This window comes from Dreissena polymorpha, chromosome 12, assembly GCF_020536995.1.
Source record: "Dreissena polymorpha isolate Duluth1 chromosome 12, UMN_Dpol_1.0, whole genome shotgun sequence".
Classification (NCBI taxonomy): Eukaryota; Metazoa; Mollusca; class Bivalvia; order Myida; family Dreissenidae; genus Dreissena; species Dreissena polymorpha.
The window spans coordinates 2391917-2536095 of NC_068366.1; the positions used below are offsets into that span (position 1 = coordinate 2391917).

At 36.0% G+C, this 144179-nt stretch overlaps 3 protein-coding genes across 8 annotated transcripts in view; 1 reads left to right on the forward strand and 2 right to left on the reverse strand.

Annotated features, from left to right (window-relative positions):
* Positions 1–3599: 3599 nt before the first annotated feature.
* On the forward strand, positions 3600–93612 carry LOC127854041 (uncharacterized). Of its 6 annotated transcripts, none has more exons than XM_052388971.1 (5): positions 3600–3729; positions 37068–37629; positions 69929–70087; positions 76854–77064; positions 89862–93612. In XM_052388971.1, exons 2-5 carry the CDS (start codon positions 37141–37143, stop codon positions 92090–92092), a joined length of 3090 nt encoding a protein of 1029 aa, XP_052244931.1. In that variant the 5' UTR covers positions 3600–3729; positions 37068–37140; the 3' UTR covers positions 92093–93612. The 6 variants fall into 6 exon arrangements, with proteins under 6 accessions (XP_052244931.1, XP_052244934.1, XP_052244936.1 ...); XM_052388972.1 differs by lacking the exon at positions 3600–3729 and adding an exon at positions 3858–3878; XM_052388974.1 differs by lacking the exon at positions 76854–77064.
* A 3427-nt stretch (positions 93613–97039) lies between these two features.
* On the reverse strand, positions 97040–106177 carry LOC127854044 (acetylcholinesterase-like). The gene is made up of 2 exons (XM_052388984.1): positions 104077–106177; positions 97040–99283 (listed from the first exon to the last, which is right to left on the reverse strand). The coding sequence occupies exons 1-2, from the start codon at positions 105666–105668 to the stop codon at positions 98863–98865; spliced, it is 2013 nt and encodes a 670-aa protein (XP_052244944.1). The 5' UTR covers positions 105669–106177; the 3' UTR covers positions 97040–98862.
* Positions 106178–135289: 29112 nt separating this feature from the next.
* Positions 135290–144179, reverse strand: part of LOC127853799 (baculoviral IAP repeat-containing protein 2-like) — a 24787-nt gene continuing 15897 nt past the window's right edge. The window contains exons 3-7 of the mRNA XM_052388565.1: positions 142746–142915; positions 142310–142358; positions 136985–137110; positions 136217–136720; positions 135290–135820 (exon numbers count right to left, since the gene is read on the reverse strand). Of these exons, the coding sequence (XP_052244525.1) occupies positions 135627–135820; positions 136217–136720; positions 136985–137110; positions 142310–142358; positions 142746–142915 (1043 nt within the window). The 3' untranslated portion in view covers positions 135290–135626. The remainder of the gene's footprint in view (positions 135821–136216; positions 136721–136984; positions 137111–142309; positions 142359–142745; positions 142916–144179) is intronic.

The window sequence follows — 144179 nt, forward strand, 5'->3', positions numbered from 1 at the left end:
ATATTCTAACAATCGTTCAACATTCGCGCGAATATAATTCGTTGCACATTATAACTGTTACTCTACTCTGAACGTTTGAGCGATTTCATTATTATCGGCTTTAACGCAAAGTAGATGGAATTACGTCCTATATACAATTAAAATAATGTGTTTGAAGCCTTAAAACACATTACACTCGCGTATTTGAATGACACACTTTGTTCATCGAAGTTGCCATATTGTTTTGCTTCGCAGTATTAACGCGCATGCGCACAACTGCAAAAAGCGCTTAATCTGTCGATAATACAAATTTTTTACGAACGAAAATAGTTTTATTTTCTAAGAACGTTTTTTCTCTAAGAATGGTCTTAGAAAAATTCTAAGATAAAAATCTTAGATAAAAAACTTTCTTAGTGAAAAAATTTAAGAATTAGAAAATTCTATGTAAAATATCTAAGAAATGTTCAGAATACCGCCCCTGATCTTGTGAATAAAGAAATAAAATTGTTTCCGAACAAAAATAAATAAAAAAGTCCAGGACAGAATAGTTCTACCTTGATAATTTCGAAATTGAGTCAATGCAGCTTTGTCGCGCGCCTATTTGTATGATCATACAGGACTGAATATATTTTAAAGTCAAATATTTCAAACGCATATTTACATAAAAAGTAATATGACAAATATATTTATTAAATGAAAGGTATTTTATAACATTATGTGATATAAATTTAGTTGACATACTTTATTTTGTTTACTTCATAAGCCTGGGCAGATTCGCTGCACAAGAGCCAAGGGAAGCAACCTGTGTATTTCCTTTTAACAACGGTTACTCTTCCTGGACATGATAATATTGATTTTATATCAAGTATCTTACACGGTTTTTAAAAGAGACATAATAATTAAATTTAATAACAAGAAATTAAAAAGAAAATAATCAAAGTTACCTTTTCTCTTGAGTGTTAATTATGATATCGGGCCTATGTTGGGCCGATATCATACTTTGAACTGTTGAGTTATAAGTATTTTTATAACAACGGGCCGACATCGGGCCGACATTGTCCTATAAATATAAATTGTATAATATGCGACCTATCTTTCACGGTTTTTAAAAGAGACATAGACAATTAAATTTAACGCAACAAGAAATTAAAAAGAAAATAATCAAAGTTACCTTTTCTCTTGAGTGTTAATTATGATATCGGGCCTATGTTGGGCCGATATCATACTTTGAACTGTGGAGTTATAAGTATTTTTTATAACAACGGGCCGACATCGGGCCGACATTGTCCTATAAATATAAATTGAATAATATGCGACCTAATTAAACGTTATTAAACAAGATGGATTCACTAAAATTGAAAATTGCAAAAAGTTCTCATCTCTTAACAAAATATTTTTTGTTTAACATAAATGTCGGTCCGATGTCGGCCCAACATCGGCAAATCTCTGCCGATATTCCATCATTTAGCCGATATCGGGCCGATATGGGCATGTTTGCTGGGTTTATGACAACAGGACTGTCGGCGATTTGTTAAACAATTTGTTTGTCGTGCATCTAAAATGACACGCGCGAAAGTTGTCGGCATTTTCTTTGATAAAATGTTTGATTGTAAACACCGCACGATGACTTAACCAATTTAAGGTATGATCCACTTTGAAGTTAAAGGAGTATGTTTTTCTCACTTTTATATGAGTAAATCCCCAAATTACTATATAAAGGCTTTGCAGATTGGCTTTAATCATTAATCATTAATATCTTGAAATTAAATACGGACTCTGTGTTTCGTGTCTTGGACTTAATTGCATTTATTGTTTATCGTGGATTATAATTTAAAAGTGTTTTGTTTAATTAATCTGCTTCATCATGGATGAGGGAGATAGGGACTGTGTTTGTGTTGTTTGTGGACATATTGTTTCCGATGAGTGTAAGGCCATTATGTGCGATGAATGTGATAGATGGCAACACAGACACTGTAAATCTGGTAAGTAATCCCTTTATATTTTTTTTAATAAGTTTCATTCAAGAAACGGACCTCTATAGAAGCGTAAACTGAGGAATACAAACCTTTTTTTTGTTATAACTGATGGTATTTACATCTTTATAATATATAGCGTCAGTACATACGTGTATACGGTATCGGGTCCGCGACGTTTGTGAACGTTGGCAGCATCGGCTTTGTGGAACTGGTTACTTTAATTTAATTTGTCAATTGTATATAATAAAAACATCTTAATAAAATATAGCTATTCAGTTTTTATTATTTTATCATTATTACTAGCTATAATCATTTAAAATAAACTATTTGGAACTGGTGAGTATGGAAAGTCTAAATTATAATGTACACAATATAAAGTGCATCATTTATTATTTTATATATAAGCTGTATATATTAAATTTATAAATTATTTGTACATTAATATGTGTATTATAATCATTAAGATTATGAGATTTTGAGTGTAACTTCTTGCGCTGTTTATGATTCTTTCATTCAGCAATATATAACCACCGTCTGTCGGATTATCTAATTTATTGTAATCTTGTCGATCCCTGCATAGGCAAATAAATTTAAAATTCATATAAACATCATTAAATCTCAATAAAAACATCATCAATATTCAATTTACTAAACTGATCAACTTCCAATAAATCTCGCGTGTATTGCACTGTGTGAAGTAGCAACTGTCCTTTATTGATCAATGTCGATTAATTAAGAGATTAAAGAGATAACGGTCTGTGTTAATTGATTGATTGAGTGTCGTATTAACCTAATATAGTTAGCATTAAGAACAATTACTAAATCATATAGAAATTAGTTATGTAGAATATGATTATTAAGTTGAAACTATTAGCCTACAGAGGATACTAAATATTGATGCATGCATAAATCATGTTTATAAAACAGAACTATTATTATTATTTTTTTTTAGAAATTAGCAATAATATGATTTTTAATATGATTATTAGCGTATGATTAAGTAAATAAACATAAATTATGTAAATGAAACAGAGCAGTATTATTTAAATTTTGTAGAAATTGGCCTCAAAGAAAATGTTCAATTATAATAAAAACATTAAGGTATAAGATTATTATTATTTAATTATATAAATATTAAAATGGTAAGCAGCGCAACTTAATTTCGTAAATTATGTAATCTTTAATGATAGTTGTTAATAAATATATATTTTGAAAGATAAATGATTTCTATATATTTCTTAGATAATATAATCTTTGTATATTGGACATATTAATTAGAATAATATATATATATACTTAGGTAATTACTTTAATTAGTCATATCGTACCCTGGTAAAAAAAAACATACAATTTATGTTAGTCTATGCCAAAATATAACTTTATTTGGTCAACTCGTACCTGCAATTAACATAAAAAACATCAAATGCATGCAAACACCCATCGCAATTTGTTTCCATAAAGAAAAAATATTAAAAAGGTACGAGTTGACCAATCTGAAAAATGACTAAAGTACGAGTTGACCAAATCGGGTACGAGTTGACTAGGGTACGAGTTGACTTAGGTACGAGTTGACTGGAAACCTTTCTATCTTACGGAGGAATCCGAGATAGCCGATGTATCACGATTGTGTTCACATTGTCATTTCTCAACTTCCGCCCTGCCCAAACCGTGATAAGTTTGTGTTGTTTGGACCATTTCTCCGAAAAAGACACTCCAAAGGTTGTGTTCGAGTGCGCCAAGAAATTCTAAAAAGAACTTCACGTTTCAACGTAACGTAAGTATTTTAGTAGTTTTATGTTGTTTTCCTGATAGAATACCACTATCCCACGAGTTAACGTCGGAAACGATTTGGACGCCATTTTGTTTCGCTTCTACTGTAATGTTAAACCGGATTTTTTTTTAAGGATAACATCAGAGTCATTGGTAAGTTTTTGAGTTATATTTCTTTTAAGTATTTTAAACAAAAGTTGATTTCTAGGTTTTGTTAGTTTTAGTTTATTACTGTGATCAAATAGGACGTAAATCTTTCACAAAAAAGCAAGATTTATTTTGCTTCCGGGTTTGAGGAAGCCATTTTGATGCCTGACATGATGTCACTAAACAATGCTTTTTACACGAGATTTAAAATTCCTGGGAAAGCCTGTGATGTCATTCGATAGTCTGCTTCTTTGCGCACCTACCGATGATAAAAAAGATGCAAATTAATAATATTTAAATGATATAAATCATGAAAATAGGTTTTGGTTGATGGAAAAACAGGTATTTTTGCCCTTTGACTTCGTTGTGGCATTTATATATAAGGAAATGAAGAAAGTTACCATTTTTCTATACGAATAGCGGTTTTTTTCCTTCTTTGAACGGGTCCGGTAAACGGCCCTGTTCCCAATCGGGACCGGACCTGGTCACAAAATCGCCGACGGACCCTTCCCAATTTAGAAAACAGTCTTATCCAAAATAGTTTATATAAAAACTGCCTTGTATCGATTCGAAAATCCCAAATAGACTATATTTTTTGTCTCAAAACGACTTCAGAAGTTAGCAAACAAGTATGAAAAGGAAACGGTTGTTGTTGTAGTTGTTGTTGTTCTTTTAGAATGAGGCAGACGCAACTTCCGATAGGTGGAGCCACCTAGTTACCAAGTTGACTGTTCCCGGCCGGCATACATAATGCGGCATTATTGAATGCTGGCGGGGAAACAGTCAACCAAATAAGGCAATAGTAGTAAAATTGACCTTGTTTTGTACGCTTCGATAACAATGTTTCACATGTTCGTGACAGTTGTTTATTGAACGTTCTCGTTAAATACAGATTCGATATACAAAATAAAACCCTTATCCGAAAAGAATGATAGATATTTCGTAATGCCGACTTCGACAAAATATTTTCCCGGGTTTTGGTTTTATTCGTAGCGAAGTCTTTACGTAGTAAACAAACCCAAATATGGAAATCCGAAATCTCGTTTTACTATTCAAATACTCGCGGCGAAGTTGAATAGTCAACTACTTCCGACGATTTTGCACACTCGCATCGTGGTTTTTATATAAATAGCCAGAAAATGAGTCACAATTCAAAATACTACTTGAAGAAAGTGAACAAAACGAAATCAGCCAAGCATAAAGTCTGAAGACTTTGGGTTTCGTCCTGAACCAAAGAAAATTAAATTCTCCGTGAGGTCCGATGATGTTACCCTTCAAGAATTTTCAGCCGAGCCAGTTGGTAAAGCGGTACTGCCCTCGGCTAGTTATCACATTGACTCGCCTTGCACATCAAGTGAACAGTCAACCTAAATTTCTGTTTTCCATTATAACAATGGTCATCTGCTTGTCCTTTTAATTTAGACAAGTTATCTCAAAATGCCACACAAAGTAATTGTTTAATTGAGCTTTATGCCATTTTAAACAATTTTCAGTTATATTGCGGCAATACCCATTAATTCTATCTGGAAAACCAGTTCTTATTTTTTTTTTTAATAAATTGGTATTTGTTATACAGACTTATGATCTACCCTATCCCAGAATGCCATTGATAGTGTATAAAAGCATTGTTTACTACATAAAATAGATTCCAGTTGATGTATTTGTATGATTTTTGATATTTCCCAATTTGATGGATTTCACGACGCGAAAATTCCCAATTTGAAGGATTTCGCGACTCAAAAATTCCCAATTTCTAGGGGACAGGACCTGTTCCCAAACAGGTGAAAAAAAAAACCGCTGGAAACAACTAAAGAAAAAGTTCATTTCCGCTGCGCATGTCATTGCACGGTTATTTTGAAGGTTAAGGTCGTAAACATAACTAAACCGGAAGTCATCCGAATTTCTCCGAAAATGTGTTTTTGAATTTGGACATGTCAACAAAAATGATATATTCACTTAAATATTCACTTGGAAATGGTATTATGTAACATATTCACCAGAGTTATTATAGTAGAATAATATGATAACAGGTGCTACCTACTTTACGGGCAAAAGCTTATTTGATGTTTGTTAAAGATAACACAGGTAATATATGTCTGAACATTATCATGCAACAAAACATTCAATTTCTTTACAAAACAATATGTAATTTAGCAAAGCAAAAAAATATAATTTGTTTTAATCTTAAACAAGTTTATGAAGCTATGCTTTATGTATAGTAACCCCTTGTACTGTTTTCAAACTCTTAAACATGTATTTCATTTTTTGTTTACTTTTAAAAACAATGTTATAATTTAAAAAAAACTCAAAAAAATCTCGCGAAACTGTGTTTTATTGATGTTTTTAGCTCATCTATTTTTTGAAAAAAAATTATGAGCTATTGTCATCACCTTGGCGTCGGCGTTGGCGTTGGCGTTGGCGTCGGCGTCCGGTTAAGTTTTGCGTTTAGGTCCACTTTTCTCAGAAAGTATCAATGGTATTGCATTCAAACTTGGTACACTTACTTACTATCATGAGGGGACTGGGCAGGCAAAGTTAGATAACTCTGGCGTGCATTTTGACAGAATTATGTGCCCTTTTTATACTTAAAAAATTGAAAATTTTGGTTAAGTTTTGCGTTTAGTTCCACTTTTCTCAGTAAGTATCAATGCTATTGCATTCAAACTTGGTACACTTACTTACTATCATGAGGGGACTGGGCAGGCAAAGTTAGATAACTCTGGCATGCATTTTGACAGAATTATGTGCCCTTTTTATACTTAGAAAATTGACAATTTTGGTTAAGTTTTGTGTTTAGGTCCATTTTATTCCTTAAGCATCAAAGCTATTGCTTTCATACTTGCAACACTTACTAACTATCATAAGGGGACTGTGCAGGCAAAGTAATGTAACTCTGACTGGCATTTTGACAGAATTATGTGCCCTTTTTATACTTAGAAAATTGAAAATTTGATTAAGTTTTGTGTTTAGGTCCACTTTATTCCTACAGTATCAAAGCTATTGCTTTCATACTTGCAAGATTTATGAACTATCATAAGGGGACCGTGCAGGCAAAGTTATGTAACTCTGACTGGCATTTGGACGGAATTATGGGCCCTTTATACTTAGAAAATTGAAAATTTGGTTAAGATTTATGTTTTGGTCCACTTTACCCCTAAAGTATCATAGATATTGCTTTCATACTTGGAGCACTCACAAACTATCATAAGGGTACAGTAAAAGGACAAGTTTTATAACTCTGGTTGTCATTGTTACGGAATTATGGCCCTTTTTTGACTTAGTAACTTTTAATATATGGTTAAATTTTGTGTTTCGATCCACTTTACTTCTTAAGCATCAAGGCTATTGCTTTCAAACTTCAAATACTTACATGCTATCATGAGGTTACTGTACCTGGCAACTTGAATTTTACTTTGACCTTTGAATGACCTTGACTCTCAAGGTCAAATTATTAAATTTTGCTAAAATTGCCATAACTTCTTTATTTATGATTAGATTTGATTGATACTTTGATGAAACTACTCTTACCTGACATACCACAATAGACTCCACCCAAACCATCCCCCGTGCCCTCCCCCCCTCCCCCCCCCTCCCCCCTCCCCCCCCCCCCTCCCCCCCTCCCCCCCCCCTAATTTTTTTTTTTTTTTTTTTTTTTTTTTTTTAAGATCATCTCACAAATGACCACCACACCCTCACACTATACCCCCCCCCCCACCCCACCCCCCCCCCAATTTTTTTTTTTTTTTTTTTTTTTTAAGATCATCTCACAAATTACCACCACACCCTCACACTATACCCCCCCCCCCTCCCATTTTTTTTTTTAAAACTGTTATGTTTGAAATACCGTTCAACCATCGCACCCAAACCCCCCCCCCTCCCATCGCCCCCCCCCCAACCCCCCCCCCCCCCCCCCCCCGATTTTTTTTTTTTTTTTTTTTTTTTCGCTTTTTTGGAAGATAATGTAATAAATGTCCACAACCCCACACTATTCACCCCTCTTCACTCCACTCCTCCCTCCTTTGTGATTGAAAATGAGAGTCCCTTCACCTTTAAAAAGAAAATAGATGAGCGGTCTGCACCCGCAAGGCGGTGCTCTTGTTTCATATGCAGGGATGCCATTTATGTTTTAGGGCGCATTTGTTCTAAAATGATTTTATTTAACTTAAGCATAATAAAGAAAGGTGCCGAACTTCATTATTTTGGTCTCATGTCTAAATCATCGACATCGTAAATGTTTCCCCTGAATATGTAAATGAAAAACTTTTTGTACTTAATTAACAGGGATCATATTTTCCCGCAACATCAATTGGTCCGGATATAAATGACTGGGCTTGCACTAAGTGGCGTACGGCCGTATATTACGCCCGATAATTGTTTCCATACGCCGATAACAAAAGATTTACAGACGTTTCGCGCCCAAGTTTTTTCGCACCCTAGTTATTTCGCCCCCAAGACGTTTCCGCCCTGGTCGTTTCGCACCTGGTCGTTTCGCCCCCATACTAGCGGAACACTAGTTGTTGAGTAGTTTAATTGGTGACCATTATATAATTTTTAATAAGAGGCTATTTATCACGTCAATGATTAAACTTATAATCTAGACTCTAGAGTAGTAACAAAAAACTAAAAAGAAATAATTTTTCTGACCATTTTATTCTTTTGACATACAATAACGTAGAATAACAGTGTAAAACAACGTGATGAACACATACGATATTTCAGTAGTTTAGTTACCTAAAACGACAATGAAAGCATTCTTTATTTATATATTTTATGAAGTACATAAACACAACAGCGTATAAGCAACACAAAGAAAAGTCCGTAGAGTCTATTTGTTATTTATTTGGCATAAAATAACGTAGAATAATAGTGTAAAACATCGCGATGAACACATACGATAATTCAGTAGTTTAGTTACCTAAAAGGACAATGAAAGCATTCTTTATTTATATATTTTATGAAGTACATAAACATAACAGCGTATGACAACACAAAGAAATGTCCCTAGAGTCTATTTGTTTATTTATTTTGCATAAAATAACGTAGAATAATAGTGTAAAACATCGCGATGAACACATACGATAATTCAGTAGTTTAGTTACCTAAAACGACAATGAAAGCATTCTTTATTTATATATTTTATGAAGTACATAAACATAACAGCGTATGACAACACGAAGAAATGTCCCTAGAGTCTATTTGTTTATTTATTTGGCATAAAATAACAATTTAAAACAAAGCGATGAACACATTTGATATTTCAGTACTTTTCCGCAGGCACGCAGGTAGGTGAGTTCGACAGCGTACATTACTCCATGTCTGGCGGTCCGTATAGTTTTCCGCAAGCACGCAGGTAGTGATGGATTATATAATAACTTTTTTATAATAAGTAAATGTATATCGTTTTATTAGTAAATCAAGTACATAATAGAACAAGTTGAGTTACCATTTCATTATTAATAAATAAATAATAATAATAACCCTAAAAAACGACATTTTATAAAATAATTTTTACTGTGCAGCGAATACACGACGATCTTTATCTGATAGTTAAAATAACATTACGCAACAACATCGAATTAGCGGCAATATTCTAACAGATAAGCTGGCCGCATTGAACTGCATGTTTATAACACCTGTTCAGACTGTTAATCAAATATCCATTAAGGGAGCACTTTAAAAGAAAACTGATTTGTTTATTTATTGACAATCGAAGGCGGGTGTCAGTAATTGATTCTTGCCCAAGCACCACTTTGTGCGTAAGCTGTCAAGTTAATAAATGGAAATTATCGCAGTTAAGATGTTTAATTTTGTCTTACGACTTTAACATTATAATATGTCATCACTTTCTTAATATTATTTCCATTTACAAAGTCATTTTTAATTGAATTTAATAAATAGTTTAATACTAATAGAATATCACGCATACAAGAAACCAAATGCTTTATTTCCATACATTGTATTGTATTAAATATGAAATTGCACTACATGAATATTTTTTGAATACAATAGAACAGAACACATAGTTTATTCGAGTATACATAGCACACAATAATAAATTACAGCAAAGCACATTTATAAACTGAATGAGTCGTATTTATTTACATTACAATATATAGCAGCACTGTTATTTTTTTTAATACGGATCTCCAAATGTTTTCACATTTCGTTTTCTACAAATGGTAAGCGCTATACCTACCATAACTAACACCTGTTTTATCACAATTACATAATGAGGGAATGAAATACATTGTTAATTTAAGACTCATGCTTCAGGGTACTTTCTTTGATGATTATATAATGGTCACCAATTAAACTACTCAACACCTAGTGTTCCGCTAATATGGGGGCGAAACGACCAGCTGTGAATCGACCAGGGCGGAAACGTCTTGGGGGCGAAACATCCGAGGACCTAACAAAACCCCATGACGTCCACTGCACTCCTAAAAATTGGTCATATGCCGAAAATAGCAACTCGTGACGTAAGCTGTTGATTTAAATAACGCTTCAATAAACACTGCTTTGTGCAGCAGGGGATAAAAATATTTCTAAACTGCACTCGTCCTGCAGGACAAGTGCATTAAAATTTTCACTCGTCCTGCAAACACATGCACTTGTCCTTAAAATATGGGTGAAATGAAGATTGCAAAGGGCTGATATGACTAATAAAGTTTCTTGTATCACTGCTAAATTGCTGCTTACTCAGTTGTTCATGCCAGCTGATCACAAAATAAATGTTAAGCAGTGAAATAAATTACTTTATTTATGAGGAACACACAATAAATAATTGAAGACAATTTTGTGTTTGCCGTTTTTCTAATACTCGCGTGCTTTCCGTTTCGGACGTTTGAACATCGCTACCGCCAACTTTAAAGAACGCTCGTATGTCAGACATTTTTCTGACGAAATTCAGACTGGTTTGAAACCGTAGATTCTACTTCGCGTTTAAATAATTCTTTAAAAATCAATACTTACAGTGAATGCATAGGTTGGTTCCCTGTCACCATGGACGCGCAAAGTTTACACCAAAAAGCCAATATTTACTGGGGACACAGTCTCGCATAACAACGCGCACCTGCTGTATGAAATTTACAAATACAATTTCCGGTTCATTCGCGATCTACTTTCGGAATAGATATGATTTAAGAAAATGAAAACAAGTCTTACTCGCCAGAAAATACATATTTTAACATCAGCTTTTTTCACTCGTCCTGTAGGACGAGAGCTTTAGGGAAATTCACTTGTTCTTTCGAGATTTTACTCGTCAATACGAGCGGACGAGTGGTATTTTTGTCCCCTGTGCAGACTCAATGTGTTTTGCATACGTCTCGTTAAGTCTTAACTCTGCCTCCTTTCCTCCTTATGTTTGCAAAGGCGTGCTACCATCCGCAGGGGATTAGCAAGTTTATTGTTTATCTAACGGTTACACAATATACCCCCAGCACGGATCGCAAATTGACTGTGACAAAGCTGTCGCTTAATATTGGTTGCTATAACAACACACTCGTGCCTTTTTGCGCGTGCCGTAAGTTGTCTAATGATTACGTGATAATTGCAGGTTTTTGGCAGACGGCACGGTTAAAGAAAGTCGGGAAAAATAATAAAAGAAAAACAAAATGGATCAAAGTTTAATTAAATAAGTAGATTCACTACTGTTTTAGGTCCCGCGAGTTTTCTTAGTTTGTTAATCCACCGATAATTACAAGCAACACCTATCTTATATAAACTGGAATCACAGTTCATTTTTTATACTAACAAGTCATTACTAGTCAGAAACATTCAGAAAACACATTTCCTCGATTAGATATAAATTATCCGAGTAGAATTAAATCGCTACGTCATGGCCTTCGACATTGCAAATGGCGGACGTATTGTAACATTCAACCCGCATTCAGTTCAGTTGAAGCTGGCGATTCAAATTACAAGTAATGGTGATTCAATAATGAAGAAAGCATAAACTGGATTTAACCCAAACATTTGATAAGGTTTGTTAAACCAGATAACAACTATGAAAGTTTGGATTATTAAAGTTAAACAGGTAAGGCATTCTTAAGTGTACATATTTTGGACATGTATAGAATTCGGATAAACAGTAATACCGGTAGATAAACTAGATGTTCCATGCTTTAAGATTGTGTTTTGTTGCAAATGCAGTTAAAGGGATGATGATAATAAAGTGACGATAAATATGTGATGAAATGGTGCTACCGGTACATATCGTAGATTACTTAAATGTGTTAAATGACTTAAATGTGTTATGATGAAGTAGATTTTAATGAGAATTTATGTTTTAACAAATGAACATAGTAAAACTATAATGATAGAAATAATAAAAGTTTAGAAATTGATATGTTTTGTTTTTAAGTCGATAAACTTCTCCCTGATTTTCCAAACTTCTTCCTATTTTTAAGGCCTAGGGTAGTCTCTGCCTTGTTGTATAAAAATCTAGATACTTTCACAGATGTGTACAGTGACCCAAACATGGATGGGAAGAGTTTGTGATCATTTACACAGTTGACATTCAGTTAACATCACCATTTAAGTTGCTTGGACTTCCAACATTTCTGAGTGGGACTTCCATAAGTAAAGGGCAGGAAGTCAGGACTTCCAAAATTTATTTCTTAGTGCAAGCCCTGTAAATGGGGAAAAGTATCCGAAAATGTGTATCCGAAATCATGACTAATTACGTTAAAATATATACCATTGATTTTGCCATTCATGGGTGGTATAATACATGTACAAGTAAAATTCCCGTAGACATTTTTTTAAAACGGAACGAGTTTTCTCAACTGGTTTTATAATTTGGTACTTCATTGTTGTTTCGTGTGCTGTTTTATCAGACTTTTTTCATCGTCAATACGATTAATCTGTGTAAGTCTATACCGATGTTTTAAATTGTTGTCGACTCGATAATATCTTACAAACATGCACTGAACCAAACAAATGTCTGTGCGCAGGTTGGCTAATGACAACAACAAACCAAATAATTAAGAAATAATTTGTTGTCAAATAACCCACGTTCGATAGTTTAGATGCGTAGGGATTTAATCACGAGAGTGAAGCATTTGAAACCACGCATCTAATTTTCCGGTCGTGAGTTATTCAACAACAAAGTATAAAGTACACGAATTATTTCGATTCTAACACGGTTTTACTAAAGATTTATTCAATGTATATTATTTTTCTTGTGTACTATTTTATATGAAGTTCCGCCCATAAAAATAACTTTCTGCTGTTCTGTCGATCAGATCCGTGACTTTCATTCATAATTATATTACCGGATTATTACGCTGGTGGAAAATGTATCGGCATGTTTTGTTTAGTTACAGCGCGTGCATTCAGACGCGTCTTTTCGGGAATTTTAATAACAAACAGAATCGGACCGACTGTTTGGGATTTTTAATCGGTCTTTCATGACCCCAATCGGTCTAGGACTGACAAAACCGAAAAAAATATGATCCCTGTTAATTAACGTTAAAAAAATATAAATGCAACAATGCTTGCGGGAGTGTTAGCATCTATCTTGAAAGAAGTGCATAGACAAGAAGTGCATGGACCTCATTTTCTGCGCAAAATTACACAGACCAGGAATATCACCTTTGGCTTTGGACACAATACTCTTTGCATATCTTCCGCACTGTTAGAGCTTATGTCATGAAATGTGGTAAACTTATTGTTTTTTTCATAATCCTCAGGAATTAACAGTTGGTAAAAACTATCGCTTATGGCATACACAGATTGAACATAGGTTGGTGTTCAGTAGGAATTACTAATAGCAAAAATTTAGATTTATGATGAAGATCCACATCATAAGCTTAACGCTAAATATATGAGTGTACCTGTCACTTTATGTGTGAGACAAAAAATAAACAACATACTTATTATTACGAATTTACTGTTATCAACAAGAATTGTTTTACCAGTAAATAATTTACCAAACCATATTTAAATAAAATATAATCAAATATTTTTCACCTGAATTTAATTACATTATTTCGCTCATTTAATTCATTTTCATGTTTTGAAAGTAAAGATATTCAGTCATTATGGAATGTGGCATTAAACATATACATTTAGACAGCAGCTGCGTATTGCATGTGAATACGGCAGTTTCCACATGAATATGATTAAAAAATAAAAACCTCAGGGCTTTCCTTAGACCTCCAATCTCAAGAGTCAATGACTCTTGGGACCAAATTTTCAAGAGTCAAAATCAAATTTGTATGAGTCATAATAATAACGCAGGAGAGTCAATGATCTTTTGTACTTAAAGCGAATTACTGATATATATCGAGGGGTTAAAGCCAGAACGTGATAAGTGCACTTTTTATCAAAAATCACTTTTTTGCACTTTCATAGAGTTATTCCAACGCTCTACAAAATGCACTATTCCCTGGAATCACATGTTGAATACAACATAGTTTATCCGAAAGAACCAAGAAGCACTAAGTGCTTATCGACAAATCTGGTGTATGCCAGAATGCTTCAAGTGCACTTAAGTCATTTTGGCACAATAAGTTTTCATACATATTGAGAGGAAAAACATGTGCCAAAAGGATTTAAGTGCACTTAAATCAGTTAAACATAAGCCATGTGTGCATATATTTTAAGGTAAAAACAAAATATGAAGCCCTTTCCTTGTTAAGGAATTATTGCATCTTGTTTATTTAAACAGGAATACACAAACTATTGTGCTAATTTGTAATTAGATAGGGAGAATATGCCTTCATTGGTGCTTATCAAAAAGACATTATTCTCCCACTAAGATGGTAAAATAAGATTTGAACTAGATTCCATGTTCTCGTGTGAGCCAAGTTTATTATAAAAGAAAAAGAAAAAGTTTCAATATTTTCTTTTACTGTTTACAAAACACAAGTTTGACATGTTTATTGTGGAACAAAACTGAAGGAAAATGCGGCTGTGAAGTGGGAACCTGTCTTTTGACTTACATGAAATCCCTTCCCATCACAGTAAAGAATGTCTGTTTTTATTCTGACTGTTGTAGTGGTCAAAATCGAAATTAGATTATTACTGTTGCATTGAAAAATGTAAAAACATAGACACCATTGAACAAAAGTATTTAGAAAGTGGACATACCCAGATGGAGTGTGATAGTGTACCTGCTTCAATTGAATGAGAAATGAAATTTACATTGGTATATTTACTAATGGGGAACCAATTGTGAGGGTTACACCAAAGAGAACTCCGTATGTTGTAGTGCCTATGAAAAACTATGATGCTTTTTATATCAAGCATGTAGCTTAAACTGTAATGCCGCCAAATGTTGTAAATGTAAGTGGACAAAAGGTTATATGGACAAAAATAAAATTGATTAAACTACAATTGTGATCCGGGTGTGTGTTTTTTAAGTGCAGTTTTGATGACACCAGTTTTCAGTGTGGTAAACTCATATCCTCTATAAAATCAAATCAAATCCTCTATCAAAGGACCTTCTATAAAATGTGACATACAACCCTTGTAGATTCCAAACTTCCAATTACAGCAACAAAGAAGAAAGACCTGCCATCACTTTGCTCTGAAGGGATTATTCCTTCAGAATATCACCAGTATTTCAAGAATATTCCAGACCCAGATACAATAGAAGATGGATAAGATGCAGATGTGGAATAGAATATCTGAATCTTAACTTTCTTCCATTGTTAAGGTTGGAGACACATTTGCATGTCCTGTTCAAATCTAGAATGCAAAAGAAAATAAGTATGTACTTCTTCAAAAAGAATTACCATTATAATTATTAAAATAAACTTGTTTTAAGTGCACATGCTTCGTTTAGTCTCGTAAAATAGATGCATAGCACAAGGCTGTTATGCTTTAATGGCACTAAGTCCTGTATGGCATAGGAAAAGCAACGTTCAATTCTTATGCAAAATAGCACCAAGTGCACTTAACACAGTTGTACTCTGAAAAAAAAAATATTTTACGTTTATGCCAGAATGAAGTAAGTGCTATTTTGAATACAAAAGCATTAAAATATTGTATGCAATCATATAATATGTTTACAATGTCATAACAATACTATTACCTATATTATAACCAAATATTACGCTGATATTCATATTCATTTAAAAGTTGTAGTCTGTCAAACCTTAATTTTGCGTTTTTCTCCACTATTTGAAAAATGGAGTTATCACGTTCTGGCTTTAACCCCTCGATATATATTTATATATTTATATACATAAAGCAACAAATTTACAAATATCTAAACATTTATTTCTTAATTTATTCCAGTCAATAAAAGAGATAATGCAAACATACATTGTGACCAACATTTGAAAAATACACTCGCACTTGTAGTGACATACATGTAATATATATCAGGGGTGTCAATTGTCCCAAATTTGAAATACAGAAAATTAAGCAGAGATTCAGAGACCGTAGGATAAAGGGAATAGAGGGCAGAGCCCCTCCAGCCCTTGCTTATTGTTATTCTTTATTTTCTTTATATGTGCAATTTCTTGCGAGTACAATGCAAAATTTTATCAATCAGACCATCCATAACACCGCATGTGTATTTGTCATTCTATAAAAAATGTTATAAAGACCATTGGAAATAAATTAAAATCGATGAACCATACCGTATGCGAAAACGGGTAGAGATACGTCGTTTGCGAATGAAATAAAATAAGTGTTTTGTTTGTCTGCAGAAAATGAAAGCCAGTAATAAGTAACCTAGCAAATACGCAATTGATATATAATTCGGTTGACATATTGTTTTAAGTATGATATTGCAGTGCTTTACTTTGCTAATAGATAATTTATAGTTGGCGGACAACTATAGCAACGTTCGTAGAATGGTACGGTTTTGGGAAAGTAGCGAAGATGTTTTAAAACAAAACAAAAGATGTTTTGTCAGTTACTTCTCATGTCAGTGCCAGCCGTTTACCATCAAAATAACTTCTTAAACTAACTAATTGGATTTCCTATCATCTCAAAATCGACCCTGGACGGCTCAAATCCGGATTTAATTATTTCATGTGCCATCTTTACCGAGGACGTGCGACAAACACGCCGATTTTCTATGCCGTCTCAAATGGTCAATTATTACACCTACAGTACACTCCACGCGTTTTCCCCAAAAAACGCGCTCCCTCCGCGGGTTTTTTTCTGCTAGCGAGTGTTCACGCGGCGTTGGAAGAGCGAGGTGAACTCGATAAAACGCTCGGCGTTACGCCGCGTTCGCTAATTCCCGCGGCGTGTATTACTTTAGGCTAGTCGGTAAATGTAGACACTTTCCGTTCTTATCAGTGATCGCCGCGCAACGTTGCGTTAGCAGTGTGCTACTGGGCATGCCAAAAAATAAAAACATTGTTATAATAAATTGTTTAAATACTGTGGTACATGTATAAAAAAGATAATTGTATAGAAACTTAATACGTATAAAAATGATGTTTTTTTAATTCACAGGTACGTCTACAATATGAATTAGTCTAATATAATACATTTGACAAATTAATATTTAAAACATAACACATATGACACAAGAATAATGTTCCGTAAAATTTCCAAATGAGAATAATAATTAGTAATCCGAAACACACTACGATTTTTAATTGTTAACACGACGTTTACAAATGCTTCCAATATACAGTCATCATGTATATATTTCCAGACAAAAGCGCGCGAAAATTATGCTGCAATGTACAAGGTCAAGGTACAATGTATACTCCTGCAAAGCGTGCGTGTATTGATTTTTTTTATACAAACTTTGTAGCGCAGAGAACATTGAATTTTGTTGATTTCGGTTAAAAGTTTCTTCGGTATTTATTAACGAAATTATATCGCGAAAAAGTTGATATTTCCTCTAAAATAATTTCAAATCGAACACGCCGAATCTTTATCGTTACGGTATTTTAGTAGAGTAATTATTTTAACACTAATTGTACTGTAAACTGAATAAAGAAGACATTTTGGCGGAACTGGATTTTAAGTGTTTGACGTTATGAAAACACGCAAAGCTTGTCTACTGACCAATTGTGTAGACTGCTGTCTGCGGTGTTTTGACAAAAAGGATTAACATGTGTGAATGTCACTCTGCCGATTTGGTCCATAATTACTGGTAAACATTGTTTAGAATGTCGACGCAACAAGAATACAACTGTGAATATTAAATGCAATTATCAAGTCAATAGTTACCACCTTTTAGCAATCAATGGAATAACCTACAAACAAAGAGAAAATCAATGCATTAGCGAGCAGAGAATTGACTTTGTTCCGACAATTAAAACCATTCCTTATGCATTCGTTGAACGTGTTCACTTGAGTAAGTTATGCCTTTAGACAGGAAGCGGCTTTTCTTTGATTACGTCAAACTGTCAATTCACACAGATTTGAGAGATTTTTAGGGTCCTTGGTCATTTGTATACATGTTCAGTATAGAAAATCACCTGCTAACATGAAAACTTTGGATTAAATTATCAAAATAAAAACCAGGGCTCGACATTAACTTTTGGAGCCACTTGTCCGGTCGGTCAAGTAGACCAAAATTTCACTTGTCCTGACCAAAAAGCAACTTGTCCTGACCATTATATATTAATCTGCTCAGTACTTTGCAAAATAATGAAATAATACAAAATGCTAAAATCATAAAGACTGTAATCATTCAAAATACATGTTAACATAATTGTAGGCAATTTCAATACAAAAAGAACTGACTAGAATGACGGTAAACTGGAGATTATTGATTTTTAAACATACAAAGCCATAATACCTGACAAAAACTTGTGTTATGTAAAATCATTCTATACATAGAGATGACGTCACTTCGTTAATTGTCTGTAGGATCGGTGTGTACCGGTGTCGTAAAATGCATATTCTTTACAAGGGAGAATATTCTTGTTATCTTGGCAAAGGAAAACGTTAAGGGTTGCTTCCCTTGTAAACAGTACGGTGTAGTATAGCACGGAACTATCAGAATACCTTGTGCTTTGTCGTTTAAACGTTAACATAATATAATTGAAAAAGTATTGTGGTAACTCCACAGAAATAACTGATTTAAATGCATTTTTTTAAGTAATTAAATTATAACGACCGCTTGTCCCGTCGGACTAGCAAATTCTATATTCACTTGTCCGGACTAAAAATTTGGTTGTCCCGGACAGTCGGACTACCGTTAATGTCGAGCCCTGAAAACAATGTTGCAAACTGTGTTTATATTAATTGGTAAGTATTAGTTAAAAGACGACGTTTTGTGTGTCGTAAATCAACGAGTTTTCTATACAACAACAACTACTTCTACAACCACGTCGGGATCGATCTATCTTGGTTGTTTTTTTAATTATAAATATTATACTACATGTACATCTATGTACTTGTAATAAATGTATTTTTATTTGAAAATCAGGAACTCAAACAAACAAAATTAAATTGATCGTTATCTCGTAAAACGCGGAGTTTCCCCCGCGTTGCCAACGCCGAGGGCCGCCGCGTCGGCTTATCAGTTTTGCCGATCGTTAACCGCCGCGTCCAAAATCATGCAAACGCCGCGTATAGCGGGATTTTCTTAATCTCCCTCCAGGTCGAAACCCGCGGAGTATGGAGGGAAATTGGGGAAAACGCGTGGAGTGTACTGTATGTTGTAATCAATGAGCAGATGCAGCATCCAAATTTGTCACTTTGCCACACGGTCAGTTATACCAGTTCTATGGTTATTATTAGCAACTCTGATGCAAAGCGTGTAAATTTACTTTGTAGACAGTACATATGCCAGCATAACTTTCGCGCGTCTTTGAACGGAGCAAACATGGAATAAAACAGGGTTTGGTACACTGTATTCAGCATTGGAAATACATTCTGACATATTGTGGAAGTATCTCTCAAAATATTGTGGATAGGGATGTTATAATTATATATTGGATATTATTAAAACTGACGCGGGTGAGTCCATTCTGTTTTGGTGGGTTGAATACATGTCATCTCTGCAAACAGCTGATAACAAACGCTCAGATAAATAATGGAACGTTGATACACGCGTCATCGAACCAGCAGTGTTTTAATTGGTCATTATTAGATTTCTCAATGGGCAAAACTCCGCCTACTGGGCGGACTTGTGCTTCAAACGGGCGATATAGGTTAGCGTCTACCAAAAGATACTCCGCCCCAAGCCAATTATCGATTACTCTCAATAACTTTTGATCTCTTTGACGCAAGTCGGTACATTCCCCTGGGTCAAATGTGACGCATGACGTAATTTTCTCAAGAGTCAAACTAGGGTATTCTGTAATTTTCAAGCGTCAAAACCCGGGAGCTCGGGTCAAAGGAAAGCCCTGAACCTGATTATTAAACTGCATGTACATCCCAATTGATTAAAGTCAAGTCTTTGTATGTTCAAGCTCATAAACAAAATAACACATTCAGTATGTTCATTTATACCCTTATCTTCTCGCCCTTGTTTCTGTGCACTCAACACATGTAGTATTAGACACACTGTTATGAGTTTGCATATAGACCGTTCCAGAATCGATAAATTGACCGCCGCCATATTGTCAGTCACGTACGTGACTGTCAGCCATAACACTGCTGTTAACTTGTGCGAGTCTGCGATTCCAAAAGCCAAAGACGTAGAGAATACCCGCTTCACCAATGTCGGATAAATAAATTACTTAATTAATTATTTTAAGGCGATTATCACATTTTTTGTTGTTCAAATTATTGTTTGAAGTTGAGATTGATTGTTACAAATAACATGTTTAAATTCTTGAATCTTTTGTATATATGTTTTTTGTGTGTGTAATCAAGTGGTAATCATCGGCGAAAATTTACCGGTTCAGTCGCTCATATTATGTCTTTGATTAAACTTTTCACTTTTAACTTGTTACAAACAATTCACGCATGTATTGTATTGGTGTGTTGATTTAAATAGCCGCAACATCAAGCAGATTATATTTTAATTAATACTTATTAAAGATTCTCGCGAAATGAATTACCGCTAATTGTTTGAAATTGGTCTTAATTGGTAAAACTCTATATTCTAAAATCATAACATATTATATTAAGTATGATATTTTTGATACGCCTTCCATTATTTTTCTTGTTCTAATTGAAATCAGAGATAAAAAATGTTGTTTAGATTAAAATTTTGTGAGCTGGAATTACATTGTATGTCTAGTAAAAAAACGATTTTTTTATCATGAGAGAGTGATATTGATCTTGAGGATCTTTTAGGTGATTATACGGAATATGAAGATAATGTGAATATATCTAGTTAAATAGTTTTTCATCTTGGAATCATGTCACAGCTATACAGCTAAAAATACTAAAAAAATGTATTTTATAGGTCTTTGCAGTAATGTAAAACATATGGATAACGACACTTGTTTAGTCAATTAATTGAAAAAAACTCCGAAAAAAAACACCTAAATAATATTTCAAAAATTTATTAGTTGCAATTTAGTGAAAAAGAATTTATTAATACATTTATTTGCATCCTTAAAAAAACGCGGCATTAGCATCAAGGCAGGTTTTTTTCTCCACTTTTTGGGAAGATAGCCCATGGCTTTGGAATTGGGAATTTTATGGGCATTTTCATGAAATTGGGAAAATAAATTCATTAGCCTTTTTTCCCACACCAAAAGTCAACTGATTAGGGAAATACAAAATTTGATATAACTTTTTATAATCATTCAAATTAAAAGAACAAAATCATATAATACTTTGTTAGATGTAATTGAATTAAAATTGAGATAAAATACACATTTTTTTTCTTTTTTTTTTTGAAATTGGGAATTTTTTGCCACATTTTGGGAAAAAAGTATACTTTTAGGGATTGGGAACATAGCCGAATTTCGGCTATAAAATCGGGCCAAGAAAAAACCTGCAAGGTAAAGATTATCTGCAGACTGAAAGGCCGACACTTTGAGACAACAAAGAACTCTATGCATAAGCCGTATTGTTTTTTTTTGCAGAAAAGCTTCAATAAATTATAATAGTAATACATCTAATTATAAAGATATAATTATCAATGGCATGAGTACGCTAGTGTGATAATTAAATGAGTGGTAGAAAGTGTAAGAGGTGCACTGAAAATAAACGTACTACAAAGCCCTATTAAATGCGAAGTGCATGACAGTATTTACATGTAATTTTAATTTGATGGGTTTTGTACAAAGAATGACGCTATTGAGGAATATTAACATACAACTGAACAGAACAGAACAATGCTTTATTTCTCCCAGGTATACATAGATACAACATGGGGGACATTATAATATACATGTTACAAAATACATATCAAGTTTCCGGTTCAAGTGTGGTACATTTTGTTGTATGGGGGAAGTCATATAAACAATGTGATTCAATTTGCAGCTTTTATATATAGATGCTTTGATATTTTTTAGTTATAAATTATTCATACGGTAAAGATGGAATAACTTCATTTGAATAAGCATGTTAACAACAAGAACGTTTGTAATTATAGTAAGACATGTTATAGTAATCACAACAACACCAAGATAATAATACCAATAACAACAATGATAATAAAAATAATAATAATAATAATAATAACAATAATAATAATGATAATAATAATAATAATAATAATACGATGAAGAAGAAGAGTAAAAATCAATGTCATAATCATAATAATCACAATTATAATAATGGCACAATTACAAGTAACAAAAAACATCAGGATAAGTAATCATTTTCGCGATCATTAATCAAGCGCATATTTAACAGTGTTACAGTGTAGGTTTGATGCAAATGATCAAATGAAAAATATTGCATTTAATTTAATGCTTTTTAATGTGTCAATGAGTTAGTTTTCCTAGACAAATACCTAAAAATGCATGTTTTTCAAACATTTTTCTGTCATAACCCTAGCGTAACATCTCCCCTGGCAGAAAAAACTTTATTTCATACAATCAAGGTCATGTCATGACGGCCTTAGAATTTAGAAAGAAATTCATCTGTTGAATAATCGGTGCTCTCTTATATATGTTACCTGTTGTTAGCAGAAGTGTAATGGCGGACGCGGAGAGTATTCAGGGGAGATAATTGGGTAATGACTAAATTCTGGAACGGTCTATATTCGGATAAGTTCCTACCACACGTTTGTTAGTTAAAAAACATGCTCAGTCATGGCACTAAATGTCAATGAGTTGACTTCATCAAAGATGTAGAACCAAAAAAATACTCCACTCATCCAGTACGCCTTCTATGAAGAAATAATAACAAGCAGTCATCAAATAAAATGAATACCGTATCCTACACTTTCACTTCTTATATGGTCTTTAAAAAATTAATCAGAGACAGTTGACAAGACTAAACTTCTGCTTTTCGCTTTTTTGCAATTTTTTCAAAGTGTCAGCATATTGTGCAAAATAATAATGGTAATACACAACATGGTCTCAGGTGTGTCAAATGAATTTTTAGGCAAGGATTATTAATTATAGGTATAAGTTCAAGTGTACAACACGCTCTTTTGTAATAAAAATATTGCAAAGTGTGCTACTGGCACTGCGTTACATGTATGCAAATTAAAATTTAATCAAAAATTAACATTCATTCATATAATAAACAAGGAATCTGATACTTAAAAACAACTTAGTAGATATTGTTTAATGTACAATGTATTACTCAAAGTCATCATCACACAATGAGACAACACAATGGTGTCTAAACAGAGTGTGCTTTTTAATTGTGGCATACATTTTATGAATTAATACTAGAACATGTAATAGAAATACAGAAAAAAAACGTCTAGAGCTGCCTGGGAACTATCATTTTTAATATTAACAATTCATTTGACATGCCTGATTGCAAATTGTTAATTCAACTTTTCTTTCACATTGTTTTCACACCTGATATTTGTTATGCTGTATATTCTTTTTGTTTACAGACATACAGAGTCTCTTCACAATAATTGCAGTTTCTTTACAGTCCACTAACGTTGAACATTACAGAGTCACAATTGCTTATGCAGTGTTCTGCCGTGGATGCGCCTTTGCGTCATTGGCGCAAAAAAAGAGATTTGTCCCCATCCATTTTCGGTACATGGGTCCGCTGGCGCACATGAATTAGGAATAAAAACTAATCGATTCAATGTGTAACTCGTTAAAAAAAAAAGTTAATTCGTAAATAGAACAAATTTTTTTATTGGATGTGACGTCATTTCGCAGCATATGGTTAATTTACTTTAAAAACACTTTATTTCATTGGTAAGTTGATATTATAACAACCAATCAGATATCAAGAACATTTCCACAGCTATCAAATGGCGGAAAGTGACCGGTTGAAGAAAACTAAATCTATTTTGATATTTTTCCACCGGATATTAAAAATTAGAAAATATGACGATAATAATAACACTCCAACAAGTCCAAACATTGTTAAGCAATGACGGAAAAAAGCCTGCCCCTTAATGTGAAAGCAAACTGGCTTCGAGAATTGGTAACTGTTTTATCAGACTTTTTTCATCGTTGTCAATATTATAAATCTGTGTAAGTCTATACCGATGTTTTAAATTGTTGTCGACTCGATAATATCTTACAAACATGCACTGAACCAAACAAATGTCTGTGCGTAGGTTGGCTAATGACAACAACAAACCAAATAATTAAGAAATAATTTGTTGTCAAATAACCCACGTTCGATAGTTTAGATGCGTAGGGATTTAATCACGAGAGTGAAGCATTTAAAACCACGCATCTAATTTTCCGGTCGTGAGTTATTCAACAACAAAGTATAAAGTACACGAATTATTTCGATTCTAACACGGCTTTACTAAAGATTTATTCAATGTATATTATTTTTCTTGTGTACTATTTTATGTGAAGTTCCGCCCATAAAAATAACTTTCTGCTGTTCTGTCGATCTGATCCGTGACTTTCATTCATAATTATATTACCGGATTATTACGCTGGTGAAAAATGTATCGGCATGTTTTGTTTAGTAACAGCGCGTGCATTCAGACGCGTCTTTTCGGGAATTTTAATAACAAACAGAATCGGACCGACTGTTTGGGATTTTTAATCGGTCTTTCATGACCCCAATCGGTCTAGGACTGACAAAACCAAAAAAATATGATCCCTGTTAATTAATGTTAAAAAACATATAAATGCAACAATGCTTGCGGGAGTGTTAGCATCTATCTTGAAAGAAGTGCATAGACAAGAAGTGCATGGACCTCATTTACTGCGCAAAATTACACAGACCAGGAATATCACCTTTGGCTTTGGACACAATACTCTTTGCATATCTTCCGCACTGTTAGAGCTTATGTCATGAAATGTGGTAAGCTTATTGGTTTTTTCATAATCCTCAGGAATTAACAGTTGGTAAAAACTATCGCTTATGGCATACACAGATTGAACATTACTAGGTTGGTGTTAAGGAGGAAATACTAGTAGCAAAAATTTAGATTTATGATGAAGATCCACATCATAAGCTTAACGCTAAATATATGAGTGTACCTGTCACTTTATGTGTGAGACAAAAAATAACCAACATACTTATTATTACGAATTTACTGTTATCAACAAAAATTGTTTTACCAGTAAATAATTTACCAAACCATATTTAAATAAAATATAATCAAATATTTTTCACCTGAATTTAATTACATTATTTCGCTCATTTAATTCATTTTCATGTTTTGAAAGTAAAGATATTCAGTCATTATGGAATGTGGCATGAAACATATACATGTAGACAGCAGCTGCGTATTGCATGTGAATACGGCAGTTTCCACATGAATATGATTATAAAATAACAACCTCAGGGCTTTCCTTAGACCTCCAATCTCAAGAGTCAATGACTCTTGAGACCAAATTTTCAAGAGTCAAAATCAAATTTGTATGAGTCATAATAATAACGCAGGAGAGTCAATGATCTTTTGAACTTAAAGCGAATTACTGATATATATATATATATATATATATATATATATATATATATAAAGCAACAAATTTACAAATATCTAAACATTTATTTCTTAATATATTCCAGTCAATAAAAGAGATAATGCAAACATACATTGTGACCAACATTGTGAAAAATACACTCGCACTTGTAGTGACATACATGTAATATATATCAGGGGTGTCAATTGTCCCAAATTTGAAATACAGAAAATTAAGCAGAGATTCAGAGACCGTAGGATAAAGGTAATAGAGGGCAGAGCCCCTCCAGCCCTTGCTTATTGTTATTCTTTATTTTCTTTCTATGTGCAATTTTTTGCGAGTACAATGCAAAATTTTATCAATCAGACCATCCGTAACACCGCATGTGTATTTGTCATTCTATAAAAAATGTTATAAAGACCGTTTGAAATAAATTAAAATCAACGAACCATACCGTATCCGAAACGTGAAAGCAAACTGGCTTCGAGAATTGGTTACTGTTTGACAATAACAAAACGACATGCAGTTTGTGCATTAAGCACTAAAAAAAAGGCTTTTACTATCGGTAATTTGAAAGGGAATTCCAAGCAGATGTAGACAGATGTAGATGTAGACTAATTAGACATAATCATTACAAACCTGTAACTGTTAAAAATTTTGATAATATGTTGACAATTGTTTGACAGTTTAAAAAAGTTTTTTTAAATGTTTAAGTTTGAATTAGAATGTTACATCCTGTGGACTGGCTGTAGGTAGAAATCAATCCAGTTTAAGAGTGCAAGTAAAAGGTTATTAGTTTCTGAAAATTAAATTCTGCTACAAATATATTTCTGTGCCCCCAGATTTTTCCCTTTTGTCCCCACTTGTTTTACCCTAAAGGGTCCCTGTCCCCAATAGTAAAGATTCACGGCAGAACACTGCTAATGTTTCAAGCTTTATAGGTCCAGAATTGCTTTGTTGTTGAGTACAAAGCACGCAGTCAGTTTTGCTTAGCAGAATGCTGCATGGAATGTGTGAAGTCCAGCATTTGACAGAGCAGCTTCTGAAAGAAAATCAAAGAGAATCCATAAAATGTACATATGAATTAGTCTATTTCCAATGTGTATGTAAGCACAGTTTGATTTTTTACAGTTTAAAACAGTTTGGTACGAAAATGATCGAGTATGAGTCGGAGATGCAATATTGTTTACAATCACAACGTAACTTAATACATCACAAAAGAAAGGGTCTTTAGAATAATCAAGTAGAATATACTCAACAAATAACTCCAAAACTTAATAAAATGATAACTTTTATGTCTATTAGTTTGACTGAATAATAATGACCTTTAATTTAAAATCTGCGAAATTTTGTATGTGCCGAAAACATATCCCATGTTATCAAAGGTAATCTTTAGCAATATAATTATAGATTGATCGCAAAACAGATGACGCGGCAGGAAATATTTGACTTCAATGCCCTATTAGATAAGTAAATTTGTATTTCAGAAAAGTGATACAAATAAACGGTCAACGCCCTTCGGGCTTTTGCCCGTAATACACATTTTTTATTAGCTCATCTATTTTTTGAAAAAAAATTATGAGCTATTGTCATCACGCGTCGGCGTTGGCGTTGGCGTCGGCGTCCAGTTAAGTTTTGCGTTTAGGTCCACTTTTCTCAGAAAGTATCAATGCTATTGCATTCAAACTTGGTACACTTACTTACTATCATGAGGGGACTAGGCAGGCAAAGTTAGATAACTCTGGCGTGCATTTTGACAGAATTATGTGCCCTTTTTATACTTAAAAAATTGAAAATTTTGGTTAAGTTTTGCGTTTAGTTCCACTTTTCTCAGTAAGTTTCAATGCTATTGCATTCAAACTTGGTACACTTACTTACTATCATGAGGGGACTGGGCAGGCAAAGTTAGATAACTCTGGCATGCATTTTGACAGAATTATGTGCCCTTTTTATACTTAGAAAATTGACAATTTTGGTTAAGTTTTGTGTTTAGGTCCATTTTATTCCTTAAGCATCAAAGCTATTGCTTTCATACTTGCAACACTTACTAACTATCATAAGGGGACTGTGCAGGCAAAGTAATGTAACTCTGACTGGTATTTTGACAGAATTATATGCCCTTTTTATACTTAAAAAATTGAAAATTTGATTAAGTTTTGTGTTTAGGTCCACTTTATTCCTACAGTATCAAAGCTATTGCTTTCATACTTGCAAGATTTATGAACTAAGATAAGGGGACCGTGCAGGCAAAGTTATGTAACTCTGACTGGCATTTGGACGGAATTATGGGCCCTTTATACTTAGAAAATTGAAAATTTGGTTAAGATTTATGTTTTGGTCCACTTTACCCCTAAAGTATCATAGATATTGCTTTCATACTTGGAACACTCACAAACTATCATAAGGGTACAGTAAAAGGACAAGTTGCATAACTCTGGTTGTCATTGCTACGGAATTATGGCCCTTTTTTGACTTAGTAACTTTTAATATATGGTTAAATTTTGTGTTTCGATCCACTTTACTTCTTAAGTATCAAGGCTATTGCTTTCAAACTTCAAATGCTTACATGCTATCATGAGGTTACTGTACCTGGCAACTTGAATTTTACTTTGACCTTTGAATGACCTTGACTCTCGAGGTCAAATTATTAAATTTTGCTAAAATTGCCATAACTTCTTTATTTATGATTAGATTTGATTGATTCTTTGATGAAACTACTCTTACCTGACATACCACAATAGACTCCACCCAAACCATCCCCCGTGCCCTCTCCCCCCCTCCCCCCCCCCCCCCTAATTTTTTTTTTTTTTTTTTTTTTTTTAGATCATCTCACAAATGACCACCACACCCTCCCACTATACCCCCACCCCACCCCCCCTACCCCACCCCCCCCCCCCCGCCATTTTTTTTTTTTGATTTTTTTTTAAGATCATCTCACAAATTACCACCACACCCTCACACTATATCCCCCCCCCATTTTTTTTTTAAACGGTTATGTTTGAAATACCGTCCAACCATCGCACCCAAACCCCCCCCCCCTCCCCCCCGCGATTTTTTTTTTTTTTTTTTTCGCTTTTTTGGAAGATAATGTAATAAATGTCCTCAACCCCACACTATACACCCCTCTTCACTCCACTCCTCCCTCCTTTGTGATTGAAAATGAGAGTCCCTTCACCTTTAAAAAGAAAATAGATGAGCGGTCTGCACCTGCAAGGCAGTGCTCTTGTTTTGTAATGTTTTTACCATGTTAATAAATGATTTATTATAAATTTTAATTAAGAAATTTAAATTGATGTCTGACAACTTTGAAGTTGAGTCTGCAATTGTCATGCTGATTGTCATATGTTTGTGTCATTTTTTGTGCTGCATGTGCATACTTGCATGTCAAAATGTGTCAACAATTTTGTGTTTTATATCAATTTTTGAGGTACATTAATCAACATGGATGCAGCTAATAAACCAAGTCATCAGTACTTAGTTGATCTTATAAAAGAGCAGTCAGTGAATGTAGCCGCCAAGTATTTGCTAGAAATAGGTTGTAAAGCGTCTTTTAACACCGTGCACAAAGATTTGTCGAGAATCAGGGCTTATCACTAACTTTTTCAACTAGCCCATTCGGGCTAGTAAATGCAGAACCTACTACATGTAGCCCTGACCAATCTTTCATGTATCCTTAACCAAGTATTATCAAAACCTTTATATTTATCATTCAACTTGTATTTTCTTGTGCGTAATTATGATTCAATCATTCTTAATAACTTGCCTTACTAATGCTAATGAATTCAATATTCATCTACTTAAGACATCTATTTGTAATCTTCACGCCATTTCGGGAGAAATTTCCTTGTTTTTTTCCCCTTATACTTTCTCTTACTTTCCTCCTTCCCTTTTCTTTTATTATCCGAGGAACCCCCATCCCCACCCGTAACGCCAAACTTAAACAACGACATGAATGTCAAAACCTTTTTTGCATAGATTGCCGCGGTTGCCGTCTGACGACAAATAGTAAGTGAATTTTAGGTGTCGCAAAATAACGTGTTACGGTAGTCATAACAATTGTACAGGTTTAACTCTCAACTAAAAGCCGGTATCCACAATTAATATTAGTTTTGCTAATTGAATTGCGTAAAAAAGATTGTCAAAACACTTCAAATCGATCAAACAAATTAAAATTATTTAAAATTGATAAATAAATAACTAATAAATTTATAGTAACTTTGTCGATCCCAGACGATCCTGGGCGATCCCGGCATTTAGATTAAAATGTATTATCGAGAAAACACGTCACTTCGAGGATACCAATCAAAAACCGTATCTAGAGGACTTCAGTTTAAAAATAGGTACTGACGTGTTTAACAAGGAAAACCGCCTGGGATTTTCTGAATTGTTGGCCTCTTTTTTATTGCAATCAGGGGGTTCCAAATATATTTCGAAATACGATCCGTTTGTTGTCTCCAACTTCACTCTGGGATTGAATTGTCATCTGATCATACTGTATTAAGATTTCTGAATCTTTGAAAAGCTTATTTAAAACACAGTTTATTGATATAGAACGCATAATCTCGCCCAAAATACACACGACCGGCCGGGCATGTTCCTGGGACATTGGCTAGCCCGGACCTAGGTACAGGCAGTGAATGTCATTCGTACGTGCCTAAGTGTTAAGCCCTGAGAATGTTTCAGAAATTCCAGCATTTGAACAAAAGCAAACACCGGGTAAAGGGGAAGCACAATCTTGATAAATTTCTTAATGACCTATACCAGTTCCCAGACACAATGACTGATATGATCAATGACTGTCCAACATCATCTCAATTTGCTTCTACCATCAAAGCCCAACATATCAACCCTTGCTCTGGAGGCCCAAATAACATTTTCTTTAAATAAAACAAATGAATGGTTGCATGAACATGAAAATATAAATCAAATCATATTAGAAAGCAGAAAAGAAGCATCGAAAGAAAGACAACGTTTTAAACAAAGGGCTAAATCAATATTAAAAAAAAGATTTGAAAAGCAAGAAAAAGAGTTAAGGAAAAAAGAAACTCAAGAAATAATAGGGTACAAAAACTAAAAAAAACACAAATGAAATGTTGTTCTTTGGGCTGTGGCAATCTCCAGGTCAAGTTGAAAAAGAACTAAGTGAAATTAAAAGCATAAAAGAAAAGGAAAATGCATTGAAATCACAACTTAGATTTAGACGAGATGTTTTCAAACAGAAATGTGACAAAAAAGATGTTTATGCCTTTTCCAAAATGGTTGACGGAAAACGACAGACACTGTTGGTTGAATTATTAAAAGAAAATGTTGTTACATTAATTGGCCAAAGCTTTGAAACACCACAAGAAAGCGAACACTTTTTAGTTGGCCAAAATATTGAACACAAATGGATTGAGGATGAGCAGGTGAAATGGTACCAAGGGAAAGATATATTACAGGTATATGACAAATGGGTTTTAAATTTAATATCTAAATTGATATATTGATTTTTTTTTTATGTGTGAAAATTCAACGCCAAACATGTCTTGATACTGGAAGATGCACCATTCATGTTAGTTTTAAACCAATTTATTTTAGCTTGATTGCATCAAAATCCTTACGTATAAAGTCTTGAGTCAGTTTCCTGGGAACAACCAGTACTTGGATTCATTAAAAAGATCTTCAGAATGACCTCTCGTTCGCATGGTGGACCTCGTTCGCATTGTGGACACAATACCCTCTTTACCATTGCAACCTTAATTAATAAAAATGAACATTATACAACATATTTTATACAATATTATACAACTAACATAAATTATGCCCCCCTTCGAAGAAGAGGGGGTATATTGCTTTGCTCATGTCGGTCGGTCCGTCCGTCCGTCCACCAGGTGGTTGTCATACGATAACTCAAGAACGCTTGGGCCTAGGTTCATGAAACTTCATAGGTACATTGATCATGACTCGCAGATGACCCCTATTGATTTTCAGGTCACTAGGTCCAAGGTCAAGGTCACAGTGACAAAAAACAGATTCACACAATGGCTGCCACTACAACTGACAGCCCATATGGGGGGCATGCATGTCAGGGCTTTCCTTTGACCCGAGCTCCCGGGTTTTCACGCTTGAAAATTACAGAAGACCCCTTTTTGACTCTTGAGAAAATTATGTCATGCGTCACATTTGACCCGGGGGAATATACCGACTTGCGTCAACGAGATCAAAAGTTGTTAAGACTAAGCGATAATTGGCTCAGGGCGGAGTATCTCATTTAGTAGACGCTAATCGTTAACGCCCGCTTCCAATCATCGAAGCACAAGTCCACCCATTAGGCGGAGTTTGGTTAATTGAGAAATCTAGTATTGACCAATTAAAACGCTGCTGGTTCGATGACGCGTGTATTAACTTTCCATTATTTATCATAGCGTTTGTTATCAGCTGTTTTAGGAAAAGACGTGTATTAAACCCATCTAGTTGTAATAATCCAACTCCCAGGTATTGACCCTCTGAGCTGTACGTATGTACTCATAAAAGCTCAGAGTATTTAAGAAGAACTATAAACCCCCCAAAACAGAATGGACTCACCCACGTCAGTTTTAATAATATTCAATATAAAATAATAACATCCATATCCACAGTACACTGTAAAGCATATTTTGAGATATTTCCAGAGTACTGTATGTCAGAATGTATTTCCAAAGCTGAATGCACCCATCACTGTTTTACTTCATGTTTGCTCAATTCAAAGGCGCACGAAAGTTATGCTGTCATATGTACTGTCTACAACGTCAAATTACATGCTTTGCATCAAAGTTGCTAAAAATAACTATAGAACCGATATAACTGACCTTGTGGCCAAGTGACAATTTTCACATGTGCTAATTGATTACAAAATACATGAAGGCTTAATAATTGACCCTTTGAAAAGGCATAGAAAACGGCGTGTTTGTCGCACGTCTTCAGTGAAGATGGCACATGAAATAATTTAAGGGTGTCGGAATTTTTAATGGGATTAAATACCGAGGCACCTTTATCGGTGAGTAGAAATAATTTCCTTTTAATAGTTTACCGATTTATATAGGCTATTGTGTTAAGGTGCCACCCGTATGTTTTTTTGTGATAGCCAGCGGAAATGGTTTTTTTTAATAAATATTTTGTATTTCATTCTAAATTTAATAGCCAAGCAAAACGGTCAAACAAAGTTATTGGATCCCAGAATCTGTTATTCCATCCCAGAATGTGCTGTGCAGGTTTCAGGACATGTGCAAGAGAAGAAAGTGATAGTTTGCTGGTTTTATGCTAGTTGTGTGTGTGTGTGTAGTCATAGTGTTGTTTTATTAACCAGGTTTTCCGAAGGAAAAAACACTCCAAATTGAAGGTTTCAGAAAGATAAAAAAAAGAGTATAAACATGTTATTTATTATGCCCTCCTTCAAAGAAGAGGGAGTATATTGTTTTGCACATGTCGGTCGGTCAGTTGGTCCGTCCACGAAAAGGTTTCCAGATGATAACTCAAAATTGCTTAGGCCTAGGATCATGAAACTTCGTAGGTACTTTGATCATGACTGGCAGATGACCCTTATCGATTTTCAGGTCACTAGGTAAAAGGTCAAGGTCACAGTGACTTGGAAACAGTAAAATGGTTTGTGGATGATAACTCAAAAACGCTTAGACCTAGGATCATGAAACTTCATAGGTACATTGATCATGACTGGCAGATAATCCCTATAGATTTTTAGGTCACTAAATCAAAGGTCAAGGTCACAGTGACTTGAAACAGTAGAATTGTTTCTGGATGATAACTCAGCAATGCTTAGGCCTAGGATCATGAAACTTCATTGATACATTGATAATAACTTGCAGATGACCCCTTTTAATTTTGAGGTCACTAGGTCAAGGTCACAGTGACCTGAAGCAGTAAAATGGTTTCTTTCGTATTCAGACAATGGCTGCCACTTCAACTGACAGCCTATTTGGGGGCATGCGTGTTTTACAAACAGCCCTTGTTTAAAAATTATATTGTATTATCAATTTTAAAGTAGTTGTAAGCATAAAATCAACAGCATAAAATTCCCCATTTTAGTCAAAATGATGCAATATTTCCCAATTCAAATGAAAAAATAACTGAACTGCTGTTCAGTATTTGTTATATCATATTGCACAATTATTTGACACATTCAAGTAATATTGAAGTAGTCACGCATAAGGATTGCTTGTTTAACCTCGACATTATGGTTATAACCATAATCGGAGTATTCTGTGTTGTTAGTTTCATACTTATTAAATAACAACATAAGGACGTAACAGCCCTATACTTGTCATTGCTGTATATATATTCTACATAGTATTTCTAACAAGAAATATCTTTAAAAAAGATATACGGCGTAAATAGTGTAATGAATGAGATCAAGTATAGCGAATGTCTTTTTCTGTGCAGTTCTTAGCTGCACCACACGCAGTACGGGATGTTACGGGGAGTTTTCGCGGCTTATTTTACATTATAACATATTGCTGGTCATAAACCTATAGATACAAAACAGAAAACCAAAAGAAGAATGGAAGTGAAATTTAAACATATGAGTCAACCGGCCACACGAGAAGTATCCGTATTTATAGGCGCGTTCTTCGAACAAACCTGTTTTAGTGGTTTGTCGGGCATTTCTATTTGATTCGATTATTAACAGTATCAATTATCATCGTGCTAATGCTTAAAGTGATATTATGGGCATTTTGCGCTGTTGAATTGAGCTGAAAAGAATTAACAGGTCAAAATAGTTAGTTAAAATGTGGTTACTGATTAATTATCTGCAACTCACCTTGCTACCAGTTGTTTATAAAAATATATTTTATATTCGATATTCTTACGTGACCCACCCAGTCCTGTAAGCTGAAATGATCCGTAAAACAATTTCGTGTCTTTGTGTCGTATGAACAAATCTGCACTAAAACTAAATTTAGGTTCAACTCGTAAACGCATGATCAGTTGTCAAACGAAAGTACGGTTGATATTCAAATGCATTATTTTTCTCTTTCTGGTATATTGTTTAAGTATGATGATGCTGCATTAATTAATATAAGTGTATATGAAGTAGAAACATCAAAAATAATCAACGGTTTCGATAGACACCTATAAACTGTTACATGCTCATAATATCACTTTAGTACATTAGGCAATATGGACGAATAATTATTGTTAAATTTATCAACAATAATATTTATCATTGTATTGTTGAAAACACATTAAGAATCTATTATTTACATACCATAATTATATTGCTGAATATCTTCATTTAACATATTTCTGGTCTAAAGAAAATTCCAGGTCACCTAGTTCACGGATAGCGTCTTTATTATATAACGATTATTTTACTGGCCGCCAACTCCGGTGATGACCTGTATATAAACTCTGAATGTCCGCGAATTGACCCGATATACCTCGCGGGTTGAAATGCAATGCTTTAAAGTGAGGCCTCGCTTCCATTGCTCTTTATACTTTTACATGTTAACATGTTGACAGGAATAAGGAAGTAAGTACTAAATATGAGAACATAGCCTTTTAAGTATAAACGCTCTTGCGCTGGTAATACTCTGAAAATAAAAGGTGTACGCACAAACTGTATTGATGTCGAGAATTGAGTGTAAAACTGTTCTATCTATTAAGCCTTTTCATTCGAGATAAAATTGTTTCATACAGTAAAACAGTGTTACAAAGACACGGATATGTTTCCAATGTTCTGGTGGTATACTCAAATCAGCCAATGGAATAAATGAAGTGTATTCATTCGTACCTAGCCGCGGGAAATTTTATTGGAATTTTATTGGACACTTACAAAGTTCAGGCTAAGGTGAAAAGCTGGCTTATGCAGCTTACGCCGAAAAATGTGAAAATGTGGAAAGACAATATAATGCTAATTTTATTTCAATGTTATCATTAGGTTATGACACCATGAAAACATAAAATGAATAATGTTAAAACTATATTCTGCATGAAAAGCACAATTTCCATGTGGATTACACCCGGTTTCCATAATCAGTCTCTTAAGCAATGTTTTATTGGTCATTGTCCGCTCGGGTACTACTTAAATGTGCCCCGGGTACTCTTACAGTAAGAATACTTAAATGTACCCCAGGTGTGAAAAATATACCAATACATACCTGGCAAATTTAGACTGTATCCGAGTTGTATTCCCGCCAAAAATGCGATGTCGGAGAACGCCCTACGGAATACGTAACGGAATTCCCCTATTCTCATTTAAGTAGTACCCGAGCTGACAAATTGTTATGCGCGCCATTCCTGTAGTCAAAATCAGTCAACAGAATTTTCCTCCCCTCTGACTTTGTCTCAATCACACCCCTGACAATGAACAATCAAGCTTGAGTAACTTGCCACAATTGCATCATGGAGGAGTACACTGTAAGAACCGATTTGTGTGGTTGGTATGTCACAGCCTTCGAACTGCAATACACCCACTGAAATCATAGATTGATAGTGACACGAGTTATTCATGCTCAACTGATTCACAGCCGGTTCTATCTTCAGTACCTTGAGGCCATAAAACTTAGAAATTATTTTGGATATTATGATTGAATTTTTATAGTAACGAGAGACTGCTTGGCGAAGCGAAATTACTCTAGCAAAAATATCAGAGAAACAACGGCCACGGTCAGTTTGATTCGGAGTTTCATAATTTGCATATTGCCCTATTACTACACGCACTTACAGCGACAGGGTACAACATAATTTTGGTCTGTTTTATTGTTGTCCATGTGTACATGCAGGATGATTTGTGGCATATTTTGGGGATGCACAAAAAGGTGATATTCTGAACAATTTTTTTGTTTAAATTCAAAGATGATTATAAAGGAGTCCGACGGACTCACCTGAAACACAAATAAGGAGTTTGAGTCTCTTTTTAAGGAGTCTTGGACTCCTGGATTCATGTTATTGTCATACGCTGGCAAACGTTTAGGTCTTTTCCTGGCATATCTATGGATCAATTAAAGTGACCCATTCCCAAACCAAAACCAAAATTGTAAAAAAAATCCCAATTAGAAAAAAAAGTCACAATTATTGAAAATAAAATGGAAAGAAGGGTCTACTTGAAATTATTATTGTGTCTGAATTGTATTTCATTTACATCAAACATATGATTTTGAATTACATATGTATTATACATGTATAAAGTTATATTAAATTAGTTTTTCCCAATTCAGCGGACATTTTGCTCAAAAAAATCCCAATCCAAAATTGCATATTTTCCCAAAATGGCCAGGAAAAGGCCTTGCCGTACGTTAATTAGTGTGTTCAGTCCATATGATAGGTTCAATCTATTTAATTATGTTTTTTTTATATTTTATAGATGACGCTGAAATAATGGCCTGCTCGTACAACACAAGTTGACTCTTCTGAAGATATTGTGTGGTTGTAACAAAATGGCGAGTTTAGCTGATGTGTATAAGGATAAGGAAAGGACAAACTGGCTGAAGGCGTGGCTAGCAATAGACATTGCAAAGTCTGGCTTGGAACACTTAGCTGACAACGAGGCTCAGAATTTTCACCGGCTAATTTACAGTCATGTAGGATCTTCTTGCACCAGCTGTACCACAGCAAATGTACAGCATAAAAAACCATGTCCAAGAAAGATTTGTGATCAAGTTTGTCAGAAAATTATCAAGGAACATAGGTATAATAGTTTGTCTTGGAAGAATACATCTGCGCAATTGTGGCAAACAAACTATTGGGAAATAGCAAAATGTTATTTCCCACCAGATGGATATGCTGCCACAAGTTCAATTCGAGATACAGACTTCAACGGAGTCATCAGTTTTATGCTAAACTGTAAACGCTTTGATAGCAGTATGTCTTTTCCAATTACAACGGGAAAGCCCACAACTCACACGTCTGCGTGTCTCCTGTATAAGGTAAGAACTGCAGTGTCTCCTGACACAAGTAATGTATGCATTTTGTTACTAAATACTTAACATATATTTTTAAAAGTTATGCGTAACAATTATTGTGCATATAAGCAATTATGTGAATTGGACCTTATACATGTAACTTGGATTTTTTTTTGCGAAATAATTGAAGGATTTATTGTTATGTATGAAGTTTTAATTTAAATCGTATATAATATTAGCTGAGTAACGTGTGTTTCGTCCAAACAATCTATAAGCGAAGTTTATTATTCAATTAAAAAGCCATTTAGCCTTTTAACAATTTAACATTTATACGAAATTTTAAGAACGTGCAATATTTGCGCAATTGAAAGATGTTATAATCAAAGCGCTGAAGGCACTGAATTTGTTCGCTGTTGTATAATCTTAGACGCAACTCAATTTTCAAAATTATGCTATAGCTTTTAATGTCGCAAGTTTGAAATGACCACAACCCATTCAAATTTATAAAGAGTGTGTTTTAAGGCACAGGTCGAGATGTATGTTTTTTTTAAATCATTGATACAGCTAATCAGTGTACACAGGCTAATCTTATTTGACATGCATTGAGCCCCGTTTTCCCTGAAAGCAGCTAATATGTATTGATTTCAGTGATAAACACTAGACTGGTCAATATACGCTCTGTGTTACCGGTTAAACTATTAGGTTTAACAGTTTGCATTTTGTGTAACCCAGTGATTTATTTTGTGTTTTTTTTTGTTACAGCCTGTGCCATTTGGATTGGCAAAATTAGCGCGATAAACCATGACATTGGGAAAAATCGCGCGATAAACCATGAAATTGGGAAACATTAAGCATTGTAAATATGATTATAAGAACAGAATTAAAATTGTTAAGTGCATGTACAGATATCATTTTTATATTAGTGCTGCTTTAATGTCTTCTTACAATGAAGACAACGTTTAGTTAATATCCTTCCACATGCATATTAAACTTGCAATACTCTATAGATTCTTAAATACACCATTTAATCACAGCCTCCTAAGAGTATTAGTTTAATTCAGCTTTAAAAAAAATTAAATATCATATGGTAAAAACTAGGGATGCAAGAGGTTACAAAAATCAGTAACCGGTTAACCTTTTGCCGTAACCGGTTATTAACCGGTTAACCGAAACGCGTTAGGTAGTTTCAATGTTAGAGTACATAAAAATGTCATACTGCTCGAACCGCTCTATAGAAACGAATGTAATTTCTAATTTGAGATCGCTTGCGTCATTATTTTATTTTTGATTAGGCCGCTTATATTACGTTCGCGTCATATCGCTCACACAATTGCTAAGTCAATATTTCTGGCATTGTCGTGAACACATGCTTCAACACGTCCCTTCAGACCAAACTCATCCACACAATCCTTAAGGCGAATTGCAAGGTTTTCGCCGGTGTGTCGCTCTGGCATGGCGCGGATCATAAGTATGCGCGACTCCATTGACCAGTCATCTTTGATGTAGTGTACGGTTACTGTGAGGTATGCTTCTGTGGCATTGGATGTCCAGGAGTCAGTTGTGAGGGCGACTGACGTGCTTCCCTGAAGACTGGACAGCAGAGACTTCTTTGCGTCATTATACTGCTGGTCAATGCGCGCCCTGACGGTTGTTCTAGAAGGCACCTCGTACTGCGGATTCAGAAGTTGCATCAGATGACGAAAACTCTCGTGTTCCACGATTTTCATGGGCACGTATGCCTGGACCACGAAATTTGCAAGGGCCTGATTGATCGCCTCGCTCGAAGCAAGACGGGGGCCATAAACCTGGTGTAACGTCTGTTGCTTTGCCACATCCGGACTGGCCTTGTTGTTATCAACGGACGGTTGCTTAAATTTTATATGATTTCGAAGATTTGAGGTGCCGCCATGCAGTTGAATTGTTGCACTGCATAACAGACAAGATGCAGTGCTCTTGTCTGCCGATTTTCTGAAGTGTTTCCATACCTCGGACGGTAATGGTGGCATCGTTGGTGACGTAAATTACAATAATGGTAATACTTTCTCAGAAACAAAAACGACGTTAACTCGACAAGATTTTAACTACGAATGCATTCCTAATAAAATTGTTACTTATTAAACACGGTATTTTCGCGAGCAATCAGTGTTGGATATTGGTTAACAAAACATCAAAAAGCCGTGCATTGTCTAAACTGTTTTTTTATCGCGAGTTCGATAAACGTGTCAATTACGTCTTCGCTAATAGCCCCCACTCCCCGCAGTTCGCTAGTTAAATTTTCGCGAGTCAAACAAAACAATGGTGCAAATTATCAAAACTAACGCCTATTTGTTATCATAAAGGTATTGGTTTATTGCTTTATTGCTGTGTTTGTTGACACGTTATTTATTACCGTCGACTGTGCGGCATGTTGTTTTAACTAGTCGCCAGCGCAATTTGGCAGTATGTCACGCGAAAAAAGTAAAAATGTAAAAGTTATTCGATAAAAAAAAAACACAATCAATTTTGTTCCCAGGTTAACCTTTTGACGAAAATGTAACCGGTTAACTGGTCGTTCGGTAGGTTAACCGGTTAACCGGTTAACCTCTTGCATCCCTAGTAAAAACATTAAGAAGTATTAGCAAACACGTTTTGGTGTTCTTGCTGTGCTAATGATGTATCAAATGGAGTTAAAATAATATATTTAATTTGTTTACCTTTCAATATCTTGCACTTTACATCCTCAGTTCAATGCTATTTCAGTTAACTGTACAGCGTGACAAACATAATAAAGCAGAATTTGCATATGAATCTAATTTTACACAGATCCACTAACATATAAATCAAATCATGTTTGTCTCTTTCATTTTCGAACGATTCTCATCTCAAATGCTTTAAATTTGTGAGTAGACTGAACTCCAATTTTCCAACACTGGTTTCCGTGACGCACATTCATTGTACAGATTTCTCATAAATAATAAAATATTTGTCGTTTTTAAATCTCAAACGTAGTATTTTGCATTAATTGACACACGCATTTAATTATTCCTTAATAACCATATGCTATTCAATGTTAGTTTGAATGTAATTTATCATTTTTGCCGCTCATCGCAAATTTCTCGTCTGCTTGCCACCATCTTGGACGTGTGTAAAAACAGGTGTTCTCAATCGGGACACATCGACTATCTTTGGTATCGTCCGCAATATATAGAGAGATGCGTAGATAGCAACGTAAAATCGTATTCAGCTACATTCGCGAACAATACGTAAGTCAGTTGTCGTTTGGCGACGACTTGACAAGCTCGATACGTACTCGATCTACGAAATTATCGCTAAATGACATTGTAATCTTATTGGCTTTATTGGGAAAATTCAGTCATTTTTTGGGAAGTTTATGTCAATTTTGGGGGGAAAATCTTCAATTTTTGCAATTGGGAAGCAGCCGAATATCGGCTGTAATTTTGGGTAAAAAAAATCACTGTAATGTATTTTTTTTTTGCTTGAACCAGAAGTTCACAAGTTTACTTTCTGTGATATTGGGACGAAACACATCAGACATTTGATCCATATTTTTCTAAATCCTGAAATATCAACTAGTTAATACACAAATTTACCAAAGGTTTTCCAAAATTTATCAATTATAAATGTTAAATCATGAATTTGATCAGTGTCTGGTGTGTCTTGAAGGGTACTGTTTGGTCAATATGATAATAGAGCCAATGTTTGCACTAATGGTTTTATTTTCCATATGTATACACTGATTAAATTGAACACTAATCATAACTTCGTAAATCCAAACTTCTGTAAAGTTCTTCCATGTCTCACAGGTCTGAAAATATTAAGAGTATAATTAATAATTTAAGAGTATTTAATGTACTATTCTCTTTAAAAAAATCACAATAATTAAAGAGTCTTCAATGTCAAAATTAAGATATTACAAAGTGTGCTGTCTATCCAAGTTTGAAATGCTGAGGAGTATTTTTTCAGTATCAATGATGAGAAAGCAAACAGAGAAAGTGGTATTCTCAAACTACTTTGATCTAGTCAGTTCGTCACTTAATAAAAAGCAAAGCACAGCACACACCTACCAGTAATTGCTTATGCCCTATAATATTGAAGGACAACACGAAAAAAGACACAATATTGTGATAATTTTGCTTCTGTTCAAAGAATAATTATAACAGAACAAGTTGACTGGGTTTTGTTAATAAATTTTTACCTGAAAACTTACATTGAATCCTTTTTCCACACATAAGTATGTCTGGAGGAGCCGTCTTCTTCATGACATCGGTTTCAAGAACTGAGTGTTTCACAGCAATTAATGTCCTCAACTTCTTGTTCCTTTTGAAGAACTTGACCCATGGCCATTCATCAACCTTTAAAGACAAATAAAAGTAGAGCTTTATAAAAAAAGAGACTTCTGTCAAGGCACTAACTGTCTACAACACCCTCGAACTAAGAAATCACCACATTCATGAGCATGGTCTATGAAACAGCATAATGTGTTAAAATGATGTATTATATTTTCAGTTTTTTTGGTGAAAATGTCATTACTACATTTAAGCAATACCACAATTTACTAGTTTTAAATTGAACTGAAGATTCAGGGTACAGCGAGTATCCATAGTAAACATGGAAAATTGAAATAAATGAAGTCATATTTCTATCACAGTAACAGATCAATATGATACATAATAAGACCATAATTATTTACTTATTTATATTTAAACGAATACATGTCTGAATGTCTGCAACTATTTGAAAAAGTTAAAATCAGTGCTCTTTTTGTGAGTTTATAAAATGAAAACACATATATATAATATCAATGAATTCAATTGATGTTTTAAAATTTTTAAGTAGAAAAGATCAACAACAAACTCAACAAACTTTAATGACTTGTCAGTAAGTTGGACACCTTTATCACTGTGTTAACTGTTTTGCAATTTGAAATGGTTAATATTCATAAATATTATAATGTAGACTGTAAAACCAGTAATATGCAGTAGGCCTAAGTAGAGCTGCTAGACACAGGTGGTTGCTTAAGTCAGGCAGAAATATGACTGTTTATAGGTTAAAGCCACACATCTTGAAATGAAGTACATGTTAATCAATACTTATAGATGCAATTTGATATTGTGCAAAATTGTCATTAAACCTAAAACCTATTTAGCAAGTAATTTATTATTGTTTTAAATTTTAAAACCGAAAGTAAGATTTCAATACTTATACGTCCATTTCGACAAAAGCGATTATTTTTAAGTTTTAAGCGCAAAAAGACGGATTTCTACCTTGTAACCACCAGATATATTCTTATTGAGATAGATAAAATTAAATCTATAGCTTATTTAGCATGTAATTCATTATTTTTCAAACGGTACCGCATTTAAAACCAAAAGTAGGATTTCTAGACGTATACGTCCCTTTCGACAAACTTATTTTATAAGTTTTAAAGCGCAAATGAAACGGATTTCTACCTTGTAACAACCAGATATATTCTTATTGGCATAGATAAAATATGTTTCTTATTTATACCTAAATTTACTATGCCATGTATTTCATTTAAAGGTGTGTGGCTTTAATGCTAATCAAAGTCATTTTGAAGCAGCCTCTAAATTTTATTAATAAACTTTATTTTACCTTGGACTTAGTGACAAGATAGCTGTCAGGGGTGGCGAAATCTCAAAAAACTATACTTGTCCACGGACAACCATTTAGGAAATTTAACTTGTCCGTTGCTGAACTACACTTGTCCGTTAATGTTTATATAAATTATAAACGCATTTATTGTTATACCTACACGTGTACCATTCTAACAGACCCTACGGTGTACACCTCCAAGATAAAATCGTGGCCAGTTACTTAGAAAACTGATGATGGCAACGGTGTCATCATCGTTGAAATTGTGCATTTGTGTATTGTCAAAACATTTTTTCATCACTTTAAGCGTTTTAACAAAGACTTGTGTCATTAATTACACACAACTGTAAACTTTTAGTTTTATTCTCAAATGAGCATAAGTAAATGTGTAATCCGACAAACATTTCCGAATTTTAATGACAGCCATTGCCATATGCAACGTAACTATCCGGCTATGCTCGAATTTGTATGAAGTAAAACATGAGAAAAAAATGATGCTAGAATTTAGCGAACATTTGGTATTAATGCATTTTAAAATTTAAGACGAACATTCAATATTTAGATACGGAATGAACGAGCAAACCAGCCTTTATACTGTCTGGCCGAATGTTGAAAATGCGGCATGCTCCCGGTCTCTTATAAAATAAGGGAGATCACTGCACAGGAGGGTGCCCGTATTTTAGCTTGATTGCTCCGCAAATAGCACTGACAATGTAATCGCGTGTCAACATTCGGTTTTGTAAAACTTAATTACGGCTTTAATACAATGCTTTTTTTTGTATTCCTTGACCCGACTGGTTGTCCACGGACAACTTATTTGGAAAAAAAATCAGTTGCCCAGACAAGCAAATGTACGACTCGGGCAACTCGAACATTTGATTTCGCCACCCCTGGCTGTCAAGACATAACGGGCATTTTACATAACGAAGGAATATGTCCAAATATTCTAAACCCATTGTTTACTGATTGTTACTTTGTATTTTAAGTGCAACAACATTAAAGATGACAATCTGATGATAACAAGCCACCAACGAAGTCTGCATTACTGTCTTCATTTTAAATTTGATTCGGAAGTTACGTTTGACGCTTGTTTGTATTACGATGGTGTCAAACATAGCATCTGTGACACATACATTCTGTCAAACAGTAACGGGCGTTTCTTAGTTGGTGAAATTTACCATTGTTTACACAATATAATCGTTTTCCGCATTAACATTTAAATAAAAATAAGATGATATATGCAACATTATATCAGATGACTTCGCAAGTTAGTAATTAACAAAAATTAGCTTAAGTGACGGACGTTACCATTGTTAGTGACGGACGTTACCGTTGGAAAAAGGTTTTACCGACACTCCACTAACTTCGTTTTCTTCCATCTTAAAGCGTGTACCCATCAATTGATGACGTATTTGGCAAACGGTGTTGGTATAAAACAATAAACAGCATGATAATAGCACGGGCACTGCTATTATGTTCACGGTAGAGCAAAGTAGCGGAGGTTACGTTATTGACCGACAGCGGACAACGTCAAGAAAATTGTTCAATTTTAAAATGAAAAGACGTTTCTTTCCCAAATTAGTATTATAAATCAACAGTTGAGATTGTTTAAGAGCTATGTAAATTTGAACGAATCTCTTTATCAATGTTTAACCCTAGAATAATTTGACGATTTTGTTTTATTTTGACCGACAGCATAACAGCCGCAACCAACAATTAGAACTCCAGTTTTTTTTAACTTAATAGTGCTTAAATTACATTTACATGCAAAAATAGAGCAGAAAAAAACATTTTTGTTTCAAAACATGACCAAAACAGCACATACTGTAGTTCTGCACCATTGAGACACTTTAAAATGTTTTGACATGCCTTACTAGACATGCCACTTGAAGGAGGTCCTAAATTAATGACAATTTCCACAACAAATATTTGTATGTCATACTCACCTTCACTATGAAATACATTTTATTTTATGTATCTTTTTGTTAAAGGAAATAAGTCTACAAGTACAAGATTTTCAGTTTAATCACTTCAATTTGTAAAAAAATGAACAAAAACGTGACGCCCGTTATTGTTTCCATTTTTAGCCGGATTTTTTTCGAAAAAATCTCGGCTTATAGATTGATGTTGTCGGGCGGGCGGGGGGCGGGCGGGCGGGCGGGATGGCGGCGTGCGCGAAAATGTTAAAGTTCTTATTTCATGGTATAACTTTGGTATGCTTGGACCTAGAGTCTTCAAACTTGACATGAAGGTTGGCCAGGATTAACAGATGACCACTGGTCATTTCAAGGTCATTCATTTGAAGGTCAAGGTCACTGTGACCTTCAATATAAAAAATGTTAAAGTTGTTATAACTTTGGTATGCTTGGACCTAGAGTCTTGAAACTTGACATGAAGGTTGGCCATAACTAGTTAGTAACCACTGGTCATTTCAAGGTCATTCATTTGAAGGTCAAGGTCACTGTGACCTTGAATGTAAAAATGTTAAAGTTCTTATTTCATGGTATAACTTTGGTATGCTTGGACCTAGAGTCTTCAAACTTGACATGAAGGTTGGCCAGGATTAACAGATGACCACTGGTCATTTCAAGGTCATTCATTTGAAGGTGAAGGTCACTGTGACCTTCAATATAAAAATGTTAAAGTTGTTATAACTTTGGTATGCTTGGACCTAGAGTCTTGAAACTTGACATGAAGGTTGGCCAGAACTAGTAAGTAACCACTGGACATTTCAAGGTCATTCATTTGAAGGTCAAGGTCACTGTGACCTTGAATGTAAAAATGTTAAAGTTGTTATAACTTTGGTATGCTTGGACCTAGAGTCTTGAAACTTGACATGAAGGTTGGCCAGAACTAGTAAGTAACCACTGGACATTTCAAGGTCATTCATTTGAAGGTCAAGGTCACTGTGACCTTGAATGTAAAAATGTTAAAGTTCTTATTTCATGTTATAACTTTGGTATGCTTGTACCTAGAGTCTTCAAACTTGAAATAAAGATTGGCCAGTACTAGAAGATGACCACTGGTCATTTCAATGTCATTCATTTGAAGGTCAAGGTCACTGTGACCTTAAATGTTAAAATGTTAAAATTGTTATAACTTTGGTATGCTTGGACATAGAGTCTTCAAACTTGACATGAAGGTTTGCAAGCACACTTAGATGACCACTGGTCATTTCAAGGTCATTCATTCTAAGGTCAAGGTCACTGTGACCTTGAATGTAAAAATGTTAAAGTTCTTATAACTTTGGTAGGTAAAAATGTTAAAGTTCTTATTCCATGTTATAACTTTGGTATGCTTGTACCTAGAGTCTTCAAACTTGACATAAAGGTTGGCCAGTACTAGAAGATCACCACTGCTCATTTCAATGTCATTCATTTGAAGGTCAAGGTCACTGTGACCTTCAATGTTAAAATGTTAAAATTGTTATAACTTTGGTATGCTTGGACCTAGAATCTCAAACTTGACGTAAAGGTTTGCAAGCACACTTAGATGACCACTGGTCATTTCAAGGTCATTCATTTCAATGTCATTCATTTGAAGGTCAAGGTCACTGTGAACTTAAATGTTAAAATGTTAAAATTGTTGTAACTTTGGTATGCTTGGACCTAGAATCTCAAACTTGACGTAAAGGTTTGCAAGCACACTTAGATGACCACTGGTCATTTCAAGGTCATTCATTTGAAGGTCGAGGTCACTGTGACCTTGGATGTAAATATGTTAAAGTTGTTAATACTTTGGTATGCTTAGACCTAGAGTCTTCAAACTTGATATGAAGGTTGGCCAGAACTAGTAGATGACCACTGGTCATTTTAAGGTCAAGGTCACCGTGACCTTGAATGTAAAAATGTTAAAATTCTTATTTCATGGTATAACTTTCTTATGCTTGGACTTACAGTCTTCAAACTGGACATGAAGGTTGGCCAGCACTAGTAGATGACAATTGGTCATTTTAAGGTCATTGAAGGTCAAGGTCACTGTGACCTTGAATGTTAAAAATTAAAATATTTCAGTAATTTAAGTATTGCATTGACAAAAACACGAAAGGTACTTTCCTGTCATTTAAATCAAAAATCCGGCTTCAATGCGGTCATCTCCGACCGCGGAACTCTTGTTCTGATATAGAGCCATTTCCTTACCAAGAATTGAAGTTCTTTTCACAGTTACTGTACAGATTTATTATTTTTATTATTTATAACCCAAATGATTGATTTGTCAAAGTGTTTTTTAAATGATATAATTATAATTTCTTTGATGTTCATTACATACCTGTGGACTGATGTCCATAAATACATGATCAACTCTAGCTATGATCTCTTTTAAACCACAGCCTTGGTTGTCAGTGATGTCTTACATAGTAATAATTGACTGTGAGACCCTCCCCCCCCCTACATCCCCCCCCCCCAGTTGGATTGGACAAAATTCAAGGGAAATAATAACCTTTAAAGGGAGATGGTTTCTATACCTGCCAAATGTTAAATAGAAATGTTATTTCAATGCGGCGCAGTAGGGGGCATTGTGTTTCTGACAAACACATCTCTTGTTCTGCCTATTTTGGGAAAAGGAGTCTGACCAAATTGGGATTTTTTTTTCGACAAAATTTGCCATTTTGAGAATTTTTGCTTCGATGAAACGGCTCATTAAGGAAAAAATTGTGAATTTATCATGCTTAAATAATTCAGTGGTTTAACAAATAAATTTATTTTTAGGCCATCCTTAAAAATTCTTTTGTTTGGCATTACCCCACCGACCCACTAAAACCGGACCGACTGAATTTTTTTTTGTTACTTTCAAAAAATTTTTTTTTTTGCTCGCCTAAACTTCTTTCCGCTAAAATTGTCCTTTCCGCTTTTTATCCTTTCTGGTTATTTGCGTCATTTAATTGAATGCTATTTCAAGGATATCTAGAATAGCAATGAACAAAACGCATACCGGTATTTATTTGAGTCGCCTATTTATTTGACATATGCATATGCGATTAATTAGACTTTAAATACAATTAAACTTCTCTTGTTTTTCTCGTATCCCTTTAATTAAAATACGCTGCTGTCGATAAGGATAGTTTGGGAGTAAAAAAATTAATTAATTATCACCATTCAATTCAATTCGGCAATCGGCAGAGATGTGTAATATTATCGCCATACTAATAATTAATTAATTATCACTCTTTAATTCAGATCGGTATAAATATTCGGTATAAAGATAAACAGTGGTCAGCTTAGAAATATTTATTGAAGGGTATTGTCACGTTTTTTTTTCATTTGCTTATCTCTTTATACGACTTTCTGACCGGTCGCTATTTTGGAGGCAGATGGCGATATAAATTGTGTATTCAAAGTATACAACATCTGCGCATGAATGACCCAATATTATCCAATAGCTCCACCCGTTCTCACGTTTCATTCCATAATGTCATGTCATGTGTAAGCGAGCTCAATGCTGATTGGCCAGCTACCATGTGCACTTCATTACCAATAAGATCAAGCAACGTCTAATCGGGTACAGACCAGGTTTCGTTAACTGTTCGTATTGCAAACACTTTCATTGAAACAAAGAGACAAATATAGAAAACCAGTCCGGATTAAAAAGGGCGGATGTTTTCAACAAAATATTACTAGATTTTCGCATTTTCGCAATTTAGATTTTTCTTGAGCCAAATTTTGAATAGTTTTGCAAATGACTCAAATGGCAAACGACAGCGAGAGCATTGCGAACGTGTTTTTATTATGCCCCCCTTCGAAGAAGAGGAGGTATATTGCTTTGCTCATGTCGGTCGGTCTGTCGGTCGGTCCGTCCACCAGGTGGTTTCCGGATGATAACGCAAGAACGCTTAGGCCTAGGATCATGAAACTTCATAGGTACATTGATCATGACTCGCAGATGACCCCTATTGATTTTTCGGTCACAAGACCAAAGGTCAAGGTCACGGTGACCCGAAATAGTAAAATGGTTTCCGGATGATAACTCAAGAACGCTTATGCCTAGGATCATGAAACTTGATAGGTAGATTGATCATGACTCGCTCAACCCCTCTTGATTTTCAGGTCACTAGGTCAAAGGTCAAGGTCAGAGTGACCCAAAATAGTAAAATGGTTTCCAGATGATAACTCAAGAACGCTTATGCCTAGGATCATGAAACTTGATAGGTAGATTGATCATGACTCGCAGATGACCCCTATTGATTTTGGGGTCACTAGGTCAAAGGTCAAGGTCACAGTGACTCGCAAAAGTAAAATGGTTTCCAGATGATAACTCAAGAACGCTTATGCCTAGGATCATGAAACTTCGTAGGTAGATTGATAATGGCTGGCAGATGACCGCTATTGATTTTCAGGTCACTAGGTCAAAGGTCAAGGTCACGGTAACCCGAAATAGTAAAATGGTTTCTGGTTGATAACTCAAGAACGCTTATGGCTAGGATCATGAAACTTCATAGGTACATTGATCATGACTGGCAGATGACCCCTATAGATTTTCAGGTCACTAGGTCAAAGGTCAAGGTCACAGTGACAAAAACATATTCACACAATGCCTGTCACTACAACGCAGAGCCCATATGGGGGGCATGCATGTTTAACAAACAGCCCTTGTTGGAATAAATGTTCACTACTACAGGTCTCGCACTGTTGTTGCCATTTGCGAAAGTATAGCGAATTTGTCCCTAGAAAAATATCATTTGCGAATATGCTTAAATCTCGTTAAATTTCATTGAAAACATCCGCCATTTTAATACGGAGTGGTTTTTTTAACTATTTTTCTCTTGGTTTCCATGAACAATTTGAAGCGCATATGGTAGCGGGCCAATCAACATTGAGTTCGCTATCGGGTAATATTGGGTCATTCATGCTCAGATAATGGAATACACAGTTGATATTGTCGTCTGCCTACAATATAACGGCCGATGGCAAAAGTCGTATAAAAAATAAGTAAATGAAAAGAAGCTCTTTATAGAAAAAATATACTTACTAATACACGTGCAATGATATGGACGGTGCAGAAAAATCTTGACCAATTTCCTTTCATGAGGCAGAAGACTTGGAGCTTTATTTGATAATTACCTTTCAGTTTGGTAGAGGTCGGAGTTCAATGTCAGAAAAAACAATTACTAAAAAAAATAAAATCCCTACCTACTGACCCACGCAAATTTACCTGGGTCGGGTTATGCCAAACATACAATTTTTTAAGGATGGCCTTATTTGTTATTTTGTCTTCTATATATAAACAGATGAAATACATGTATTGGGCATGTTCAACGTTTATTCAAGTACTGCAGTTTTGTTTTTCAGTTACAGTTACACTCTGAGATAAAAACTGTACAGTCAAAACCTTATTGCAGATATTTTTGACCAAAACAAACACTGGTTACACAAGTTATAAGACACTTAATTCTTAAAAAAAAATTTTTTATTTTTTTTGGAAATTGGAATTTTTTTATATAATTATCCCCCGCCAGAGGCGGCGGGATATTGTTTTGGCGTTGTCCGTCCGTCCGGCACTTTTGTGTCCGGAGCCATATCTTGGAAGTGCTTTGGCGGATTTCATTGAAACTTCGTATGAGTATATATATTCATAAGAGGATGATGCACTCCAAATGGCATTGTACACAATCTGTTAAAAATAGAGTTATGGCCATTTGTATCTTGAAAAAATGCTTTTTACTATAGGCACTTTTGTGTCCGGAGCCATATCTTGGAAGTGCTTTGGCGGATTTCATTGAAACTTGGTATGAGTATATATATGCATAAGAGAATGATGCATGCCAAATGGCATTGTACACCATCTGTTAAAAACAGAGTTATGGCCCTTTGTATCTTGAAAAAATGCTTTTGACTATAGGCACTTTTGTGTCCGGAGCCATATCTTGGAAGTGCTTTGGCGGATTTCATTGAAACTTGGTATGAGTATATATATATGCATAAGAGGATGATGCACGCCAAACGGCATTGTACACCATCTGTTAAAAACAGAGTTATGGCCCTTTGTAACTTGAAAAAATGCTTTTTACTATAGGCACTTTTGTGTCCGGAGCCATATCTTGGAAGTGCTTTGGCAGATTTCATTGAAACTTGGTACGAGTATATATCCCCCGCCAGAGGCGGAGGGATATTGTTTTGGCGTTGTCCGTCCGGCTGTCCGTCTGTCCGTCACTTATGTGTCCGGAGCCATATCTTGGAAGTGCTTTTGCGGATTTCATTGAAACTTTGAATGAGTATATATATTGATACTAGGATGATGCACGCCAAATGGCATTGTACATCATCTGATAATAACAGAGTTATGGCCCTTTGTATCTTCAAAAAAATGCTTTTTTAGTGGCAAATATAACACGTTTGTGTCCAGAAGTATCAGAAGGGGATATCAATTCAAGGAATTTGCTTGTTTTGTTTTGGGATGGGGTCCATTTGCTTTGGGAGTGCCTCCATTTTCCGGAGGCGCAGAGAGTGCTGAAAAACCCTTGAAGTCACATTAATTATTCATTCTTCATGAAACTTTGTCAAAACATTTGTCTCACTAAAATCTCAGCTGAGTTCGAAAATGGTATCAGTCAGTTGAAAAACATGGCCGCCAGGGGGCACGGCAGTTTTCCTTATATGGCTATATTAAAACCTTTTAACACTCTAGAAGTCTTAATTTTTGTTCAATCTTCGTGATACTTGATCAGAAAATAGTGTTCTAATGATATCTCGGCTGAGTTCTTAAATTGTTCCCGTCTGTTGAAATATATGGCCACCAGGGGGCGGGGCAGTTAGCTTATATGGCTATAATAAAACCGTGTTAACACTCTAGGAGTCACATTTATAGTCTAATCTTCATGAAACTTGGTCAGTACATTTGTTATAATGACAGACAGACAGACAGAATGTTTTATTGACGTAAACTTTACAGTTTTTTGTCATTACAAAATAGTTACATGTATACAAAGCATTATGTCAACGTGATAACAAATAAGAATATTTAAATATCATATTGATCGCGTAAAGATCATATTCATACATACATGATTTTAATTAATAAGTTGTATATAATAAAGATTTGTTTTAAATACTAATAAGAAACAAAAAAAAACACAATAAAATAGTATTCGTGTTTCTCTAGATTAACATATACAGATGATGAAAACAATTATTTGTTATTAACTTTCATAGAAATATTGGAGGATGAAAACCATAAATATAGTTCAATTATTTAAACGTTATACAAGACAACTTGATACGAAAAAAAATGAAGAAAAATTAGTTAGTTAATATTTTAACAAATTTGTTCAAGATAAGTAAAATTTGATCATGCGTTAAGGCTATAAGTGAAGTATTTGAAATATACTAAACTGTACAACATATATAATTTAAAAACAAAAGGTAATTGTACAAAATTTGATTATTTTTTGTACATTTTTCAAAATATGCAACAATAATATTTAAGTTGTGCTAGGCTAACATATTCAGATGATGAATAAGGTGAATGTACTAAGAACTTGTACAGACGAATGTTGAGGTTGAACATAGTACGACCATCAAACATTAAAAAAAAGACGAGTTTATTTACCCAACTACTTAGTGTTTTTCCCAGGAAGGCAAAGGGGCATGGCACATTCCTTTCAAAAAGGGCATTTTAGAGCGCAGTTTAGGCAAAAAAGGGCAAAAACGTTCCCTATATACCTGAATCACGGGGAAACATGTAATCGCATCAGAAGCAGTTGTGGAAAAAATAACATATAAACAAGCACATTTAATTGTAATAGATGTATTTAACTTACTATGATTTATATTAATATATTTACCTTGCAATGTACATTTAAGTTCCATGCTGTTTCAATAAACTGTACAGCACGACAAACATAATAAAGCAATATATGCATATGAATCTGATTATACACAGATCCACTAACATATAAATGAAACCATGTTTGTCTTATCCCATTTTCTAACGATAATCTCGACAGATGTTTAAAATAACATTGCGAGTAAATTGATCGCTAACAATATGCAAACACTCGTTTCCGTGACATGATACATCCACTGAGTAGATTACAAATAAATAAATAATGTTGTTGCTATCTAAAACATTTTTATGCATCGTTGATTATCACAGACATTTCATTAATTTCTTCTAAATGTATAATCTCCACTGTAAATTCAATCGTTTACGACGTTATTTGCCATTTTTGCCGAGTCACAATTTAATTCTGTATAGTCCGCCATGTTGATAAAATGTCAAATGATGTAAGCGACAGGTGCGCAAAGCAACGTTAAATCGTATACGCGATTCGCATTTTGTTAAATTAGTATACGTCTCAGTAATTGTTTCAATAATTAATTATTAGATCTAATTATCTTAAAGACGAAAACGATAAAGAATAAATTTGTTTGTGAATTTAAATGTTATTATGCGTAAAAATATTTGTTTTGATATAACTGAAAAATGCATGCAAAGCACAATTGACACGAGAATTAAACATCGAGTTTTTCATAAAAAATCTCTGAAGTAATGATTATATTCTGGAGGAGTACACATTGCCGAGCGAAAATTAAGTGCGCTTGGTATAACATAGCCTCCGGCAATATCGATTGATACTGACACGGGGTTATTCACGCATGACTAATTCACAGCTTTGGAGCAGTCAGTAAGACCTACCTATAAATCGAGCACTGTTATAGATTAAATCTGCTCAATTAAATATAGTCGATTAGACGTTGACGTCTCTTGAGTAAATCAAGCACAGTCGGAGCGTCACAGACAATCAAGGAAGCTGATTATGCGGACCAAGTTAGATCGTAAGGCAATAAAGATGTTATCGATAAGGGCGCGTGGTGAAATTTGCCTTTGAAAAAAAGGGCGCGTGGCGAAATTTGCCTTTGAAAAGGGCAGCGTGGCGATCCGGGAGGGCGGCGTGGCTTTTCGCCACGCTAAAATGGCCTGGGAAATACACTACTACTAGATGAAGGGGAATTTATTAGTTAATATTTGAATATCCAGGGTTAGTTAGCTGGGTGGGGCTGCATTATGGCTCTACATATGAACTTGCTCAGGTTCCTTACTTGTGTTTTGTTTGAAGTACCCATTAATTCAACAAATTTAAACATACTTGGTCTTTTATAATAGTAGGCTTTGATTAGTTCTTTTCTCAGTGAATTGAAGGCTGGGCATATCATGATAAAATGGTACTCATCTTCAATATCTCTGACTTGACATTTTGCGCATACTCGCTGTGATCTCTCTATATTGTTATGTCTACCTGTTTCAATTGCTAGTTTGAGCGACGATAATCGTAATTTGGAAACACATATAAGCAATTTGTTTGGCAAATAATCAAGATATGGTTCAAACTCAAAGGTGCATTTAAATAATTTATATGTCATTAATGAGTTGCTATTATTAATCGAATTGTACCAGGATTGCTTAAAAACGTCTAAAACAGTTGACTTAAATACAATATGGGCGGTATCGAGATTGACCGAAGAGGGATTGTAATATACGTATGAAAATCCGTAGGTATCCAATTACTTCTTCACATTTAAAGCCCAATTGCCTTTACATAGTTTCATACTTTTGAAGCGTTCATACAATTTTGATATGATTATGTTATTTGAATGGATAAGTTTACACCAGTATTTTATTATATGAACATTTCTGTTAATGCAAAGTGGATACCTTCCTAGTTCCCCATATACTCCCATGCTGCTGCTAGATGCTTTGATACCTAGGAGCCTTTTACAAAACTTAAGATGTATACGTTCTATTTCGATAAACTTATCAAATCCCCATATCTCGCAACCATAATTTAAAGTCGCACCCACGAATGCGTCAAAAAGTTGAAAAGCAAGACTAGGTTTGATATCAAGGTTTTTTAAATTAATCATTAAAACATTTAGGGCTTTAAGTCCTTTCCCAGAAAGAGATTCAGCGTTTAGTAAAAACGAACCCGTGTAATTAAAAACTGTTCCTAAGTAATTGAAGTCATCAACTATAACTAACTTTTCACATTTAAATGACCATTTTTCATTGTTAAAAGTCGGTCCTCTTTTTCTAAATACCATTACCTTAGTTTTGCTAATATTAACTTCTAGACCCCAAAGATCGCAATATTCGCTAAGGTTGTTAATACTTTGTTGGTGGTCAGTTACAGACTTGCCGAATATTACCATATCATCAGCAAAAAGCATAAGTATAAATATCAAGTCATCATATGAAAGTCCAGAATTGACGTCTTTTTCTAAAAATAGTTCAAGGTCATCTAAGAATAGAGAAAACAGCACCGGCGAGAGTACCTCTCCCTGTTTGAGTCCAATCGCACAATTAAAGAAATCCGAGTATGAATTACACTTTTTTACACAGCATTTAACTTGATGATACATGTCTTTGATGAGCGTTAGTAATTTACCGTTAATACCTGCGTTGTAAAGCTTATACCATAGTCCATTTAAATAGACCGAATCAAATGCACGTTTCATATCGATAAAACAACAGTACAAACGTCCGTTAGAATTCACGACATTTTGAATAATAGCATTAAGTCGGGGGGTTTTTTTAGAGAAAGGGGAAGACGCTGGACGCTGGGTGAAAGGGGGAAAAAGAGTGCGAAAGAGACATATTAGGGGAAAAAATAAAAACTGTTCATTTCAATGTCTATAACTCATCAAAAGAGGCTTGTCTCCGTCCTTTTTGTTCTAAAACACATTTAACACGTATTAAAGTCAAAGTCCTTAATTAAGTTGCAGGTGTAGATCTAATTATGGGAAATGTTTTCAACTATATTTCTGTACTGGGGCCGGGGGACGATGTCAATTTTGTGATTTCAATTTCATGATGAATGGGTTGACGATATTGATCTGCTACAGTATTGGAAGGGAAAGGAGCAGCAGCTGCCGATTGTCTACTTTCACTTTCACAATGTTCGATGTTGATTACCTCAGAATCCTGATGGGTTATATCGGTTTTCGATGATTCTTTCTTAAAAAATACCTCGATGCGTTCAGTATCTTCCGAGTCCGAATGTTTTATTTTGTTTGTGTAAGAACGCCAATTGTGAGACATTTTTTTCTGTTTTCACGTTTATATCTTGGCTTGCACATAGCCCGGATGAAAATTCGACTGGTTTCTGGTAATTTATTGACGAAACACCCTTCTCGCGCAAGACCGGTATCCAGTTAAATAGTCACATGATTATTACGATTAGTTGCCCAGTTTACATAACGTTATTTAAGAGCTATATTTAGAATAACTGGGATTCCCAGATTTTTTGTGTTCGTCTGGAGAGAGAGAGAAAGATCGTTGTACATGGTGCAAATTGGATAATTTGTTGAATGCCCAAAGGAAAAATAAACATTTCTTTGAAAGAAAATATTATATTTTGGTGAAAAATGATATTTTTGGTGGGGAAATTGTATTTTGAGGGGAAAAATTCTGGTAGGGGAAGACGCCGAATATCGGCGTCACTTTCTTAGTAAAAAAAACCCCTGATTAAGTACAAAAATAGCGTCAGAAGTCGAGCGGCCCTTCCGGAAGCCGAATTGAGCGTCACTTAAAATGTTATTATTTTCAATCCAGTTATTTAAACGACTGTTTAGAATGCTCGTAAAAAGTTTGGACATGCAGCTTACCAGAGTAATCCCCCTACATTGTCATGGTCATTCTTTTTAAAAACAGGCACAATGAATCCCTTTGACCATTCTGGAGAAAAATGACCTGAATTCAGTATAGCATTAAATATCTTTAATAGATGTGGTGATAATATATCTAAACTTTCGATGAAATATTCGTTTAACAAATAGTCACAGCCACACGATTTATTACGTTTAAGCCGATTAACTGCCTTATCGATTTCATCAGTGGTAATTGGACCATCTAATTCTTCAAATCTGCCGTTATTAATGTTAAAATTATAAGAAATGCAAAATTGTTCTGCTTGGATATGATCTACGTGTTTTAAATCGTTCTGGAGAGAGTAAAAATAATTATAAAAATCATCAATGGACAAAGAATCACTTATGCTAGTTTTATTTTTACTAAAAAGCTTCCAAAAATCTCTAGGCTTTGAGTGTCTAAGACTAACGATTTCTTTTAATTTTTTGCTTTTATGTTGCTGACGTTTCGATTTAACAGTACGTTTGTACAATGATTTGTTATTTATCATAAGCGCTCTATCGATATCTGATCTGCTTTTATTGTATTCCATAAGAGCTTTGAAATATGCAGATTTTGCTAGACGGCAGTCGTTATCGAACCACTCTGCTTTCTTAAATAATGTATTTTTAGAGTAAGATTTCTCACTTTTTAAATCATGATAGCTAGGCTGAGTTTGAAAATGGTTCCGGTCCACTGAAAAACATTGCCGCCAGTGGGCGGGGCAGTTTTCCTAATATGGCTTAAGTAAAACCTTGTTAACACTCTAGAAGTCACATTTATAGTCCAATCTTCATGAAACTTGGTCATAACATTTGTCTCAATAATAGCTCAGTTGAGTTTGAAATGGTTCCGGACCGTTAAAAAATATGGGCGCCAGGGAGCAATGCAGTTTTCCTAATATGGCTATAATAAAACCTTGTAAACACTCTAGGAATCACATTTATAGTCAAATCTTCCTGAAACTTGGTCAGAACATTTCTTCTTATGAACATTACCAACCCAAATATCTAAGAACAATTATCGCATTACTCTCATTAATTATTGCCATTACTTCAGATTGTTATATTTATTTTGCAGAAATTCAGCATAGTGGTAAAACCAATAAAACAACAAAATTGTTACAAATGAATCTTATCTGACCTTTTATTCACTTTTGACAATATATATAAAACTCAGTTATACATGTGCTTTGATCTTTGCAGTAAATAGTGTTGATTGATGCTTCATTGAATAGCCATGTGTTACAGGCTTGCATTTTCTAGGAAACTGGCCCCAATTAACTGGGTTTGCACATCAAAAACCCTTTTCTTGATATATAAGATGGACACCACTGACTACAGTTTGCAACTTTGCAGTCATTCTGTAGTTTGTGTGTTATTATCAAAGATTTGTGATTTGAACAGGTTTTATTGTTGTTTCAATTTGAATTATCATTGCAAGGTGAGTCTGAATATTTTGGTAGTTTAAAAAAACTTTGTCCAACATGTGAACGATTGTGTTATAAGAAAACAACAACAATTAATCACATTTTTAAGAAGCACAACAACTGTTTGGTTAAATACTGTGAAACAATTTATTTTGCCCAGCACGAAATGTCGTCATTTTTATAAAAATGACGTTTTCGCTATCACTTGAATTCGCCAATTCCTGACTTTGAAAGAAAAAATAAAAAATGCTTCAGTCAATGTCCGATTTGTTTGTCCGAAATATTTCGCGGTTGCGATAAATCGTAGTAAGGAAAGAGGGAGGACACTTGAGAGTCATTTGCAGGAGGTGGGGCCTGTTTGTCACATGTCAATATACTAGTCTTTTGTTATCAGATGATCAGTAATCGGTCCCCATATGTGTATTATTACAATGATTAGCGGATTAATGGGACTAATTAACCGTTAACGAGTGTTTTAAAATTAAAACAGTGAAGCCAATTGCAAATTGGTCTCATTCATTTATTATCATGACCAATCTACCCCGGTAATGACAATCTTACCTTTATCGGCACAAATAAGAGAAGGTGCGAAGATTATTGGTTGAAATTAGTGTTAGCAAACTATTTGGTCAGTTTTTAATAAAGTTTCAAGAGTTTTACATCGTAAATATTTTATCACTTTAAGTACAATAAGTTTCTGAAGTGTCAAATTAACAGTGCATTATGGGACAGTGGTTTCATATGGCACAGTTCAGATTTAATTGTAACAAACAATGGACGAATGCGTTTAAATTAGATTGAATGCAATAGGATACAAACAATGTTTGATTGCATCATAATCAGTCATTCGAAAAACGTGCTTTCAGGGGATTTCCTGAAAATCGCGAAAAAAAAATAAATTCTGTAAACAATTACCCTACATGTACGTTTGGTGGAACTAATCGTCATGATTGCTAATTTCTCTTTACCTGTTACGTTTTCAATTGCTACTAGTAACAATTATTTGAAACATGTATCATAAAACTTGTCAAAGCTGTCAATGATTTAAACACATTGATAGCCCATAAACGATGCACAAGCTATTTTTACACCTTTTTTTGTAGCAAACAACCAAACAAAAATAGATATGTTCTGTATTAATTTGTAATCAATTAGGAGAATGTATACAAGTCAGTTGTTGATCACACATCATCATCTTTTAATTTCGTTTATTGTCTTTGATCCGGATCCGCTGCGTGGAGGCTGTATTATCTGCAACAACACTGAAAAACACAATATACACAATGGGTAATAAAGTTGTTAACAATAAGCGCTAATCATTGCTATTCTACCTAAACGAAGTCAACGCAGTCGTTACAGCTGTTCTGCATTCGCGTTTAAGTGCAATGTCACGTGACAGTTAAGTACACCTGTGTAATCTACACCCTTTTGTGTCAAAACCGGATTTATCTTGATTACGAAACAGACGGAGTATGTATGCGTGGATTACGTTGGATTTTAGTGCCTCATGCCTTTGGTAATTCATTCTTAATTTGTTTAAATATGGGACATAATTGTTCGTTAGGATCTTGAATTCGTCAATCGGTCTGCTGACGTAATACACGAACATTAATGCCTGACGATTAATAATGGTTTCACAGTTGTTGTTTTGGTTGTTGTTTCTTTTTCAAAATTGATTTATTTATGCTGTGGTTTTTTATGTCCCCCACTATAGTAGTGGGGGACATATTGTTTTTGCCCTGTCTGTTGGTCTATTGGTCTGTTCAGGTCTGTCTGTTTGCGCCAACTTTAACATTTTGCAATAACTTTTGCTATATTGAAGATAGCAACTTCATATTTGGCATGCATGTGTATCTCATGAAGCTGCACATTTTGAGTGGTGAAAGGTCAAGGTCATCCTTCAAGGTCAGAGGTCAAATATATGTGGCCAAAATCGCTAATTTTATGAATACTTTTGCAATATTGAAGATAGCAACTTGATATTTGGCATGCATGTGTATCTCACGGAGCTGCACATTTTGAGTGGTGAAAGGTCAAGGTCATCCTTCAAGGTCAGAGGTCAATTATATGTGGCCAAAATCGCTCATTTTATGAATACTTTTGCAATATTGAAGATAGCAACTTGATATTTGGCATGCATGTGCACCTCATGGAGCTGCTCATTTTGAGTGGTGAAAGGTCAAGGTCAAGGTCATCCTTCAAGGTCAGAGGTCAAATATATGTGGCCCAAATCGCTTATTTTATGAATACTTTTGCAATATTGAAGATAGCAACTTGATATTTGGCATGCATGTGTATCTCATGGAGCTGCACATTTTGAGTGGTGAAAGGTCAAGGTCATCCTTCACAAGGTCAAGGTCATCCTACAATGTCAAAAATCATATAGGGGGACATTGTGTTTCACAAACACATCTTGTTTTTTTTTGCATTTAAATTCCAAATAGTCTGACAGTTGTTTGTATATCATACATTTTGAAATTTCTTGTGTGTATTTACTTCTGTATTTTAACTATGAGAAATATTAAGTGTCAGATATTTGGATTCTATAAGGAGATCGTTTTCGAATTTCAAGTAGATATTCCAGGCCTTTTTCTGCCTATCTCACGGGTCCGATAGTCGGACCTATTCCCAATGCCAAATATGCACATTTGTTTGCTCCCCCCTAACAATTTTTGGGGGAGCATATAGTCGCCGCTTCGTCTGTCCGTCCGTCCGTATGTTCATCCGTAAACAATTTTTGTCCGGGCAATTTCTCAGCAACTAATGACCGGAATTCAATTAAAATTTACGGGAAGCTTCACTACCAAGAGGAGATGTGCATATTATCAGCAGGTTCTGGTCGAATGAATTTTCACAGAGTTATGGCCCTTTGAAATTTTCCATTAGCTGTACATATGGTGCAATTCTTGTCCGGGCTATTTCTCAGCAACTAATGACTGGAATTCAATGAAACTTTAAGGGAAGCTTCACTACCATAAGGAGATGTGCATATTATCAGCCGGTTCTGGTCGGATGATTTTTCACAGAGTTATGGCCCTTTTAAATTTTCCATGGTACATATAGTGCAATTCTTGTCCGAGCTATTTCTCAGCATCTTATGACGGGAATGCAATGAAACTTTATGGTTAGCTTCACTACCAACAGGAGACGTGCATATTATCAGCCGGTTATGGTCGGATGATTTTTCACAGAGTTATGGCCCTTTGAAATTTTCTTAAACTGTACATATAGTGCAATTCTTGTCCAGGCTATTTCTCCCCAACTACTGACTGGAATTCAATGAAGCTTTATGGGAAGCTTAACTACCTTGAGGAGATGCACATGTTTTTGTGGGCTCTGGTTAGATGATTTATTTAGAGAATTATGGCCCTTTGAAATTCTTAAGTTGCTAAACCATCCATCCTGTTATTTTGTCCAACGTTATGCCCCTCAAGACGTGTCCTTTTATTTGAATATATAGTGCAATATTGTGACAAAAAACCTTTGGGGAGCATCACCCGTCTCCGTTTCTTCTTTCCCAATTCTCAAAAAAAATCCCAATTTCCGACCGAACCCTTCTCGAAAAAGTGCACTAAATGTGCATTTAATGTGCATTAAATGCGCATTTAATGCGCATGTTATTGGCACCGTATTTTTTGCTTAACAAGTGCATTTTAATCTGTTAAAAAAAACACTTTTTACTAGTGTGTTTATACATTTAAGTGTATTTTTTTTCCACGAAATAATACACTTAAGTGCGTTTATCATGATAATAAGTGCGCTTAAGTTTATTTTTAAGTGCATTTATACACTTGAGTGTATTTTAAGACATACAAATAATACACTTCATGGTCAAAGTAAATTTTTTAAAGCGTATTAATACACTTGAGTGCATTTCCAGTCATTCAAATAATACACATTACAGAATTAAAAGCAAATTATGTAAGCGCATTAATACACTTGAGTGCATTTCCAGTCATACAAATAATACACTTATCAGTAACTAAAGTAATCTTTCAAGTGCATCAATACACTTGAGTGTATTTTAACTCTTACAAATAATACACTTCATGGAGTATTCAAAGTGAATTTTTTAAGCGCATTAATACACTTGAGTGCATTTCCAGACTTACAAATAAAACACTTCATTGAGTATTCAAAGTGAATTTTTGTAAGCGCATTAATACACTTGGAGTGCATTTCCACTGATACAAATAATACACCTTACAAAATTGAAAGTGAATTTTTTTAAGCGCATTAATACACTTGAGTGCATTCCCGGTCATACAAATAATACACCTTACAATATTAAAAGTGAATTTTTAAGCGCATTAATACACTTGAGTGCATTTTCAGTCATACAAATGATACACTTTTTGAAGTGTTGGAAGTAAATTTTTTAAGCGCATTATACGCTCAAGTGTACTTTTCATCACTTCAAATTAATATGCTTAAAAATTAACCAAATTTAAAAAAAATCCCAGCATTTTGAAGTCAGCATTCATTCTTTAAATGAAAGGTTAGTGTAAACACATACATAAAAAACAAAAAGTACAATTCAATAGATAAATACACACTTTTATTAGAATGTTAAACCTTAAAAAACAAAAACAAATGTTACATATCTACATAAAAGAGAGGATTCAAACGGGCTATTGCCTATCTGGAATTAACAATTGAAAATATCAAGCTCATACCAGTGATTTTTCTCCCCTCTGATTACCGGGAACTGATTAACAGCCAAATACAGGTGGTTTCCACTTCAAAAATATTAAAGTTTTCCCCTCCTTAAGCTGAAATGTTTTCCCTATCATTTACTAGATTTTTATATATTACATTAATTCCAAATCCCTTTTTAATATGGACAAAAGCAGCACATTTAATTCAATCATATTCTGGATCCTAATATATGATGAATGAACAGTATTCATGAAATTTATATAAATCTATACCTTATTCTTAAGATCTTCCTTTTTTGTTCATTATTGCGCTAAAACATGCCCTTCTGAGAGCCAGTACGTACAGGTTGTTTTGAATTCCCAAAGAAAATCACTGCATACATGCTGACAATATTTAGCAGCTTAGCCCCTGTCACTATATTTGTTGTTATACACTGTTCCTTACAAAGAATGCATTCATCAACAACCCTTTATAGAGCACTTCACCAGCTGATCAGGTCTGAATACTACTGTCATGGTCTGCGAGGCACTTCTCGTGCATGATCTCATTTGAGATCAGGTCCTGAAAGATATTTTATAATGTAAGTGTTAAATATTGCTGTTATGGTAATCTTGTTCAACAGTTGCTATAAATATCATAAATTTAAATCAAAACAAGTTTGTTGGCTTGTTGTTTTTGTTTGTTTATTTTTGCAATTTTAATCTCGTGATCACATGTGACTTAACGCTTTTCATAAATAATAAGAAATTACGTTTGATAGAAAATTCTGTTAATAAATGTACTAATATATGTGGTCTCCTTTGGCTGTGTGGACTGGTCGGAAGTGTGACGTCTTTGAATTGCAATAACCTTTATTATATAGTTTTACCTCTCAACAAATCCATCTTTTCTTGGTCAAGGACAAGCTACAGGGCACGGTTTCCCACTCCTGTTCCCCTCAAGTTGGCCTGCTTGTGCAGGGTAAAACCTGGTATATATGTCCATACATCAGGTAGTCCCCTTTTTGCTCCCTTTTTTGGCAGGCGATGATGCACATTCTGTCCAATGGATCTTCCTATCAATGTAAATTTCACCTTGGGGTTTAACCTTCAAATATAAAATATTAAAGTTCTGATTAAATATGGGGGAGAGAAATCTGTTCATTAATGGCAAGAAATAGGTATAAATAAATTTTAAGATGACAATAACCATAAAATACAGCCATAATAATTCAAATGGTGTTTTTTTCCTTAAAATTGCATTACATTTACTTATTCAGTTACATTTGCCAGTGACAATACATAAATATGATAATGATCATAATTAATTTAATTAAAAAGAGATGCAGAAATGAAAATACAAACCTGTTACAGCTGTTCTTCAGCATTCCAAAAAAACAAAAACGGCAGTTGTTGATCACTTTAACCACCCACTTTGAATCTTGTTTGCAACAAACTTATTGTTGATTTACACATTGTAGTAAATACTCATTGTTTTCATCACACAATAGTTCATGTGCTGAAAGAATTTTAAGACATTTGACACTAGAATTAATGTTGCTGAATTATTCCTAAAAATTTAGCTCAATTTAAGTTGCTGAAATCAAATTGTTTACAAAAATAACTTCCTGTGCTCCAAATAACTTGCTGTGCTCCAACCAATCAAAAGTGGTTTGTTTTCAAGTAGATGGTCCCAGAACCAATCAAAATTCTATAAACACCCCTTTGTTTTGGCTAGATGGAGCACTGATAGGGATTAGTGTTTATGATGCTAATTGATCTCTTATCTGATCCTGATCTTATCTGATATTTATTGAATAATACACAGCACACTTAGCATATTATATTTAATTGTGAATATTTCAATATAACATACTGAATGGTGTTAGGAAATAAATATAATATTATAAATATTATTTAAATTGTCTTTTAAAATGTATGTTAATAGTCAATGTGGTAGACATTAATTGAATTGGGGTTAAATATCAGTGTAAGAAAGTTCAAATACTTGTTTTTTATGTTGTGGAGATATAATTGATTCTGGCAAGCCCACATAATTTTTTTGACACTTTCAATATTTTTAATTATTTACCCACAGCCTGATTTAGTTGTACTTTTCCCTTTAAAAGCTGCTCTACTGATTCACATATTTTATGAGCTGACAAATTGTAATAATAAGACCATAAACATTATGTGAAGATAAAAATGAATTCAGTACAATCCTCCTATTAAACACTATATCTCTGTCCTTTAACTAAAACTACACTTGTACAAAAAGAATATTTTTTTTGCAAATCAGAAGATACACTAATATGCACAAAAAATGCACTTCATAAAAAAAATGCACTTATTGCATAAAAAGATGCACTTTGTCTACAGAAGATACACTTAAAGTACAGTAAAATACACTTAAAGATAATGAAAATACAGAAAAAATGCACTTTAGTGCACTTAATTATGAAAAAAATGCAGAAAAAATACACTTTTCGGTAAAAATGCAGAAAAAATACACTTTTTAAAGCGTATTTTGTTAAAAAGTGTATTTTATTTTGAGAAGGGAAATGACCGAAGCCGAAAAATGTGCTTCCCGGTACGTGCTGTGTTTTAAACAACCTTGTGCCTGTTTAAGCGTGCCAATGGGAATACCCCGTAAGACCCCATCGTATCCAGTGTACAATAATGCAATTTTGGCGACCTTGACACTTCAGACAATGGTGGCCGGTTGTGTTTATGCAATTCTTAAGACACATTTTGGTCATTTTCGGTCAGAAGTCGCTTTCAAATATTGAAGTGCTGGATAATTATGCCCCCCTTCGAGGAAGAGGGGGTATATTGCTTTGCACATGTCGGTCGGTCTGTCGTATGTCTAACGGTCGGTCCATCCACCTGGTGGTTTCCGGATGATAACTCAAGAATGCTTGGGGCTAGGATCATGAAATTTCATAGGTACATTGATTATGCCTCGCAGATGACCCCTATTGATTTTAAGGTCACTAGGTCAAAGGTCAAGGTCACGGTGACCCGAAATAGTAAAATGGTTTCCGGATGATAACTCAAGAACGCTTAGGCCTAGGATCATGAAACTTGATAGGCAGATTGATCATGACTCGCAGATGACCCCTATTGATTTTCAGGTCAATCGGTCAAAGGTTAAGGTCACAGTGACCCGAAATAGTAAAATGGTTTCCGGATGATAACTCAAGAACGCTTATGCCTAGGATCATGAAACTTGATAGGTACATTGATCATGACTCTCAGATGACCCCTATTGATTTTCAGGTCACTAGGTCAAAGATCAAGGTCACAGTGACCCAAAATAGTAAAATGGTTCCCAGATAAAAACTCAAGAACGCTTATGCCTAGGATCATAAAACTTCGTAGGTAGATTGATAATGACTCGCAGATGACCCCTATTGATTTTCAGGTCACTAGGTCAAAGGTCATGGTCACGGTGACCCGAAATAGTAAAATGGTTTCCGGGTCATAACTCAAGAACGCTTATTCCTAGGATCATGAAACTTGATAGGTAGATTGATCATGACTCGCAGATGACGTCTATTGATTTTCAGGTCACTAGGTCAAAGGTCAAGGTCACAGTGACCCGAAATAGTAAAATGGTTTCTGGATGATAACTCAAGAACACTTATGGCTAGGATCATGAAACTTCATAGGTACATTGATCATGACTGGCAGATGACCCCTATTGATTTTCAGGTCACTAGGTCAAATGTCAAGGTCACAGTGACAAAAAACATATTCACACAATGGCTGTCACTACAACGGAGAGCCCATATGGGGGGCATGCATGCTTTACGCACAGCCCTTGTTAAGAATTATCAGGTAATGTACCTGGTATACAACAAGTGATAATCATGTGTAAGTGTATATTACTGTAAATTGGTTGAGATTCGATATGGATGGTCTGAGGTAGAGAAATGTGGACTGGTTTCACTTTCAATGTTACTGTGTTTCAAAAAATGGTTGCCTTCAGACATTTAGCAACTTTAATTAAGAATAATAATATGTTGAACGCAGCAGTGTTGTCCGTAAAAAACGGAGTAGCCAGCGATAGTAACAGAGTAGCCGGCTATAATGCACACGGCATGCCGTGTTCACAAGCCGCGAAGCGGCGAGCGGGGTCCGTTCAGGGGGGTATGGGGAAAAAATGAATTAATGGAGTGAAATGGTGATCTGGCGCATTTTAGGGTGTTTTTTTTTATGAAAGTAATAAAGCATTTGTCATAGAAAATGAAATATTTATTTGAAATCTCTAAAATTAAAAAAATGCATTTTAATTGCAACTTTTTTTATTTCAACAATCTGAATAAGAGTTAAAGTCAGAGTCATGCGCTAGGTCAAGGGCTTGGTGTGCACGCTTATATTCAAATTCATAACTCTTCTTTATACAAAGGCGTGTACAATTATCCATTGCTAATACACAGTATTAATTTGAAAAAAAGCACGTTATATATCAAACGTGTCCGACACACGTATCTCACACAATCATCTTTATAAATATTACCGATTTTGTACTGGTATAAACAAAGCAACTCCAAGTAGCAGCAGTTAATAAATGCAGAAGAACATCTACAAAGTCTACCGATTACATGCAAGGTGCTGAGTTATAAATGATTTCTGCTGAGTTATGCATGATTTCTCACATCAACTAATAAGTTTTGATCGTATATAATGGGTCTATTTATGGATTTTTCATTCTACCTTGAATTCGCCTACAAAAATCGGCGAGGGTTCTTTGACTTGTGTCTACTTGGCACTGTGTAAGTCTTTTTTAGGTGGAGGCATCGTGACGTCTGCTTCTAAACAACTATTTCAAACAAACGCTTTAAATACAGCCCATTAATTGGAAAATGACCGGTCGAAGGTTAAATTAGCCAGCCGTAAACTTACCGTAGTTAGCTAAAAATACCTCTGTGTTCGTAAATCTCCGCCATAAACGAGCGTACAATAAAGCGGTGAAAAACTGTTACGTAAAGATACGACTTATCGATCGTTTATCCGTGCTTGTCTCTGCGCGAAAATAATGCGCATTAGAATATTAACTTCGAGCTAGTTTGTTTAAACACAAAAGCGAAAGTATGGCGTCAAAATTTGTATAAACACAGGCGTTTTTGTGGCGTTTCGAATGTATATTTTTGAGAAAAGTAGCCGGCGCCTAGATTGTTAGTAACCGGCGAAATCGCCGGCCGCCGGTGCTTCCGGAGAACACTGTTTAATTAAGAATAATAATATGTTGAACGCAGGTCCTTCGAATGTGAATATTCATAAAAACACTTAAATGACATATCAAGGTATGTATTTTATTTGAACTTCAAGCATAACATTAACAAAGTCTGTTTTTTTTATCATACACATACTTACACTAGCAGTAGACAATGACTGTTGCATGGAAAAAACATTTTTATCCCAGCCGAAAAAAATTTCGGAGGGGATATAGTAATTGGTCCTGTCGTCTGTCCGTCTGTACGTCCAGATGAAACTCTGTCCGGAGCATAACTCAAAATTTATTCAATGGATTTACTTTAAACTTAGAATATAAACAGATGGCAACTAGGAAAAGTGCAGTGACTAAGAACCATAACTCTATCTACCTTAGTTTTTGAATTATCTCCCCTTTTATATAACTTTAAAGTAAATTTTTGTCCAGAGCATAACTCTAAATATACTAAAGGGATTTACTTGAAGCTTGAAATATAAACAGGTGGCAACTAGGAGAAGTGCAGTGACCAAAAACCACAACTCTATCTACCTACGTTTTTGAATTAACTCCCTTTTTATATAATTTTAAAGTAATTTTTTGTCCTTAGCATAACTCTAAATCTACTGAAGGGATTTACTTGAAACTTGAAATAAAAACATACGGCAACTAGGAGAAGTGCATTGACCAAGAACCATAACTCTATCTACCTTAGTTTTTGAATTATCTCCCCTTTTATATAATTTTAAAGTAAATTTTTGTCCGGAGCATAACTCTATATCTACTGAAGGGATTTACTTGAAACTTGAAACTTAAACAGATGACAAGTAGGAGAAGTGCAGTGACTAAGCACCATAACTCTATCTACCTTAGTGTTTGAATCATATCCCTTTATTTAATTTCAAAGTAATTTTTTGTCCGGAGCATAATAATGAAGTATCTCCCTTTATTTGTTTTTACAAATATTATTTTACTCTCTATAATAAATGTTGTCATACAAGCAAACACATTTCGGCGGGGATTTGGCACTACTGTGACAAGCTCTTGTAATACTTGTCTTAGCAATTTAGAGCAATACCTATGTATGAAAACAGATTTAATATGAAAAAATAAGAAAAATATTTCCCAAATAATGCTTTTGCCGATGAAAATTTTTCCCAATTTGAAAGATTTCGCGTCTCGAAAAATCCCAATTTTGCTAGGTACTTTTTTCCCCAAATAGACAGAAAGAGGCCTGTATTCTCATACTCATTTACTTCCTTATAATATACTTTGATATATGATAACAACATATTGAATTGAATTATGAAAAAAATTATTATATGAACACTCAATTTTTTGAAAAACTACAGTTGTTTTCTGTATCTAAAGCTGTTCTTGCAAAAAAAGTCATCCCGTATAACACCCTTAGATGCTGAGATGCTTATATAATTATCTCAAAGCTTCACTTCAAATTGTGAAAAAATGAACTTCCATTTTCTTTTGCTGATTGTGCTCATTATTTAATTACTGTTCTCAAATCATTTTTATCCAAAATAAACATTTGTTGCAATGGAGAGCAAATGTCTATTGTAAAAAGCATAAACACACACAAAAACTCCTTATAACGCATATATTTATATATCAGCCATAACAACAAACCCTTTTTCTTCACAAAACAAAGATAACAACCCTTTCTTTACATGACTTCTACTCAGGTGAGCGACCCAGGGCCACCATGGCCCTCTTGTTTTGCATTGTTTTTTCAATAGGGTAACTGCAACTTTTACATATCACGTAACAAATGTTGGTTATGTGTTTGTCTTCTAGGCTCGTGAAATTGGGAAAGCTGTGCGTCACTCTACCGTAATGAAGGTAACAGACGTGGAGCTCCTAGACTACTTCACAACATTGTCCGACCTGCTGAATGATTCATGCTATCTAATTGGAGATAGCGATGCCCAAAAAGCTGTTAAGAAATTAGAAGAGGTACATTTAGAATGATAATGTTATGTTGTATTCATTTGCAAGTTTCCTTGCATAGTCAGGGCTAGCGCTGACCCAAAATATCTTTGAGCCACCCAGATCTAGGGGGTTCCGGGGGCATGCCCCCCCCCCCCCCCCCCCCCCCGAAAAAAAATTTGGATCCTAGATTATCTGTGGTGCGTTTTGGGCATATTTCCAACCAGTTTTCGTTTGTTTAAAATAACAATATATACAAGCACATGTCACAAATCATAATATACATCACATCACAATTTTCATAGTTATAGAGATATTTTCATACAGCACATTTTTAACAACATGATGAATGGCATGTAAAATACAAGCATACATTTCATTCACAAAATACATTGCAAACAAATCCTGCTATACACAGAGAACAAAGTCATGACCTGTATCATTATTATTTCATTATTATTCTGCGCTGTTGTTTACAAGCCCACAGTTTGTAGATCACTTTAAAGTCAACATCTTTGCAGTCTTTTCCTTCAATTAAGATTTTCCTGAGATGTTCCAAATTTTGTACACGATATGATTACTGTTCCTATGTGTTACAAATTCGTAACTTTAATTAAACTTTAATTGCAATTAAACCGCGCGTGTTTTTCACGTTTTCCTTTGATTAAAATACGCCGCTGTTAGATAGCATAGTGTGTGAGTAAAACGATCAAATTAATTAATAATCACCTTTTCATCGGCAGAAAGTTGTAACATCAACGATATAGAACTAATTATTTAATTATAACTCTTTAATGTAGATCGATAGTCAGCTTGGAAATAATTAATTTATGGTCACGATTATTTTCATTTTTAATCTTATAATACGACATTTGCGACCGGCCGCTATTTTGTTTGCAGACGACAATTTAACTGTGTATTCAAAGCTCCACCCATTTTTACTTTTCATTCAACAACGTCATTTCATGTGTAAGCGAACTCAGTTTTGATTGGCCAGCTATCATGTGCACTTCAATAACAATAAGGTCAAGCGATGTCTCGATACAGGTGCAGACCGGTTTTCGTTCACTGTTCAAATTGCGAATACATTCATTGAAACAAAGAGAAAAATAAAGAAAACCAGTTTCGGGTTAAAATGGCGGCGGTTTTCAATGAAATTTTACGAGATTTTAGCATTTTCGCAAATCGGATTTTTCTTGAGCCAAATTCTCAATATTTCGCAAATGGCTCAAGTGGCGAACGACAGCGCGAGCCCTGATAGTGTATAAGAAAACTAATAGAATACATAATGGTTTAGGAATTTATCAACATTTTACAACTCATATGAAACAGATTACAATAAAGCACCATCCCGTATTGTTCAGATTTGTGAGGCCCATCTCGCTCATGGGAAGCCTTTTTGTTTTCTTTTTTGTTTGTCATTCGTACAGGGTCTTTTGTTCATTTAAACTTTAAAGGCTAGTAGCCACATTCAGTAATCAATTTTGTGAAACTGTCAGAATAGTTAGGGCGGGTTTGAAAAGCGAGCTTGAGGGGGGGGCATAATCATTTACATATATTTTATATATGAACATCAAACTTGCTCACAATATGTTATTTATTTCCTTGATTTCTCGGCTTGAATCAATTGTGAGTTGAAAAAAACAAGCATATGCTCCGGTTGATTAGCGGCTATTGGATTAGGGCATTAATAAAAAAAGCCTGTACGTCTTAAAGGTGTCTTATTATTAGACATAGGCCACAAAAAATTATTTTCAAATTCTGTAAACTGACATCTAAACATCTTTACGTATATTGAATGGTGCCTTTTTAGCTCACCTGATTTTTCAGGTGACCTTTTGTGGCCAATCTTTGTCCGTCGTATGTCCGTCCGTTCGTCCGACCGTAAAGATTTGCTTGTAAACACTCTAGAGGCCACATTTCTTGTCCCATCTTCATGAAACTTGGTCAGAAGCTTTGTCCCAATGAAATCTCGGCCAAGTTCGAAACTGGGTTGTGTCTGGTCAAAAAACTAGGTCACTAGGTCAAAAAAAGAAAAACCTTGTAAACACTGTAGAAGTCACGTTTCATGCCCAAACTTCATCTTACTTTGTCAAAATGTTTGTCTTAATGATATCTTGGTTGAGTTTAAAAGTGGTTACAATCCGTTGAAAAACATGGCCGCCAGTGGGCGGGGCAGTTTTCCTTATTTGGCTATAGTGAAACCTTGTAAAAACTCTAGAATTCACAATTTTTTGCCCAATCATCATGAAAGTTGGTCCAAACATTGGTTCAATTGATGTCTCGGACGAGTTTGAAAACGGTCGAGATCGGTAAAAAAACATGGCCGCCAGTGGCCGGGGCATTTTTTTGTATATGTATATAGTGGCAGTTTTCCCTATTTGACTATAGAGAAACCTTGTAAACACTCTAGATGTCACAATTTTTGCCCAATCATCATGAAATTTGGTCAAAACATTGGTTTTATTGATATCTCGGACCTGTTTGAAAATGGTCGGGATCAGTGAAAAAACATGGCCCCCAGTGGGCGGGGCATTTTTCTTTATACATGTATGTATATAGTGAAAACATGTGAACACAGTAGAAGTCACATTTTTGGCCCAATTTTCATGAAATTTGCTCAGAACATTTGTTTCCTTGATACGAGAGTTGAGTTCAAAAATGGTTCTGGTCAGTTGAATAACATGGCTGCTGGGAGGGGGGCAGTTTTCTCATTATGCCGCCCCCCCCCCCTTTCGAAGAAGAGGGGGTATATTGTTTTGCTCATGTCGGTCCGTCCGTCCACCAGATGGTTTCCGGATGATAACTCAAGAGTGCTTATGCTTCATAGGTACATTGGTCATGACTCGCAGATGACCCCTATTGATTTTCAGGACACTAGGTCGAAGGTCAAGGTCACGATGACTCGAAATAGTAAAATGGTTTACGGATGATAACTCAAGAATGCTTATGCCTAGGATCATGAAACTTCATAGATACATTGATCATGACTCGCAGATAACCCCTATTGATTTTCGGGTCACTAGGTCAAAGGTCAAGATGACCCAAAATAGTAAAATGGTTTCCGGATGATAATTAAATAATGCTTAGGCCTAGGATCATGAAACTTCATAGGTACATTGATCCTGACTGGCAGATGACCCCTATAGATTTTCAGGTCACTAGGTCAAAGGTCAATGTCACGATGATCAGAAATAGTAAAATGGTTTTCAGATGATAACTGGAGAACGCTTATGCCTAGGATCATGAAACTTCATAGATACGTTGAACATGACTCGCATATGACCCCTATTGATTTTTATGTCACTAGGTCAAAGGTCAAGGTCACGATGACCCAAAATAGTAAAATGGTTTCCGGATGATAACTCAAGAATGCTTAGGCCTAGGATCATGAAACTTCATAGGTACATTGATCATGACTGGCAGATGACCCCTATAGATTTTCAGGTCACTAGGTCAAAGGTCAATGTCACAGTGACACGAAATAGTAAAATGGTTTCCAGATGATAACTCGAAAACACTTATGCCTAGGATCATGAAACTTCATAGGTACATTTATCATGACTCGCAGATGACCCCTATTGATTTTCAGGTCACTAGGTCAAAGGTCAAGGTCACGATGACCCGAAATAGTAAAATGGTTTCCAGATGATTACTCAAGAACGCTTATGCCTAGGATCATGAAACTTCATAGATACATTGATCTTGACTTGCAGATGACCCCTATTGATTTTCAGGTCACTAGGTCAAAGGTCAAGGTAACGGTGACCTGAAATAGTAAAATGGTTTCCTGATGATAACTCAAGAACGCTTATGCCTAGGTTCAGGAAACTTCATAGGTATATTGATCATGACTCGCAGGTGACCCCTATTGGTTATCAGGTCATTGGTCAAAGGTCAAAGTCACAGTGCCAAAAAACGTATTCACACAATGGCTGTCAAGTTCACGGTGACTCTACTTAGAAAAATGGTTTCTGGATGATAACTCAAGAATGCTTACGCCTAACTAGGATCATGAAATTTCATAGGAACATTGATCATGACTCGCAGATGAAATAAAGATGAAACTTGACCAGGATATTTTTTCTGGACACTATTTAGGTCAGGTTTGACATTTGGTAAAGATTGAATGAACCGGCTCCTCTCAGGTGAGTGAACGAGGGCCATCTTGGCCCTCTTGTCTTAAAATGTGATGGATGTAATTTGAACACGTAGGGTAGAAGACTTTTGATATGTTTCAAAATAGCCAGTTTGAGGCATGTATGTTACTTAAAGAAATCCAAAGTATTTCCCAGTGTCTGTTTTGCAAAGTGTTTCTCAATATTAAGTCTAGTAAAACATGCCTTAAATCGGATGGTAAATGGTTTGTACTAAATCATAACACCTTGCACAAACCAAATAACGTTTGACATGATGGCATTCTTGATGAAATGCATTTAAAGTCAAACAATTGCAGACATATTAGTGCGGTCTTAAAATTGCCTGATGTAAAAAAAGGGAATTCAGTGTTTCGCTTTAAATCTTCTTGGATTTGACGATGTAACGTCTTGTCTGATAAAACACCAGTGGCATACACAATTTATGCCGATTGTTAAATGCAAAAATGCATATGCTCCGGTCGCTATTGGATAAGGACTTTAATTGACAGGATGTCTAGGTCTTTAAGTTGTTAACACATTTAACTGAAGAAGACAATCAACATATTTTCAAAAATAACTGAGCAACAAAATCCCAACTTCATTTGCATCTTTAAGTACCTTCACATCGATTGATGAAACTTGGACAGAGGATGTTTTTTTCTTCAAAATCGAATTAGTCCAAAAAGTAGGTCACCAGGTAAATCTTTCAAAAACGTTTGTTACCACTCTAGAGGCCAAAAATATGACTAACAAGAGATGTGTTTGTCAGTACCACAATGCCCCCAACTGCGCCGCTTTAGAGCCATATCTTTGACCTGACCTTGACCTTTCACCACTCAAAATGTGCAACTCCATGAGATACGCATGTATGCCAAATATCAAGTTGCTATCTTCAATATTGCAAAAGTTATGAGCAATGTTAGTTTTCGGACGGACAGACTGACTGACGGACAGGCTGACTGACGAACAGACAGACGGACGGAATGACAGACAGTTCATAGACCATATGCCACCCAGACTGACTGACGGACAGGCTGACTGACGAACAGACAGACGGACAGAATGACAGACAGTTCATAGACTATATGCCACCCTCGGGAGCATAAAAAAGTTATGGCGAATGTTAAAGTTTTCAGACGGACAGACAGATGACATATACTTGACCTTTGACCTCGAAGGTTCACCTTGACCTTCACCTTTCAAAATGTGCAGATCCATGAGATACACATGCATGTCAAATATCAAGTTGCTCACTTCAATGTTAAAAAAGTTATGGTCAATGTTAAAGTTTTTGGACGGACCGACAGACACCATATATTTGACATTTGACCTTGAAGGATGACCTTGGCCTTCACCTTTCACCACTCAAAATGTGCAGCTCCATGAGATGCACATGCATGCCATACATTGTATATCAAGTTGTTATGTTCAATATTGAAAAGGTTATGGCCATTAAAGTTTTCGGACGGACGGACAGACTGACTGACTGACTGACGGACAGTTCAACTGCTATATGCCAACCTACTAGGGGCATAAAAATAGATGGATTTATGTAAAAAAAATTTAGACATTGTCTAGGCAGAGTTCAAATGTGGGTCAAGTACATGTACATCCACAAACTAGGCCTCCTGGTCAAATCTTACAGGAACCTTGATACTGCTCTAGAGGCCATATTAATAACTCAATCTTAATGAAACTTGGCTATAACGTTTTTCTTGACAATATCTAGACGAATCAAAATCAGACTTAAATCATTATCATACGAAGGTTTACAAAACATAACATTTACATTGCATACTGATGGATATGAAATATAATATATATGAAATCAGTGTTTTTTTTATTAAAAATCGGGTCCGGTAATCGGCCCCATTCCCAATGGAAAAAAGTATGTATTTTTCCCAAAAGGGACTTAAACATTCCCAATGAAAGGTTTAAAAAAAAATCTTTCTAGATCTCAATATTTTGTTCATTTCCCATCCATATAAGTTCAACCTTAGTAAATAAATTAAATATCATTCTGAAAACACTTATATTCTAAATTTTAAAGTTTTTTTTAGCAAAACAACAACAACACTAGTTTTTTAATTGTAGTCAAAACGCCGCGTATTTTCCCAATCCAAAGGGACTCGGCCCCATTCCCAAAATGGTGAAAAAACACTGAATTACCAAAGTACAAAAAGGACATTACTTATGTGATATTAAAGATAAAGTAACTACGTCACAATGTTAAGTTCTTTAATATTATTTGCAATGCCAGTGTTATTTCGGGTACAACTATGAAGTTATTTCGCTTAATATTATAAATTGCAAAGTAAAATTTGTACCAACAAAGCTCATTTGACCCTATCCCCCATAAGAAGCAAAGTGAAAATGGCTTGTAACCAGCATAAAACCAGAACAGCCTGCAAGTTACTCGCAGTCTGTTCACGTGTTGTTCTGTCAGCTGTTCATCAGTATCTAAGAGTTGGAAATAAAGCCTTTTAAACTTGAATCTAGTAAGAAAGGTATTGAATTAAATATAACATTCTAAGGGACCATTAATGCGTCAAAATACGTATCTAAGTGGTAAAGAGTTAAAATCAACAAGAACCTTGTTATTCTTAGTTGTCTTGAGAATGAATATATATAGGCATTACAATTTTCTTTTACAGTTGAAAAAAGATACCTTACTATTGACTACAGCCGAGATGATTTGTTTACTGGAGGCTGTTGACGCAACTTTGAAGAAGCGCTTGAAAGATGTTGTCGACACATCACTGAATGAGCTCAGAGATAACACAGCATTGTGTATTGATGAAATTAAAGACTATATAGATACATGGAAGCAGAGCACTGAAACTTCCTACAAAAAGTCCTGTGAAAGTATAACTAAATTTTAAGCATGCAATTATACAATTTCAAACAACTTTTTTAACATAAACATTTACTTTAAGAACCATTGTGCTTCCAATAAATGGAATGCCCTTGATCAATAATAATATTCATATGCATATTGATGTTAAAAAAAAATAATCTGAGGTACAGTCGATACAAGTATACATATGGAATGGATACAAGTAAATAAACAACTTTGTAGTACACTAGTATGATTACAATGTCCATACATACCCTAAAACCAGCATATTAATCCAGCTTAGCTTCTTATGAGACAACTTACACAGTTATATGTCATTGTACGATGGAAATTACTTACGCATGACGCGCTTCAAAAATCATTATGTATACTTGGTAATAAGCTGCGATTTCGATAATTAGTATATTGCCACTAATTTCATTGGAAATTAAAGGGATCTTTTCACGCTTTGGTAAATTGACAAAATTGAAAAAAGTTGTTTCAGATTCGTAAGTTTTCGTTTTAGTTATGATATTTGTGAGGAAACAGTAATACTGAACATTAACCATGCTCTAATATAGCCATTATATGCATCTTTTGACGATTTTAAAACCTAAAAATTATAAAGCGTTGCAACGCGAAACGATTGAATAATTTGGAGAGTTTTGTTTTTGTCGTTAAATTTTGTGAAACTACGAAGATTGCTTATATAATGTATAGAATACATCAAGAATGTGTACTTGGCGGAATAGCTCAGTAGGCTAAAGCGTTTTTACTTCAGGACTCTGGCAGGACTCCAGGGGTCACTGGTTCGAAACCTGCTCCGGGCAATGTTCTTTTCCTTTTTTTATTTTTTTTCTTGATTTTTTACTGGAGCTTTTACGATCCAATGTTTACATTTATCAATATAAAGCATTTAATGAATAAGTTAAAAAAAATGCCAAAATCTGTGAAAAGGCCCCTTTAAAATCACAAACAAAAGTACTGTATTGTGTAGGTTATTGTCCCCTACCAGTTTAACCGGAGGGGACTTATGGTTTGCGCTGTGTGTGTCCCTCAGTGAGTGAGTCTGTCACACTTTTCTGGATCCTGTGAAAACTTAAAAAGTTCTTAATAGTTTTAGCTCACCTGAGCACGATGGGCTCATGGTGACATTTTGTGATCGCCTTTTGTCCGTTTTGTGTCGTGCGTCGTCCGTTGTGCGGCTTCAACATTTGCCTTGTTTACAATCTAGAGGCCACATTTATTGTCTAATCTTCATTAAATTTGGTCAGAAAATTGGTCTCAATGATATCTTGGATAAGTTCGAAAATGGTTACGTTTGCTTGAAAAACATGGCTGCCAAGAGGCGGGGCATTTTTCCTAAAATGGCAATATATGGCTATAGTAAAATCTTATTAACACTCTAGAGGCCACATGTATTGTATGATCTTTATGAAACTTGGTCAGAAAATTTACTCTAATATTATCTTAGACGAGTTCAAAAATGGTTTCGGTTGGTTGAAAACATGTCCGCCAGGGGTGTGGGCATTTTTTCAAATATGGCAATAGTAAAACCTTGTTTACACTCTAGAGGCCGAATTTATTTTCCGATCTTCATGAAACTTGGTCAGAAGATTTGTCCCAATGATATCTTGGATGAGTTTGTAAATGGTTTCGATTGCTTTAAAAACATGACCACCAGGGAGTGGGCATTTTTCCTTATATGGCCCAGTGTTTTTTATGGCAATTTCGGGGCCGATATTCTGCCCCATTCCCCTAAAAAAGGGATATATTTTTCCCCATTTTGTAGAACAAATCCCCTCCAAAAGTAAAAAAAAATAATATTTTTTTTTAAATAACTGTCTTGTGATAAATATACATAGCTCAACATTAATGGTTGTCCTATTGCCCCTAGCAAGTAAAAATAGGGTCTGGGAAAGTTATTAGCTCATCTATTTTTTGAAAAAAAATTATGAGCTATTGTCATCACCTTGGCGTCGGCGTCGGCGTCGGCGTCTGCGTCGGCGTCGGCGTCCGGTTAAGTTTTGCGTTTAGGTCCACTTTTCTCAGAAAGTATCAATGCTATTGCATTCAAACTTGGTACACTTACTTACTATCATGAGGGGACTGGGCAGGCAAAGTTAGATAACTCTGTCGTGCATTTTGACTGAATTATGTGCCCTTTTTATACTTAGAAAATTGAAAATTTTGGTTAAGTTTTGCGTTTAGGTCCACTTTTTTCAGAAAGTATCAATGCTATTGCATTCAAACTTGGTACACTTACTTACTATCATGAGGGGACTGGGCAGGCAAAGTTAGATAACTCTGGCGTGCATTTTGACAGAATTATGTGCCCTTTTTATACTTAGAAAATTGAAAATTTTGGTTAAGTTTTGTGTTTAGGTCCATTTTATTCCTTAAGTATCAAAGCTATTGCTTTCATACTTGCAACACTTACTAACTATCATAAGGGGACTGTGCAGGCAAAGTAATGTAACTCTGACTGGCATTTTGACAGAATTATGTGTCCTTTTTATACTTAGAAAATTTAAAATTTGGTTATGTTTTGTGTTTAGGTCCACTTTATTCCTACAGTATCAAAGCTATTGCTTTCATACTTGCAACACTTATTAACTATCGTAAGGGGACGATGCAGGCAAAGTTATGTAACTCTAACTGGCATTTGGACGGAATTATGGGCCCTTATACTTAGAAAATTGAAAGTTTGGTTAAGTTTTGTGTTTTGGTCCCCTTAAGTATCATAGATATTGCTTTCATACTTAAAACACTCGCAAACTATCATAAGGGTACAGTAAAAGGACAAGTTGCATAACTCTGGATGTCATTTTTACGGAATTATGGCCCTTTTTTGACTTAGTAACTTTGAATACGTGGTTAAATTTTGTGTTTCGATCCACTTTACTTCTTAAGTATCAAGGCTATTGCTTTCAAACTTCAAATACTTTCATGCTAACATGAGGTTACTGTACCTGGCAAGTTGAATTTTACCTTGACCTTTGAATGACCTTGACTATCAAGGTCAAATTATTAAATTTTGCTAAAATTGCCATAACATCTTTATTTATGATTAGATTCTTTATTTATGATTAGATTTGATTGATACTTTGACAAAACTACTCTTACCTGATATACCACAATAGACGCCACCCAAACCATCGCCTGTGCCACCCCACCCGGAACCCCCCCCCCCCCCGGAATTCCCCCCCCCCCCCCCTATTTTTTTTTTTTTTTTTTTTTTTTTTTTTTTAAGATCATCTCACAAATGACCACCACAACCTCACACTATACCCCCCCCCCCCCCACCCCACCCCCGCCCCAATTTTTTTTTTCAAACGGTTAAAAAAACCCTTTTTATTTTGATTATTTTATGTTTGAAATACCGTCCAACCATCGCACCCAAGAATCCCCCCCCCCCCATCCCCCCCTCCCCCCACCAGAATCCCCCCCCCCTAAATTTTTTTTTTTTTTTTTTTTTTTTTTTGTAAGATCATCTCACAAATAACCACCACACCCTCACACTATACCCCCCCCCCCCCCCCACCTCACACCCCCATTTTTTTTTTGAAACGGTTAAAAAAACACAAATATTTATTTTTATTATTTTATGTTTGAAATACCGTCCAACCATCGCACCCAAGAATACCCCCCCCCCCCCCCACCCCCACCCCCCTCTCCCCCCCTCCCCCCCCCCCCGATTTTTTTTTTCCTTTTTTTCGAAGATAATGTAATAAATGTCCCAGCCCCCACACAATGCACCCCTCTTCACTCCACCCCTCCCTCATTTGTGATTGAAAATGAGAGTCCCTTCACCTTTAAAAAGAAAATAGATGAGCCGTCTGCACCCGCAAGGCGGTGCTCTTGTTTTATAATCTAGTTGTCCGCACGGAAAAGTGCAAAAAGAACAAAGAGCATTTAATTTAGACTTTTGTAATCATTTTTTTAATGTTCAAAAATAAAAAAGGTTTTGTGGTATATCATTTTGGTTTATTAAACAATATGATGTTTTCAGTTGATGTTCATGTTTGGGTAAGTTGCTTAACGTTCAGTTCAAGTAGATTTTGGAAGTACTGGCCCTGTAGGGCAAGTTGGTTTTTCGGTTAATGTTGAGCCCCGATGCCCGTATTAGGTATCAGTCAGCTCCTTCCATCCGACCTTTCATAGTGTTCAAAACTAACTAATCTGTGTAAGGAGTCCTTTGGACGTCTTACTTTTTAAATTAAGTCCGGAAAGATTTCAAGGAATCCAACAACAGTCTTTTTTGTTTTCGTTCAAATTTGGGTCTGTTAGTGGGAGTCCCACTGTGGGACCCATTCCCAATGGATTACAGTTTATATTTTTCCCAAATGGGAGTAAGAACCTTAACACACCAAATTGAAGGTTTCAGAAAGATAAAAAAAAGTATAAAAATGTTATTTATTATGCCCTCCTTCAAAGAAGAGGGGTATATTGTTTTGCACATGTCAGTCGGTCGGTCCGTCCACGAAAAGGTTTCCGGATGATAACTCAAAATTGCTTAGGCCTAAGTTCATGAAACTTCATTGGTACTTTGATCATGACTGGCAGATGACCCTTATCGATTTTCAGGTCACTAGGTCAAAGGTCAAGGTCACAGTGACTTGAAACAGTAAAATGGTTTGTGGATGATAACTCAAAAACGCTTAGGCCTAGGATCATGAAACTTCATAGGTACATTGATCATGACTCGCAGATGACCCCTATAGATTGTTAGATCACTAAATTAAAGGTCAAGGGTTACAGTGACTCGAAACAGTAGAATTGTTTCCGGATGATAACTCGGCAATGCTTAGGCCTAGGATCATGAAACAACATAGGTACATTGATAATAACTTGCAGATGACCCCTTTTAATTTTCAGGTCACTAGGTCAAAGGTCAAGGTCACAGTGACCTGAAGCAGTAAAAATGGTTTCTAACGTATTCAGACAATGGCTGCCACTACAACTGACAGTCTATTTGGGGGCATGCGTGTTTTACAAACAGCCCTTGTTTAAAAATTATATTGTATTATCAATTTTAAAGTACAATGTATATATCAAATTTATTTCATAAACAACTAACAAAGTGAATAACTATAATTAATATGATTTTGAATTATTATAATGAGTTGTATTAAGTAGTTTTTCCCAAATCAGTTAATTTAACATGAATTGCATGTTTTTCCCCAAATGGCTAGGGAAAGGCCTGATGTATCTATATTGTGTCAATATTCGTTGATAAAAACATTCCAATTTGGTCCATTTTATTGATAAAAAATGCTCAAATTTTCCATTTTATCGATTTAAAAAATCCCAATTAGACTCAAAAGGCTAGGAAAACTAAGACTGTGCATGAAGGCTGAACGGTCTGAAACTAATGTTGAAAATATCATTGATATATATTTAAGGAAAAGGATAAAGACATTCAGCTGTGAATATCACATTCATGCATACATGTGTATTCATTTAATAAATATCATTACATATAAAAGAGTAAATTTTTAATTTTCCCCTTTTCCTAAAAACGAAGCGTTTTTCCCCTTTGGACGGGCCCCGCCGACATTCCCCTGTAGGTGAAAAAAAACACTGTGGCTATATATGGCTATAGTAAAATCTTGTTAACACTCTAGATACCACATTTATTGTCTGATCTTCATAAAACTCGGTCAGAAGATTAATCCCCATAATATCTTGGAAGAGTAAAAAACGATTCCGGTTGGTTGAAAAACATGGCCGCCAGGGGGCGGGGCATTTTTCCTTATATGGCTATAGTAAAATCTTGGTAACACTTTAGAGTCCTCATTTATTTTTCGATCTTCATGAAACTTGGTCAGAAGATTTGTCTCAATGATATCTTGGATGAGTTCGAAAATGGTTTCGGTTGTTTTAAAAACATGGTGACCAGGAGGCGGGACATATTTCCTTATATGGCTATATATGGCTTCAGTAAAACCTTGTTAATACTCTAGAGCCCCCATTTATTGTCTAATCTTAATGAAATTTGGTCAGAAGATTGGTCTCAATGATATCTTGGCTGAGTCTGAAAATGGTTACGTTTGCTTGAAAAAACATGGCTGCCAAGGGACATTGCATTTTTCCTAATATGGCTATATATGGCTATTGTAACATCTTGTTAACACTCTTAGAGGCCACATTTATTGTCTGATTTTTATGAAACTTGGTCAGAAAATTAACTCCAATAATATCTTAGACAATTTCAAAAATGGTTTCGGTTGGTAGAAAACATGACCGCCAGGGGGCGGGGCATTTTTCCCAATATGGCAATAGTAAAACCTTGTTTAAAGTCTAGAGGCCAAATATGGCAATAGTAAAACCTTGTTTACACTCTTAGAGGCCAAATTTATTTTCCGATCTTCATGAAACTTGGTCAGAAGATGTGTCCCAATGATATCTTGAATGAGTTCAAAAATGGTTTCGGTTGCTTTAAAAAGATGGCTACCAGGGGGCGGGGCATTTTTCCTTATATGGCTATAGTAAAATCTTGTTAACACTCTAGATACCACATTTATAGTCCGATCTTCATGAAACTTGGTCAGAAGATTCATCCCCATAATATCTTGGAGGAGTAAAAAATGATGCCGGTTGGTTGAAAAACATGGCCGCCAGGGGGCGGGGCATTTTTCCTTATATGGCTATAGTAAAATCTTGGTAACACTTTAGAGGCCACATTTATTTTCCGATCTTCATGAAACTTGGTCAGAAGATTTGTCTCAATGATATCTTGGATGAGTTTGAAAATGGTTTTGGTTGCTTTAAAAACATGGTGACCAGGAGGCGGGACATATTTCCTTATATGGCTATATATGGCTTCAGTAAAACCTTGTTAACACTCTAGAGCCCCCATTTATTGTCCGATCTTCATAAAACTTGGTCAGAAGATTCATCCCAATAATATCTTGGAGGAGTAAAAAATGATGCCAGTTGGTTGAAAAACATGGCCGCCAGGGGGCGGGCATTTTTCCTTATATGGCTATAGTAAAATCTTGTTAACACTTTATATAGAGGCCACATTTATTTTCCGATCTTCATGAAACTTGGTCAGAAGATTTGTCCCATTGATATCTTGGATGAGTTTGAAAATGGTTTCGGTTGCTTTAAAAACATGGTGACCAGGAGGCAGGACATTTTTCCTTATATGGCTATATATGGCTTCAGTAAAACCTTGTTAACACTCTAGAGCCCACATTTATTGTCTAAATCTTCATGAAGTTTGGTCAGAAGATTGGTCTCAATGATATCTTGGCTGAGTCTGAAAATGGTTACGTTTTCTTGAAAAAACATGGCTGCCAAGGGACATTGCATTTTTCCTAATATGGCTATATATGGCTATTGTAACATCTTGTTAACACTCTAGAGGCCTTATTTATTATCCGCTCTTCATAAAACTTGGTCAGAAGATTCATCCTAATACTGTCTTGGACGAGTTTAAAAATGATGCCGTTGGTTGAAAAACATGGCCGCCAGGGGGCGGGGCATTTTTCCTTATATGGCTATAGTAAAACCTTGTTAACACTTTAGAGACCACATTTATTTTCTGATCTTCATGAAACTTGGTCAGAAGATGTGTCCCAATTAAATCTTGGATGAGTTTGAAAATGGTTTCGGTTGATTTAAAAACATGGCCGCCAGGGGGCGGGGCATTTTTCCTAATATGGCTATATATTGCTTTAATAAAACATTATTAACACTCTAGAGGCCACATTTACTTCCGGTCATCATGAAACTTGGTCACAATATTTTTACCAATGATATCTTGGATGAGTTCGAAAATGGTTACGGTTGCTTGAAAAGCATGGCCACCAGGGGGCGGGCATTTTTTCCTTATATGGCTTCATGAATCTTCATGAAACTCTGTCAGAATATTTGTTTAAATGATATCTTTGATGTGTATAAAAATGGTTCTGGTCTGTCGAAAAACGTGGCTGCCATGGTGTTCACTGGTCAAGAAAGTTGGAACGAACATTTTTTTCAAATGAAATCTTGGCCTTTACAGAACAGGTCAGTTCCTTTCCTCTCAGGTGTGCGACTTTGGGCCTTTTAGGCCCTCTTGTTTCATGAAACTTGAAACATGGATAGATGGCAATATGGACATTATGCACGTCATTTAATTTTGTTCCTACGTCAAAAATTCTGGATGCTATGACAACAAATAATATATATATATATATTTCTGACAATGGTGGAGCCAGTAGGGGACATATATTGCTTAGCAATAGTCTTGTTAGTACATGCTGCAAGCAATTGTGGGATTCTTAATGTTGTTTTATTCATAACACATGTATTATGTAAATAATTACAAGCATCATTGACAATGGGCTCTAAAAATTGCTTTAAGTCTGGCAAAACAAAATTCTGTGTTTTGGGCAACGGTCTGAAAACATTAGGTAGGTTAGGCTTTGCGTTTGTTATTTTTCTCCTCTGCTATTAGTGAAACCAATCTGGAATGTTTATTCTGGTGTGATTTCAGGATTACCATTAATTATGGCAGTCTATTACCCAAAAGTTAAATAAGTTTTATTATGCCCCTGGTAGGGTGGCATATTGCAGTTGAACTGTCCGTCAGTCCATTTGTGCGTTCATCTGAAAACTTTAACGTTGGCCATAACTTTTGCAATATTGAAGATACATGTAGCAACTTGCTATTTGGCATGCATGTGTAACACTGTATCTAATGGAGCTGCACATTTTGAGTGGTGAAAGGTCAAGGTCATCCTTCAAGATCAAAGCTAAAAAGAAAATCAAAGCGGCACAGTAGGGGCATTCTGTTTCTGACAAACACATATCTTGTTTCCTATGCTGTAAAGAACTTCAAGGGATTTTGAGAGTATTGTCAAAATAGTAGCAAATATCATTACTTTACCAGGTGACATAGATTTGAACACACATGACCTAGTTGTTTCATGTATGCCTCCTTTTTGTGTTTTTTGTAAATTTGGTAAATAAACTTCTCCATATCTGCCCTTCGTGGGGTTGCATTTGGGACCAGTTTGGTTAAGGTCACAAGTATTGCTAATAATATGTAATAATCGTTTGCTGCATAACTTCATTTGGTTTGAGATGTGTGTTGAAATCGGTCGTGTAGGTAGATTACAGGATTGTCTAGCAAGAGATTGCATTTGTGGTCACTGAAGGCAAGGTCATTGCTACCAAATAGAAAAACAATGGGTCGTGTTAAAAAATGGTTGAGATCCGTTAAAAAACCACCCCTCACCCCCAATTTTTTATTTTTTTAAACACACTAATAAATTACCCAACCCCACATTATTAACCAAACTCTCAAACCCCCACCCCCGACCCCCCCACCCCCCGCGCCCCAAATGTTTTTTTTTAAACATCGTTAAATAAATTAACCACATTCCACATTATATCCCTTCCCCTCTCACCCCCCTACCCCCCCACCTCCTACCCTCCCCCCCCCAAAAACAAAAATTTTTTTTAAAACATCTAATAAATTATTACCACACCACCCACATTTTATACCCTACCCCCCCCCCTAACCCCCCCCACCCCCCCCACACCTCCCAATTTTTTTTTAACATCTAATAAAATTACCACAACCCCACATTATACACCCCATACCCCTCTCACTCCCACCCCCCCCCACCCCCCCCCCAAAAAAACAAACAAAAAAACACTTTTTCTTTTAACATCTTATAAATTACCACACTCACATTATACCCCCCTCTCACTCCCCCCTTGATCATGACTGGCATATGGACCCTATTGATTTTCAAGTCACTAGGTCAAAGGTCAAGGTCACAGTGACTCGAAATAGTACAATGGTTGCCGGATGATAACTAACATTAGGTTAAAGGTCAAGGTCACAGTGACAAAAAACGTATTCACACAATGGCTGCCACTACAACTGACAGCCCATATGGGGGCATGCATGTTTTACAAACAGCCCTTGTTAGCTCTATTTTTTGAAAAAAAAATTATGAGCTATTGTCATCACCTTGGCGTCGGCGTCGGTGTCCGGTTAAGTTTTGCGTTTAGGTCCACTTTTCTCAGAAAGTATCAATGCTATTGCATTCATACTTGGTACACTTACTAACTATCATGAGGGGACTGGGAAGGCAAAGTTAGATAACTCTGGCGTGCATTTTGACAGAATTATGTGCCCTTTTTATACTTAGAAAATTGAAAATTTTGGTTAAGTTTTGTGTTTTGGTCCATTTTATTCCTTAAGTATCAAAGCTATTGCTTTTATACTTGCAACACTTATTAACTATCATAAGGGGACTGTGCAGGAAAAGTAATGTAACTCTGGCATTTGGACGGAATAATGGGCCCTTTATAATTAGAAAAATGAAAATTTTGTTAAGTTTGGTGTTTTGGTCCACTTTACCCCTAAACTATCATAGATATTGCTTTCATACTTGGAACACTCGCAAACTATCATAAGGGTACAGTAAAAGGACTAGTTGCATAACTCTGGTTGTCTTTTTTACGGAATTATGGCCCTTTTCTTACTTAGTAACTTTGAATATATGGTTAAATTTTGTGTTTCGATCCACTTTACTTCTAAAGTATCAAGGCTATTGCTTTCAAACTTCAAATGCTTACATGCTATCATGAGGTTACAGTACCTGGCAAGTTGAATTTTACCTTGACCTTTGAATGACCTTGACTCACAAGGTCAAATTATTAAATTTTGCTAAAAATGCCATAACTTGTTTATTTATGATAAGATTTGATTAATACTTTGACAAAACTACTCTTACCTGATATACCACAATAGACTCCACCCAAACCATTCCCAGTGCCCTCCCCCTTCCCCCCCGAATCACCCCCCCCCCCCCCCCCCCCCGAATCCCTCCCCTAATTTTTTTTAAGATCATCTCACAAATGACCACCACAACCTCACACTAGACTATACCCCCCACCCAACCCCCAACCCCCCAAATTGTTTTTTTTTAAACGGTTAAAAAACACAAATATTTATTTTGATTATTTTATGTTTGAAATACCGTCTAACCATCGCACCCAAGAATACCCCCCACGCCCCCCTCCCCTTCCCCCGAATCCCCCTCCTTTTTTTTTAAGATCGTCTCACAAATGACCACCACACCCTCACACTATACTATTCCCCCCCCAACCCCCCCCCCCTAATTTTTTTTTTTTTTTTTTTTAAGATCATCTCACAAATGACCACCACATCCTCACACTATACTATATCTCCCCCCACCCCCCCATCCCCCTCCATTTTTTTTTGAAACAGTTAAAAAACACAAATATTTATTTTTATTATTTTATGTTTGAAATACCGTCCAACCATCGCACCCAAGAATACCCCCACCCCCTCTCCCCTCCCCCGGTGTTGGGACAGTGGTCTAGTGGTAAGATGCTGGGCTAGGGATCGAAAGGTCCCTGGTTCGAATCCCGCCCAGGCACTGGATTTTTCTGAGCAAAAAATTAATCCCACGGTTGCTCCTCTCCACCCAGGTGTATAAATGGGTACTTGTGAGGGAAATAAGTCAATGTGCCGTGGCTGCCTGGTGCGCCATATGTTAACGGACGACTTAAATCCCAGTGATCGGGGGGTTGATTGTGAAGTCGGCTGAAGATGTATATTGAAGCAGACTATAAACCGCACCTTTAACCTTTTAACCCCCCGAATTCCCCTCCCCCCCCCCCGCCTTTTTTTTTTCTTTTTTTTTTAAGATCATCTCACAAATGACCACCACACCTTAACACTATACTATACCCCTCCCCCACCCCACCCCACCCACATTTTTTTTTTGAAACGGTTTAAAAAACAAATATTTATTTTTATTATTTTATGTTTGAAATACCGTCCAACCATCGCACATAAGAATACCCCCCCCCCCCCCCCGAATTCTCCCCCCTCCCTCTTATTTTTATTTTATTTTTTTAAAATCATCTCACAAATGACCACCACACCCTCACACTATAACCCCACACCCCCAATTTTTTTTTTAACGGTTAAAAACACAAATATTTATTTTTATTATTTTATCTTTGAAATACCGTCCAACCATCGCACTCAAGAATCCCCCCCACCGACCCCCTCCCACCTCCCCCCCCTCCTATTTTTTTTTCGCATTTTTGTTTTCGAAGATAATGTAATAAATGTCCACGCCCCCACACTATACACCCCTCTTCACTCCAGCCCTTCCTCCTTTGTGATTGAAAATGAGAGTCCCTTCACCTTTAAAAAGAAAATAGATGAGCGGTCTGCACCCGCAAGGCGGTGCTCTTGTTATTAAAATGTCATTACTATTTTATTTTGTTCTGTGCACTATGCGATGGCAATTATTTGATAACGAATGATAACGGAAGATCCTAATTTAAGGTATCTTTCTTTTGAATCACTCAAAGTCAATGTTAAAAGTCGATGGATATTTAGCTAATGAAAACATATAAGACAGCTTTTTCAATTGGCATAACATAGTAACATTATTCTATTGATTGTTTCTGAGGTCAACATGTCAAAGGTCAAGTTCACTGGGGCTTATGACACAAAATAAGTTTTCACAAGTTATTAAGACAACCGGTGACATACAATCATGAAAATATAGATGGGGTTTACTAATGGAGAAAGGTCATACATATTTTAAAAATATATCTAAATTTATTTCAAAATGCTTCTTGCAAATAAACCAAGTATATGCGTTAATTTACCTGATTCGAGTCAAAAAGAATAATTTCTATAAAAAAAGGTTTTTGTGTTTGGGCGTAAAGTGATGTTTTGTTGTTGTAATGTTTGAATGCATTCTTAGGAATTTACTTGTATGTTTCATTAGACATATTAGCGTGTTTGTTTATTTGATTCCATTTCTTGCAGAAATTCAGGCGTGGTTAATCGAACAGTACCGGGCAATGTGTGTTGTGCCGGTGTCCATGCTGGATCCTGACATAGATGTACCTTTGGAACGGATCTACGTTCCCCCGTCCATCAAGGCACTTAAGAGAGGCCAGGGCGACATACATGGCGGGAGTGAGATGGACAAGTCTTTAACGATGGAATCAAAAGTGAATTGCTACAAAGAGTTGCTGCATCGTGACGGGAATCCTGTTAATACAATTTATATCCAAGGTGATCCAGGTTGTGGTAAAACTACGTTTTCCACAAAACTGGTTCTTGATTGGTGTAATGCCCATTCGGAAAATTGTACCAATTCTGAGAAAGAAATCGCGATAAAGGCCAGTACCAATGAGGAGACTTCACAACTAGTCCCATTCAGTGATCTGGGCACTTTGCGAGATTATGCATTTCTGTTTTTTGTGTCTTTACGTGATTACAGCGGATCCATGTGTAACGTCAGTCAGATGATCGAAGATGCCATAAAAAGCAACAAACTAGCTTGGGATGACAGTGTCTGGGAACATAAATGCATCGTTCTTACAGACGCCGCAGACGAATGGTACCACCCCGATTTATCCTTTCCTCCGCCACAGGACTGTGCTTGCAGGTGCGGTAAAGACCGGAGTATGCCGCTGTACCTACAGCGAAAAAACATTACCAACATTATAACCGCACGACCATGGAAATTTGCCAATCGCAGAATGAGCGATAGCTTAACACGTATGTTCCAAATTTCCGGCGTTGCGAAGTACCAAACCTTGGCGAGAAATGTCATTAATGTTTTAGCTGAGAAAGATGGTATTTCGCAAAAGGCTCAACAAAGCAAATGTAATGATTTCTTGGAGAAACTAAAGAACAAAAACGTGATAAATCTTATGACAATACCAGCTATTTGTGTGCAACTCGTTCATCAGTTTTACGTTGGACGTTTAATGGAAGATTCACTATGTGCTATATACATGAATATGCTTGATATGCACATAGCCAAAGGATTGCAAAAACTGCAAATTAAAGATTTTGACACTGAAGAAATTTGCGTTAAAGAAATAGAACACATATTTGGAACCGGAAAAAACAAGTATATGTCGGCTAATGGGTCGCTGGTTCGTTCTGCAAGTGCGCTTGCGTTTAAAACACTAACAGACTCTAGTAAAGAGTCGTCACTAGTCTTTGCGAAAAACACAATCACAAACCACATGACGAAAACACAACTTAAATACTTACTTCAGACAGGGGTTATCACAAAGAAAAAATCGTTGGCGCTTAGCCCGCAAAAGAATATTCCATACATGTTTGTACACAAAACTATTCAGGAGTTTCTAGCATCGATGCATATTGCAATTAATCAGATGGGCATTGAAGACATCATGAGCGCCATACAGTCGGCGTATTGTGATGGTAAGTCTATTATGGACATCGGTCAGTTATTTATCTTCACGTGTGGAATGTGTGGTCCAGCGGCTGAAAGAATGTCAAAGCACATGATGGATGTCATAACAAGCGACATGGAAAGCAAGCTGCTTTCTATTTCAGACCAGGAGATGAATCTATTTTCCACGCATTATTTAGCACAAACAATTTTATTGGGTGGCTTTATTGAAAGGTTGGCGAATAAACAGCCGTGCTTACAACTGACACTCACTCATATAGCACTTGATGATTTAAGAATTCCTACCAAGGAAATCGATGCTTTAAATACGTTAATAGATATGAACATCTCAAACATCACAAGCATGGATGTACAATTCCATTACAATTCTCAACAGGAATTAGCATTAAATCGTGTACAGGAAATTATTTCGCAATCGAGAGAATCATTGTCGTATCTGCGGCTTCCGCTTGTAGGCTGGATTCAATCAGACCTACAATTTGACCTACAGGGTCTTAAGCTCAAGAGCTTATCATGTCATGGAGGTACCGTTTTAAGTAATTTAGACTGCACCTATATGCGTTCGTGTTGTATATTATCTCCAACACCATTATCAGAGAGGCGCATCTTACAATCGATGTCCATCACTGGTAAAAACATTACACATCTTGAGCTGGATATTGACCGTCTCTGTCCAAACCTTCCTAGTCTACACACGCTTATAATATCTAAGACAAATCTTGCGGTTACACTGCTGTACTATCTTCCTGAATCGATCAGAAAGGTAGTTTATCGAGCCAGCGATGTTTCCGCTCAAGATGTAAAGTCAATGGTGGAATAATCAAAATCACGGTACGCGTGTGTGCGTTTTGAATTGTTAGACTGTCGTTTACCTGTCATTGAGTCGGATACTTGTAACTGGATGAAACAGCAGGACGGCATTGATATTACACAATGTGAATTCAAAGATTATGACTATTATAAAGATCACTATCGAATTTCTATTTCCTGGAGTACCATTTTATCAAAGTGACAATTATCAAACAAGTTGTCACAGATTCAAGACGAAAGGAGAGTGACATAACACTAAGCACGTAGACAACATTACAAATTTACATTTTCTTCATAATTGGAAATTTATAAAACTATACAGAATTACAAACGCGAAAAGTGAATAATCTAAATGTGCTCGTTTCTTTTTTTTGTGTTCTTTAAATTTGGTGGCGATGCTCAATTCACTAATATAAATCTTTAAATGATTTTGACTGAAGCTTGGACAAAATGCAAAAACCGTAAACAACACCCTTATATGTTAAATAATTAGCTTTCGCTTTACTGTGTAATTATTATCAATCATTCATACAACATCATGATGTAGCTATACATTCCATTTGAAAAACGAGTGAAGAGTTTATTGTATACGAGTTTGTGTTTTGTCTCCGGTGCTTTGCATCTCACGGAACACTGATGTATTCTATTTCACTCGCCCTTCGAGAGTTTTATATGCCATTGAATTATGTTAAAATAAGTATTTTTAATATAATATGTTTTCCAGTTATTAAGTAACCTATTCCACGAGACAATATATTGTGCTGTTTTGTACAGAATATGCAATATATATATATATATATATATATATATATATATATATATATATATATATATATATATATATATATATACATGCATTATAATCCTCCCTCTATATGTTAACGACTCGTATAATTTATGTTATGTGTAATCATGTGTTATTTATGAATGAAAAGAACGCACTATACCTTCGGAGGAACTTCTAACTATACAGTGCTGAAATACATTTGTATCATAAACGGCAGATTATTTCACAGTCAATGTGAGGTTAAATCTTGTAATATTCCATAAATTGTATTTGAACGTGCTCACTCTTTTCAATTATCAATAAATCGCTGCACTTGTAAGGACTGACTATTTTTTATTTAATTGTACAGATGGTTTAATTTAAGATGATATTTTCCAAATAAACCTTTTTTATACTTCTCTTCACAGTTTCTGTTAAATCTGTTTCCAAGTAAATTTCATGTCTGAGGTTGTTATTGCACATGATTTGTGTAATGATAAATTGTGACGTATATACTACACGTGCGTTTCGTCTTAGTCTTCGCCGCTTTCCTAGCGCGTCCTTGATCCGACTATGATTTAAGGAAGTGGTTAAAATATAGCATTGAATATTTTAAAATCCTTTTCACATTGCTGAGACCCTTCTTGCAAATATATTATTCATCAAATAATATACACTCAAGCATTGGCTTACTAACGGGCTTTAAAGAGCATAATTAATTCTATGGACATTTAATGTATTAAATAAAATGTGTGCAAACAGTGCCTAATATTGCCTTCATTTTTTTATTATTTCATAAAATTATTATCAAAGCATTTTTAAGTAACATAACTACTTAAAATCAACGAATATTCCGCAAAATATTTCGTAAAAAAGTTAAGCCATAAATTATCACTATTCCTTTTAGCAATAGCTACGGTTTGAACATTTACAAGCTTCGGCACCGTCGGAAGAAGCACGTATTCATGAGAAACACGTCGTGCTTCCGATCTTTGTCAAGTTTACCAGCCAGCCATGTGTACATGCTTGACTAAATTTATTTACTCCTGATAGTATTCAAACTATATACGTTCGAATAAATATGACGCCTACCTCTAGGACAACGGGGCTTAATGCATTTGCGTAAAGTGTCGTCCAGATTAGCCTGTGCTGTCTGTAGATGCTAATCAGGGACGACACTTTCCGGTTTTATGGTGTGTTGCGTTGAACGGACGATATAGAATGTACGAACATGAATTAAGCGCCGTTTTCGCAGAGCGCGGCTCATTAAAAAATACGGTAGTTGGTATGCAAGCACCTAACCGCTGTTATATTCCCCTGTACATAAGCACAGTCATGGGAGAAAAGATCTTCAACTGTGAAACCGACCACCCACCAGTCGTCATGATGAAGTGCCTTGCCTCTTGACCTGGGCGTGCGTTCGAGCTACAGGCGCCGCGTATGTTCTTCGCGCAGTCGACGCAGCGCTGGGTGGCGTCCTGCTTTACTAAGCACCTGGGGGAGGGAAACACGGGGGTATGTGAAACACTCGCTTATGGGAAAAAACGGGCGTATTGGAAACACGGGGTATGGGAAACACGGGCGTACGAGAAACACTTGTGTTACACTATCGTATAAGTGATTGGAAAATACGGATATATGGGAAATGTGGTGAGGGAAACACGTGCGATTGGGTAATAGGGGTTAAAGAAACAAGGGCGTATGGGAAACACTGGTGTATTGGAAACACGGGTGTATGGGAAACACTGGCGTATTTGGAAACACTGGCGTATGGTCAACACGGGTGTATGTGAAACACTGGGCTATGGGAAATACTGGCGTCTGGGAAACACGGGCGCATGCGAAATCACGAGCGTATGGGTTCTGTCGAAAATCGCTAATATAATGTGCTTGTTATGGTACTGTATGGAAAATGTTTAGGTGTAAAGTTTGCCCCGTGACCGAGGATAATTGAAAAAAACAAAACATCCATATAATATGATAATTAGAAACAACTTTAATAAGATTATATTCACAAGTAGTAACAGGAATGTAAATCTCGAGTATGATATTAATAATATATGATATTAATGATAAATATTGCACTGGGCAATACATGGACCGCGTTTTATGAAAACTGGACTTAACGCATGTGCGTGAAGTGTCTTGTCAGATTAGCCTGTGCATTCAACACAGGCTAATCAGTGACGACACTTTCCGCCTAAACTTGATTTTCGTTTAGAAGAGACTTCCTTTAACTGAAAGATTCCATAAAAGCGGACAGTGTCGTACCTGATGAGCCTGTATGGAGTGCCCTTGAATTAAGTTAAGTTTCCCCATACTCAACCATTATTTTCTAACGAATCACACACTGTGATTGAACTGTGCGTTGGCATGAATTCTGTATGTTTGTGTATTGCTTTATTCAACCACACGAATTTTGAAATCGCAAAATCTATCAGAGATGGATCTTCAAAAAATCTTAAAGTTGGTTAAATTTCTACACATCTGAATCGTTGTTTTGTTTGGACTATCAACAGAAAAACCAAACTTATCAAATGTTTTTTAAATAAAACACTTAGCGGCCTTGAGTTCAATCTCATCTCGTTCGGCACGTGACCATCTGCGACCGCCAGGGCGCGCTCGAGCGTGTGTTCCACCTTGATGCGCTGGTTGTCGTCTAATTTGGACACGCCCCCTTCCGGTACCATTTGTTCCAAGTCACACATCGGGTATGGGAGGTCCCTGATGCGCGCGCATGCCTTAGAACTTACATATCGAGGCACGTGAAAAACATGGTGTCCAGGCACAAAAGAAGCTTCGGCCTCTGGAAGGTTCCGAAACATAGTGGACACCGGTCCATGGTCGCGACGGAAGTAAAAAAGTTTTAGCCAGTGACATCTCTATGGACGGTGTAAACAGAGTTGAATATATAAAACGAACTATATTTGGCGCATGTTCTTAATAAGTGTACACACTTAAACACACACGACATAACCATGTATTCCAACGTCTATTTTATGGTAACTGTGTGAGAAATACTTGTGACACCACATGCATACTTATGTCCATCAATAGAGTAGTAATATCGGAAATGATTGTTTAAATAAATAATACTTTTTTAGAACTACGCACTTCTATAAACTGACCTTACTTGGTAATTGTACTTACTAAAGAAAGCGGTTTACTTGTAGCAATTTGTCATTTGCAGTTAAATACCAAATTGACTTACAACATGTATTAAATTACTCGAAATGTATTTAACGTTCGCTTTATATTAAATAGAGTGTACGTGCAAAGTTAAGTCAGTACCATTAGTCTATTGTTTATTAGATTCGGTCACTGAATACCGTTTTCAACTTTAAATAATGTCAGATGCCATTACGTTGTAGGATACGAGAGATTTAAGATGCTATTAGCCTCGTTCTGGGAAAACGTGGCTTAATTCAAACGCGAGAAGAGTCATCCCGTTATAGCCTGTGCAGTCCGCAGAGGGCTTTCCGTTTGTATGGACTGTTTCGTTTACATGAGGTCTCTTTAAAACGACAATCCAGTTAAGGCGGAACGAGTCGCCCCTGATTAGCCTAAAGCTAATCACGGATAACGATTGACGCACATGCATTAAGCCCCGTTTTCCCAGAGCGCGGCTCCACACATGTTCGATTGTTATTCAGCTTTTAGTAGAACTGTAACTTCTGTAATAAATGAAGACATACGTTTACCATAAATAATACAATCAACATGAGTACTACATTTTATTATGTTACCTCTAATATGGGAACAACTATTCGTGTGTGTTATGTGGGAGTTCAACATCGACACGTGCCTTTTTATTATTTCTATTTAAACTAATATGCGTATTTCGAAGTTTACCAAGTCCATCCGCATCTGAGGTTGCATTATTTTAGACAATCCGCAACTATTTATTTCAGAATACAAGTAGATCAATAGTGTTATAATGTTACATCTGTGGCATAAGTATGTTTCAGTATTATTAAAGGGAGACAAGTATGCTCCGCTTAACTAAACATCGTCAATAGGAATTATCTCCAATTATAAATACAAGCAGAATCGACCAGTTTAGGACGAACCTATAGCTCATACTTCTTAATCTTTACGTGGTAATTCCTAATGTCAAAATAATGTTATTGTTAATGCGTCTGTAATTCTTAATGAATATTATGTTAGTAGAAATGCTTCAAAAACAGTAAATATGTTCGTACATTGTATTATCTAAATTATAATAATAATATAAAACGTTTATAAACACATAGAATATTAGTTTTATAGCTTATACATATACATACTTTATACAATTTGTAAATAAACGGGCTAATATATACATATAAGTTTACATTAATACTGGAACACATAAGTGTACATGTTATATACTATAAACAATCAGTTGTACAATCGTCGTCAACCAAATTTAGTCGGAAACCACGCAAAATGCTCTAAACATTCAGTTCATACGAACATATTTGAATACTTATAAAATGGCGAGATACTTGCTACTGGCAAGACAATGTAACGTTCAATGTACTTAAAGGTAGTGAATAGAATATGTAATATATGTCAAGTTACTTGTTAGAAATCAAGAGGTTAATGATTTAAATGGAATTTTGCTCAAACAAAAATAATACTAACGTAACCGACTGCAACATAAATAAATAATACAAGTTCATGATTTGAGCCGTGTTCTTGAACGATTGGGCTTAATTTATGCGCATAAAGTGTCATGCCAGATAATACTGTGCATTCCGCTTTTGTGGAAAATAATCTTTTAAAGGAGATTTCTTTTAAAAGAAAATCTAGGCGGAAAGTATCGTCCATGGTTAGCCTGTGCGGACTGGACAGGCTAATCTGGGACGACACTTTACCCAAATGCATTAAGCTCTGTGCGGACTGGACAGGCTTATCTGGGACGACACTTCACTCACATGCGGACTGGACAGGCGAATCTGGGACATTTCACTCACATGCGGACTGGACATGCTAATCTGGGAGGACACTTCACTCACATGCGGACTAGACAGGCTAATCTGGGACGACACTTCACTCACATGCGGACTGGACAGGCTAATCTGGGACGACACTTCACTCAAATGCGGACTGGGCAGGCTAATCTGGGACGACACTTCACTCACATACGGACTAGACAGGCTAATCTGGGACGACACTTCACTCACATGCGGACTGGACATGCTAATCTGGGACGACACTTAAATTACATGCGGACTGGACAGGCTTATCTGGGACGACACTTCACTTACATGCGGACTGGACATGCTAATCTGGGCCGACACTTCACTCACATGCGGACTGGAAAGGCTAATCTGGGACGACACTTCACTCACATGTGGACTAGACAGTCTAATCTGGGACGACACTTAACTCACATGCGGACTAGACAAGCTAATTTGGGACATTTCACTCAAATACGGACTAGACAGGCTAATCTGGGACGACACTTCACTGACATGCGGACTGGACAGGCTTATCTGGGACGACACTTCACTCAAATGCGGACTGGACAGGCTAATTTGGGACGACACTTCACTCACATACGGACTAGACAGGCTAATCTGGGACGACACTTCACTCACATGCGGACTGGACATGCTAATCTGGGACGACACTTCACTTACATGCGGACTAGACAGGCTAATCTGAGACGATACTTCAGTTACATGTGGACTAGACAGGCTAATCTGGGACATTTCACTCACATACGGACTAGACAGGCTAATCTGGGACAACACTTCACTCACATGCGGACTGGACAGGCAAATCTGGGACGACACTTCACTTACATGCGGACTGGACAGGCTAATCTGGGACGACACTTCACTTACATGCGGACTGCACAGGCTAATCTGGGACGACACTTTACTCACATGCGGACTGGACAGGCTAATCTGGGACGACACTTCACTCACATGCATTAAGCCCAATCTTCCCAGAAAAATGCTCATTTTATGGATTTGCTTCACATTTTCTGCGCTTTAAAAAAGGACCCACAATGACTCTTAGAGTCAGCTGTCGCTCGGACTGGATAGAGAGGGGGTCTCGCTCAAGTTTGGGGTCTTCATCACCGCGTACTTGCTGTTGATATACAATGTCGGCTCCCTCGCTACCGATAAACAGACGAGCAACACGCATGCGCATAGCAGACAGAAGGAGACTATGGAGAGAGCGATGATTATGTTTTCAGCAGTGACCAAGTTTACTTTAATCGTATGACCGATTTCCTCAGGGCACACAAGCGGAGGAGTCGCGTTCTGCGAGATCGCAGTGAGCAGTTCCGGTACCACGCTCGTCCAGAAGGTCATGAATGGCTCCCGGAAGTGGTGTTTGGGGCTCACGTGCGCTGCGGAGATGTCTAGGTACGTCATGCTCATGGCGTCATATTCAGGCCACTGAGGATCGCCAGCGGCGTTTAGCGGATTTGGATTTCTGAAAAGACATGGACATACTTTCGACTGGAGCCCGCATTCATCAATTCTTAGACCTAATACTGTAAACTATTATTATTATTGGGACATCGAATTTTTTTATTTATTGGCTTGCCGGATCCACGAATCCAACACCAATATATCGACAAATGATATACGCAAATTCGCCATTTTTTCCAAAATCATAATACAACGAATAAACGCGTCCGCAAAAGTCATTTATAAAGAAACAAAAGCGAAACGTCATGCCGACGAAAGTAAATGATTTTACAGCAATTGAGAAAAAGCGCATATTAATACGGAAATCGTTCACAAATATGTTTGGTACCAAAGTTTCGTATGCCAGAATTATTGTCCTTAATGACGAATGTTTTGATTTGAGTGGGGATGGCCACAAATGCAGTGTTTCTTGAAACAAACATGTCCCAATAATTGACATGAATATGATAATTGCTTGGTGGGTACGGGTCCATCAGGATTCAACAAAAAGTAGGTTGAAATATCGCACTGATGTTGCTTATCTATATTGGCTGTATATTTTCACATATATGTTAAAAACAAAAGGAAAACAGTGCCAAGTGTTGTCGCTCTCACGTGACATATGGCCCCGAAAGCGCGTCCACATTGATGGTTGATGCATAATTGTGTATGTTCAGTTAACAGTAAATACATTCAATAGTTTACAATTTATTATATAGTTGGAATATTGTATTCTTAGTTATTAGACATAAAAACAAACGTGTACCTTGGCCAAACGGCAGAAAAGACCCTTACAAATAAATTAAAGCCACGCTTTTGGAAAACAGGGCTTATGAGCGTACAGTTTTGTACCAAGTTAGCCTGTTTAGTCCGCACAGGCTAATCATGGACGACACTTTCCGCCTCACCTGGATTGTCGCTAACAAAAAAACGAAATGTACCATACAGTCGGAAAGTTGCGTCCCCTATTGAAATACTAACTTGAATCATGTTATTCGAATTATGGCTTGAAAAGTGTTATATTTCATTAGATTTTATTTACCTCTAGTTTAATCCATTCATAAATGCTATCTCAACGTGTTTTGAAGATATAATTGAAAAGTTCGTTGCAACCAATTATAGGATGAAATAAACATTGACTTGAATTTTATCACAGCGTTTAACTATACGCATGTTAATAAGATATTTCCTTAAAACAGTCTGTTTAATGCATGGCACTTATGTTGAACATTTGATTTGAAGTCTATTTTATCTGTCGAGTATATCTGCTTCAAAATTACATTTAATAACTCGTGAACTCGAGCTAATGTTTGAGTTCACAAACTATACCAGATTAGGGCCAAATAGCTTTCCTTACACACTACACGGATTGAATGTGTGGGCCTGAATTCCACCGTCAAGGAAACACACTTTTAATGCCGTCCACTGTTTGTATCAGTAATCTTTAATAAAGCTGCACTTAAACAACATCGTATCAACATCTTAATGCTATGGACAATACGGTTAATGCCATATTCTCATTTTTATTTTACTTAATAATAATAGTGTGTCGGCGTGCTACATAAGGCTTCAAATAAATAAGAGCTGTCTCCATAGGATGACATATGCCCCCGAAAAACGCTTTTATAAGAGTTATGGGCATTTTTCGAAACCTAAACGCGGAACTAAGTTCAAGGTCAAGGGGTCAAAATTTGTGTGCGTATGGAAAGACCTTGTTCATATACACATGCATACCAAATATGAAAGTTACATTTAAAGAGACATAACAGTTATGAGCATTTTTCGAAACCTACACGAAGATTTCGAAACCTAAACGCGGATCCTTAGTTCAAGGTCAAGGTTAAAGGGGTCAAAATTTGTGAACGCTACATCTGAAGCGAGATAGAAGTTATGAGCTTTTTTCGAAAAATAAAAATGCAAAGTGCGAAGGAAAGACAGACGATCGGACGGACATATAGACGGACGGACGGACGTACGGTGTAATCACTATATGCTCTCCTTCGGGGGAATAAAAAGTGTTTCTTTTAATTATCCCGAATGACTATTATATTTCGTGGTTAACTTGTTGGTATTTCATTCATGTTGAGTTTTCGAAAACAAAAATTGCAACTCTATCATATTCGCTAACAAGGGTTATACAGGAAATGAGTATGTTGTGTAGTTAAATGGAAGATTGAACATTCTTTGATAAGTGGGGAACAATACGTGTACAGCAAAAACGGAAAGGAAAACACAGTTTTGCCGACATCATAACCTAATTTGTTCGCGACAACAGTGGACATAAACCTAATCCAATTATTGTTTTTGGGGACTTTTTACCAATCATGTTGCAATTTTATCCGGATGCAAACCCATGCTAGTGTGCAATACGTCATTTCCGTTAATGCCCAAAGTTAGACATGCACTCGAAACAAACGCACGAAAACTGGTAGATCTCATATCAAGAGTTAACATAGTTAAATACCAAGTATCCGCATGTGTTTCTGAAAAACAAAAACATCTTAAGCCTGATTTTAGAATACATGGCCTTAGTCACTGATATCATTGATGCATATAACTATTTTAAAGTTGGTTGTGTTGCATAAAATAGTAGTCCACATATAATGTTCATATACCGGTAAAGCTTGTGATACTTTTAAAATGAAATGCGTGTACGGTATATAAAGACATGGCATAGCTTATGCTGTCGAAATTGACATTTTTTCGGGGAATCGTGACCTGTATTTGAAATTCAACCTATTAAACGATAATTATGCGATTCAAACACATCTTAATACCCGTCATATACAGGAACTCTATACTCGTGAAAATAAATGATCGTTGGGTAAAAACCCGTTTAAACTGAATCTCATATCAGAATTGTGCATACTGTGTCTGTAATCATCGTCATGCAAGAACAAACTGGAATCAATACATGTATTTTTGAACAAGTCAAACCGGTTTACATTTACACATCACAAATATATTTCCTAACTCATTACCATAAATTCGGTTTTATTGTATTACGATACGATCTGCAATCCGGTACTTGTTAGTAACGGTTCACTAATTTATGTATAGATCAGCACTAATGAAAGCGCAAAATGGCATTGCGCGAACGTATTTTGGGTACCTATTCACAGATTTGCAAATGCAGTTGGTAAAACAGATGAGCACATATGTGCACGTATTGGCAAATCGATGATTTTTCAAAAATAAATAAATAAATAAATATAGAGATTTGCTAACAAAAGTGTAAATACATGTTTTCTAATCTTTATGTGTTTTGTCATTAAAACAGAGCTTCACAAATACTTTATTTCGATCTTATTTTTGATTTCAGTATATTTTACTGTCTTTTATAAATTTATAAGAAAACAAACTTTTGATCCCGACCCTCTCAGGTTTCCGAGCAAGCGGAGATAAATGTTTACAAGTAACTACGCATACATCTTTATACAACTTTTTTTGCCCAGAAGCGAGATTTTGCATACAAGTGAGCCTGCCCGCCCAAAAATACTTACACAAATACTTGTTATTGTGAACTGTGAATAAATCATTTTAACAAACTCCCACGGTATTACGTTGCATCGCTTGTTGTAAAGGATTAAAACCATAAACTGTACAGACTATTAGGTGTCATATCTTTCGTAAAAAGAATTTAAATCCCATAGATTCTCATTGCTTAATACCGTTTTTCTGGTCAGTGAAGTGTTTCAATTTTGAGAATTTTCGTGGGAAAAAATAGAGTTATACAAAATAACAGGGTATAAATATAATAGAAGAAAAAACTGACAAAAAAACGAGTTAATTACCAAATAACAACATATATATTTCTTTAGTGGTTATTTAAAAAAGGTTATAAAGTTCTTGGGTGATTTTTATTTGTGACTAAATTGCTGAATCTATTATGGCATTCTATTTCAAGCACTAACATCGAATACTTTAAAAATGCCTTACACACAATACTCAAAATAATATGTCTTTTTGTGCAACTGCTAGAAGAACAGTTTTTCATGAAAAGCGTAACCAGGGTGCAGAATCAACGGGGTTTGCATAGGGTTACACAAGGGCTAGACAGAACACCGATAAAAACTTTATTTTTGCAAATATTTCAAGTTATTGAAATACATTTGCAAACATCTTTAGTGCACAAAAGTCAGTTCTTCTTGCAGTTTGTGCTGATTTCTTAAAAGTATAAGAATAAGTCATTGAATACGTCTGAACTCTGTGACAAAATTTCACCTTGTGTGACACATGGACTTTTTTAATAAGAACACAGGCTTATCAAATAAAGTAATTTTGATGTATTTCACATTGCCATAAGCAGTATAAAAATCTATATTTTATGCACTAGTTCAAATTCTTTAGAAAAATTGTTTTAAAAAGTTATTTGGAATAAACATCACTTACCGGTGTCTTACATTCAATAACGTTTTATTGGGAAAACCCAACAAAGTCACGTGACCCCGCACCCTGGGAACAGATTTATAAGAAGCAGAGCATTTTATCATGCTATTATGACTAGATTGATATTTGTGTTGGCATGGAGACCGAATACAGTCATCCTGACAATACGAGTCAACAACAGTTCGGTAATGTATGTATTAAATACGTCAACAATAGTTCGGTAGTGTTTGTATTAAACACGTTAACAGCAGTTCGGAAGTGTTTGTATTAAAACACATACGCCACGATGAGAACTGTTATTCTTGACGACAACGACTTAAAATGTGGAAAACGTATATGTAGTTATATTTTGAATACAAAATAACATGAAATTTCTTAAAAAGTGATTTACAAAACTGTTCGCATACAATTAAGCATCATACATACCCAGTTCTCGCAAAATGTGCGATCATTTTGATGAGCTTTGTTGACAGAGCCCTCTGTTCCACGGTCGGCGTGAATCCCGTCACGTGGTTCACAAACTGCAGACCTCGCTCACTGAATCCAAACAGGAAGTGGACGTCGTTGGCGCGGTTGGCCCCCGACAACCAAACAGGCGCCTGCGTAAGATTCAAAGGCTCCGAAAACTGGTAAAGGTAGGTGCTGCCTTGCCCCAGCGATGCGTGAAGGTTTGCGGTTCGAACTAGCGGCGCCGCGATGTCCACATCCGTAAAGAGGTCCACTACGCGCTGCCGTAGACGCTGGGGATCGTCGGCGCCCGTAAAGTCGTTGTATTGAAAGTTAACGGTCTGCGTAATAGATTGCGATATGTTACTACCGTAAGTCAAGTTTATTACCATGGGAACTAAGATCTTCCGTATGTCTACCCTGCTAACATTGAACTCATTGTCAGTGGTGTTCAAACGCTCCGCCCACAGCAGCGCAACATGAGTCCCGCCCTCCATGTTGTTCAGGCCAAGCAACAGATCTACGTTCAGGAATCCAAGCTCCTCTGTAGAGTTGTCAGCCTTCGCCTGGTCGGTCATCATGACTTCCGGATCAGAGCGCAGGAACGTGCCGTCAACTGAGGGTCTAAACGTGAACGACTTTTCGTCTAAGGCGTTTAATATGTCGGCTAGACTCTTTCCTCGAAGGCAGCTCATTATTTCTGCATCTGACGCCCGCTGACAGCCTATCTCCTCAAGCACATCCGGTTCAATAGAGTTCCGCACATAAGATTTACCACCCGAAGGTGGCAGTGCCGTGCCGCTCAGTGAGACCACACGGTGGATGAGGCCCCTGTTTCCCGGATACAGCGTGTGATAGATCGCGTTCGAGGCTCCAAAAGAATGACCGACTAGCGTCACCTTTTTGGGGTCCCCGCCAAAACTATGTATGTACTTTGCAATCCACTGCAGCGCCATCTGCTGATCAAACAACCCGTAGTTCCCGGGCGCTGCTTCGCTACCGAGACTAAAAAAACCCAGCATACCTTGACGAAAGTTGATCACCACAACTACGACTTCCCCTACCGTGCACAGAACATCGGCAGCGAAGGCGCTGGAATATCCTGGGGAACTGTATAAGAAAACGAGCACCGGAAGTGACGACTGATTAACGATATTGCTGTTTGGTCCGTATATATCGAGCGTTAGGCAATCCTCGGACATCATCACATTCTTCACGTCAAATGTGCCCACCCTAGCCGGGTCGCCGTGGTGGTAGCATGCCGGACGGTAGTACGTCCCGTTGTACTCCCCCGCCCACGGAGTTTTAGGCTCAGGTCGCCGGAAACGGATGGGAGGTTCGGCGTAGGGAATGCTCAAGTACTGCGCGAAGAACATGACCGACGGATTTCCGGTATCATCGTATGATGTCACTTCCTCAATAGAACCGGAAATATTTCCTAACGCCGTCTGAACAATGATAAGTTTGCATGAGGCGAACTGAATACTACACGTTACTATAAATGCTATCCATAACTGAATTAAACATAAATTGTTATTTATTTTAAATCCCTTTATATTATTTTTAGACATTGTTGTACGGATGTTTTTATTCTTAATTCTCCTTTCAGAATGTCATAGTTTTAATAGCAAACGTTTATGCTGTGTCTATACTTAAATCCATTAAGGTTTCATGTAACAACTTAACAGATAACAACCTGTAACATAAATCAATATTTTATGTATACAGACTGGTCGTAACACTTCGAGCGTGAAGTACGTGTTTAGTCAACCGATAGGCACTAATCAACTTCACTAATCAACAACTGTAATTGTGAAAACGTAAATTATACCGTATGTATATATTTATATGCATAGCGTAGCAAGTTAATATATGTCCATGAAATGCTTTTATTAAACCAAACGTGTGGACGGTTAGTTCACAACTCCCCGCTGGTTCAACTGCTCCATAGCTGTGCCTTTGTGCGGAATCTTTATAACGCCCTAATCCGCCATTAAAAGTTTTTTGAAAGCGCGCAGTGTGAAGTGTATTGAACAGATTTTGATATTTTAAATAACGAACACTGTGGTGGTTTAAACTAGAAAACTTCAACTGCAGTTTGTATACGGATTTGGTAAACTAAAAAATTGAAAATAACTTCAGCATTGCGTGTTTAAGACCAATTAACGTGCTCGTACCCTGTACGTATTGATTTGCGAAGTATCGATAACATTCACGTATATTTTACATACTACGGTGGCGTGCTGTTGATTAAATTCTATTTTTAACCAATTTAAAAATCGGCTTTATGTTAATTAAACTATGGCACCCAGTTTATACGAGCTTGTGGTTTTACTTTAATATTGTAAACTGTATTATCATCGACAGCTAGTTCGTTAGAATTCGTGTTTTTCCTCAGGTATGGAGCTTGTTGTGGTCAAAAGACACATCAATATACATACTTTTATTAAGCATCATATAAGTTTCGTATCAAAATCGTTTATATTCATGACATATTTTACTCGATCAATTAACGATTGTTGGTGATATGTTTGAAACAGCTGTGACATCCATTTATGCGTGGTGCTAATCAAGCGCGTGAAAAATATTAAAGGGGGCTTTTCACGTTTTGGTAAATTACACACACAAACTTGTTTCAGATTCGCAAATTTCGTTGTAGTAATGATATTTGTGAGAAAACAGTAATGCTGAACATATCAATATACATGATATGCATCTTTTGACGATTTAAAAACCTGAAACCGTTGCAACGCGAGACGATTAAATAATTTTGATAGTTCTGTTGTCGTTATAATTTTGATACTACGGATATTGCTTATATAAAATATAACGTACATCACTTCTTGTGTGAGCACGGATGACCGATAGATTTTTATTGCAGTGGTCGGTAGTTCTAGCCCAGTTGAGGGTTACTTTTTTCTTTAATTTGATTTTTGTTTTTTACTGGAGCTCTTTAGATCCAAAGTTTACATTTATCAATATAAAGAATTTAATGACAAACTTAAATATCTGCCAAAATCTCTGCAAAGGCCCCTTTAATTGCTTTATGAGACATATATTGAATTCGAGCAAATTAAAGAAAAGGGAGAAAAGTGTGCCATCCGATAATTCGACCATTGTGAGACACACGGTAGCCTCTTACAAAACGTCAGAGATCATTGCAAACTAAATGTTATATTATTTGACCAAGGAGAGACATGTGAAAGAATGCTCAAGCTCAAGCAAATGTCTAAAGTTGAGATCACATATATCAGATTGCTAACACTAGCGTACGACAGCGATGATAAGTTTTGCTCGGAAATATTACTAAATGATCTCGACTAAAGTACAACCATGAATGTATTGATAACATGATAAAAAGGAAATTGCGGACCATCGATTACGGGGGACCGTTTCAACAAACATCGTAGTAAATATTTATGATACGATACATTTTTCGAAGATACATAATTGCTTAAGTCCATAACAAAGGATTATAACCAAAATAGCGGAAAGTGTTACCCTTGATTAGCCTGTGCGGACTGTATAGGCTCATCTTGGAAAAAACTTAAAGCACTTGCTTTCAACTCCCCTTTTCACAGAGCGAGGCTCATAAATTGAGACGATGGTCAATATTTCAGATCTTTTCATTAATAGTCTACTGCACATCAGAATTTCTGTATTCTGCGTGTTCTTTTTCTGTTTCAACGCAGTAATGATATGCATGCACGTGTATGTGATTTCGCTGCAAACCACACACCTATAATGACACACACACTTTCATCGGCGTTCGCACAAATATGCTTTTGAAATGTTTGAGGAATATTGCAAAGGCCATGCAGCAAGAGCGACTTTTGTGAAGATTTTGAAGGCGACGCGTCTCGTTGATTTTGTGCTTGGAAGGTGGACTTAATTCACTTTTGACATCGATTGTATTTTGTTTCCATAACAAGCTACACAATCGTATCGGATTCTGAGTGCGAGATGGTAAATAGAGAATACTATGTCGGTGCCGAATAAAGCAAAGTTTATTTTGCGAGGCTTAGAAAATCTGAACCACAAGTTTTAGTATTCGATTTATCCCATCAATTTTCTTAGTCGTAAATTATTTCTTTAAAAATAGAATAGGAAAATCGAACTACACGGAAAATCCCAAAGTTATTTTAAGCAAACATTGATTCATTATTTTAATCGTGCCGAGCCTAATACATTACAAAAAGATCAGTAACTAACCTGTTTTTCTGTTTATCATACCTCTACATCCCCGATTTTAAGAAAAAATAATAAAATAGCTTTAGCGTGAAAGAACATGCATTGTGTCGAATGACGTGTAAATAATGACGTCACGAGTACGCGCACTTAGTATTTGTAAATAATGTTGTTTTTTTTGCTTTTTGAGTTGCATTATGTGTTTAAAATATATTACATCTTGGTATCAAATTGTTTGTTATGTTGAATCTGATTCGATTTTACTAAAAATGATTACTTTATAGTTGATTCCGAGTAATATGACCATTCTCCGCCGCGCGTGACAGCCATATTTCAGCACTGCCGAAATAGAGGAAAATTTATTCCACAGTGGTTTATTTCGACAATGCACGTCTGATGATGGGATAAAACATAAATACGGCAGCTTCAAAATAGTTATTATGTATATTAGTAAGCATATTTTTGGTTAACATACATTCATTGTTTACATGCACACAGGCGATTAAAAATTAACTTATGGACATATCATTCTTTGTCGCACCACGCTTCTAAAAACACAAACTATGTAAACGGTTGTCACGAGATTTGTTTTCGTACCTCTTAGCTGGCGTGCATAAATAACACAGGAGAGCGAGGGCGTCGGCAATCAATATCAACCCCGAAAAAAATAATACCAAATGAATCGGTAGATATCATTAATTTTATTGTACATACAAAAATTGTACATAAAAAACAACATTAAACATGTGCAAGAAAAGAATTGACCCAAACACTTTAAAACATGTGAAAGGAAAGAATCTGCCCAAAATAAATGTGGCTTATTTGGTCTTACCGGCATCTTTAAGTATAAATATTCATTAAACTTAATTAAACACCATGATTGTTTTACATACTGTCACAACGTGTGACGGTTTCTAATTGATTTAACTGAACTATATCAAACTCAGCGGTTTTAAAAATAATTTTTTACCTGTGTCTATAAGAATCACCAGAACTCACTATATACGTGCAATCGTTTCATACGTCAATGTGCGATATATGGTTTAATTACGGCCGGCTCAATAAATGCTACACGGCCATCAGCATAGGCGGCAGCAGGAGTTTGATGATAGATCTATCATATTATGGCGCGAAAATAGTTTAGCAACAACGCTTCTGATATACGGTGCTAGTTGCAACGCCCCTTATTTCACTACATTATAGTTTTACAAATAGAAGTAGAAGAAGATTTTATTTCAGAATCAGTAGGCCATAGGCCCATGTGAACATACAGATATGTACATAAACAGTAATAGCAAGTCACGTGACACAATTAAAATGAAAAAGTTATGCTGAAAAAATCAAGTACCAATACATTTATAGGAATGAGTTGTGCTAAATAATTAAATAAAACAAAGATGCCGATTAATAAAACGAGTGGAGGCAAAAAGGAGGGTTATCGGACAAAACGCAAACATGCGGGGAAGGTGTATATAATTATACACTGTTTTGTCATGTGGGCTCTATATCTATGTTCGTTTAATTTATTACAACACAAAATATATACAACGGACATATACAAATAACACATATTATACATTACAATGATTTGCTTCTCGTATATATCCGAATCTTTATTCATTTATTATTTATAATCGTAACTTTCAAAAACATACTTATGTTAATAATTTAATGATTTGTTTTAAACTCTCCCAAAAGGTACGCAACATGCATGCACACATTTCGTTATTGTAATGTTGTTTTTTTAAAGAGACACCGTATCAGTCCATAACACATGTGTTACAAATGTACACATATATTGATAGCTCGGTATTTTTGTTAAATATTTATAAATTAATTACCAGAAGAGACTTGGTGTACGAGAAATCAAATCATTATATTACAGCGTGGGAGACATGATACAAAAGAACATGCGCACTATATTAGAGAAATCAAATCATTATATTACAGCGTGGGAGACACGATACAAAAGAACATGCGCACTATATTAGAGAAATCAAATCATTATATTACAGTGTGGGAGACACGATACAAAAGAACATGCGCACTATATTACAGTGTGGGAGACACGATACAAAAGAACATGCGCACTATATTAGAGAAATCAAATCATTATATTACAGTGTGAGAGACACGATACAAAAGAACATGCGCACTATATTACAGTGTGGGAGACACGATATAAAAGAACATGCGCACTATATTAGAGAAATCAAATCATTATATTACAGTGTGGGAGACACGATACAAAAGAACATGCTCACTATATTAGAGAAATCAAATGTTTTATATTACAGTGTGAGAGACACGATACAAAAGAACATGCTCACTATATTAGAGAAATCAAATCATTATATTACAGTGTGGGGGACACGATACAAAAGAACATGCGCACTATATTACAGTGTGGGAGACACGATACAAAAGAACATGCGCACTATATTAGAGAAATCAAATCATTATATTACAGTGTGGGGGACACGATACAAAAGAACATGCTCACTATATTAGAGAAATCAAATCATTATATTACAGTGTGGGAGACACGATACAAAAGAACATGCTCACTATATTAGAGAAATCAAATCATTATATTACAGTGTGGGAGACACGATACAAAAGAACATGCTCACTATATTAGAGAAATCAAATCACTATATTACAGTGTGGGAGACACGATACAAAAGAACATGCGCACTATATTACAGTGTGGGAGACACGATACAAAAGAACATGCGCACTATATTAGAGAAATCAAATCATTATATTACAGTGTGAGAGACACGATACAAAAGAACATGCGCACTATATTAGAGAAATCAAATCATTATATTACAGTGTGGGAGACACGATACAAAAGAACATGCTCACTATATTAGAGAAATCAAATCACTATATTACAGTGTGGGAGACACGATACAAAAGAACATGCGCACTATATTACAGTGTGGGAGACACGATACAAAAGAACATGCGCACTATATTACAGTGTGGGAGACACGATTCAAAAGAACATGCGCACTATATTAGAATAATCAAATCATTATATTACAGTTTGGGAGACACGATACAAATGAACATGCGCACTATATTACACAAAGTCAATATTACAATACAGACGCAATGTATATGTGCGCAATATAAGATAGTTACATATAACAATCATTTGTCTCATAGATGTCAGTAGGGACGCAAATATACAAGAACACATAGCATTGTTACAATATATATCGATAACGACGAAATACAAACGAACAAATAAGACTATGTACAATGAGTTGTCTATGTCGTAATTTCAAACGGAATACAAATTTACAAAGCATTCAATGAATATGTTTCTCAAAATACAACTAGAGGACATATTAAAGAGACACACGTTTTATATATACAGTCATATGATTACGATTAAAATGCTTTTCTAACTTGTTAAAGAGGAACCATACACATGAACGTATGAAAATGCTAATATTGTGCGTTGCACTATCAAAAGAGACATTGGGTGTCTTATACAAATTATGTATCAGTTACAGATTTTCTTATTTCAAAACAATTAAATATAAACATGCTTAAACGCCGAAGTACACTTTCATTTGTGCTTTCGAACAGATGCTTTAATTTATTATTGCATAAACTCTATCTATAATGCCCTCTGGCGGGGTGCAGAAACTTGGCAAAAGGAGGGCTTGAACGGAAGAAATCGTGTATTAACAATGCGATTCACGTGCCGTTCAAGCCCTGTTATGCGTTTTCCATATCCATAATCTGGTCCACGCGCAGTTACTTCCCTTCTCCAGCCTTCGACGACTTTCCAAGCATAAATGGGGAACTGAATAAGCACCAGTTTCCTCATGCATGCAGGGATAATACTATTTCAATCCACTTTTCAAGTTATACCATCTGCACTCTCTTTACAACAGCTTTATTTTATTGGCAACGTCAATGAAGTTAAGGTTATTTACTCAACACTTTCAAAAGACAATGCTGTAAATGTAAGTGTTTATGTACAATACCTTCAACGTTCCTGCTGTAAATTCCAAAAATGATTCATCATTTCTTACTTTGCGCGGCTGCATTTCAACTTTGCATTAATCCACTGTTTAAACACATCTTAAATCGAAAACTGCCTATCCGAAGGTAAAGCCTCGTCATTTCGGATGATGACCGAGTGAGGCATATGTAAAACACAACCTTGAACTGTATGGAAATAATCGAATTATTGTGTCGATGTCGAATGAACAAAATATATTGTTTTCAATGTTATTTTTAATTATTTTGGTATGTGTGATTTTTTTATTCCAATAATAGCGAAAATACACATTTTCTCGGACATGATCATCTGGTCAAAGGTCAAGCTCACGGTGACACGAAATAGTAAAATGGTTTCCGGATGATAACTCAAGAACGCTTATGCCTAGGATCATGAAACTTCAAAGATACAATGATCATGACTCACAGATGACCCCTATTGGTTTACAGGTCGCTAGGTCAAAGGTCAAGGTGACCCGAAATAGTAGAATGGTTTCCGGATGATAACTCAAGAACGCTTATGCCTAGGATCATGAAACTTCATAGGTACATTGATCATGACTCGCAGATGACCCCTATTGATTTTCAGGTCACTATGTCCAAGGTCAAGGTCACGGTGACCCGAAATAGCAAATTGGTTTCCGGATGATAACTCAAGAACACTTATGCCTAGGATCATAAAACTTCATAGGTACATTGATCATGACTCGCAGATGACCCCTAATGCGCACTCGGGTAGGAACGGATTTTTCGTGCGCCCGCAGATGATCATGCCCTCGAAAACGTGTATTATCCCTATAAACATACTAGGTCTACAAAAAAATATTGTTTGATATATTGTTTGCGTAAATCATGATTTAATGAACATTCTTAAATTGAATGAAACTCGTCTTCAAGCCTATCACAAACAGTATATTGCTATGCTAAAACGTTGCTATGTATAGCTATGTATGACTCAAATGGGTCTATTTTTATTTTTTTAATGATATTATGACATGTTATATATATTTAACATAACATAGCATAACATATGGTTTATTGTAATGCAAGGCCTCCGGCAAAAATACAATTGTTCAATAATCACCCAAAGGTGGTGACATAGATATGTTAATTAATAATTATATTACAAACGAGCAGAACATGTAACACAAAGACATAAGCATGTCATATATATACTGTATCATATCATATCTTTGACAAGTACGTTATTCAAGTTGTAGTTTCATTCTTTATTCTCATTTATATACATACATTACATATTTATAACAGTGACACATATTCACATTAAAACATTATGTATATAACCGCTGATGATGTTGAGCTATAAGAGATATTGCACATGTTTGCATATCATTACATAAAATATCATTCTATTATCATTATTCACAATACTAAGAAGTAGAAAGTAAGTGCTACTCTTACTTTAAAAATAAAATAATCAAAGTTTAGACAATGATTGCTGTAAATTGGAGCACTAACGCGCTAGTAAAATACATTTTCGAGAATCGAATATCATTCCTGATCAGATCCGGAATACATTAGTTAGCACTGACTTTCTACATTTACATAAAATTAAATTTTAGTTTACACTAAAACATATATGACATTATTTACAAAGTAAAAATTGTCGTCTTTTTAAAATTGCATGACAGGTTTTGGCACATTGTCTAATCAAGTCTTTATTTGAGAACAGCATAGTAAATTGATCTATTTTTGATAAGTTTGGAAACTCAGAATTGCATACAATTGCCTTCGAAAGTAAACTATCTCTTAAGTCATTATATATTTGACATTCAAGTATAACATGAAGTTCATTTTCTACATTTTTACTTAAACAAAAAGGGCATGTTCTATTTTCTTCTATTAGTCCTTCATAACGCCCAGTTTCAATACGAATGGGTGCAACACCAAGTCTAAATTTACTAAATGCAGAACGATGAGATAATGGTAAAGTTAGAGTACAATACTCTTCTACATTATAACTAGACTTTAACAACTTATATAGTCTAAGTTTATTGCGTCCTCGGCCAGATGGACCTATATCATTATTAATTCGTCGAAGCCAGCTTTTAATGTAACAATCATGTGTAATTTCTTCTATATTAACAGCAAATGATCTTGGTATAGGAATTTCTAAATTGCAGTACATATTCATGTCATTTTCTATAAAATAAGAAGTAACATTGTATATCCAATTTTTACATGAGCGGCTTGATTCACCGTGTGCCCACAGAGCCACTCTTTTGTTGAACCGCGACCCGTGCATACATGCCAATCTCGCCCAAAACAATGAGACACTTTTCCATTGTCGGACTATTGGTGGCTTCCATGCCATTTCACCGGAAATTCCATCATTTGGTGAATATTTACCAACCCCGAGGAAGAAACGAATAGCCCGGTGTTGAACAGCATCTATGCAAGAGTACGACCGATAACCCCATAAAGGTGCACTGTAGCTAATGACAGGCCAAACAACTGAATCATAGAGTTTGGAGAATACATGATATGGAAGACCCCCCCCCCCACAGATTTGCATTTGGCAATCAACAGGCCTAAGGCTCGACTGGCACTGTGGGCAACAGCTTTAACAGTAATATTCATATCCAGATTTTCATGTAAAACAACACCCAAATAAGTATATCTGTCAACTATAGAAAGCTGATTTAAACCATACATAAACTTATATGATGTACATGGTGTAGATTTCGGTCTAAAATGGACAATATTGCTTTTATTACAATTTACCACCATATCCTTAGTCTTACACCAATCATTTACGCCATTGATAAACATTTGCAAATCTTCAGCAGTTTCTGATAATAGTACAATATCATCGGCATACAACAAAATACATATCTTTTCATTGTCTAAAAATAAACCAATGGCTAATGACTTAAGATACAATGTCAGATCATCTATGAACAAATTAAACATCAAAGGAGATAGGATACAACCTTGACGAAGTCCACAGTTTACATCAAACCAATCAGTTTCAAAGGAATTTAATTTTACATTTGAATACAATGACTTTCAACATTTTACCCGTAATACCAAGATTTTCAAGGCGATGCCATAAAACTTCTCTATTAATAGTATCGTACGCTTTTTTAAAATCAATAAAAGCGCAAAAAGTATCTTTTCGTTTCTTCTTACGACTTTCAATAATGTTTGTTAAAGATTAAATATGGTCTGTCGTGCTTCTTCCTTTTCTAAATCCATTTTGTTCATCACAGATTTTAATATTATTCTCAGACCATTTACTAAGCCTGTTATTTAAAACATTACAATAAACCTTATACATTGACGATGATAATGAGATTCCTCTATATGATAAAGGGTCTCTTTTATCTAATGAAGAGGACTTAGGAATAGGTTTGATAATACATTTACCCCATAAAGAGGGAATAATACCGTTATCAAAACATATATTTAATAAAACATGAAGAAATGAGATACAAGTATTATTGTTAAGTACTTCGACTGGAATATTGTCGATACCACTAGCTTTACCCCTATTAACAGATAACAATGCATTTCTAACATCAACTATACTAATGTGACTATTAAAATTCATATCAGGAAGATTTTGATGATTAGTTTCATGTCCATTCGCTGGCTGATGTGGTGAGGATTTTGATGTTTGGAAAAGAGAGCTAAAGTCATGTTTCCACCTATTTAGAACGGTATCTAAATCCCGAGATACCGAGCCATCTGACATGACGACTTCAATTGGTATATCGTTACTTGTAGAGCAATTGACCCCAATTTTACCAATTGATTTCCAAAATTGTTTCGAATCAACATTACACTCATTTAGCAGTTGTGATTGTAACGCATACCAATGGAAACGCTTAGCTCTCTGGACCTCTCGATCAAAACACTTACGTTTTACAATATGGTTCGATTTTAACAATTTCTTATCACTAGTTACATCACATTTAAGCCATTCCTTTTCTGCACAACAACCTGGACGCCTTTTTTTTATTATTACAACCAATGTGCACAATTTTACAAGGTAATCTATTGGACATATTCTGGTGGATTATATTACACCAATCAGTATAGATATTATTAACATCAGACTGTGTTCTAAAACTACACTCGAGTTTAGATATAGTATTATTTACAATCTGCAAAGTTTTATTATCCAGCATAAAATCATTTGGCACATTTGTTACATCAAATTTGTTAAAGCTTGACCTAGGGTGAGCCTTCATAGTTACTGATTCAATACAGTTATCTAAAATAATATTCCACAGCAGTAATGAGTGATCAGGGAAAGAACTAGATGCTACATTGGGAATTATTTCAGCATCATTAATTAAGTCCGACACTCTCTTAACAGTGAACTGTTCAAATGACGATAATTTAACATGGCTAACAATACAATAGTCAACAACAGATTTACCTTTTGATGATATTGAAGTAAAGTCATTATATGTATTATTGCGACCATTTAACATACACATGTTAACATTTATTAGAAACTCTATCAATAAATCCCCATATCTATTCATATTAAAATCGATCACATCACGTTCAATAATATCGTCTATACCGCTAATAAAGTCATCATTATCACCACATCTGCTATTAAAATCACCACATATATACAAAATACCCTCATTTTTATATTGGTAAATCAAAGACAACAAAGTATCATAAAACTTATTCACGTCATAATATCTAGATGAGTGTTCAGGTGGCAGGTAACACACGCATGGGATGATTGAAAAATTGTTAAACTTGTGTTCTAATTTTAATAATAAGATACCTTCGCAAGAGTTATCACATACTGTTATATTAAATTCGCTTACTAAATGGTTTGACACAAAAAAACAACTCCTCCTGAACCGGCCTTGGCGTTTCTGTGGATCTCTTTCCGGTTATGCCCGAACCAAGTAAACCCTCAAGATGCAAAACTTCGCTTCCAGTTAAATGACTTTCGGCTATTCCTAAAATATCTATATCACAATTTAAAACACATGACGATCTTAAAATATGGTTATCAGAAAAACAGTCTGTTCTCCAGCCTCTCACATTCCCAAACCCGGCTTTTATCTATCTGCGATCACGGTTGTGCGCATCAGACCGTCCACGATTAGAGCGGCCCATTGCACCATCACGATACCCATTATAGGCCCCATGGTAGCCCCCCTGGTAGTCTGACTGGCGAGAGTCAAACCTCGTATCACGTCTGTCAACGTTATCACCCCTGTCCTGATCCCGACGATCATTGGTGTTCGGACGATAACGATAAGAGAGTCGCCCCGAGTCACGACTAGATTCCTCACGATTATCGTTTCTACGGCGGTTCACTATTCTGGTTCCCCTCATTGTAAGATTGTCGGACTTGATTGCACTTTGTATGTTTCATAATAAAAGTAATTATCACGACAAGAAACATTTTTATATTCAATTATCTATCAAGCAAAAACGTCTTCCGAGTAGTAAACGCATCGTTCATATATTTTGCCATAGTAATTACACTCTTTCTGTTATATTCCGACATCATTGTATAAAACAGATTTAAAGTGATATACTGGTTTCCAATAATGTCCATTAAATATTTATGTCTTAACTCATCATATAATGGGCACACTAAACGAAGTAGAATTCGTCTTCAATTACGTAAACATTGCGTTTTAAACAAAAGTAACAATATCTATACTCTCTATCTATATTCATATGACGACCCTTTTCAATTTGTAGATCGTGGCTTGAACAACGAACATTTGATAGCGTCCTTTTTAAAATATAAGGTAAATCCATGTTTAGGTATCTCTCTGTATTCAGGAGAGTTTTTAAGTATTTATAATAAAGTGCTTTTGGAGATGTATTAATAAAATCCTGCATCCCTTGAAGCGCGCAATCTTTAAGTCTTCTTTTAAAAGAGATTCATAAAAGCATTTACGTTTCCAAGGAAACCCGAAGCCATTTTCAAACAGAAGTTGTTTAACTCCGGTGGCCCACGTTGTCTTGCCGTCGGTGTCTAATTAACGTAGCATCAGGTAACTGTTTTTCGAATACGTTTGGTCTTCCATTCGAGTTAGCTTTGTCCAATACTTCACGCAACGTGACATATACGTAACATTTAATGGGTGTCGTCCACATTCACTCAGAGCGAAGAAGTTTGGTTCATTTCGATTTAAACACGCTACGTATTTGCAAAACCGGGAGTGTACACGCTAGATAGTTTCATTATATCGAAACCCCCATATCTCTGAGGAGTAGCATTACATTGGGGTCACCATTGCATCGAATAGTTTAAAAGCATCCTTAGGTTGGAAGTATCCAAATCGTTTTTGAAATCTGTATATGTTATCCACCGCCTTCGAAGCTTGTAGACTTAATATTTCCTGGGTTTTGGTCCATGACAGGGTCGGCGTAAAAAAGGCTCCCAGGTATTTATAGTTCTGCTGAGCTTCAATTTGTTCACCGTTATATAACCACTTTTCAAAGGATCTTAGCGCGCATCGTTACGAAACACCATAATTTTTGACTTTTCAACATTTATTTTCAAACCGGTTAGGGAGCAAAATTGTTCAATACAGTTTATTCGTCTTTGTAGGTTTTGCTTTGTATCAGTCGTGCTGGCTATATCGTCAGCGAAAAGGGACGGATATATGCCATCAATATTATCGTTAATAAAGACTCCATTTTGGCACTTCAGCTTCAAAAAGTCTGCTAGATCATTGATAAACAGTGAAAAAATCAAAGGCGAGCTGACACAGCCCTGTTTCGTTCCAATCGAGCAATTAAAGAATCTTGTTAAGCTATCGTTTACTTTAACACACGATTTTAAGTTGCTATACATAGATTTAAATATATTAAAAAAACTTGCAGTCATCTTTGATACCTTTCCTGGTCAAACAACGCCATAAATTGACATGAACACACGAATCAAATGCTTTAAAAAAAAAGTCAATAAAGACTTAAATGTTCTCCCCCTTTTCTTACACAAGTTGTTTTGGATAACAACCTGCAGGTTAAATATATTGTCCACCGTAGAATAGTTTCTACGAAAACCAGCTTGAGTTTCAATAATTACATCATTTTCTTCGCACCAACTAGTCAGTCTTTTATTTAATATATTGGTAAATATTTTACTTATACTACTTATAAGGGATATGGCCCTATACTTATTAGGCTCGTCTCTACTTCCCTTTTTGTGCAACGGTACTATTATACTTTCGCTCCATTTCGCGGGAAAACTACCTTCGTCGTAAATAGCATTAAATAAGTCTTTCAAATAAGGCACACTGATTTGGTAGGTATGTTTGAACATCTCAATACATAATCCATCTACGCCTGGGCTACAAAAAGTTTTCGACGAACGAATGCTCATTTCAATTTCGTCGGCAGTTATCTCGCGGTCCAGTACGTCGGTTTCTGTGCTATAAATAAAATCAACATCGTCATTGGGAATGTAGCCAAGCATATCTTTCACACGAGCGTTCAAGTCCCCGGCTATGAGAAATGAGGTATCTGGGAAATCTGACTTTATAATAGTTAATTTGTCATTTAATAGATATATGCCATCGGTTTCCTCCGCATCATATATAACAGACCCTTCTGGAGAAACATATGTAAAATACATAATCAGATCTTTTGGTTAAGAAATCAATTCCTTTTTTACATATAATACAATACAATCCGTAAACTGATTATATATTCTTGTTATCATGCCGTATCGACAAAAAGATTCTCTTATTAACACAAATACACCGCCTGAATTACGAATACTACTTTTGCTCTGGGATCTTATATTTTCAAAAGGAATATAATCACTGAAAACATCACCATATTCACCCAAACGCGATTGCCAAGTATAAAGCTATTAAATCGAATTGTTTTACATAATTCAGAAAATCTATGTCAAATGTGAGTTTCGCTAACCCTTTAACATTTAGGGAACATAGTTTTATAGTAGTTTCAACAAGTTTGTAATTGAGCCTTGGCCACACCCCTATTTATCAACGCGAACGGGATTTGTCTGGAGTTCGTCATATGCGTAAGTTGTATTTTCAACAATAAGTTTGTCGAACTTGAAATGCACACGCTTCTTCTCGGCGATACACTGCTGAAATAGAGGAAATAACCCCGCTCTCGCCCTCGCGATTCTCGGAGGAAGATCTTCTCCTATTCGGCATCCAGGATCGACTTCCTTCCGCTTCCCTCGGAATTCCGTCAGAATGCGGTCCCGGTCGTGAAGAAGGGCGAATCAAACGAGAATTGTCCTGTTGCCGGCTCGCGACGGTAGGCGGAAAACATCGTCGATCAGAATTGAATCACAATTAATGCTAAGTTTCTCCGTTAGTAGATGTTTTATAGTGTTTATAAACATCGATCTCGATTCATTTTGCTGTTCGATTTATAGGATGGTTACAATATTTGTATTATTATTTAATTATTATTCAACACACTGTTAACGTGTATGTTACTGTAACATTACTTTTAGTCATAGACAAAATACACTATTCCATGGTCTGCGGTTGTTACAATGGACTTCCCACAAATGTAAGCCATCAACAGACGGTGTGTACGAGAAGTGAAACACCCATCTCCCCTACCTCAAAGGTCATGTCGTACAAATAGGTTTAAAGAAAACTCCGGCTATAACTGCGTGTTCGGACTGAATGTTTGCCATATATCATAGAAAACTCCGGCTATAACTGCGTGTTCGGACTGAATGTTTGCCATCTATCATGAAATGTATATTGAACACGTAATTACAAGCTACGTTGACAATGTGCTCCAAATGTTGCAAACAGGCATCCAGCTAGTATTTATGTGTATTTTAAACAGGCATCCAGCTAGTAGTTCTGTGTATTTGTCTTGCCTTTACTTTCAATTAAACTGGTTTTGATCGCTTGTTTACTGGCTTGGCGGTCTATTTAACATAAATAATAAACACAATAAACTTCAGTACTAATAACCAAAAATCATGAAAGAGATTGTCACAGAAGTTATCTATTTCCAACTGAACAATTTATTTGTTAGAGTCTGTGCTTTTCTGTTGTGAAATTTAAAGTCCTTTCCAATTAATGCTCCATTTTATATACATTATGATACATATTTCACGAGAAAGGGAGATACTTCTCACACACCTTTCTACAGCGTATGCAAAAGTCAGTCTATTTGGTTCTAATCTTAACAAATTTTCGGCATGCATAAACAAAATGTACAGTTAATATCTCATTACAAACTCAAACAAATTAAGTAGGTAAATGACAATTACAATTATAAGAGAAATCATCAGTTTTACAACAAAAACGTCAGCCATGAAAACAAATACCAGGGGAAGTTCACACCTCGCCGCTTGCCAAGGGAATAGCCATACACGGTAAACCGAGCCACCCACTTGTAGACATGTTTTCAATAGACCTTAACCAATGTTAACCCATTTATGCCTACCGTCTAAAAAAAAGACCTTGGCAAACAACGTAGACTCAGATGAGAGTGTGAGAGAGAGAGAGGGGGTCTGCGCTGTTTGCTTAATGGAATTTCCGTAAGAAAAATTGTAAATATAGAAATAAATATACTAGACATCCCGACGTTTGGAAATAAATTGATCCAATTTAGAAGGATGGGAGCGTCCATAAGGCATAAATGGGTTAAATTCAGCCGAGCATTGCGAAACATGTTCAGAGCAAGTTAAATGAGGATTGTTCGTAATATTTCAATATAACCAAATATGGAAAATTGCACCGCTCCCCCTGGCAGCTATGTATCCATTTAGTCTTGAAAAATATTTTTTTTAATTCAGCTTATATATTATAAGAACACAGTTTCTGGAGATGTTTCATGACGAATGGACAAATATGGCCGCTAGAGTGTGCAAAATATTATGCATATGATGAAAGATGCACTTCCCATGATTTGTGACCCTTGATGGACAAAAGGCATTCATAAAAGCTCACCATGAGCTAACAATAATTTTCACGGGAATGTAACAATTGGTCTGGGAAAATGGGGCTTAATCCTTTTGCATTATGTGTCGAAAAATAAAAATCATTCTTTTTAACGAAAATCAAGAATAAGCATACATTTGGTCTCTGATCAGCCTTTGTGGACTGCATAGGATAATCAGTGACAATACTTTTTGATTAAACTTGATTTTTGCTGAGAAAAGATGTCGATGAAAAAAAATACCATAAAATACCATGCCAGGGACGACACTTTAGTTACATGCATTAAGCCCGTTATCTCAGAATGAATTTCAAATGACGGTCTTCCCGTTAGGAAGAACCATATAGGGAAGGCAATTAGTATTGAATTAAACAAATATAGTTTTAACTTGTTTAAACATGTGTATTGGTATATTTGTTACGCTCATTTCATGTCAGACAACTTTCCTCAAATAATAACTGTTAAAAACGTGTATTGGTATATTTGTTACGCTCATTTCATGTCAGACCACTTTCCTCGTATAATAAATGTTACAACTTTAACAACAACATGATAACTCTTACAAAAGTGCATAAATTGTAAAAATACATGCCTCGTTCTGGGTAAACGGGGCTTAATGCATGTGTGTAAAGAGTACATGCCTCGTTCTGGGTAAACGGGGCTTAATGCATGTGTGTAAAGAGTACATGCCTCGTTCTGGGTAAATGGGGCTTAATGCATGTGTGTAAAGAGTCATCTCAGGTTAGCCTTTGCAATTCTAGAAAAATAGCATTGAAACATTTCTAGAAAAATAGCATTGAAACAATTCTAGAACAAGAGGGCCATGATGGCCCTGTATCGCTCCACTGTTTTTTATGCGAAAAAAAAAAACGCGCAATGCGCATGGGTTGTAATGTACTAAAGCATGTGACTTTCTCTGTCTATCCCTCGTCCCACTGGGCGCTTAAAGTTGGAAGGGTGAGCATTTTTATGTATGGAAAAAGTTACTACCATGTTAACTAAACAGACTAAAAAGCCCGGGAATTGTTCCTTTGAAGCACAGTCCAATTGCTTATAACGTAGGTACATTTATCGCTCCAAAAGATATTGTCGTTCTTTCTATTTCACATATTTTTAGATGCTGAAGATCAAATATACGCATTTGAATTGAAACAGATTCACAAGACCCGTAGGAATCAAAATGCCTTAACCCTTTACCAAACGACACATTTTGGACTTTCCCAATTTGAAAAAGGTTGCAGATGACAATTAAATTGTAATGGAATATTAAGGAAATAATCAGGTAGGGTAGAAATAATTGTGATAAAAGGAGAAATTGCTCATCTTGAGCAATTTATCATTTTATCATAATTATTTATAAAGTCGTCAGCTATAAACCCGTAAAATCCTGTTGGTGTTTGGTAAAGGGTTAATAATCTCTGGTTCCTTCTTAGAGCCTTTCACACATTTATAACAAATACAATAGTAGCATCTTTCTTTGTAAAGAATCATCTCAAACAAGGGCTGTTTGTAAAACATGCATGCCCCCCATATGGACTGTCAGTTGTAGTGGCAGCCATTGAGTGAATACGTTTTTTGGCACTGTGACCTTGACCTTTGACCTAGTGACCTGAAAATCAATAGGGGTCCATCTGTGAGTCATGATTAATGTACCTATGAAGTTTCATGATCCTAGGCGTGAGCTTTTAGTTATCATCCGGAAAACATTTTACTGTGTGAAGTTACCGTGACCTTGACATTTGACCTAGTGACCTGAAAGTCAATAGGGGTCATCTGCGAGTCATGATAAATGTACCTATGAAGTTTCATGATCCTAGGCGTAAGCGTTCTTGAGTTATAATCCGGAAACCATTTTTCTAAGTTGAGTCACCGTGACCTTTGACCTAGTTACCTGAAAATCAATAGGGGTAATCTGCGAGTCATGATCCATGTACCTATGAAGTTTCATAATCCTAGGAATAAGCGTTCTTCAGTTATTATCCAGAAAACATTTTACTATTTCGGGTCACAGTGACCTTGACCTTTCACCTGAGAATCAATAGGGGCTATCTGCGAATCATGATCAATGCACCTATGAAGTTTCATGATCCTAGGCATAAAACGTTCTTGAGTTATCATCCGGAAACCATTTTACTATTTCGGGTCACCGTGACCTTGACCTTTGACCTAGTGACCTGGAAATCAATAGGGGTCATCTGCGAGTCATGATCAATGTACCTATGAAGTTTCATGATCATAGGCATAAGCATTCTTGAGTTATCATCCCGAAAACATTTTACTATTTCGGGTCACCGTGACCTTTTACCTAGTGACCTCAAAATCAACAGGGGTCATCTGCGAGTCATGATCAATGTACCTTTGAAGTGTCATGATCCTAGGCCTAAGCGTTCTATAGTTATCATCCAGAAACCATCTTGTGGGCGGACATACGGACGACGGACGGACCGACATGTGCAAAACAATAAACACCCTCTTCTTCGAAGAGGGGCATAAATATAATTAACCACCCACACATCCCTTAGACCAACAGGCCTGAGAATATTATGATAATCTAAAGATTATTTCTTATATTTATAAATGTATTGAATTAAGTATTACATTTGACTTCTAAGATCAATTCATAACTTATATTAAGAAAATTATAAAATGATCAGAAATTTATATGGATCGTTGAGCAATTGACAATCATATCTCCACAATTCATTAGTCACAATTCACAAATGGAACAATGAATCATTAGTTATTAAAAAGCAGCATATACGATAGTTAAGAACATTGCATTTCATTGATTTCAACACCTTCTCTTGGATACAAAGTTTAAGTTTACAATGCAGTATCATTTATTGACTTTTCTGGAAACAATTATGTTCATGGAAGTTGTGTTTTAAAACCAATCAGATATTATTAAACTGGTTTAAACACTACAAAAAAAAACATTAAATAAACAGGTCATCAGAAATTTTTTTATCCGGATATATGGTCACTTTCGAAATATTTAAATAAATCCCGACTGTTTTTCAGTTTATAAGAAAAACATTCAGAACACATGTTCTTACTTAAATTCCTTTGTAAGCAGTCACCATCTGATCTAAAATGGCACTAAATGACAGGGTTTTATCTCATGTTTACAAGATTGTTGTTGTTGTTGTTGGCCACAGCCACACGGCCGCAGTAATCTTCCGTGGTAAACGTCATATGTTCAGTTTTGTGACCTCCCGGGACAGGGTCAAATTTGAGCCCTGGGGAATAATTTGAACAAATTTGGTAGAGAATTAGATATCACAACATACCAAATTTAGTAGCCCTAGGCTCTATAATTAAGAACAAGAAGATTTTTGAAGTTTGCACAAAATAGGCCTTATTTAAGCATATGTTCATTTTTGTGACCCCTGGGCCAAGGTCAAATTTGTTCCCAGGGGCATAATTTGAAAAAACTAAGTAGAGAACTATCAGATGTCACTACCTACCAAATTTAATCGAAATAGGCCTAATGGTTATGGACAAGAAGATTTTTATAGTTTGCACAAAATGGGCCCAATATAAGCATATGTTCAATTTTGTGACCCCTGGGGAACGGTCAAATTTGATCCCAGGGGCTTAATTTGAACAAACTTGGTAGAGGACTATAAGATCTCATTACATACCAAATTTGGTAGCGTTATGCCATACGGTTATGGACAAGAAGATTTTTAAAGTTTGCACAAAATAGGCCTTATATAAGCAAATTTTCAATTGTTTGACCCCCGGGGCAAGGTAAAATTTGACCCCAGGGGTATAATTTGAACAAACTTAGTAGAGGACTATAAGATGTCACTACAAACCAAGTTTGGTAGCCCTAGGCCCAATGGTTCTTGACTAGAAGATTTATAAAGTTTGCACAAAATAGGCCTTATATAAGTAAATTTTCCATTTTTTGACCCCCAGGGGCAAAGTTAAATTTGACCCAAGGGGCATAATTTGAACAAATCTGAAAGAGCTTCACCACAGGAACATTCCTGAGAAATTTCATCAGAATTGGACCAGTAGTTTAGGAGAAGAAGATGTTTAAAGAAAAAGTTAACGCACGGACGCACGCACGCACACACGACGGACACAGGACCATGACATAAGCCCCGCTGGCCTTTGGCCAGTGGAGCTAAAAATAGCATTGAGACAATTCTAGAAAAATAGCATTGAAACAATTCTAGAACAAGAGGGCCATGATGGCCCTGAATCGCTCACCTGACTAACCTTGCCTCATGAACTTAAATTTTATTAGACCCATATACAATCCCAAGCCAAATTTTATTAATTAATACATTCTGACAAAATTTCATTAAGACGTGATGAAAACTGTGACCTCTTTCATCTACACAAGGTTTTACTAGAATTTGCCCGGTGACCTAATTTTTGACCCCAGATGACCCATATACGATCCAAAATCAGATATTATCAAGATAAACATTCTGACCATATTTCATTAAGATCATATGAAAACTATGACCTCTATTGTCTTCACAAAGTTTTTCTATGATTAGACCTAGTTTTTGACCCCAGATGACCCTAATACAATCCCAACCCAGATTTCATCAAGATTAATATTCTGGCCAAATTTCATAAAGATTTAATGAAAACTGTGACCTCTACTGTCTACAAAAGTTAGTTTTTTTAATCTGACCTAGTTTTTGACCCTAGATGACCCAAAGTCAATCCCAATCCAGATTTTAACAAGACAAACATTCTGACTATATTTCAATAAAATCTGATGAAAACTGTGACCTCTATAGTCTACACAAGGTTTTTCTATTATTTGACCTTGTGCCTAGTTGCTGACCCCAGATGACCCAAATACAATCAAAACAGGGCTCCTCTTGCCCAAAAATTTCTGTGGCCAACATTTTAGCCAAATGGAATTTTGTGTAGCCAAATTTGAGAAACTGTAGCCAAAGTTTTAGCAAAGCATTTGCAGGGGTCAAAGTTGGATATTTTGAAAATCCTGAACTTAAAGCTGGGGGCCAGGGGGCCGCAGGGGCCTCGGTGGGTCCAGGGGACAAGGGGGCCAGAGGCCCCCAGAAGCTCCTGGATTCGACACATTTAAAGGGTGCCTGTACCTGTTCTGGTGATTCTATTTTCTTAAAAAAACAACATACACATATATTTAAAAATCTTCATGTAGTTGATAAGGAACACACAAAACTTATTCAAAAGGCAATTCATTCACATGCACCCTCTGTCTGGCATGGACTCGACTGCAGGTGTTGCTTTTGAAGAACCAGATAAAACCTGTAACAGTGGTTACAAATTATATTTTTCACACATACTTTAAAAAAGTCAATAATACATGTTTAATTAATGCAGAATCAAATGTCACCATTTATATTCACAGAATCATGCTGCCAGAAGCCTCCACATACACCTAAGAAAATTGGGTATGGTGGCTTCTGCTAAACAGTTAAAATTGAAAATTTCAGCATGGGTTCCCTTAGTTTTTATCCCAATCGTTGTTTGAATGCTAAATAATTGTATCCTGGTGTGACCCAAATTTGACGATGTAACGGTTACATGAAGCAATATTTAGCAAATAATTTAAGAAATAATGAATGTTTAATAGCACAAAATAATAATTTTAAACTCGGCTGTATTACTTTGAAATGATTCCAAGACAATAATCATCCATTTAATCGATAAAAATAGAACATCGTCGAATTAAGGTGTCGGCGAATTTGGATAACGGTAGGTTGCCCATATTTGTTTTACAAAAAGTAAAAAAAAAACATTTCTTGCTGCTGGGCTCATATGTTGGGGACAATAAAACATTTTATTTAACTAAAAAAGACCTGTCCCAGTCAGCAAAAATGGCGTATTTGATCGTATTTTCAATTACTGTTAAAATTCTTTTCCTGATTTATGCTTTATTCAAAGGTCAAATGTTTTAAAAGCTCACAATCAATGAATCATACGTTATTAATAAAAACAAATTGGCAAATTTGCTAGATCTATCTTGCCGATTTTTGATGCAAAACAACCTAAACAGTAAACTTTAGCAACAGAAAATACGACCAAATTCGGGGTGTTTAAAAAAATAAAAACCCTACCTGGTTGGTCTTGATGGTTCTTATATTCTTTATGTGATAAGGGCCCTCTGCGTGGAGACGCAATGCCTTCTTCCCACAAGACTGATAATTCAGGGTTTTCTTACAAACTTCTCAAACCGCTTTTCCACAAGCTTCCACTTTTCTCAACCAGTTCACTACCCGCCCGTAGACTACAGCTGGGAATGGCCACCCATTATAAACTGTACGCTGAAGTTTCTTTAGCTACCAACAGGCAAGTATATCGTTGCCATTTTTCTCAACTTAAGTCTAAACACAGCTTCCCATTCGGCATCAAATATACGCAAAAAGTACTCAAATTGATTTAAATCGGCAGCAATCTTTAATCTTTAATCAGATGTAATTGTTTATTTAATCCTCTACGATGTACGATTTGTTTTCACATCAGTAATTTGTCTCGATGACCGGTGTTAATGCCGACTGCGTGTGAATTTTTCAGGTCAATAACACGGCGATGTATTGATGCACAGTCTACAGCTGAAAACGGTTACTATCTGGGACGGCATGTCAGTAAAAAAATCAATACCGATAATTCGCATTGTTCATTAATTAAGCAACGATTAATAACACTTATCCTTTATGGATTTTCATGAAAGAAAAACCATAATAAAGAAAATTTTATTCTCTTTAATCTGATATATAAACAAGTTTGGAAAGAATTGGATGAAAAATTTGGACTTTATTGCATAAACACCATTTTCTCAATTCAAGGGGAGGTAATTCTGTACTTCATGGACCAATAATGCTTATTTTTTGTAGGGTTCGTGTCCTCATTGATATAAAGACACTGTGCAAATTTGGAAAGGATCGGACAAAAAATGTGGAAGATTTTTGAAAGTTTTCACAAAATAGGCAAAAACGAATAAACATGCAAAGTTCAACGAGCTCCTGCGGCCATGTTTTTTGACGAATCAAATTTCTTTGAACAACTTTTTCAGGGGAGCCTTCAAAGGTCATCCCTGTGAAATTTTTTGAAAATCTGATGAGCGGTTTCTGACAAGAAGATTTTTTAAGGTTTTTACCATATATGGTCATGGCGGCCATCTTGGTTATGTGATCAATTTTTTTTTAACAATTCTTTTGTCCCATGACCTAGGGATGCTCCACATGAAATTTAGTTGAAATTGGCTCAATGGTTTAGTAGAAGAAGATGTTTACATATTGTTTACAGACAGACAGACGGACGGACGGACGGACGCCGGACGCTGAGTGATCACAATAGCTCACCCCGAGCTATCGCTCAGGTGAGCTAAAAATAGCATTGAAACAATTCTAGAAAAATAGCATTGAAACAATTCTAGAAAAATAGCATTGAAACAATTCTAGAAAAATAGCATTGAAACAATTCTACAAAAATAGCATTGAAACAATTCTAGAAAAATAGCATTGAAACAATTCTACAAAAATAGCATTGAAACAATTCTAGAAAAATAGCATAGAAACAATTCTAGAAAAATTGCATTGAAACAATTATAGAAAAATCCCTAAGAACAAAATCTGCATGTATCAAGAAATTGCCTTTTTTTTTAAACAAATAAGACAATTGGCTACCGTTCTGTGAATCAGTTTAAATTTACAAAATCAACAGTAAAATCTTTTTGCAAAGTATTCACAGAATGAAAGGAAATTGTATTCTCCATTACTTTTTCTTTAACATAATGGTAATTTCCCAAACACAATGCTCTATTCCTAGTGAAGTATGAACATTTCTCTCGAGATTCAGACTTCCTTTAAAACACTTTCAAATTTCACAAACAAGTTACCGGTAATATCGCAATATAGCTGAGCCTGGGGATAACAACAGTCCATTACAAATTGAATTCACTGTGATCGAATTGAAAACTGTAATCTAAAGCGGAAAGAAATCCACCACTGGCTTTGACGGAACTTCTTACATCAAGTTCTAACAGGCTGGTATGTGGTCTGGCTCTTAAAGCTCCATCTTTTTCACGGGACGCAGTGCAGTGGCATGGTGTCCACTGTTTGGAAGGGGGCCGGTGAGATGCCGATGAACGTAGCTGGAATGTATAAACATAAGCCGTTTTCTGGGAAATAGTCGACATGTATTTGAACCTCGGTCTGGGAAAACAAGGCTTAATGCAAACGTGAACAGGGGTGATAAGCAGGAGAAATAGTGGACATGTATTTGAGCCTCGGTCTGGGAATACAAGGCTTAATTCAACAGTGAACAAGGGAGATAAACAGGAGAAAAAGTGGACATGTATTTGAGCCTCGGTCTGGGAAAAGAAGACTTAATGCATTAGTGAACAGGGGATTTACTATTTAGTCCCATATTTTTGTGATTGGGCGCATTTAAGTACTTAAAAAAGATCCAATTTCTAATGATATTCTGTAAGTTATCATACGTGATTTCAATCATCGAATCAAAGGTTTGATTGTCAGATAGTTTAATGTTGATACTTCTGGTCATGGTGCGAAGCACTGGAAGAAAATACTGTTTACATTAAAATAAAAATCATCGTTGCTGATTCTTTCATTTTGTTACACAGACTGTTCAAAGAAAAAAATGCTACATTTCGGGATAGTCTGATCATGTGGGCTACTGATAATGTGTATCATATTCCAGACATATAGAAAAACAACAACACTCTCTATACTAAAAAAGCCACACTCTTTTAAACAGGATGGTTAATCAAGGGTGGATAGAGCCAGCATACAAAATACAACGTGGTTTCAAACATGGTGGATTTTTCGAGGTTTTGGTCTTTCACAAATCAAGCTCAACAGTCTAAAAATCAACTAAAATTCGCAATTTTTAATACCATTTATGCTTGTTCTCGCTCCACTTTATCGTTTTCACTGGTACGATCTACCAACCGGTTAATTGCTCTTGGTCGTTCGCCTGCGTTTGATTCATTTAAAGACTAAATGACTAGGGCGAATTCAAGATCGTCTTTAGATAGAATTAAAAAGTAGGCAACAGACATCGATGTACGGTACGACTTACAGCCTAATTATTCACATAAAAATAATGTGAAGGTATTTGGCGTACAGTTAGGCTTTAAATAAAATTTCGGATTTTTGTCCAAATGTATCGTCTTAAGTCGTTCGTTTATTTTATGAATAAACGAAGCCGAATTAACGTAAGTATTTCAAAATCGGACAATATGTAACAATTCTAAGTTGAAACTAAAAATAAAAAAAAACTTATTATATGAATGAAAAGCTAGCGGTAATATTGGTCTTTTAAAAAAAAATAGTTATCAATGTTCATATACAATCCAAAGGGATGTCTCAATACAAGGTATGGTATTATATGAAGAAAGACAATGAAGATTAATGTGTAAGCGCGTTATTGAGCTGAAAGTATCGTATTATGTTTCCAAGCAAATACTATCTATAAGGTATCTGTTTATGAAGATTCATCAGAGTTAATGTTTACATTATCAAGTTATTGAGTGGAAACAATTTTCAGAATTTAAATAACAATGCACTTGACTTTTGATAGAAAACGAAAGAAAATACATGGCTACTCTGGCTATAAAGTATCTAATAATAAAGTATATAGAAACAATCTCAATGCATTCTTAAGATTAAACACATTTTATCTTTAACCCTTTGCATGCTGGGAAATTTGTCATCTGCTAAACTGTCGTCTGCTAAATTTCTAAAATTAGCATTTTTTTTATTTTTTTCAAATAATACTATCAGAATAGCAAACAGTTTGGATCCTGATGAGACGCCACGTTCTGTGGCGTCTCATCTGGATCCAAACTGTTTGCACAGGCCTTCAAAATTCGGTTCACGCACTGAAAGGGTTAAAGAAAAAGTGACTTTGACCTTGACCTTTACCACCCTTTCTGTCATGCAAGTTATGTCATGATCATCGGCATCTATTACAATATCTCAATGATCTATGGTATTGACAATTTTAACTTAATCAAAAATTTAAACTAGAAAAAGGGGTAATAACTCCAACAAAATCATTCAACTTTTACCTTCTCTTTTCTGCAGAGTAAAGCATCATAAACCGCTCGAGATTGAATGTACTGTCTTTGATAGTTGTTGACAGATTATGAACATTTAAAAGCAATGTCCACATTTAATAATTACATACATGCGAACATCTAGTTAAGGAGAAAACTGTGGTCCCTAATAAGTCTGCGGGAACACACAACTTAAGTCGCCTGCGGGAACACACAACTTAAGTCGCCTGCGGAAACACGCAACTTAAGTTGCCTGCGGGAACACACAACTTAAGTCGCCTGCGGGAACACACAACTTAAGTCGCCTGCGGGAACACACAACTTAAGTCGCCGGCGGGAACACACAACTTAAGTCGCCTGCGGGAACACACAACTTAAGTCGCCTGCGGGAACACACAACTTAAGTCGCCTGCAGGAACACACAACTTAAGTCGCCTGCGGGAACACACAACTTAAGTCGCCTGCGGGAACACACAACTTAAGTCGCCTGCGGGAACACACAACTTAAGTCGCCTGCGGGAACACACAACTTAAGTCGCCTGCGGGAACACACAACTTAAGTCGCCTGCGGGAACACACAACTTAAGTCGCCTGCGGGAACACACAACTTAAGTCGCCTGCGGGAACACACAACTTAAGTCGCCTGCGGGAACACACAACTTAAGTCACCTGCGGGAATACACAACTTAAGTCGCCTGCGGGAACACAAAACTTAAGTCGCCTGCAGGAACACACAACTTAAGTCGCCTGCGGGAACACACAACTTAAGTCGCCTGCGGGAACACACAACTTAAGTCGCGTTTCCCAACAGCCAGGCTCAATAACTTATCTCATAGTTATCTGTGTTGTTAAAACTGAGGGTATAACAGGTATTAAAAATTGCATAGGGCTACTATTGTTTTTAAGAAATAGGCTCTTATAAAAACTAAGCCAGAAAACATAGCGGTTACTTAGATATATTTTCATAGCAAAATTGATGATAATGACTTTTAAAATGAGCTACAAAATCTAATGACATTGATACATGTAAGAAATTAAATTAACAACAATACACATATTTGTATAATAAACACATATTTGTATAATAATAAATAATATTGTGATATGACTAGCCACAGGTTCAAAGTAAACAAATATCTAAATAAACAACAATACATAGCTAATTAATATTGCAACATGACTAGTAAAAGATTTAAAATAAAACAATACGACCAACATGGCACTGTATCGCTCACCTTTGGGTCCTCAATTCTTAGAATGTTCTAACGTGTTCACATACAAAGGGATTGATTGCAACGAAAGATAATGACAAATCTAGTCAGCAAATACAAGAGGTCAACAGGACGATAAACAAGAGATGTTTTTAAAACATGTATGGCACTGATATGCAGCCAAGACGAAGTGTAAATATACACAGTATGTTCACGACTGCACAGAATAATAGTTGATTTGATATAAGAATTAAAAACACACATGACCTTGACCAATTGCATCAGAATACAGCAAAGTGTTCTCTATATATTGTGCTGAAAAGAAATATTCTTAATCTCATGTTACAAGCCCCTGAGATCTTGACATTTAACCTTTTATTTTTAAGAATCTACCGTTCATACCTAGTAAAATTCAAAACAATCTGCAAAAACGTGGGTTTAAGCCATCTATAGATTATGCACATAAACGAAATGGTCTACATTTTATGTAACAGTCCCATATGACCTTGACCTTTAACCGGTTGACCTGACAATCTATAGTTGCCTTTCTTTCCTACCAAGTGACCATCATAACAATGAACATGATAGTTTAAGCGTTCTCAAAATATCATGCTCAAACAAATTTCATAATACAATGTCCCATGAAAATGATCTGTGACCTGTTAGGCTCAAACTTGATAGGCATACTTTTTTCATCCAAAGTAACCATCATGTAAATGTACATGATTGTAGGTCGTAGGTAAAAGCATACTTAGATATCATGTGAAACAATCAAATCACCCGACAGGCATACAAGTGCAAAGCAATATGCTCCCCTTAATTTGAAAAGGGAGGGGGGCTTAAATATTATTCTATTTAAGTTTGTATATGTAACAACCTCCCGTAAAAAAAAATTGGTAGAGGAACACCTTTTCAGACCACAATTTGGTTTATTTATTTCAAGACCATTATATATATTTGAAGGATGACTGATAGTGAATGACCAGAAGAGCTCTATGTTGAGAACTTTGTGCTCAAGTGAGCTTAGCATAATAAGTGAGATTCAAAACAGTTCATGTGAAATGTAAAGTGTTAAACATTTAGCTTCCTTCGCAAACTAACTTTTTACAGAACCAACATTTGATACATGTTCAATGTTTCCTTAGGATATTCATGAATGGCTGTTTGTAAAACATGCGTGCCCCCATATGGGCTGTCAGTTGTAGTGGCAGCCATTGTGTGAATACGTTTTGTGCCACTGTGACCTTGACCTTTCAACTAGTGACATGAAAATCAATAGGGGTCATCTGCAAGTCATGATCAATGTACCTATGAAGTTTCATGATCCTAGGCATAAGCGTTCTTGAGTTATCATCCGGAAACCATTCGGTGGACAGACCGACGGACGGACGGACCAACCAATATGTGCAAAACAATATACACCCTCTTCTTCGAAAGGGGGCATAAATATTTCATGAACAGAATTCAATAAGACAAACAAATGCACACAAAAAAAACAACATTATTGCACAACTGAACCACATAATTACTTTCAATCAACAAAGCGGTGAGCCCAGCTTTAATCATGTTTACCGGTATGTTCAAAGGCCTGTTGTAAGTATTTTGCTGTATTGCATAAGCAATTGTTCATTTGTTTAAAATAAGCGACTATCAGATGTTAACAAAAATGTATGGACTGATAAAGTTTCTTGTTTTAAGGTATTTCTATTAACTACTTAGTTAACAATGAGTTAACATAAAGAACTGCTTTCAAATTTGAATTTACTCCCATGACTTTTCAAGCCAAATAAACTCTTAGCCAGAATAGTAACAGTGCAATTAATAAAAAACCCACTTGACAGATTGGACTCTGTTGCTTAGAAGCATTTATACACGATAAGTCTTTAGGAGTTTCATACAAGTAATGACAGTTTCCATTAACCCCTTACAGTTAGTCAGCATAAGGCTCCATAACTTTGGATGTCTCCCAATATGCTGGTAGCTCTGTATATTGGTCACATGTTTTGGGAAGACTAAGGCTATATCAGTCCTTTTGGTTTCCTTCACTGTGGCCCGACATGTGTGCCAATATACAAGCTAGCCTTATTAAGTTATCATACACAGTCCAGATGTTTCCATTAATTGATGCCATTTGATACATTCCCTTGTAAGCCTTATGCTACATAAGTTCTGACGGTTCCCTTTATGGTTGCTCTGCATATGGGACACAGCTGTAAAGCAGGGGCACAGCCAGCACATGAGACGAAGTGGCCACAGGGCAGAAAGACCACATTGGTCTCACAGGCCATACAGATTTTACACAGCCTCTGTTCCTTCAGTTCCAGATTCTCCTTCAGAAGATCATCAGCTAGAAAGAAATAACAGGAATAATAATGCATCATTCCTTGAAAGCAAGAAGCTGCAGAGGCTGACATCAGCTTAACCCTTTACCACTTAGATACATATTTTTACTTTCTGAGAGACTACAAATGAGTGAAAATACGTCTCTAAGTGGTCAAGGGTTAAGCCATTTTTAGGCATTTGTGAGCGCTAAAGACCTCCCAAGGAGCATTGATAGGCTTTAACCTGTCACTTTTTATTACCCATCAATATGTTTTACATGATGACTGACACCAGTAAATGGAAGCCTGTGATAAATTGGTCTGTTTTCAAAATGATGCACCAGAAAGTGTTGTTAACTGACCGGTCAAAGAGCTAAATATACCAGCTAAATACTGAAAAGCCTGTCTATCAACATTCTTACCCGACACTTCTGTTGAACCGATACTGAATACAGATGCAACGTGCTGTTTAACCAAGCCTTGTCCTGTGTTCTGTGCAGCTGTAGATACCTCCATATCTACTGTGGCTTGTGTGGACTGAGGAGGCAAACTCTGTGAGCGCCCTTGTGAGATCTGAGCTAGATCTAAAGATGGGTTCACTCGAGGATTTACAAGCTCTTGCTGCTGTTGCTGCTGCTGCTGCTGCAGATGCTGATGTGATTGTAGCTGATTTTGCTGCTGTTGTTGTGGCTGCTGCAGTTGTTGCTGCTGCTGTTGATACTGATGTTGTTGCTGTTGCAAGTGCTGATTATGATGTTGTTGCTGATGCTGTTGCAACTGCTGCTGCTGGTCATAGTATTGTTGCTGCTGATGTTGCTGTGAGGCAGGCAGGTTAGAATGCAGACACTGTGTAGACTGTGATGACTGTTGAGCTGCCAGTGCAAACGCTGCCTCCAATAGGGCCGTACTGGACGGGAAGTCATCGCCTGCAAACACAGGGCAGCAGTGGTACTCATCGTTTGCAGTATTATAGCTGTATGAATGATAACTAGATTGTTCCCCTACAGTCCTATAGAAACACATACAGCTGTTTACAGTCAATACTAGTACAGCACTTCAGTTTTTAACTAAAGTAATTTAACTTTTGTATAGGCATACTTACTAGTGCAATGCTGGATACCTCCCACTTTGTTGAGGCATAACAATTGCAAGTAAAGCAAAAAACCAAAGACAAACAAGCAAATAATTACCTGTCTCTGCAAGGTGTTTCCGGATGGTCCGCATGATGATGTCCTGGGATACCATGCCCTCCAGCTTGCGGACGTAGGGGGAGTCCATCCGGGCCAGCACCTCCCGCTCCTCAACCGGGTAACGACCTGCAACCGGGGAGTAAGACAGATCACAAGGAGATTACTAGACTAGATAAAGGTGCATCAAGAAGAATACTAGATTTGATAAAGGTGCATTCATGCAGAGCTCTCTCTCCTCAACGGATAACGACCTGTAACCAGACAAAAAGCAGGATCACAAGAAGAATACTAGATTAGAGCTTGATAAAGGTGCATTCATACAGACTCTCTCTCCTCAACCGTATAACAACCTGTAACCAGACAACAAGAAGGATCACAAGGAGAGTACTAGATAAAAGCTTGATAAAGATGCATTTATACAGACTCTCTCTCCTTGACCGGATAAAAACCTGTAACCAGACAACAAGAAGGATCACAAGGAGAGTACTAGATTAGAGCTAGATAAAGGTGCATTCATACAGACCTCTCTCTCTCTCCTCAACCGGATAACAATCTGCACCAGATAGCAAGGATAATAACATGGACAATACCAAATTAGAGCTGAGTGAAGGTGAGTTCATACAGGCCTGTATGTCTTTCTTCTAAAATGGATACCAACATGCAGCTGGAGAGCAAGTAGGATAATGAAGAGACTACTAGAGTAGGACTGAGTAAAGGTGACTTTTTACAGGCATGGACCTCAATCTCAGTGTCTTCCACTATTTTCCTAATGGACGTACGAATGCCATTTTCAAGCGTAATTTTCGCCCGGATGTCCACTAACGGAAGCGCTGGTGAAGTTATGACAAATTGATTCACAAGCGTCATCAAGTTGTATACTTTCCATGCCAAGCAAATAAACTCACTGTTCTTGAACCAGATATGTCTACTTTTAAAATGGCTTTGATGAGTATTTGTTCAGAAAATCTAGAATGAAAACCATGTATTACCTAGATAAATAAGAAACTAGAGCTTTGTCACAGACGTGACGAATACCGCCACATGCCGCATTGACACATAATTTTTGCATGTCGTCTTCACAAAAAACAGCGGACATCATGCTCAATTTTTAAAACGCACTAAGTGACCCCTTGACCTTATTTTTTTACCCGGAAAGGCCCATGTTCTAACTTGGCCTTAAGATCATCTCTATAAAATTTCTGACCAAGTTTGGTGAAGATCGGATGTAAGCTACTTGAATTAGAGAGCGGACAACATGCTGAATTTTAAAAAACGCACTAAGTGACCCCGTGACCTAGTTTTAGAAGCGGAATGGCCCATGTTCAAACTTGCCCTAGAGATCATTTAGATAAAACTTGGGGCCAAGTTTGGTGAGGATTGGATGAAAACTACTTGAATTAGAGAGCGGACAACATGGTGAGGTTTAAAACGCACTAAGATACCCTGTGATCTAGTTTTGGACCTGGAATGACATATATTCAAACTTGACCTAGACATCATCTGGATACAACTTCTGACCAATTTTGGTGAATATTGGATAAAAACTACTTGAATTAGAGAACGGACAACATGGTGAGGTTTAAAACACACTAAGTGACCCCGTCACCTAGTTTTTGACCCGGCATGGCCCATATTCGAACTTGACCTACATATCATCAAGTTACAACTTCTGACCAAGTGTGGTGAAGATCGGATTTAAACTACTTGAAATAGAGAGCGGACACCATGCTCAATGTGTAAAACGTACTTAGTGACCCTGTGACCTAGTTTTTGATCCGGCATGGCCCATGTTCAAACTTGGCCTTCAGATCATCTAGATAAAACTTCTGACCAAGTTGGGTAAAGATCGGATGAAAACTACTTGAATAAGAGAGAGGACACCATGCTGAATGTTAAAAAACCCACTAAGTGACCCCGTGACCTAGTTTTTGGCCCGGAAAGGCCCATATTGGAACTTGGCCTAGACATCATGTAGATACAACTTCTGACCAAGTTTGGTGAAGATCGGATGAAAACTACTTGAATTAGAGAGCGGACACTTAATACGGACCGACCGACTGACCGACAAGTTCACTCCTATATACCCCCCTAAACTTCGTTTGTGGGGGTTTAATGATATATGTATGCACAAATAAATGCAAGCACTTTGGAGAGGTCTCAACTCACAAAGCATGAAGCTCATACATTCTGCTTTCTTCTATATTGTATATATGTTGGTCTTTCTCATTAGAAGTAATTAATGAACATCTATACATTAAAAAGTTAGGGTAAAAATATTGAAATCTAATATATCTGATAAAGATACATGTATGTGTAAGCGGATACTACAGTTACACTATAAGCACTCAAAATCTACTCACTGCTTGAATTAAAAGACATATATGAGACTCGCTCTGGGAAAACGGGGCTTAATGAATGTGCATTAAGTGTCCAAATATATTAGCCTGTGCAGTAAGCACAGTCCTTTAAGGGACAATACTTTCAACTTTAAAGGTATTTTAGTTGAAGGAAACTCTCATCCTCGTGTAAAGCCAATTAAGGCAGAAAGTGTAGTTCCTGATTAGCCTGTGCAAACTGCACTTTACTACCATGCATTAGGCCATGTTTCCCCGAACAAGGCTCATATCTATTGCCACTTTACTACCATGCATTAGGCCATGTTTCCCCGAACAAGGCTCATATCTATTGCCACTTTACTACCATGCATTAGGCCATGTTTCCCCGAACAAGGCTCATATCTATTGCCACTTTACTACCATGCATTAGGCCATGTTCCCCGAACAAGGCTCATATCTATTGCCATTTTACTACCATGCATTAGGCCATGTTCCCCGAACAAGGCTCATATCTATTGCCATTTTACTACCATGCATTAGGCCATGTTTCCCCGAACAAGGCTCATATCTATTGCCATTTTACTACCATGCATTAGGCCATGTTCCCCGAACAAGGCTCATATCTATTGCCATTTTACTACCATGCATTAGGCCATGTTCCCCGAACAAGGCTCATATCTATTGCCACTTTACTACCATGCATTAGGCCATGTTCCCCGAACAAGGCTCATATCTATTGCCATTTTACTACCATGCATTAGGCCATGTTTCCCCGAACAAGGCTCATATCTATTGCCACTTTACTACCATGCATTAGGCCATGTTTACCCGAACAAGGCTCATATCTATTGCCATTTTACTACCATGCATTAGGCCATGTTTCCCCGAACAAGGCTCATATCTATTGCCACTTTACTACCATGCATTAGGCCATGTTTACCCGAACAAGGCTCATATCTATTGCCACTTTACTACCATGCATTCGGCCATGTTTACCCGAACAAGGCTCATATCTATTGCCACTTTACTACCATGCATTAGGCCATGTTTCCCCAAACAAGGCTCATATCTATTGCCACTTTACTACCATGCATTAGGCCATGTTTCCCCAAACAATGCTCATATCTATTGCCACTTTACTACCATGCATTAGGCCATGTTCCCCGAACAAGGCTCATATCTATTGCCATTTTACTACCATGCATTAGGCCATGTTCCCCGAACAAGGCTCATATCTATTGCCATTTTACTACCATGCATTAGGCCATGTTTCCCCGAACAAGGCTCATATCTATTGCCATTTTACTACCATGCATTAGGCCATGTTCCCCGAACAAGGCTCATATCTATTGCCATTTTACTACCATGCATTAGGCCATGTTCCCCGAACAAGGCTCATATCTATTGCCACTTTACTACCATGCATTAGGCCATGTTCCCCGAACAAGGCTCATATCTATTGCCATTTTACTACCATGCATTAGGCCATGTTTCCCCGAACAAGGCTCATATCTATTGCCACTTTACTACCATGCATTAGGCCATGTTTACCCGAACAAGGCTCATATCTATTGCCATTTTACTACCATGCATTAGGCCATGTTTCCCCGAACAAGGCTCATATCTATTGCCACTTTACTACCATGCATTAGGCCATGTTTACCCGAACAAGGCTCATATCTATTGCCACTTTACTACCATGCATTCGGCCATGTTTACCCGAACAAGGCTCATATCTATTGCCACTTTACTACCATGCATTAGGCCATGTTTCCCCAAACAAGGCTCATATCTATTGCCACTTTACTACCATGCATTAGGCCATGTTTCCCCAAACAATGCTCATATCTATTGCCACTTTACTACCATGCATTAGGCCATGTTTCCCCAAACAAGGCTCATATCTATTGCCACTTTACTACCATGCATTAGGCCATGTTTCCCCGAACAAGGCTCATATCTATTGCCACTTTACTACCATGCATTAGGCCATGTTTCCCTGAACAAGGCTCATATCTATTGCTACTTTACTACCATGCATTAGGCCATGTTTCCTCGAACAATGCTCATATCTATTGCTACTTTACTTCCATGCATTAGGCCATGTTTCCCCAAACAATGCTCATATCTATTGCTACTTTACTACCATGCATTAGGCCATGTTTCCCCAAACAATGCTCATATCTATTGCCACTTTACTACCATGAATTAGGCCATGTTTCCCCAAACAAGGCTCATATCTATTGCCACTTTACTACCATGCATTAGGCCATGTTTTCCCGAACAAGGCTCATATCTATTGCTACTTTACTACCATGCATTAGGCCATATTTCCCCGAACAAGGCTCATATCTATTGCCACTTTACTACCATGCATTAGGCCATGTTTCCTCGAACAATGCTCATATCTATTGCTACTTTAATACCATGCATTAGGCCACGTTTCCCCAAACAAGGCTCATATCTATTGCCACTTTACTACCATGCATTAGGCCATGTTTCCCCGAACAAGGCTCATATCTATTGCTACTTTACTACCATGCATTAGGTCATGTTTCCCCGAACAAGGCTCATATCTATTGCTACTTTACTACCATGCATTAGGCCATGTTTCCCTGAACAAGGCTCATATCTATTGCCACTTTACTACCATGCATTAGGCCATGTTTCCCCGAACAAGGCTCATATCTATTGCCACTTTACTACCATGCATTAGGCCATGTTTCCCTGAACAAGGCTCATATCTATTGCCACTTTACTACCATGCATTAGGCCATGTTTCCCCGAACAAGGCTCATATCTATTGCCACTTTACTACCATGCATTAGGCCATGTTTCCCTGAACAAGGCTCATATCTATTGCCACTTTACTACCATGCATTAGGCCATGTTTCCCTGAACAAGGCTCATATCTATTGCTACAATGGTATTCACTCCCCGTTTCTCCAGTACAAAGCTCATATCTATTGCAACTATGGTATTCACTCACCACAACCTCTTTCTGATGGGTTGTCGGCTGAACCACTTCTAGCATCATCCTGAAAGACAATATTTAAGCTGTTTCTATCGCGAAATATGATCAGAAATAAAACAAACATCACTGTAATGTTGGCATATTGCAAAATATTACCAGTAGGTAGCTCAAATTTGGATCCACCCTACCATCTCCCATGGCGTATTTAAATTTAAGGACTGAATTGCACCTGGAAATCCTAAATTTTAGAAAATAAATGCCTTGTTTGTTCACAAGGAATAATATGTATGCTTTTAGTTTATGTATATGTAATTCATGTTATTCTTTTACTATTATTTCAAAGAAGCAACTATTGAGAATTGCTGAAAAAGTATTATATACACCAAATAAGTAACAATTTCTTCTAAATTTATATTACACATCAAAATTATTTTTTTTAAACTTGTCATACCTGACTGCCATGTTTTTGCACCACCATGGCAACATAACCTTGACCTTTGACCTGCAGGACAAATGGGCAGCAAGGGAACCAGCGAGCATGCTCCTCCCAAGGCTGGTCGGTTGGTTCCCAGTTACGGAGGCCTCCGTCACAGAAAAAACACTTCACATTATCATTCATGCCTGTAAAAGAACAGAAAAAACTTCATATTGTCACTCATGATAAAGAAAGAAATCGGAAAAAGCGTTATGTTAAAGGTTAATTATGAAGGTAATTGTAAACAACTGATATCTCAAAAAAAGAAGTATTGTGCTGCATACATTTACCAAGAGGGCCTGAAAGGCCCAAAGCCTCTCACCTGAGATAAAAAGAAATGACCTGTTCTTTGCAGCCCAAGATAGCAATGGAACAAATGTTCTAACCAAGTATCATGAAGAATGAACAACAAATGGCCCCTTGGCAGCCATGTTTTTTTAACAGACCTGAACCATTTATTAACTCTTCCAAGATATGTCCGAATTTCATTAAGATTGGGAAAAAAATGTGTCTTCTAGACTGTTCACATGTTGCCACTATATGCATATAAAGAAAACTGCCCCACTCCCTGGCGGCCATGTTTTTTCACTGATCACGACCATTTTCAAACTGGTCCGAGACATCCACATAACTAATGTTTTGACAAAATGTCATGATGATTAGGCAAAACATGTGACTTCAAGAGTGTTCACAAGCTTTTTTACTATATAAATATAAGGAAAAAGACCCCCCCCACCCCCGCAAATGAACCGGTCACAGGACGGTTACAAGTTATGTAACTTTGTAAGCACTTATGTAATGCGGAAATATTTATTTGACAAACTCTTATTTCCGGTCAGGATGAATATACTGACTGGTTGTAATTCAATTAACTAAGGCGTTCAGTCATGGACGCCTAAATACACTCAAAGAATTTATTTATAAGTGAAAACCAAGGCAGCTTTAACAAAAATAACTTATTTTTATTCAAAGAACTTGGAAAATGAAGAACAATGACAGAAAATTAAGAACAGGTACAAGCCAAGTCTAAAGAATCTAAGTATCGTTACAAAAATGAACAACAAACAGCAAATACCTTAATGAATGTAAAAAGAAGTTCAAAATCGGTCCAAAAAACCCTGATATAAATATAAGTTACTGTTAGTCTAGAAAGTGCTTCAAAAATCTAGTTTACAAAATAGGTCTTATTTAATCTAAAGAACAATATTTATGGAGATTTGGAAACTTCAGTGAATCAAATCAGAGGGCCAGATAAGATGCGTATTTGCGTAAAATACGCATGAAAAAAAAGAAAATACGCATGACTTAAAATTTTGTTGAGTAAAAAAACTCCTGGCTAAATTCGGATTACGCATTGTGCGCAATTTCAATGCGTATTAGCCGTTTATACATGCATATGAATTCATGTAA

What these genes read in the sequence shown, in the direction of transcription:
- LOC127854041 (XM_052388971.1), top strand. Translation starts at nt 37,141, where the DNA reads ATGGCGAGTTTAGCTGATGTGTATAAGGATAAGGAAAGGACAAACTGG. An exon ending in CTGTTAAGAAATTAGAAGAG is followed by an intron (nt 70,088 to 76,853) that starts GTACATTTAGAA and finishes TTTCTTTTACAG; the next exon opens with TTGAAAAAAGATACCTTACT. An exon ending in CTACAAAAAGTCCTGTGAAA is followed by an intron (nt 77,065 to 89,861) that starts GTATAACTAAAT and finishes CATTTCTTGCAG; the next exon opens with AAATTCAGGCGTGGTTAATC.
- LOC127854044 (XM_052388984.1), bottom strand. Translation starts at nt 105,668, where the DNA reads ATGTCTAAAAATAATATAAAGGGATTTAAAATAAATAACAATTTATGT. An exon ending in GCACATTTTGCGAGAACTGG is followed by an intron (nt 99,284 to 104,076) that starts GTATGTATGATG and finishes ATGTCTTTTCAG; the next exon opens with AAATCCAAATCCGCTAAACG.